At 35.4% G+C, this 128,830-nt stretch overlaps 10 protein-coding genes across 11 annotated transcripts; 6 read left to right on the top strand and 4 right to left on the bottom strand.

Moving 5' to 3' along the window:
• Positions 1–8,710: 8,710 nt before the first annotated feature.
• On the top strand, positions 8,711–14,224 carry LOC136807600 (GAS2-like protein 1). Its single transcript, XM_067064192.1, has 7 exons — positions 8,711–9,509; positions 9,887–9,994; positions 10,611–10,707; positions 11,088–11,305; positions 11,655–12,021; positions 12,345–12,890; positions 13,296–14,224. Exons 1-7 carry the CDS (start codon positions 8,889–8,891, stop codon positions 13,358–13,360), a joined length of 2,022 nt encoding a protein of 673 aa, XP_066920293.1. The 5' UTR covers positions 8,711–8,888; the 3' UTR covers positions 13,361–14,224.
• Positions 14,225–15,341: 1,117 nt separating this feature from the next.
• Positions 15,342–24,180, bottom strand: LOC136807599 (ras-related protein Rab-35-like). Its single transcript, XM_067064191.1, has 6 exons — positions 23,941–24,180; positions 20,750–20,800; positions 20,185–20,308; positions 18,562–18,686; positions 17,541–17,665; positions 15,342–16,842 (listed from the first exon to the last, which is right to left on the bottom strand). Exons 1-6 carry the CDS (start codon positions 23,990–23,992, stop codon positions 16,711–16,713), a joined length of 609 nt encoding a protein of 202 aa, XP_066920292.1. The 5' UTR covers positions 23,993–24,180; the 3' UTR covers positions 15,342–16,710.
• Positions 24,181–30,235: 6,055 nt separating this feature from the next.
• LOC136807597 (sn-1-specific diacylglycerol lipase ABHD11-like) lies at positions 30,236–47,689 on the top strand. Of its 2 annotated transcripts, none has more exons than XM_067064188.1 (7): positions 30,236–30,388; positions 42,036–42,177; positions 42,457–42,583; positions 45,332–45,439; positions 45,681–45,778; positions 46,024–46,208; positions 46,589–47,689. In XM_067064188.1, the coding sequence occupies exons 1-7, from the start codon at positions 30,279–30,281 to the stop codon at positions 46,722–46,724; spliced, it is 906 nt and encodes a 301-aa protein (XP_066920289.1). In that variant the 5' UTR covers positions 30,236–30,278; the 3' UTR covers positions 46,725–47,689. The 2 variants fall into 2 exon arrangements, with proteins under 2 accessions (XP_066920289.1, XP_066920290.1); XM_067064189.1 differs by lacking the exon at positions 30,236–30,388 and adding an exon at positions 37,936–38,022.
• Positions 37,690–39,509, bottom strand: LOC136807598 (uncharacterized). The gene is made up of 2 exons (XM_067064190.1): positions 39,379–39,509; positions 37,690–38,397 (listed from the first exon to the last, which is right to left on the bottom strand). The coding sequence occupies exons 1-2, from the start codon at positions 39,463–39,465 to the stop codon at positions 37,690–37,692; spliced, it is 795 nt and encodes a 264-aa protein (XP_066920291.1). The 5' UTR covers positions 39,466–39,509.
• A 183-nt stretch (positions 47,690–47,872) lies between the features above and the next one.
• On the top strand, positions 47,873–78,911 carry LOC136807633 (sn-1-specific diacylglycerol lipase ABHD11-like). Its single transcript, XM_067064226.1, has 4 exons — positions 47,873–48,098; positions 76,329–76,473; positions 78,214–78,340; positions 78,901–78,911. The coding sequence occupies exons 1-4, from the start codon at positions 47,989–47,991 to the stop codon at positions 78,909–78,911; spliced, it is 393 nt and encodes a 130-aa protein (XP_066920327.1). The 5' UTR covers positions 47,873–47,988.
• On the bottom strand, positions 50,003–53,991 carry LOC136807595 (uncharacterized). The gene is made up of 4 exons (XM_067064185.1): positions 53,597–53,991; positions 53,347–53,433; positions 52,852–52,932; positions 50,003–52,288 (listed from the first exon to the last, which is right to left on the bottom strand). The coding sequence occupies exons 1-4, from the start codon at positions 53,880–53,882 to the stop codon at positions 51,780–51,782; spliced, it is 963 nt and encodes a 320-aa protein (XP_066920286.1). The 5' UTR covers positions 53,883–53,991; the 3' UTR covers positions 50,003–51,779.
• Positions 57,547–58,827, bottom strand: LOC136807571 (kelch-like protein 30). Its single transcript, XM_067064155.1, has 2 exons — positions 58,477–58,827; positions 57,547–57,989 (listed from the first exon to the last, which is right to left on the bottom strand). The coding sequence occupies exons 1-2, from the start codon at positions 58,799–58,801 to the stop codon at positions 57,547–57,549; spliced, it is 768 nt and encodes a 255-aa protein (XP_066920256.1). The 5' UTR covers positions 58,802–58,827.
• A 185-nt stretch (positions 78,912–79,096) lies between the features above and the next one.
• Positions 79,097–82,536, top strand: LOC136807596 (sn-1-specific diacylglycerol lipase ABHD11-like). Its single transcript, XM_067064187.1, has 3 exons — positions 79,097–79,298; positions 81,327–81,514; positions 82,098–82,536. The coding sequence occupies exons 1-3, from the start codon at positions 79,101–79,103 to the stop codon at positions 82,276–82,278; spliced, it is 567 nt and encodes a 188-aa protein (XP_066920288.1). The 5' UTR covers positions 79,097–79,100; the 3' UTR covers positions 82,279–82,536.
• A 3,469-nt stretch (positions 82,537–86,005) lies between these two features.
• On the top strand, positions 86,006–95,704 carry LOC136807594 (4-hydroxyphenylpyruvate dioxygenase-like). The gene is made up of 12 exons (XM_067064184.1): positions 86,006–86,180; positions 86,667–86,693; positions 87,145–87,207; positions 87,792–87,896; positions 88,469–88,520; positions 88,794–88,876; positions 89,929–90,018; positions 90,602–90,705; positions 92,919–93,159; positions 93,644–93,715; positions 94,470–94,709; positions 95,354–95,704. The coding sequence occupies exons 1-12, from the start codon at positions 86,178–86,180 to the stop codon at positions 95,426–95,428; spliced, it is 1,155 nt and encodes a 384-aa protein (XP_066920285.1). The 5' UTR covers positions 86,006–86,177; the 3' UTR covers positions 95,429–95,704.
• Positions 95,705–115,741: 20,037 nt separating this feature from the next.
• LOC136807631 (ATP-dependent helicase wrn-1-like) lies at positions 115,742–117,487 on the top strand. Its single transcript, XM_067064225.1, has one exon. The coding sequence runs from the start codon at positions 115,742–115,744 to the stop codon at positions 117,485–117,487; it is 1,746 nt and encodes a 581-aa protein (XP_066920326.1).
• Positions 117,488–128,830: the final 11,343 nt, after the last annotated feature.

The following is a 128,830-nucleotide window of genomic DNA, read 5'->3' as shown; positions in this document are numbered from 1 at the left end:
AATTGTAGCACTCCACACTTCTCCCATTCGACTCTCCTCGCCTCTCATTCATTCTCCCACCGTTAGTTGGACCTTGTCCATTCCACTGACGGTCATGGCCGCCTCCTCTCCCATAACTTCTAAACTGCCGACCACTTAGGTCGAAACTTGCTATGGCCGCTATTTCGTCGATCTTCAGCCCTGATCTGAGCCTCCGAAAGTTTTGTAACAATGTCTTTCAGCGTGTCCATCGTTACATCCGATCTCGCAGTAGCAGCATCTGAGGGCTTGTAAGCCGTCAGATAGCACCTTCTCGCGAGATCCTCTGCTTCCCTGGCCGTCTTCGGCGATCCACACACAACCATGTTCCTCATCTTTTCAGTCAGTCCTGATATGAAAAGATCCATGAGAAACGTGCCATCGTGTGAATCCCCGTTGGAGAACTGAGTCCAAAATCTGTCGGCGTAGTCCCCTACCGACTCTTTCTCTAACATCTTTATCCTTTCTAGGCTCGAAAGGGTAAAAACGGTTTTGAACTTTTCGAGGAAAAGCTTCAAAACGTTCTCCAAGCTTGTTTTATCCGTAGCCGGAAGGTCCTCGAGCCAACGCGCGGCCCTTCCCGCCACGTATACCGAGAGATATTCAAGGGACTCATTATCGTCCCATATCTGAGCCTTAGCTAGAAGCCTAAACCGTTTCACAAAAGCCACTGGGTCCTCGTTATCGTTTCCCGAAAAAAATAGCAACGCTAAACTTAGGGGCCGCTGGCCGTTTACTTTTTGAAACATATTTTAACGCGTTAGTAAGGCTCCTAAGAACCTCATCGTTTGGGAGTTCAGGTGTAGCGTCTTCGCGGGGCGCAATCCCTTCAGTATTCGCCATTATATAGTGGTCCTCTTCTAAGCTGTTGGGGGAGCTGGACCGTTCAAAACCTAGCAAGGGAGAAAAGCTAAGATCGTCGTTCATGGGACGCTGTAACAAAACAGTTTCTTAATCTTTTTTATAAGATGCGTGGCAGGCACCCCTGTCTCACTTTTTTTTATTACGAGGAAGCGGTTGCTTTTGTGAATCACTTTTGGCCCTAATCTCAACAACGTAAACCTACTATAATCGCTATCAACAACACACACTATAAGTGGTACCTTGACGTCCTGGTTGTTCTTTTCCGTGTAGTCCCTGTGTCCGATTGACAGGCTGGTATCGATTCCACCAATCAGATTTCGTCAACACCAAAAAAAAAACAACAACTAATAACTCCAGGTAAAAAAATTTTCCAAAAAAAATTTCAACGAAATAACCAATAAAAAACAACGAAAATTTCAGTTGAATCCTATCCAGAAGAAATCTACTTCGCAAAGAAGGTCGATTCAGGTCATTCTACTCCACTAATTTCAAATACTCTTATTCAGCATTCACTTTAATTTTTGTTCACTCACAATCAATCATTCGCTTGTTGCACAAAAAACTTCATGGTTGGCCCAACAAACTCAGTAACTTTGCTTGTGTATAAACAAAAATTAAAGGGATCGCTGCGAAACAATCTCAACAATCTTCTGTTACTTTGTTTGGTCATGAGCTAATCTTGTTCATCTTTCATCAATTCTATTTTTAGCTTGTTTATCATACCAAACAGTGTTTCTATTTTCATGTACAGAACTGCGCATATTCTGTACAACTAATTTTCTCTGCAAATTTGCAATTCGATTTTCTCCGAAATTTCTCGAAAACCTAAATACGTATATCTACTAAACCTCCATCATGATTCCTATATATCTCATTAAATTTCTATTATCCACCAACGTGACTGTTCCACGCTCGGGCGCTAAGCTATGGTCACACGTGGTCCAAAAAATCGCAATACTCTATTCATAACTCAAATAATCTTCTATATAACTCTGTAATTCATAACTCAATTCAATATTTCCAAATAACTCAATAATCCCCCACACTCGTCATAACTCTCATTGCCTCGAGACATCATTCTGAGCTTTAAACTTATATAGCGCGCGCTTCTCACATTCACTCAACTTTCTAGACTGCCCCACTGTCTGTTGAAAGAAAAAATAATCGTTAATTTATAATTGTACATGTAACACCTAAATAACTCTCTCTACTCTCTCACACAACCATCTAACCTCCTATTCAATCAACATGTTATAGTTACACTGGAACGGGCAGTGTGTCCCTTGGGTAGTTCTCCTTATATACAAGACGCCCGTCATTGCCTCGACCTTGTTGGAGTAGTCTATAACCCGTGCGCACATTAAAAGTGTTTTTTTCTTACTAATTTTTTTCAAAATCTTTGAGGATAAAAAAAGTCGGATGACACCGATATAGTGCGCTCCAGATACTATATCGCTACGTTATGTAGATACAGACCCAGAAGATCGATGAAACCAAACAAAAACCCCTTCCATTAGTGCTTAAGGAAGTCGGTTTTATTATTATTTTTTTCTGTTTTATTAAGGAGCCGAAAAATTACGTCTTTCAAAAATAAAACCCTGTAAAAAAAATTTCTAAATAAGCTCCGGGATCTTTAATTACGTTGGGCGCCATTTGTAATAATGCGATGCCGGCCCAGGCCTAAGTCGACACCACATTATTAACGGGTGGAGGACTAGTCCAGACATCAAACAGAGAAGGGGAGACTGTACGTATTTCTGTGCATGCTATATACTATCTTACATCTAAAAGAGATCTTACCTGACGCATTCCAGAAACCACCGACTCCATTCATATCCGAAACTAGACTCCCAGATCAGGCGATCTGAGCAGAGTAAAACACTTTCAAGTTCATTCAACCGTAACGAGGGCGTTACGGGCGTGGAAGGTGGTTTCTGGGCGTAGTACAGAGGCTATAGAATCGCCTCTGTACAAACTTTTTTCTTTAGTTGTCATTTGTGAAGTATTATTGGAGACAAAACTGATGATGTCATCATTGGATTATTATTTTGTTTATGTTTTGATGATGAGTTGTTTTCAATTAATACGGGCTTAAGGACGGTCATCAATTTTTTCGTGAAATGCAATTTGATTTAACTAAGCTGATGCAATTCACTGCCTTTTTACCTCTTTCCAGATTTCTCCGAGCTTCTGAAAAGAAATTGATACATACCCCCTTCTCACAGACCCACTGGGACTCCGTTGAAGAAAATTGGCAAAAGTATCGTCCCGGTGGAAAATTTTCCTCCAACTTTTGTTCCAACTGAAAATAACCAAATAAACCAATCCTCACTTCAAGAATAATTTAATATTTTTCCCATCCCCACTGAATTTTGTGACTTGAAAACAAAAGAATTGAAATCCCCAGCCATAAAGAATGTAGAAATATCAATCCCCACTGGCTAAAAAAGTCCTACCGGGTCTGTGAGAAGGGTGTGTATTCATCTTTACAGCCCTAAAACACTGATTCGTAGATCAGGAGCCTTATCTTGTCAATGAAACAGGGGTTTATGTCGTCATTGAAAGTGACAGCTCTCATCTTGTGAACTTTACTCCTGGCATTCTTAGCATTTCTTCAAAACATTATATACAATCTCTCAATCTAAACATGTCAGCTGTTTCAGCTAATCATTCTTAAATTGCATGACCATTTATTTGTTATCCGAAAGGATTTAAGTATTCCAAATAAAAGTAATTTTTGAATGATCTTATCTATTGCCGATGAGTAAAATGCATTCGGATGCATTTCTAGAAGTGTTTTGAATGAATTTTCAGCTCCTTAGCAGAATACGTGACTCATGACTTTAGAGTTGGCAGCAGATTATATGTTTGAGATCATGTTTTTGGACGATGAGTGAGCCAAGGTTTTAGAAAGGAAATAAGATCGTCTTTGCCTCCACCATCACGCCCCCGTCACGCCTATTGCCCTACGGTAGACAAAAAATTTTCTTTTCTCTCGCCGCTTGTTTAATTAAAATTATTTAAAAGTGCCCAGTTCAAAAATTCTGAAATTATTAACATGACGAAATTTCCTTCTTGACTTGAAATTGTAACATTTCAATAAAAATGTGTCATTAGTTTAAGTCTCCTGTATTTCCCTCTCAATTTAATGTTCCTTATAAGGGTGACGTTACAAACACGTTCTTAAATCACAATTAATCCATGGTAATAAAGGTAAACAAAAATGACGTCATCATATGTGAGTAAATGAGTGAGCAAAAGAGGGAAGAGGTATTACGGCCAGCGATAACTTATCATCTTAAGCTACGGCTCGTAATTGTATGGAACGTGTCTTGATTTTCTGTTGACTGGATACACATTTTTTTTTTTATTAGAACACCTAAAATTTGGCTGAGCCTGGATGTGCTTATTTTTTTAGCAATTTTCAGCCTAAAATGTTCTTAAATGCGTTCTTAATTTTTCAGACTACTCTAAATCGACAATATGATACAAAATAAAGAGCACTTAAATTTGGCAAAATTTGGACAATATTTGACTCTCGACTTTTGAAGATCCACCCCTAAATTCGGTTAAAACTGCTTAAAAAGAGGAAAAAATTGTAGTTTCTTGTAATTTTTTTCCAAACTGAGGCTGGGCATGTTCTTAAGATGTTCTTAATTTTTCGACGAATTTCAGCCTATATGTTCTTATAAACTAGGTTCTAATAAAAAAAAAAACGTGTATTGGTGGCGATACTTTGAAACTAAAGATGAAATTGGAAGCAACTCAGGCTCGGATACAAAGGGAGGCTATAACCAATGGAGGAGAGTGCACTTTATTATCGTATTACCTTATATGGAAACTAATTACATTCCATGAATAAGATAGCCTACCTTCTGTATCCGACCCTGCTTGTTTATCCCCAGCTAGCACGAAACGTTGTTTTAACGTTTATCTAACATTCGTAACGTCCATATAACATTGAACGTTGAAACAACGTTGCGTGTCAGCTGGGTCGTGCCTTGGTTCAATTAGTATTCCTGTATAATTCTTTCTGCGAATTTTGAAAATTTTGTAGATTCAGGGTCCGCGGCAGAAATGTTAAGGAGGAGATAAGATGGATTGTATCATTGAAAATAATATTTTTCGAAAGAAGTACTACAGTTGACGGTCTATAATTTGATTTTCAAGGGGAATTGGATTTTCATCGAATAAGGGAACTTATCGAATATAGGAGCGTCGTTTATGAGAGTTTCTTGTTGACGGGGACTTTTAATTTCATCGAATAAGGGAACATATCGAATAGTAGAACGTCGAATTAGAGAGCGCCAACTGTAATTAGCATTTTGACTAGCTTTATAATACAGTAGGCGGAAAACCACATCAAAAAATATTGGCTAGCATACGACTAATCACGAGGCGAAATTATTTTTGGAATGTGCTTTAAGAAAGATTGAAAGGCGAAAGTGGATTAGCAGTGACAAATAACTCCTTTTTTTGTATGGTTTAAAGAGAAACATAAGATTTGATATATATAAGATATTTTTTGTCCTTTCGCAAGTAAGATGATGTTGAAATATGTGTTTTGGTATCGACGTCTGTAACTTGATTAACCTGCATTTCAGAAAGACTTTTATGACAAATGTTTGTGAGTTTTGTGCCGATGCGGCGATGTTTTGTATTTCAATTCGAGAGAAACTCATAGAGAATCAAAACAGAACGGGACCAAGGTATGGTAAGAGAAGAAGGTCTAACCATTGCTGAAACAGGAGTGTACTTTTTTGTGATACAGGGGTGTCACATTTATGTCAACCGCTGGTATAAGTATCCATGAAGCTGTGACGTTTCATTAAGACCTTAAAGTGGGCTTACGTTTTATCCACAAAGGCTTAGTATTCAACGTCGACAGTTTCAAAACAACTCTTTGATGATTTTTCTTAACTTCTTAGGCTTAATGTCAAATATTTTTAGAACATAAAAATAGGTCATGTTTTATTTAACTTGAAACAACCGGTTGATGACTTCTCAAAAAGGAATTCTCTAACTAATGAAAGTTTCTTGATGAGAACTTGCGGCTAGGTGCCTCATGACTATCGATTTCATAAAAAAATTCGTGTAAAGAGATTCAACTGACATTTGTAAGGAGGGGTCACGCTTTTTTCGACTTATAGAATTGTAGAGGTTTACATATTTTTCTGATGGTTATATGATTTTTGAAAGTAGATTGTTCCCTTTGAATATAGAGAGAAAATCTTATTTATAACTGACGTAGAAAAAGTTCTTTAGAGCAAGCCTAGAAAAGCATGAAACGATTCCACCCTAACCTAGACTACTTAAGGTGTATTTCACTGTCGTTCAAATAGTTCGTTGTCCGGCCTAAATAAACGAAAAATGGTTCAAGTTGCGAAGATGATTGATGGAATCTTTCTATATAGAAAATGAAGCATCTTTCGTCATAATTTTTGGGTAAGGGCGCCAATGGACAGTACATTTTCCTGTATATTTGCAGCAGATAGACTCACAGTACCAGATTCGCTTATGACATATACCGGATGACTCAACTACTCCCTGTCAAAACACTTCAACAAAAACAACAAACTTCTAACCACATTACAAGCTGAAAGATCATATACTTTGCCACCAAATTGATTTTTCTCAACGATGTATTCAAGTTCCTTGAGTGCAGAATGAGTTATCCATCGTGGTGTCGCCTGCGTGGAATACAATACATCATGTATGGTTTGTCTTATTAAAATGGTTTATAAATTTACAGTGTTTTGGGTGGGTTATAAAAACCATTCTCACTTGTATTAACACTATTGATGCTTATCGTTACGAATGGGTGAGATTTTGGGTCTTGATCATTTGTGCTGATTTTCGTTTAATTATTTTTGCCTATATGTAATATACTTTAAATTTTAAGGAGATTAGTTGAGTGCTAAAATTACAAACCCTTATTTTTGGCGCGGTTCACACGCTTTGATAACCTCTTACGCGTGATGATTGTAAAACAAAATCTTTTAATTCGTATTAAAAACCACCCACAAGAAATTCTATAAGCTTGAAATAGAGAAATCTTTATAGCATGATGGTAACTTGACCTTTAGATATCATACACCCTTTTGTGAAAAATGTAATTTCAAAATGTTTTTACTGTTAAATGGCTGTCTGGTTTGGGTAGGAGAAAAAATTTATTTCTTAACATCTGTGTGTCATTTCACTTGATTTGAAATGCAGAAGTTTTTTTGGACAGATTCTTTTGCTTCGTGATCTTATGCACGAGTTTAGAATTTTAAATTTATTTTAAAAATTATACAAGGAATGAATTTTGATGAAAGAACGAAATGGACGAAACATCATCTTTGATATTTCTTTTTTCGTCTAGATTCACTCGTTAAAAACATTGGGACACGAGTGGGTTATTGTTTAGCTTATCAAAGTTCGCTAATTGATATTTAGCGGTTATTCCATTTTTAGCGCAAAATAACGGATTTGACTATTTGTATTTAGAAACGGAAACTCGAGGCTTTCCGCAAAAGTGTTAAACTTTAAGGAAATGGTTTTGACAATAATTTATCAAGACAAGAGCGGTGGTTTTATGAAAAGATGAAAATCATATTTCAATAGTCCTGTGAACTTTAGGTAAACACCTCTATGTCATTTCTGAAACTATTTGTAAGAATCTAACATACTGTATGATTGTGTAGATCTTTTCAAATAAATACGACGAAGTCACTTGCTTAGTCAAGACAGTGTTATAGAAACAATAGATTGATCTTAGTATCTCTAAATTTTCAACTCTCCACTACTCCTGGAGAGTGATTTGAAATAGTTTATAGCTTTGAAACGGGCTCAAGTGAATATTTGAATGTTTTTATCGCTTCTTAGTTTTTTAGCTTAGATCTTAGATTGAAATCCTTAAAAGTGCTTAAGGTAGTGTTAAATAAAAACCTCCGATCCCGTTATTGACATTATGATAAGCAAACAAGAGAAATCTTTTTATTGATTGTCACACATTGATGACAAACAGCCCTTTCCGTACCGTTATATTAAACGAACTTTGAACCTTAGCTCCTCTTTAATTATTTCAAGTCTTTATTTTGTGTGTTGCTTTGAATGGTGAAGGAAAGAGCTGGACTTTTTTGCTCTGTGAACGTTTGGTCTTCATAGGTTTGTTATGAACGAGGAATATTTATACAGTTGAGTCTCCATAACTCGAACAAGCATGGGGAATAAAAATTTGTTCGGGTTGTGGAAATTTCAAGTTAGTTTATAAGTTATTGTCGAGTTATAGAGGTTCGAGTTAAAGTGTTTCTACTCGTAATTATTATTTTAGAAGTTTTGATCTTTCGTTTCGAATACAAATATGATTGTTACCGCTCAGATCCTTAAACCAATTGATCAAGTTTGGATTGGGAGATTTAAAGGCCTATCTTTTTTTTAAAACGATGATTTTAATTTTGATTTTATGTAAACCTTCGTCTCTTTAATAACCGTGAGAACACACGGATTTTCTTATCGAGTTGCTAACGGTGACAAAGTGCTACTAAAAAGAGGAACAACTTCCCTTTTAAGGAAATGCTGAATTAAAATGCTGTTTTTTGTAATTAATCTTGAGATAAGGTCTGGTAATCATACTAATGAATTGAGTGAATAAGGCATTGGTTTGTTTACATCTATTTAATCTACTATTTTATGATAGTAGGGCAAGGATGTAGTATTTTGATAAATAAATCTTTCAGGCTGATGTCATTATAGAAACACACTTGGGTTTTTATTTTTTCCGGAAGTTTCTGAAGACTATTTTGTGCTTCCTAATCATTATTATACCATATCATTTTATTTTTTTAGAAAATAAAAACTTGTTGAAAAAAAAGACAGAACATTATATTACTGAATGGTTCTTGATTGTTGAGAACTTCGGTTAAGTGCTTGTGGTTTGCTGGAACTTGAAATTACCAATTTAATATTATAGTTTTGAACTACGAATATATTACGAACGTATAAACATAAAACCTACCTTCAAAATGGTCATCCAACCAGATATCCCTAACCAAGATCTTACAGATTGTGAGTATCGCCGTAAAGAGACTCAAATCCGTCAACAATTATTGGCAAACTTTTTACAAGCTATGCGTGAGGATTTAGCAGAATGGATCTCCAGTTTATCTGTTCGGTCAATTACACAAGAGAACTTTTTATCTTCCCTCGAGAACGGTGTTATTTTGTGCCAACAAGCTCGTTTGATTCAACGCTACGCTGAGGAATATAGCATCATCAATAAACCACACAATATGAAGATTCCGAACAGGGAAGTAACTTATACAGAAAAAGGTGCATTTAGAGGATCATTTATCTCAAGAGACAATGTCGCTAATTTTATCCAATGGTGTCGAGGGCTTGGTATTCCAGACGTTTGTTTATTTGAAAGTGAAGATTTAGTTTTACATAAGAATGAGAAATCGGTCATTTTGACCTTATTGGACGTAGCTAGAAAAGCATTTGTGTTTGGTGTTCAACCACCGGAGATTGTACGTTTTGAACAGGAGATAGATCAAGAGATAGAAGAGGATAAACAAAATGAAAAGAAAGGGAAACCTCCACCAAAACCTATTGATTTGGAAGAAGACAATAACCTGGACACACTGGTGAGTTGGTTGTCACCTTTTTGAGTGATTTTAGCACCCCTGTCTCAGCGACCCATTGAAAATCTTTCACAATAAGGAAAATAATTCTGTGTAGTTTTTAGAATTCATGGTATTTTCGTACCAAGAACGAGCATTAGCAAATGCTACTGGGCCTGTGACACGGGGGTGTATTCTAAAATCAGAGCCTCTTTTTGTAAGCTAGCCCTAACCAGTTTGTAAGATAAAAGTCAGAATACAAGAAGATACTTCTCTTTGAATTACATCTCTAATAGACCTCATCAATCACATCTTCTGAATGTATAATTTTACGAATAAACTAATTCAAATCCATAATGCTTAGTAGTGCTACGACTTCAACCTCAATTTTTTATCTTAAGGTTCGCAATATCGTCAATCGTTGCACTTGTTATGATCGATTTCCAATCAAGAAGTTGTCAGAAGGAAAATATCAATTCGGTGAACAAAAGACACTCATCTTTGTCAGGGTAAGATTTCTTTTTAGATTAAAAAACATTGGGCAGATCTAAGCTACACTGGCATCCACTAACGGATTCGTGCTCCTTATAGATACTTCATGGGGTTTTAGTAGAGGTCTGCGATTCGGACTAGAACAGGTCGTCTTTGTTGTTATGGCTATGGCAAAGCGTGCTTCAAAGTAGACAATCTTGCCAATACATCCATGTACCAAATAAACAAAGATCAGTTGATTTAGAGGATGCGGCGTAGAGCCTACAAATTGCATATTTAACATTATTTTGTAGTCCAAACGAGACACTCAAACCTTTGCTGCAAACTACGAATAAACTCTTACCGTAAGTTGGTATAATGTCGACATCCCTCATGTAACTCCGATATCCTTCTTAGAGATAGGATTAAAAGGAAGGTCGGAATCACTGATTGAAAAAAAGATGTCTGACTGTTTATTAGCGATCATCGATTTCGACCTTTTATTATACCTAGGTTTAAAAAAGGGTGTATCAGAATTAGATATGGGGGGCCGATATGGGATGTCGACATTAGACCAACTTATGCTAGTCAAATTTCATCTATGATATACTATCGGTTAACATCCCTAATACCAATCTCTGTCTCCCCTAACAGGTCATGCGTAAGCACGTGATGGTTCGTATTGGAGGAGGCTGGGATACATTTGAACATTACATCACGAAACACGACCCTTGTAGGACCACTGTCGCAGGTTAGTACTCTTCGACTTTATGATAGTTTAGTACATGAAAAAAATTACTTTGTTAGAGTAAGTCTCGTATCAATTTTTAAAACTCTCATTCTCGTCATCATGCTGTAAGCTTAGTTTTCTTTTGTTTAACTGATAGGTTTCTTTTGCAATGTTTTCTGACATTACATCACGGACCCAACAGCTGATTGGTTGTAAATGACGTAAAATCAGTCAATACGTCACTTACAACCAATCAATTTTTGGATCCGTGGAAGACATTGTAATTGTGCATATCATGATTGGGTCCTAATGGACACCTTTTGCGAATAGTTATCAGACTTCACGTCAGCCGCATCCACCTTTTAGAATGATAGCTAATAGGTTCTTAACCTTTCTTACAGGTTCAATCGACAACAATGGTCAAAGCAGACAAACACAGCCACCCGCTCGATGCACTAACCTTCTTAACAACAGTAGTAGCGGTGTAAGTCCCCGACGTAAGAAGAGTGTACCGGACAAACGGGAGACACACCGAACACACGAATGTATGATCAGTACAACATCATCAGATACCTGGAGCATGTGTTCGGGAAGTAGTGAAGGATCAGGAAGCACGGATGTAAGTTGTTGATGGTTTTTACTAAGCAGTCCTCTCTTTTCTAGGCGTTTCCCCAATTTTTAGTGGTTCCTTTTTCGCTTTTGTTCACTCATTTCACAGAAAACAGTTTTAAAATTTCTTCATTCCATATTTTCTTTTATCCACTGTCACGGTGTTACAGTTCTTTATCACTCCTAAAAGCCAAGCTATTGTGTTGGTTGAAATGACATCAACCAGTAATGAGTGCAAGTGAATGATTTCATTTCTATTCAAACAGCACTGGTGTTAATCTTTAAATTTAAGTTATTAGTAAAATGTGACCTTGACTTTTCTATGTAATCTCTGGAATGTTTTTCTTGTTTTTATTCAGGGTCGTCCAAAACCATTTGGATCTCGCAAAGAATCAATGATGAGTACCAGTAGCACAGAAACACCAGATACCTCTCTACATTTCACCAAGTCCATCGAAGAAATTGACCGAAGGTTACAAAGTATGGAAGACCGCAAACCGACCCTGGATATGACCATTAAGGACCCTTCTGTGTACGAGCATAGAGCTGACAGTTGGTTACGGCATCATTTAAATTCACTTAAACAGAATCGAAGGGCGAGTGACGCGGAGAATCTACAGCCTATGGACGCTTATCAAATGAAAAGAGGCTACACTGCTGACGTCATCGAACGACGACCGAAAGCGCAGAAAGAGAACACGAGGACACCCAAAATGGAACGAAGAAGTGAGTTTTTGTTTTTTTTGTTTTTTTTCTTTTTCAGTTTTTTGTTGAGAATGTCCTTGTTGCATCAATAACCTCTTATATCGTTTCATCTCTTCCCTTTTTCTCGACGTTCTTTTCTTAAACTTTTTATTAACACATTCCTTACTTTAAAACCTCATCAATTGGATTTTGCCAAGCTTAAAGAAACCTATATCGGTTGACGCGTTTATGGAGTGACTTCAAACTGATCGTGGTAAATTTGAGTCTTCTTTATTGAAGTTTGATTAATTAGATTGGTTTTGATTATATCTTTGCTTAATTCAATTTACGCGTGTTCTTTTTAGACCGAGCTGGTCAAGTCCGTGCAAGGTCCGCTACCGGTACCAACACTCCTATTTCTAAATCCATCGATCAGGGGTTGAATCACGATCGGATTTCCGCATACTCTCCCGCTTCAAACCCAACGCCGGACGGCTTCTTTTCATCGGATACCCTCTCTGTTTCATCATCTATGAACTCTTTACAATCACTCGACAGTCATCGCAAATCGTGCTCCGAAATCGCGACTCAAACTGACGACCTTCTCTTATCACCCGACGGCTCTATTCCGTCAAATATTCCAGGTCCGCTACGTAAGAAATTAGCAACGGTTTTAGGATCGCCGTCGAAAATTCCACGTCCCGTTATGCAACGTTCAAAAACTATGGAACTCCCATCAGCGAAACTCAAGCGAAGAAACTCAACTAATTCACATGACCGCGAACGATCGAGTCAAAGAGCTCCTAGAATGCAACGAGAGAAATCACAACCCAACTTTCGAAGAGAGAAATCGGATGTAGGACAATCATCGAAATATAAAATGGTACAATCACCTGGACCCAGACGAAGAGGTGAGTGAAGAGCTTTTTCCCTTATATTTTTTCTATCTTTAACCAAACATCCTGTACCTGACGCAGTAGCGTAGACAGGAGGGGCGCAAAATTTGTGGAGGAGAGCAGATTTTTATGACACTGTAATTATCTATTTATAATATAAAAAGATAATTACCGTGTCATAAAAATCTGCTCTCCTACACAAATTTTGCGCCCCTCCTGTCTACGCTACTGTGACGCGCAATGAAGTTTAAAAAAACTAGCTTGGTGACACAATGGAACCATTTTAAAATTGTATTTTCTTATTCTATCTAAAAATTGCTCTAACTTTCTGAGTAGGTATTGGATAGTATGATCAAGTAAGGCGTGAAGCATTTAATCTCCTTCTTAACCTCTAATCAATAATATTTTTTCACCTTTTAGAAAGTATGAAGAAAGAGAAACCAGTTCGTGTTCGAAATGGCCCGGTTCTCACCACCCAAGTATGATGATAGAAGGAGCAAGTGGCTGTTTGAAAGGGATTGAGTCGAATTTCATGTTGGTGGAGTTAGAAGGCTCTTTTACCGTTACAACAATGCTAACGAGCTCTAGACGATGCACTCTAGACAATAACTCTTGGTGGAAGAATTCAATTTCCATCGGAGATCATGACAAAGTCTCAAAATCAAATCATTCTGGAAAACCTCAGAGAGTGAGGTCGTCTAAGAAGAAAGTAAAGGCAAGAGATATGAGTGAAATGTACGCATGTTTGGAGAAATACTTTTGCGTCCAGTATTTAAGCTGGTGTATACGGCTGTTATGAGCGAATCTACGACATATAACGTCATATTTTGGATTGGAATGCCTCTTATATGGAACTTGATTGAAAATATCATAGGCATGAGATAGTGAACATAATTTACCGACCCCTTACGCGTCAAGAAGACCGACTTGAATGGATCGAATGACGTCATATCTCGGTATCAGCTAGGAAGTAGATGCGCAAACTTTACACATTCTTAACTGGACCCTAATTATCTCAAACTAAAACCCCTTTCGGTGCGACAAGGACCAGAAAGTGTATTAAAATGTGATTAATGCATGGTGAAAAACGTCCAATTGTATGTATAAAATTATACTAAAATTTATTCAGTATTTTTTATTTTTCCATGCGCGACTCTCGTTATTATTATAAAATGATATATTTAAAAATTATTCTTTTAGTTTTAGCGTATTGTTATTTTTTTGACTGAAAATGTTCTCATGTAAATAGTTTTAGCCGTAGAAGATGAGATTGTATGTCAAACAAATTATTCAAGTAAAATAGTAAGTAATAATAAGGAAAAAAAGTGAAAAACAAATCGACTCTTTTTTATCCTTTTTTGTCGTCTCCTTGTCTCCACAACCTGTCCATTCCAGGCCCCCTTGCATACACTCTTCTCCAAATGCATATAAATTTACATAGAATTAAATGTATTCCCAAAAAGGTAGTTACGCTCAAGTACCTAATAGCCGGGGGGGGGGGGGGGGGGGGTGTAGGAAAAAATCTCAAAACTTAATACGCGGGAGGGGGGTTGGAATAAAAATGTCCTGGGTAGAAAATTTAAAAAAAGGAGGCTCATACAGCAGAATTAGGATAAAAGAGTGAACTTTCAAAAACATTTTCCAAAAATTAATAAGCGAGGGGGGGGGTTGGAATAAGAATGTTGTTAATGATAATCTACACCCAGGGAAAATGGTTTCAGCCACTTTTAGAGAACATCGTACTGTCTTTTTTTGGTTCAATTTTAGCCAAAAAAATTTGTTTCAAAATTAGGCACCATCAGATCATAGTTAAAACCCTAGCCCTTATTGTTTTAACTTTTTGAGTACTGTCATTTTACATCACTGTGGAAAAAAATCAGAAAAAACTAATTAACCAGCCCCGAGAAAAGCTGGTAGTCGAGCGAATGAATAAAGATTAATTTAAAGGACCTCCGAGGTAGGTCCAAAAAGTCTCTCCCCTTTTTGAGTCTTAAAGGTATGAAAATTATGAAAATTAGAATATTAAAGGGTACTTTTATAAAGGGTATTTTTTTTTGCAGCATGCTAAAGTTTAGACAGTAAGAATATTTCAGGATGATTTCAAATATATTAGGCGTACAAACTTTCGCGAGGTCGAAAAATCGTGAAATTTACGACATTTATTTTCGTAAAAAGGCGTGAGACTTGTGCGATGAGCTAAGAGTGCATTCATTCGAGTCTTAGAGGCTTTGCTCATATCATTTTGGCAATGGTCTTTAATTAGCTTGCCATAGAAGCACTGACCCTGAGAAATTGACCTATGGCTAGGCTGCTTGCATCCACTAACGGATTCGTGCTCCTTATTATACACTACCTGGAGTTTTGTAGAGGTCTGCGATTCAGACTAACCTATGGCCAGAGTTTTCTAAATTAGTTGTTTTTCCAGCGTCTATAATAATTCCGTGGAATAAGGAAGAAACTCTAAAATTAATTTCAATATTTTTTAGCTTCTTTTTCCTCCTACAAGTTTTGATATCAGAGAAAAATATAGATTTATATACAAATTGTTCTTTTGATCTGACAATACATTAACTAGAATTGTAAAAAAAGAAAGCCTTCCAGAAAATAATGAGCTAGATGAGGCGCTAAAAGTGAAATTTAACAGTGGGCTGCACACATCCCCTCTGATATGTTTTGATACAGTGGATACGTATCGTGTATAAAATTCTCGTCCAAAATTACCCCGAATGGGGCAACCTGTTTCAATTTTCTTAAATTTTGAAATTCAATGAAATTTAAAGATTTCTCATACAAAAATTACAAATCAAGTCTCTAAAACTTAAAAACACAAAGATTTTATACACGATTCGCATCCCCTATATAAAAAAATATCAGGGGGAGATGCGTGCAGCCTAATCAAAAAGGGAATCCATTAATGTTTGTTTTGAAAGATCCAATTTGAAAAAAAATAATCAGTAATCCATTTCCTGGCGGAGACAGATTCGCACCATAAGGCTGTGGTTGATTAAAATCGGTTGATAAATTAAAAAATGAATCGTTGTCTAGATAGAGAGCTAGAAAAAATTAAGCAATTAACAGGTTTCCCTATGAACTAAGAAGGAGAAAAATAACAAAAATTAAAAAATAGCTAAATTTATATAATTTTCCTAAACTTTTGAGGAATTATAGTATACTAAAATAAATCGATATTATATTCAAAATGTAACTTTTTATTTTTAAAAAACACATTGAAGCCTAAACATTTAACATAGGCGATGTTTTTTTAATATGCAGTATCATGGCGGTTAAAAAAATTGATTGCTTTTTTTTTCATACAAATCAAACCTACCTTAATTTCGGCAATGTAATTTAATCTTACCAGGCAAAGTCACCAGAAATACTGAGACTGACTCATACATTATAATGCATTCAATTACCACTTTATAAACCAATACTTTTCAATAAAAAGACCCATTAATATAGCGAAGTAAAAAAAAGCTATCTAAGACGCCGATTTGGTCTAGAACTGCATATGATAAATCTAGGAATTTTCGTGATCTTGATAAACCAGTGTAAATGTATGAGGATCGAGTGATCAAGACCAACCAGAAAAAGCCTCTCTCCAAAAAACATCATCGATATAAATGATTGCTAGTTACTCCGAGTAGTAATCCATTTTTCCACTTTACCGGAAATTCGTTTTATCCTCAAATGTGTTTCATATTGCCAAGCAACAGCAAATAATCTATTTGACATCAAAATTCCAATATCGATAAAACGAGCATCGCCATTTAAAAATACCATCTACAGGTGGAGCGGCAGTATAAAAAGACATGATTCAAAACAACCCGCGACGTTATTTACAACAACCGCCTTTCTTTTTCTTTTGTTTATGATCTAGTTTCATGCCGGATTGTTTGTTGTCATCAGCTTTGGCTTGCTGGTCTTGTTTCGTATCTAATACTAACTTCGTTATATGTTGGAAAACCTGTCGAGAAAATAAAAATTAGAATTTATAAACAAATCTCTCCTATTTCTTCCCTTAAAAGGAGAAGCAGTGAACAAAAAGAGGCATGACTTAAGGCTCGGGGACACGAGAAGTTTTTCCGTGTTGGTGCAATGCAACATGCTCCATCCCACCAACCTGAAACGCTGTCACGTGTCACTATTACCCCAGTTTTCTTTTAATAACATTTTGTGCTTTTCTCACTTTTGTCCCAAAATCAGCGTGTCTTTTTGGTATTTCCCTCACTTTTTATCCCATGAAACCAAAAAAGAAACCATAGGACACGCACTTTTTTTCTTGTGTTGGTGGGATAGAGCATGTTGCATTGCACCAACGCGAAAAAAGCTTCTCGTGTCCCCAAGCCTATAGCCTAATGTTTTTTTGTAAAGTCTTGCAATGACTGTGTTTTATGTATTTTTAAGGAAACATTATGTATAATCGTAGTTATGAAAAAAAAATATTGAGGAAATCCCGCCCAGACAAAATCCTACTGCTGTTAGACAGATGGAATCAGGTAAACGTTCTTATAAATGATTTCATAGAAACTGGAAAATTGATTTATATTCAAAATTCACAACACCACCAAAAGCGAAAACACAAACTAAATCCTAGCTTAGCAGAGTTTCATGAGATTCTGAAGACCAAAGGCAGTTAAAAATTAATAAAAATACAAATCATACCTCTTCTATATTAATGTTATCTTTGGCGGATGTTTCGAACGTTTCGACACCCATCTGCAAAGCAAACCGTTTCGCATCTCCCGTCTCAACAACTTTATTCTCTGGCTGGTCGTTCTTGTTACCCACTGTGAAAAATATGAAATAAAATTGTTATAAAAGTGCTAAAAACTGCACAATGGGCTTTTCCAGAAAAAATTTTTTTTGGAAATTTACTCCTCGGACATTCCGACTTTTGACACCCCCGGACAAGCATTAGTTGACCCCATGGACAATTAAAATTACCCCCCAAAAAGAGCAAGTTTACCCCCCGGACAAGGCAAATTTTGTAGATTTTTCACTACCCCCCGGACACTATATCCTCCATCCCCCCCCCATGAAAGGACATTTTCTGGAAGAACCCAATGTAAATTCAGATTCACTTCCGTTTAGAAAATGAAAAGACCGTCGAACTGGGCTCAACTGAAGTGTTTTAAAATCATTCGTAGGCATAATTCTAAAATTGGGCAAAAGTAACCAATCAATTTCATTCGGAGTCGCTTACGTTTAGAAAATGAAAAGACAAGATATGAAAGCAAAAATAATTCATTTAGACAAAGTATGACGAGTATGCTCACTACATATCAAGTAAGTTTGCGACCGCAGTCGAGGGCGGCCCGAAGGTTCCCTTTTCTCTAGCTGTCTACCCAAAGGTGAGGAGGGCGCCACTCCTTTCCCTGGCTTTCTCCACTTACCCTTGACCCGTATCTTTAATTGCTAGAGCATCAAGCAGAGAGGTATCAAGTACCAATTTGGGAAATCTTTGGTATAACACGACTGGGGATCGAACCCACCACCTTGCGCAGCGTAGCTGGATGCTCTACCTTCATGCTACTGTCGCTTTTACATTATATTTACATATCAAAATTAGGCATAAATCAACCAAAAACACTGAAAAATGGGTGAAAACTTCTACAAATTTCTAAAAATTATTCTCCTTACAGTACAATTTCGTTTGGGAGGAATTCATAAATCAGAAACTCACCTAAAACTTTATTTACAACGTCACAATTTTGATCGATTTCATGCAGCCACCTTTTCACATTGACAAACGATTCGGCATTGGTGACGTCATAAACCACAATCACCCCATGCGTACCTCTGTAATACCTGTACAGAAAAATAAACAATGAATACACGTTTTCTTATAAGAACAAACTTTATAAGAAAATAAGGCTTCGATGGCCGAAATGTTAAAATCAAGTTAAGAACATTTTAAGGCTTTGCGGACCTTAAAACATCCGATTTCAAAGGAAAATGGACAAGAATATTTAAAAAATGTAAGAAATAAGAAAATTTAAGAACATATTAAGAACATCCAAAGGCTTCAAAAATTTTGGATTTTCTAATAAAAAACAAGGTGTAGATATGTATGAAGCCTTCGCCTAGTTCGAAATATAGAACAAAAACCAAAACCCTTTCTGGCAACTGAAAGACGAGCGAGGATTAGACAAAATGAATTTCAAAATCATTTCGTAGAGGTCGATATACCTGTGAAATATAATTCTATGAAAAAGAAACCATGAAGCTAAAGATTGAATGATTAGCACACCACAGCGAGTCTAAAAATGGTAACAAATTTGTACTTGCAATCCCATCCTCCTTTGCGTTAATTGCCTTTGCACGTAAATTACTTACAATATCAAAAGAAAGGCGATAAATTTCACGGGTTTCCAATCATTTCGAAATGAACAGTGGGATTGGAATTCGTACAAATTTCTAGTTAACATAATTATGACGTGTGTGTGTGTACAATCTACGTGGTAAGTTACTGGTAGCTGAAAATAGATGTGGCTCTCCACCTCAGCATTCCACCTCCCAGATCTAACGCAAATAGAAAAGGGGACAGACTCCCTCACTCCTGGCTCGGCCCACAGCGACCAAATTAATCTACTTACTTTTGTATTGAAAACCCAAATCAGAGGTGAAGTAATGATGTAAGAGAAACCGTACTGTTTTAAGGGAATTGGCACGGTTTTGTTGATAATTTTTGAAAAAGTTATATATTATTATTTACGTACATTAAAAATACCATGAGCTCTTTTCATCAAAATTTTTATCAAGAATTATTTATTAAATAACATTTAAATGGAATACTGTTTGAGAACAACTGGTTTTTCAGTAAATCAAGAAAATACTTTCATTTCCAATAGGAGGTTCCTTCGTGAGCTAATAGTAACCTATACAATTTACCCTCAATAAGTTGGAGTTTCAATATTATCGATCATTTTACCAATTTATCGAAAGTAGGATATTGGTAATTCCTAAAATATTGTCTATTGTCTGGAATGGTTAACTGGTTCATTATTGTATATATAAATTGACTGTTGAACTGCAATGTTAAAAGTTCTAAGTGAAGTATATAAAGAGGCTTTTCCCGTTTCAAAATCCTGCATAATTTACCAAAATCTGAAGACTATGTGTTAATTTGATGTGTAAAATCCGTTTTCCTTCTCAGACGAAAAATCTTGCTTTGACCAGTAAAAGTGAAAACGAAAGCAAGCCAGTCTTGCAAGAATTTATCCCTCCCTTTTACTAGCCTCATCAAAGGAAAAAGAAATACGATTGAATAGTAAAAAAGTAAAGTTTATAAAAGCTTTATACTCACGTTGAAGTGATGGTTCTGAATCTTTCTTGCCCTGCGGTATCCCAAATTTGAAGTTTGATTCTTTCGCCACCAACATCTATTGTTCGAATTTTGAAATCCACTCCAATAGTTGTGATATAAGAACCTGAGAAAATATGGTTAACCATCATTACCTTAGAGATTCTTTGGTTTGAAATTCTCCATTTATCATTTAACTCATATCAAAACTTTGGCATGCCATTATTATAAAGCAGCCCAAATCAATCTCCCAGTTAATAGATCAGTAAATAGAATAGACTTGTGGTTGGAAGGTTGATCAACCCAATGTGAGTAGTCAGTCACCTATCCCTGGATGGGAAATTCAAAGCACTGGCCAAACAGTGTTGACTTTATGCATTTGAAACAACAGAACCACGACCTGTTGCAAAATTATTGAAGGGAGTGCTTACTCATGTGAGCAACATGCATCATACATCACCCCAAATACAACATCTGATATGCCTTGTGACTAAGACCAAATTTCTCCTCAAAAGTATGAGCTGATCAAAGTTTGTTTATTCGCTGAAGGAAAGAAAATAACACTTACCTGAAAACATGTTATCTGCAAACCTTAACAAAATGCTGCTCTTCCCAACACCTGTAATGGATGAAAGAAATATTATTGATATACGCTAACCAACAGTTACATCAATATGCCTTCTTACTTGTCTTTAAAAATATAAATAAAATTAATCACGGAAAAGGACGCGAAAAAAAAAGACATAAGTGTGAGAACAGAGTAATCAAACTCGTTAGAAAAAGTACCATTAGAAGTCATAAAAAATCAACCTGAATAAATGCAATCGCAATTCCAGAGAACTTCATAATTCCCCAAACAACATTACATTACTATGTCAAACTACTCCCATCACATAAATTTTACAATTACGTCAGAGTAGACCACGCTCGCCACTGAAGAGGTTTATTTGGAAAGGGTAATTTTATTTTATTGTTCGCTTCTTTTTTAAAGATTTGCCAGGTTGGAAAAGTATGAATTTCTTTATACATATTTTACCTACCCCAAATATTTAGGAGGCTGAGTTTTAAACGAATCGTCAAGTTGAAACGAACGATAAATGTATCAAGGTCTGTTTTATTTACCCCCTGGTGACTTAACAAAAGAGACTTAACTCGATGTTACAATCCAATTATTGAAAGTTTGTCTCGGCATTTTTATAATGAGCGAGACAAACGTTCTCTGATTACGCAATTTTCATATTGACATTTTCGAGGCATTTTGATGTAACTGACCAAATTGAACGCAATCGACCGATTGAAATTCGATTGTCGAACGCAATCGAATCTCAATCGAACGTCAAAATTCTGGGTAATATTCGATTGGTTCGATTGTTGTTCGACTGGTTTGATCGTTGATTCCGTTCGATTGAGATTGTCTGGCTTTATTCTTGCAGCTTTCCAACATCCAAGCTCTCAAACATCACAAGCCGAATTGAATTGAATTGAATTGAATTGAATATATTTTCGCTGCAACACAGCAGGATAACCCCTTACAAAAAAAAAAATAGATTTCTCTAATACAATGGGGAACCTAGAAGAAACTGAAAAATTATTACAGAACTAAAGAACAAATGAATAAACGATTATCATAATATTAATAGTGACACAAAATAATGAATATAAGAAATATTTTTACTTTTATTTTATGAAAATTTCTTTGAGTAGTTTTATCTATAAAGTTCTTCCTGTTACCCACCCCCTCCCACCCTGGGAAAACACACTAAGCTTATGCACACACAATTACGCACACACACACACACACACAAAGATTATTCGTTTTCAGCTTTGTATTTGTCTAAATAGAATTTTGTAGCTAAAGATTTTAGTTCATCAGTATAAAGGTTGTGAAAATCAGTGTCAGGATGATTTATTAGTAACTCATTCCATTGTTTTGACGAAAGACGAGAGAAAGAGTTAAGTCCAAAATTTGTGGTTTTGACCGTTGAAAGTTTTAGTAGTTTAATAGCTTTGCCCCTGGTGCCAGTTTTGTGATCAATTTCATCAAAATTAAGTGTTGATAGGACATCAGATGGAAGATTACCCTGGAGGTATTTTTGAATAAATAAGATATTCATTACTTTCACCTGATCAAAGATTTTGAGTAATTTAAGTTCAGCAAACAGGGGAGTGGCAGAAGTTCTTGGTTCACTAAAGGTCATGAGTCTTAGTGCAGTGTTTTGAAGAGTAAGAATTCTATGTGTGACAGTATTGTCACACAGTCCCCAGAGTTGGCTAGCATAGCGAACATGAGAAGCAAAAATTGCATGATAAATGTTTAGAAGGATGTGAATTGGAACATAGTGACGAAGTTTGGATATTGCCCCATTTGCCCTTCTCAATGTAGCAGCAACGAAAGAAGTATGAACCTTCCAGTTTAGATGATTGTCAAGGTGAACACCCAAATACTTCACACTCTTACTTGGTGATAGAATTTTCCCACAAAGCTTAATTCTTGGAATACAGTCCATCTGTCTCCAAGGGGAACGAAAAATAACAAACTCAGTTTTGCTAGCATTCAAAGAAATTTTGTTGGCATTAAGCCAGCTGACTAAAACTCTGAGATCAGCATTAACCCTCCCACAAAGACTCCATACATTTTTTGAAAAATTTAGTAAATGAGTATCATCAGCAAAATGATAATATGTTTCAGAGGTTCTTATACAGCGGTGAAGATCGTTTATATACAACAAGAACAGCAGAGGACCCAAGACTGAACCCTGAGGAACTCCATGATTAATAGATTTTAAAAGGGAATTTGAGCCTGAAAGAGAAACATACTGGGAGCGCTTAGTGAGGTAAGATCGGAACCAGTCATTAACAATGCCTCTGACTCCGTAGTGATCGAGTTTTTCAAGTAAGATTTCGTGATCAACTGTGTCGAAAGCCTTTTGTAGATCGACAAATACACCACAGGCAAACCCACCATTGTCAAGATAGTTTCGGATACGTTCGACAATATTAATGAGTGTATGCTCAGTAGAGTGAGCCTTACGAAAACCAAATTGTCGAGAGTAGATTTGATTAGGGTTTTCAAGAAAATCAGAAAGACGTGAGTACATCACTTTCTCAAAAATTTTTTCAATGTTAGATAAAAGTGAAATTGGCCTATAATTAGAGACTTCAAGGGGAGAACCTTTGTGTTTGAAGACAGGCACAACTTTGGATATTTTGAGAGTAGAGTAAATTACTTTCGATTTCCCGTAAAAATTGTGCAATGAACAATCTGGGGGTCAACGAATCGACGATCAAACGCAATGGAACGCAATCGAACATCAATCGAACGCAATCGAATATCAATCGAATCTGAAAATTGCGGTAATAATCGATTGAGATTCGATTGCGTTCGACAATCGAATTTCAATCGGTCGATTTCGTTGTTCGATTTGGTTCGACTGGTTCAATCGTCAATTCCGTTCGATTGAGATCGTCTGGATACACAGACTGAACAGAAGCTGATATCGGAAAAGGAAAAAGAAGAAGACCTGACTTATCTGTATAAGTCTTTTGGACCATTGAAAGATTTTCCTAACTTTTATCAACTTGTCTAACTTGTTTGCATGTGATCGATCACCTAGACGATTTCATCCCCCCACTTGTCTCCTCTCCCCAAACGAGCCTGAAAACAGGAAATCTGGTCAAGAAATGATTGATATCCATTATACTTTCTCTAAACTATTTCCTAAACAGAAACAATACAAACCAAAGAAAGTATTAGCTTACCACTATCACCAATAATCAGCAGCTTGAACAGATGATCATAATCTCGTGCCATATTGAATATTAATGAAAACAAAACCAACTAATTAAAACTAAAAAAAACTTTGTAGCTCAGAATATCATTGATATTTTCCTTAGGAACAAAGACATAAGGATTTGGGAATTTCCTAGGTTAACATTTTGTCTTCAGCCTGCCTGCTGTAAAATTTTGTCGAGATGTGAATTTCGAAGATTCCGTGATCCTCCGCCCTCAAATATTTTCCGGAGATTTCCATTCTTATCTCTTAAGCTCCAGCTATACTGGCACGGTTATAATTTCGAGGATTATTAGGGTTTTTCGGGTAGTCACGTGTAGACTTTGCCATATTCAAAGTACCGACGGTAGGAAACTTTCCGGAGTACTAAATTTTTGAATAAAACGAGACCGGGATTTTTGAAATCGGCGACGAAAAGCCGAATTAATTTTCTTCATTTTCTCCAATGATCTTGGGTCTGTAATTTTAACGTTACCCATCGCGATTTCAAAATATGGACCCTGGACCAGGCTGACCAGTCTGGCTGAAATGGCCTAGAACAACACCGTGTTTTAAACAGAGCAAACTGCACACGTGTGGTGTGGTGTGCCATTTTATTCTAAGAGGTATATTTTTATCTTTTATTAATTGAACATGTCCCTATTACTTACTTTCTAACTTACCCATAACAGTTCAAAAGTTTTCTCAACAATCATCCATACCGTATAAACTTGGTCTAATGTCCAGACGATCTCAATCGAACGGAATCGACGATCGAACCAGTCGAACCAAATCGAACGCAATCGACCGATTGAAATTCGATTGTCGAACGCAATCGAATCTCAATCGAATATTACCGCAATTTTCAGATTCAATTGATATTCGATTGCGTTCGATTGATGTTCGATCGCGTTCGCTTGCGTTCGATCGTCGATTCATTGACCCGCGGATTGTTCATCGCATAATTTCTACGGGAAATCGAAAGTAATTTCACTCTGCTTGTGATGTTTGAGAGCTTGGATGTTGGGAAGCTGCAAGAATAAAACCAGACGATCTCAATCGAACGGAATCGACGATCGAACCAGTCGAACAACAATCGAACCAATCGAATATTACCCAGAATTTTGACGTTCAATTGAGATTCGATTGCGTTCGACAATCGAATTTCAATCGGTCGATTGCGTTCGATTTGGTTCGATTGGTTCGATCGTCAATTCCGTTCGATTGAGATCGTCTGGACAATACCAGACGATCTGTATTGTCGACATCCCTCCTCTAAATTCGACGTACCCTCTAGCTCTACCCAAAGCTGAAAAATTAAAAAAAGGTTGAAATTATTTTATTTGCTTAGTGGTAAGAGAGGATAAATCTTTTTTCAATCACCAATTCTGACTTTCATATTATTCCTATCTCTAAAGAAGGGTGAAGGGTGTCGAAGGGATACCGTGAGATTGGTTAACTTGGTGGCAACTTGCAATGACCCTGCCCTGGACACCGCTGTACATTGTACGGTGTTGTCCGGTGGGCGTTTTTAATGTACGGTGGGAAGAGAACCAGGTATGCAGCTGATTTTCCGTCTTCCCTTCATGCCTCTTTACTTCGTAGGTCGGGCCGGGGACAAATCTTGAAAGAGGGTAGGCGGAAGCGGAAGTGTTATAGTTCTATGGCATTATATATGAGTTAAAGATGGCTACATCAGACGAGAACGATGGGAATAAATCTTTGAGGAATAGCTCCCACCATACATTGTACGGTGTAGCCGCCGTACCTTGTAGTACGGTGGTCAAAATAAGGTTGACTTGTTTCCACCGTACGCCCAACCGGACAACACCGTACAATATGTATGGCGGTGTGGCAGTGTTCAGGGTTGTAACTTGCATCAGTGGAGGCTAACATGCATAGCCCTCAAATGAATGACCTGGCTGGTCATTGAAATACAAAGTTAAATCAAAACAAAAATGGTAGAGCAGAGCTGCGAGCGGAGCTGTGTAGTTCATTAGTTTTGAAATTATGCTGCTTTGATTGGTCAGACATTTGATGGCCATGCAAGTCTCCCTCCACTGATGCAAGTTACCTGACTTCACGGTATGTTAGGTATGGTCATCCTGCAGCATGGCATCCTGTTTTATGCAGGACTTCTGAGATAACAGTGTAAATATGTATATATTACGACTGTAGAATTATCCTGTTTAAATATTCGTAAATAATAATAATAATAATAATGGCATTTCCAGAAATAAAATATGCCAACCTCCCTAGGGTTGTGGGCTGTCAGGGATGCCGCCCGACTTTTTGACCCTTGGACCTTTACCGGGACTAAAAAGGAGAAAGCAAAGGAAAATGTTATGAAATTTACGACTCTTCTATCTGGGGATAAAAAGTTGAAAATTTCTTATTTCTCCAACCCTTAGTGGGACGGAAATTTGATTTTCTGATTTTTTTAATAGACATTTTTTTTCTCCAAACGATCGCCAAGGAAAGAAAAATAGTTTCCATCAGCGATTCCGACCTTCCTATAATTCCTTTCCCTAAAGAAGGGTGTCGAAATTAGAAGAGGGATGTCAACATTAGACCAACTTACGGTATAGCAGTACTTTGGACATCCAAAGACACCTGGAAATCTTAATCCTGACCTGAGAAATTTCGGAAAATGCAGGATTTCCCTAATTATTTGGTCATATCTGCATAGCTGTCAACTTCGCCTCACTAAAATGTGAGGAGAGCTCTAAGTCGGAAAAATTTTTCCAAATTGGAAAATCGGAAAATCGGGGAATTTTCCCACGAAATCCGATTTTCTTATTTTTTAGAGAATTCGGGGAAATCGGGATATTATCCATGTATCCATCCCAATTTTCCAAAATCATTCCATTTTTTCAAAATCTTAATTTTTGAAAATGCGGGAGATTTCCGCGGGAGAAAATGGGCCATTTCCAGAATTTGTCTATAACAGGGACGGACCACACAGGATTTCCGAGGGCAAAAGTTTTCACCCAAATACAAAATTTCCAATACGAGAGAAGAAAGTGTATGAATTTCCAAGGCAATTGAATCAAAAACGACAAAAAGAGAGGAATTTTCGACACATTTTGCGAAAGTATATACCTGGATTTTGATCGGAATTGCCAAACACCGCTGGAAAAAATAATTATTTCGGAGGCAAGAGAAAATTTAAGAATGAATGTTGTCTGACTGGGGTAATGAAAATTTTCTGGAATGGCCCAATGTTTAGCATGTAGGAGTCCCCCGTCCAATGTGGGAGAGCTGTCAGCTATGAATCTTTATTGGAAAATCCTCAAAATTTGCTCTATTTTCTTGAAAAATGTGTGCAAAAACTGGCAAAAAAGTGATGTACCTCAATTACGATAAAAAATAACTACTGCAATTGAGGGAATTCCTTGACTGAAAAATATTAGACCAACTTTCATTTTCTCTTTTATATTCATGTCTCTTTTCTCTCCAAAGAATTTTAAATTTTTCTGAGCATGATTAATTTTCTGTCCTTTCTCCACCCAAATAACCTCAATTGAACCAAATCAACGATACACCTTTTCTGTGATTTGCAAAATAGATGCGCGCACATTTTTTGTTGTTCTGAACATAACTCGTCTACAGGATGTATTTGTGTAACAATAGGGAGGGAACTTAGAAAAAGAACATTGGAAAGAATTTAGTGGCATATGTATAAAACCTATATAAAAAGAAGAGAAAACACAGTGATTTTTCATAGGAACTTTTGTAAAATTGGGATTATTTTGGCTAATATCCCTTGTATCTCCTGAAGTAGTGCTCATAAGGAGATGAAATTTGGTATATATAAAGTCTCATTATAGCAACGTAAAAGTAGGCAAAAAAAGTATTTTGATACATCAAACTGCTCACCAATTATTGGGCACTTTCGTTTTCGAGAGATCCCTCTATCCCGTCCTCATCCCGGTTGAGATCCCTCTAAATCGGAATCAAGATAATTCCAGATAGGAAAGTGCTAGAGACTTAAAATATTCACAGAATGTACTTATATTGGTTCTCTAAAGGAGAAAACAAAAAGAAAGCATTTCTTCTCAGTTAATTTCCTAAAATTTGGCTAAAACAAGGAAATTTGAACCCAATTAATCCAATCAAAGATCGCCGTGAAAATCAATTTATAATACTTTTTTTTTTTAAATTTGTAAAAATATTCAAAAATCAGTACCCTTTTGACAGGAAAATTTTCAATTTTAGTTCCCTACATAGAGTAACCTATGAATTTGTACCCCTTAGAGGGACTTTGAGAAAGGATACCCTTATGGCTTGCACATATAACTGTCACCTGTTTTGCTTTAAAGTATCTCTCCCTGGAAAGTTTCTCAGTTAGCACTTCAATTTATCGAACCTTATGATTACGTGGTACTAATTTCAATACCCTTCTTTAGAGCTTTAAATAATAGGAAGCTTGGAATTGCTGATTGAAACTATCGCTCTTTCTTTTTAGCGATCAGAGGGGGAAAATATTTTTTCAATAAGTTTCAATCTCCAAAGAAGTAGAAAGGTGTAGATGCAGGTAATGAGGGATGTCCACATTTCGCTCTTTGTTTTTAGCAATCAGAAGGGGAAATATTTTTTTCAATCAGTTTCAATCTCCAAAGAAGTAGAAAGGTGTAGATGCAGGTAGATGAGGGATGTCCACATTTCCACTCATGTCTTTTACCCAAGGATGCTTATGCCTCAGGAAAAGAAATCCCCTTGAAATCCAGGGAAAATCCTCAAGAGCGAAATCTTAAAAAAAATGACTGACAGTGATAATGGTCATCAAAAGTGCAGTACACAATATAATCTTTAGCCAATACAAAACTTCTCACAATAGGGTAATGGTAAAGGTAATGGTAAAATTCACCCTGCTCACCTCTGGTATAACTACTGCTGGTATGAGAACCATTTTAATAAGCTTAAGTATTTCTTTAGTTTTAAAATGACCGAAAAATTGAACGGTGAAATACTTTCTTATGCTGTGAGTTCCATTTTAAACAGAGACACCAAGCAGTACGGCAAAAAATTTCTTTTTGATGGCGAAGGCGACACTTGCTGGAATTCTGATCAGGTAAGTTCTTCATCTTGTTTTAAACAGGCTGATTTTCATCCATTTTCTGAAGAAAATTTTTTATCAACGTTATCGAAGAGTTATTCTAAGAAAATTGACAATTCTAGCAGTTTGATTTATGGATGGTACCTGATGGTACTAGTATGGTTCAATTTGAGATTGTAGCGGTACAATATTCTTGCAAATGTATGCAGATTGCATAGTTCTATAAATTTGAGTCTCGTGGCTGGTCAGATCGTCATATTAAAATTGTATAATAATTGCAATATACCAACGTTATAATATATGATAATAATTTGCACCCATTCTATTTTTATTATTACCAAGGGTGACAGCCAGCATATCAGTTTGAAATTCAATTCCAAAATTACAATTTCAAGGATAGAAATTCAATTTCAAGGAGGATTCTCAAGCAAACAGATTGATTTATTGGACTTTGCAAATGACCAAAGCATACTCACTTCATTGTACCCTGAAGATGTCAATAACAATCAGATATTTGAGCTCGAAAAACCTGTTTCGGTGACAATGTTAAAATTGAATCTATTGAAGCCGACAGATATGTTTGGGAGGGTGATTGTTTATAACCTAAACATATATGGTCTCAAATAAAGTTATCCAAAATGCATTTTATTAAACGACATTGGATTCAAAGGATTGATCGGTGGAATAATAAGTAAGATCAGCAAAAAAGTAAGGCAAAAAGTGAAACTTAGTAAAAGGTACTGGTCTCGATTGTGCTTATGTGAAGCAATATGTTTCATCAACATAACGTGCAAGCTCAAAATCCTTGCTTATGGAGAATAATGATGAATATTTTGTATTTGCCATAGTATGGCATATCATCATCATATCTACATTATTTCAATGAATGAAAACAGTATCAAAGGATAGAATTTGTCACTTAAATCTGGTTGGTTTGGTTGTTTTAAAAATGGATTTTTATAGTATTTTAAAATTTCACTTATTCTTTTCATGTGTTTATTAAATTTTAAATAATTTCAGATTGCTATGAATTAGATTGCTAAAAAAAGGAATTCTTTTGTTGTACGTGATAATCAAAGTTTCATTAATGTCTTTATTCTTCTATATATTATGATTAAATAATGGCCAACGATTCATTTTTATTTGACATTATTATCGTTCAAACTTTTTTCAAGATGACTTCTAAATTCTAAATATAATCCAACCATCATTCACTTTCTTTAGGTGAAATAGAAAAATATAATAACAAAGTCAAAAACAACAACAGGATGGTTCTATTGAGGAGATTTATCAGATCATTGATCAAAAAGGAATCATCAACTAGAGGCTGTTGTCAAGGGAACAGAAACATACATTGTACTGGTGCTACGTTTTCAAGGTGAGGAATGTTTTGTTCCAGGGGGGGGGGACATAAATAGATTTCACACCCTCTGAAGTCCATTGGAACAAAAACCATTTAAAAGTAAATTGAGTCTGCAAGGGTTCCAAAATTTACGAAAATCAAAAATCGACTCCCTCAAAGGGTAAAAGATGCTTGAAATTTTTGTAAAAACTGAAAAGTTGTAAATTTTGGCTGAAATTTTGGGGAGACGTCAAAAAATATACACAATTTTCGAAATTCAGTCTCTCTAAGGGTCTATTTTCAAACTTTTGGTTTTCACTGAGCAAGACGAGTGAGTGGTAGATAAATTCATACATCTTTCGAACAAACTCTGATCAATCTGATGAAACTTTTAAAGCTTCTGTTGATGACGTCATCTAGCAGGATCAAGTTACAAAGTTAGTTGTTACTGCTTTGTTTAATATCCTTTAAGTGACATATGTGCCAAATTTTGCACCTTATGACCATCTGAAGTATTTTAGTAGTCTGGCTACTGTACTATTGAAATTGGCAACTCCTTACCTTGGTTAAGTAAAATTTAATGGGACTCGCGCTTGTCCCTATAATAATCATGTCTGACCTCTTTCTGACCTTGAGATATTTAGCATGTGAAATTCCTCTAATGTTTTGAGCAAAACCCTAAAATAATTTTGCCTAAACTATTTTCCAAAGTCAAGATCTTTTAGTAAAAAAAAAGCATTTAGATTTTCAACGTAGCAGGACCGATGTAAGAACCCATTTTCAGAAATTTCATTTTGTTTCAATTTTGAAATTTCAAATTGTGATAACTCAACTTTGGAAAACGGTCAGACAAAAATACTCAGCACCAAATAGAAGGCTTCCGCAGGCCAAATATGTTAAATCATCTGAAAATCCGTTTAATTTGGGTGCATCCATTACCATAGTCATTATAAAAAAAACCGGTCTGGAAGGCTTTTGTTTATTTCTATTGTTAACAGTTAGAGCTTGCGTTCGCTTGTTTTGCATACTTTTTGATCATGTGATTGAAAATTAGACCAATCCCAAGAGGAGAATTTGGTAACGTGATCAAAAAGTTTGCAAATCGCATCTTGCATGCCTTTTATTTATAACAAATTTAAAAGAAAATTTGACAATAAAGCTAAAACAATACATTGTCAGACCAGTGTTTTTTATAATGACTATGCCATTACATTACACTTTGTTCTTATTGTTTTCTTCTTTTCGACCGTAGTCGCGCGGTCAGGCGCGTGCCACTTTATTATTTAATTATCCCCCTAAAATCGATCCAATCCTTTTTTTTTACACCTTTTTCTATTTCTATAAGTGCGAAAAAAAAGACTGAAACGGTTTTAGGGGGTAAAACAGACAAAGAAATGCCCGCGCGGCAATTGGCGACTACGGTCGAAAAGGTGTATTTATCATTGATATTATTTTTTTACTTGTTTAAATTTTTTCTATTAGGTTAATACAACAACCTTTTCAGTTCATGATCATTGCCTTCTTCTGTTTTAAAAAGCCTTAATGGGAATGGTCACTTGTTTTTAATCATTGACGTTTCACATCGATATAATTTTCAACATACAACAACGCTTTTTCATTGCTGACATGCTGAAAATGACCACTCTTGAAATCAAAATTATGAAAAACTTGTTTCTCTTGTTGGACCTACCCCGGTGGGGTAGAGGTCCTATAAATTAACCGATGTCCGTCCGTCCGTCCGTCCGTTCGTTCGTCCGTCCGTCTGTTACCAGCTTTTCTCAGGATTGGCTCATTAGTTTTTTCTGATTTTTGGCACAATGATGCAAAATGGTAATGCCCAAAATGTGACGGAGCCCGATTTTCGAAAAAAAATCATTTCCGGCCGAAAATGCCGGAAATATGCCGGAAAAACCGGTTTTTTGGCATTTTCTCGAGATTTCATCATTAGTTTTTTCAGATTTTTTGCACAAAGATGCGTATTAGTAATGCCTTAAACATGGCAGAGTCCGATTTTTGAGAAAAATTCTTTTCCGGCCGAAAATGCCGGAAATATGCCGGAAATCGCCGTTTTTGCAGATTTTCATCGGACTTTTTCCTTATATTTCGTTGTTTTTTCTCACAAAAACATTATTAATAGCAATGTCCACGATCAAGCATGGTTCAATTGTCGATAAAACTGATTTTTGAGGCCGGAACTTTCTAAAAATCGCCGGAACAGCCGATTTTCGCCGGAAAAACGGTATTTCTTGAATTTCTCGAGCTGTACTTTATATTTTTTTATGAAATTTTGCACACTGATGTAAAATGACAATACCTAAAAAGTGACGGAGCCCGATTTTCTAAAAACATTTTTTTCCGGCCGAAAGTGCCGGAAATATGCCGGAAAAACTGGTTTTTTGGCATTTTCTCGAGATTTTATCATTAGTTTTTTCTGATTTTTTGCTCTAAGATGCGTATTAATATTGCCCAAAACATGGCTGAGTTCGATTTTTGAGAAATTTCTTTTTCCGGTTGAAAATGCCGGAAATCGCCGTTTTTGCAGATTTTCATTAGATTTTTTCCTTGTATTTCTATGTTTTTGACACAAAAACCAGGCACGACGCAACGGGTACGGCAGGTACGGCGGCCGCCGTACCAGATTTTCACAAAAATACCCGAAGTTTTCCTCTTCGTCGGTCAAATCGCTATAAAATCGCTTAAATTTCCTCATTCGCCGTACCAGATATAAAAAGCTTCCGTCGTGCCTGAAAACATTATTGATAACAATGCTCACCATCAAGCATGATGCAATTGTCAATAAAACTGATTTTTGCGACCAGAACTTTCTATTAATTTTTTCCCTACAACCCTTCCCTCTCCCCTTATCAACAATCAATGATGAATTTATTGCGTTATGCATTTTCGCTAAACGCTATGTTTTCTGACTGATTTTTTTTCATTTTTCTCCTTGCATTGCTATCTAACTTTCATCATCAGGTAGGTCCATTCAGCATCTAGCTTGTTTGCTTGGTTTAAATTCTCGCCTTGAACAATTTTAATCATCTGTTTTTAAAGTCTTACTTCATGAAAACATTACTTTTCTGAGGCTTATGTAACTTTTAAATGAGATTGGAAATTTAAGCCGTTTTTCGATGACGTCAATTCAAAACAAAGACTGTTTTCCAGAAGAGAGTGTGATATGTATAGCATTGATGCATATTTTGTTTTGATGTATGACCCCTCCCTCTTTGTTTATCATGGGTCTGTAGAGGGTGTGAAATGAAATAAAGTGTGCAGAGGAAAAATAGTTTGCTGTCCACACACGGCTAAAATTTCAATCTTAGAATTAGTAACTAATTAATTTTTTTTTTCAGATTGGTCTGAGGATCAACTTTTCCTAATTCTTTTCACAATACAATTTCAAGGTTGAAAAATAAAAAGCATTTAAATTTAGTTTAGATTGAGTCTGCCGCTAACTTTAACTTTTCATCTTCGTACCTGAATGATGAGGAGTGACTCTAGTGTTCAAGCGCGATTTGAAAATAGCTTCTTAAACCTAGGCTACGTCATATCTTCCTTCGTTTCGAGCGTAAAACTCCTACTCTTCGGGCTATGAGCACTGCTCTTGTTTTGAATATTGAAATTCTCCAGATAAATCGCATGCGCACTGAGGATTTAATGAAACAATAGAGAGTTTCGAAAACCTAAGCCAATTAAACATTCTTTTATTTAAAATCTCTATTGATAAACATTTTTTGTGAATGTTGTCTATTAAGTTAAAACCTATTAATAAGCAATTCCCGGTGGGGGTCACTAGTGGCCGCCTATAGCAGTGCCTATAGACCAAGAGTAAGGCCCAAAAGCCTGGATCTGTCTATTGTGTAGACTACTTAAACCTAACTTTCACCAACCAATGAATTCTTCAAACCTCGCCCTTATCATTACTATATCCAAGGGAGGAAATGAAAAAGGTGTATAATGGCTCCGTAGCTCAAGATTTTTCGTGATTACAGTACATTGGTTCAAGAGTTTTGATAATGCACATGGAATTTGCGTGTTACGCTGTTTGATGAGCTCAACTAACGTTTCCAGACCATGTAAAAGAACTACAATTAACTGTTAAAGAACGACATGGAATAAAAAGAACGACAAAGAACGACAGAATTTACCATCCCAACCCCCCGACCTTGAATATAACACCACCCCTACGTATTCATTACTCTTCGTAATTTACGCTGTTTAACGACTGGTGGGTTAAAGAATGATAAATTACGCATGCGTAGATGTCTTTATTTGAGTGAGCTGGAAACATTAGATGAACCATGTCTTTGGCGAGGATAATGATGATTAGTTTGATTCCTGTAAGGTTCTATGGAGATTGTGCTAATACAGGCTAGTGTTGACAATTTAGCATTAGCGAGTTTATGAGTGTTTGTGTTCCCGTTTCATATCAGACACATATTTCATATCAGAAAAGTGTCTGCCTATTGTTTTATTATGCTGATATAAGCTAAAAAATGTTTTTCTTTTCCTTTTTCTGACCAATCTTGCCCCACATCCGCGTCAAATCCAATGTGAAAAAGCTTGTGAATTAAAATTGATGAGTAGGCAAACGATATCTCCCTCACTTAAAAATAAAACATTTAAACCCCTATGGTTTACACGCTTTTTACTTGTAATTTTGAGGTTTCGCTTTCGAATCGAACAGGATCAGCTCTTGTTATTTATAGAGATGTTTTGAAAATGGATATAAAAGAAAGCTACTGTTATAAAAATTATTACAAAATGATGTATTTACCATAGTATTTCTTTTTATTTGTCATAATATCTTATTTCATTCTTGTCACAAACCTTTTATTAGATCAAAATACAATCAAAAACTTGCTGGGCGCACGAGTATCGACTGATACATTAAGGAGAACTAGTAGTAGTGCCATCCTCTGTAAATTTCTAAATTTCTGTCAATCTTTATTGCTAACAAGAGCTAAGAACAACTTGAACAAGTCCAGTCTTTTATGATACATACAGTAAGACACAAGCTCTAGTTTGGGGCTTAACAATAGTCTTAACACCCCTTTTTTTCTTGTGAGAAAAACGTGTTCTTTTCCACGTGACCATTCACAGAGTTATGTCTAGACAGTTCTCTTTTGTGTTTCAAAAAACTGATAACAATTTTAAACACTGTGTTTCCTTATATCGTCCCCTATATTTTGTTATAAGCAGTTTGGATGAAGTGAAGTACTGAACTTTTAACCATTTTATATTTCCATGTTTGTATCATAAACGTGAGATGTTGGAAGGTTTTTAGGCTATGTTGTTTTTTCAAGAGGTACAACTGGCTCTAAAAAGAAGAACGCGTTGTCGACTCGATTTTTATGTTATTTCAAGTGTTTCATTTCAAGTTTTTATTTTCTTAGAATAAGTAGAAAGTATTTTGAAGTTTTGTTATATAATTGTATGTAACTCTCTTGATAGTCTTATGTTTTCTTGCTATGCTTCTCCCCTACGGCTCTTCACAATTTCCTTGTTGTTTTCAAGTTTATAAATTTTTCTGCTAGCTTATGTTGTCAGGTCAGACTTATTTTTGCATTTTCTGTTTTTAAAATATATATTTCAGCGTGTGATCAAAGTGATTTATAGGTTTATACAGCCTGAATAATGTCTTGTTTTGAACTTTGTTTAGAATTTCTATGGGTCACCTTGCTTTAGTTGACATTGTTGGAATCTGAAATTTACTGTTCGAAGAGTTGACTACAATATATTTTGTTGTTCGATAAATTTGTTTTCATTTTTGATACTTATGATATTTTGCTGTATGATTATTTTAAAGGAATATTTTATTTGTAGATGGAAGGAATACGTTTTCTTGGATTTTTATTTTATCTATGCCTGTGTAGTGCGAAAAAAATGTTATTTTTCGTTCTTTCTTTTGGTTAATGGGGGTATCGGAAAGATTTTTGAATATGTGGATTGTTGAAGAGAGTATAAGTATAATCTTGACACACACGAACTTTTCATAACCTTTCTAATTAATTTGATTAGCACAATATATTATCAACAACATCAGTAATTTGCGGTGACAAAGTGCTACCAAGGTAGAGCTGAATTCAAAATTTATTTTTTCTTTAAAAGAAAAATAAATTTTGCATATTATATATATTAAAATAATTTGCAAATATGCAGATACTTTGAAAAATCAGAATCAAGTTTGAAGTTTCAGCTGTTTGTTTCAAAATATTATGAATGCTGTATCTTTCAATTATTAAGGTAATTACTCTTGTTTCATTTTCATCAATTTTTGTGGGAGTGTCTATATATTTGATGTGTGTATGTTTGCTTGAGGCAGGATGAAAGAATTTTGGCAATTTTGGTTTCTTTTTCTTGGTATGATTTTCTTTCGTTGGAAAGCTTCTTTTGAGGATTGAAACTTTCAGTCGAATTCACTTAGCTTTATATAGACCCTTGACGGACCCTTGACGCAGTTTTTCAATTTTTTGATCGGAGTTTTTTTGAAAGTTGTACTCTAAAACTGTACCATTATCTAATTTAGATTTACCGCTAGATCTGCCTTTACTCGGGCAAATTAAGGCACGTCCAAATTTACCGTAATTTTTTATCACCGTTCCCACTTATCAAATCATATCACTTCATACATCGAAAGAAGCATATCGGAGTGTAGATCACTAGACTGGCTGTGTCATAATTAATTTTTGACCCAATAAAAGATATTAGGCCAAAACCAAAAAAGCTGTCGTCAGCAAAACTTGTTTTTTAAATAACTCCAGTTTGGTTGATGGTATGAACATGAAATTTGGACCAAAGTTGCACATTATTAAAAGGATAATCTTTGCATAAAACTTTTTTTCAAATTTTGCTGACGTCAGTAGAAATCAGCAAAATACGAAGTTTTGCAATAAGTGCTGACATCAGCAAAATTTCAAAATATTTTTTTTGTGAAATGATTTGATAAGTGGGAACGGTGGTAAAAAATTAAGGTAAATTTGAAAAATTGGGACATGCCTTAAATTGCCCGAGTCTTTGAATACTTGTGATGAAGCTCCGTTGAACGTTAACTGACGATCACTTCTTTGCGGATACCACTTTCAGAAAAACTCCCTTCAAAGACGTCGGAATAGTTTTTGTTCAGGGTTTTATTAGAGGTCATTGGTCGAATTACGCACTTTTTTGAGAGCATCGATTAAATTGGTAATTTATTTCAAAAGAAATTATTTTTCAGTTCAGAATTTTCAAATTTTTACTTCACAAATTTTTTAACAGAAAAATGAAATTTTTTATACAGTAAGAAGTTAAAAAATACATTTGGGTCAAAACAAATAAAATCATGCACATACTAAAATTTATACTCTATGATCTTCATAGATGACCTGAACTTCTTGGTTATCCAACGCAATGTTGTACATCCTGTAGTCGTCCATCGTGCCTTTAGTTTTCCAGCCGTAGAGCGTACCAAAGTTCAACGGTTTTTTATTGTCGATGCTACCTTTGACTTTGGATATGTCAGCGTAGTCGTCTTGTTTCTTCCCATTGATGTAGAGATAGACACGTTGAGCATCTCTGTCGAAAACAACAGCGTAGTGGGTCCACTTGTTCAAAAGAGCGGCCCCAGTGGAACCAGCGTTGTGCCGAATACGTTGGTGCACAAACTGTTGATGTTCGTCTCGTATACAGATGTAAGTATAATCATTACTAGCCGAATGCCCATGACCTATATCCCACCCTGGAGTAAATCCTAGTCTTCCTGGTGCAAAATAACAACCAAATCCTTGGCGAGCTGAAAATCCTGTATGTGGATAAGCGTAATCTTCTGCTTTTAACCAACCAGCAAATGAAAAGCTTTTTCGTCCGAAATTCATTGGTGATCTCTTTGGGACAACGATGTTGCTACTGGTGGAAGATGGAAAATATCTTGCTCGAGTGAATTTACCACGTCTGATAGAGGTTCGGTAGGCCACGCCATGAAGTTCGTGACCAGAATCGTCATCAACATAGCTGCTTTGTTCCTCGTTCATTTTCCAATGTCCAACCAAATGGTTACGAAGGTTTGACTGAAAAACAGAGAATCAAAATCAAAATTGGTCAGGCAAAAGAAAAATACCTAAATTGTGCGCGTTAGAAAGTTTTTTGTTAGTACTTTTTGTCTTGGTATTGCTACTTTTCTAATTTCCAGAAGAATTATAGCCAGAGTTTTCAAATGCCCTCCAATAAAAGAAATTATCATATCGTGTTGAAGATACGTGGAGTGTGTATTTTTAGGGCTCTCTTTGGGATAGACGCGTTATTTTTTATGATAACATCGACATTTTTGAAGCCTTCGGATATTCTTAACTTAAGTTTTCAGCCTGAAAATGTTTTTAAAATGTTCTAAATGTCACCATTTTCTGGGTATTATTTAAAAATTGGGTGTTTTATATCGTCCCCAGTGGAAAATTATACTCAAACTTTAAAATATGCACAGTTAGGCCGCTACTACACTATAATACAATAATGACCGGTTAGTGAGGGCTGTACTAATACAATAATGACTGGTTAGTGAGGGCTGTACTGAGAAATATTGCCCGAGGTCAAGTAACGACCGAGCTTGCGAGGTTGTTGCGTTGACCGAGGGCAATATTTTCAGTACAGCCCGAAAAAAACCGGTCATTATTGTATTTGTTAACCGTTTCCTTCAGTTTCGATTGATTTTTAGCGCTTTCTCCAGGAAAAATAGCAAAATAAAGCGAAAAAAACAAGGGAACAGAGATCAAAAATTGTTTTATTTTCTGACGTCAGAAACAAAAAATGAGAGAAATGATCTCAACACATTGTTCATTTTCCTTTGAAAAAGTGACTTCACAATGAATTTTCCTAACGACGGGCAACTCTTGGCAGTGTAGGCCCGTCGTCATGCAAAAAGAACCAATTGCATTGCGCAAAAAGCCGTGTAGCCCGCTTTGAAAAAGTAACCGGTTAACAATAAACGATAATTGTTTTATCTGTATCAGAGTATAAAGAATAATTTAAGAATGATAGCATAGATATGAACATACCACAACCGAATAATCTCCTTCTGCATGACTCAGTCTACAATGTAAAGCCACCAAGACAAAAATAAGAAGAAGCGATTTCTTGATCATCGTGAAATCTGTGTGCTGCTCGCGTCGTACCGAGTGGCAAAATGAATCCTGCTATTCTTCATGGAAAGCTCCGTTTTAAACAAAAATGATTGGGATTTGATTGGTCGAATAAACATTTAATTGTAGTCAGTTGAGCGACATGCTTGGAAAGTCATTAAAGAACTTTGATGTAATTTTCGTGTAATTAGGAGAACCATTAATTTTTTGGAGCACGCTGAACTTATCAAATGAAGAAAACGTGCTCGCAACCGCAGACGGAATTTGAGCGACATGCTTGGAAAGTCATTAAAGAAACTTTAATTGTAATTTTCGTGTAATTAGGAGAACCATTAATTTCTTGGAGCACACTCGGTGCCACAAATAGATCTTATCGGAGTTTTTGATTTTTCTAAAAAAGCGATGCATTTTGGGATTGTTTCGGGGTATTACAATAGAAATATCTTAGGAATTTGGCTGAAATTTGGCACACTTGTTCCTTGGGTGAATATCTGGGGGTGTTTTTTTCATTTTTTGAAAATTTTGATTTTTGGGGCCTGGGGACGAGTTTTTCACCAAAACGAGGCTGGCAGCCTGGACACTTCAAAAAAGGTCGGATTTGACTGAAATTTGGCACACTTGTTCCTTGGGTGAATATCTGGGGGTGTTTTTTTCATTTTTTGAAAATTTTGATTTTTGGGGCCTGGGGACGAGTTTTTCACCAAAACGAGGTTGGCAGCTTGGAGACTTTAAAAACGGTCCAATTTGGCTGAAATTTGGCACACTTGTTCCTTGGGTGAATATCTGGGGGTATTTTTCATTTTTTGAAAATTTTGATTTTTGGGGCCTGGGGACGAGTTTTTCACCAAAACGAGGCTGGCAGCTTGGAGACTTTAAAAACGGTCCGATTTGGCTGAAATTTGGCACACTTGTTCCTTGGGTGAATATCTGGGGGTGTTTTTTTCATTTTTTGAAAATTTTGATTTTTGGGGCCTGGGGACGAGTTTTTCGCCAAAACGAGGCTAAGACTTTGGGGCAGCCTGGAGACTGCAAAAATGGTCAAATTTGGCTGAAATTTGGCAGTAAACAGTAAGTTTATATTGTTGTATGCAAATTTTTTAATAATTATGTTTCATCTTTTTCAGATATAAAATACACTCTTTTTGGATACACCAGCAAGCAGCTCTTCTTTTTCCGGCAACGTAGCGCTTACTAAAAAATTTTCAATTTGAGTTTTGTTTATGTGCCATTGAGCAGAGTTCGGAGATTGGCTGATCTCACAATTGTCAGACCCTTTGATCGGGATATTTTAAACTTGTCTGTGGATAGTGACTGTAAAGCTATGATGGTAGACTTTAAGAATAGGGATATATGTAAACATTTGTGAACCCAAGAAAACTTTAATATCTTGATAAATTTTAAAATCAATTTTCGTATATGATAAATTGTGGGAAATTAATTTTTCAGAGCAACGTGTGAACAAAAGCCACAAAAGGTTTGAGGAACTTTCTCCTAAGTTATTTATTTTGAAAGGCTCTTAGGACGAGGACACTATTCTAACGCACATAAAAAAATGAAAAAATTAAGATAAAAACACCCCCAGGTATTCACCCAAGGAACAAGTGTACCAAATTTCAGCCAAAACGGACAAAGTATATTTGCTACCTAATACTAAATATTTGAAATGGTACAATTGGGCCTTCTAATAACGGGAAAATCTGAAGTTGAGCCCAGTGCGGTGCGCACGTTCGACTATTATAATACCCCCGAAACAATCCCACAATGCATCGCTGTTTTAGAAAAATCTAAAACTCCGGTAAGGTATATTGCTTCATTTCTTTACATTTCTAAAACGATGTTTTTTAATGAACTCTACTTATCTTATATGCTTTCGTAACTTGGCAACTTACATCTACTAAAATCGTATGGTTTCTACTCCTTTGGGAATACCAACAGCGAAGTACATTACTTTGCTGGCTTTGGGTTCCTCGACCATGCTTCCCAGATTGAATTTTTTTTTTGACATCCCGACCGCTATGGGAGGTGAACATAAACATAACAATTTACCTACAGTAGACTTTCACTTAAGGGAAGACAGTTTTGCGCGAATAAATTTTTACGGAACAAATTTTCGCGGAATTTAATTTCGCGGTTTTGTGACAAATCCGCGAAATTAAATTCCGCAAAACACGAATATTCTTAGGATTAAAAAATCATCTCTATTAAACAAAAAATTCTCTCAACCGCGAAAAACTTCCGCGAAACTTCCGAACTTTGGACTGTGAACCGCGAAATTAAATTCCGCAAAAATTTCTTCCCAGGAAAATTTATTCCCGTTACGTTACGGTTCCGTTCCAAAACGGTTCCGAAACGAGTGCGAACGTCCAAATTCGAAACGTCAAAAAAGAAGATGTTACAAAGCAAAACAGATTGAAACGGTTTCGCTACACTATTTTCATCGGAACAGAACTGCTCCTTTTTCTTACTCCGAAACGTTCCGAAACCAATATGAACATATTCGATCCGTAACGAAAATCACACTGGAGCGAAACGGAACAGTAACGTGTGAATATGGTCTATATCTATCTTTACAGGGATGTCAAATTGCATTACGTTCGCCATGAGAAAGACACGACATCTGATCAACCTCCAATCTTCATCGCTCATGGTTTGTTTGGAAACCATAAGAACTGGAATTCGTTGAGTAGAAGACTCAACAATCTGACTGGACGAACTGTAAGTTGGAATACACCTTTTCGACCGTAGCCGTCAATTGCCGCGCGGGCATTATTTTGTCCCAGTCCTTTTTTCGCACCTATAGACAATAGAAAAAAACCAACGGGAAAACGTTATCGTGGCGCAATCAGTCCTGGTTACCCATGATCCATTTCGATTGTGAACTGGCCTATAGTAAGGCCTGAAGCTGTCTACTGTGCAGACAAGTTCTTAACAATAGCAACCTAAAGTATGTCCCTGAAAACTATTATTATAATTTCCCTCTCTGTTTCTTACTAGATTATAACGTACGATGCGGTGAATCACGGCCTCAGTGCACATCATCAAGATATGTCTTACATTGACATGGCTGAAGACTTACTTTCTTTGATGGATAGGTTGCATGTGGAACAAACTACAATCATAGGTTTGTATGAGGTTTTTTCTTTTTTCGTCGCTTGTTTCTTCATTGTATTACACAAACGTTAACCGTGAGAATTACCAGATTAAAAAGGATCCTAGGCTAGATACACACACCTTTCGACCTTCTTAAAAGGAACCAGACCCGACCCAAGTGAAACCACCAGAGAAGCACAAAGTCACTTGTTTTCTTTGATGGATAGGTTGCATGTTGAAGAAACCACCATCATAGGTATGTACGAGGTTTTCTTCTTTTTCGTCGCTTGTTTCTTCATATTATTACACAAACATTAACCGTAAGAATTGCCAAAAAAAAACAGAATTAAAAACAGACCAGACAATGCGAACAATGCCTTGCGCGTGCCAAAATAGCACTTTATATAAATATGTCATAGAATATAGCGTGCTATTAGCCCTTGCAAAAGGGATTTTGTACATTCTTGTATATTTTAGGAGTGCTATTTTAGCACTCACAAACCATTTTAGGTGTGTGCCAGCTTGTGCGAGTGCAATAGCACGCCATACACCGCCAGGCTTGAAAAAGGATTCTAGGCTAGGTAAACACACCATTCAACCTTGTTAATAGGAACCCGTCAAATATTCAGAGAGTGCTGATAGAGTCACTTTAAGTATTATGGAGCAGAGTAAACAAGAATCTAGTCTCCTTCCAATACTGGAGTTTAGAAACGTACTTTGTATTTCCAACGAGTGTTTGGTGCGACTCGACTTAATTTGTAGCACTTAAAATTACTGTCACTTATGATTTTTTTAGGAATAAGCTTTTCAAATTATTTGACATTTTCTAACTAACTTCTCAACGTCTTTTATTTGTGCTTAACCGCAATTTCCAAAAGCGTTTAAAAAACCTTTAATCATATAACAGTCGTAGGCGGGCCTTTGTGATAAAACTTCGACGATATCTCATAAGTCTTTAAAGTTTTTTTAAAGGTCATAAGGTTTTTGGCCTTACTTAGGCTGGTTTTTTATAACAAGGTCGTTTTGTATACAACAAGAACATCAGCTGTCTATATTCATGATATGCACCATTGCAATGTCTTCCGTTCCACCCAATAGCTGATTGGTTGAAAGTGACGTATTGACTGCTTTTACGTCACTTCCCACCAATGAGCTATTGGTTCCATGACGTAATGGTGCATATCATGTATCAGTGGTTTCTCATGTTTTGTTAAGTTTTACGTAATTTCCACCATCATGGATACAAACGTTCGAAAGAGGTAGGGGCGAACCTAGCCCGGGGTCCACTTAAAGCTTTTTGATAGATTGAATGGCGCTGATAAGTAGCCCGGCGTTAGTTAGGCTGCTGGCATCCACTAACGGATTCGTGCTCCTTATAGAGGATGCTTAATAAGCGATGTTTCCTTTGTCCAGAGATTTGCCGCCTTTAGCCGATATACGGCTAAAGACATTTTTAGCTGGCGAGTGTCTACAAATATAACATTACGTAATGTTAAAATTTTCTGTGAGGCACCAAATCATAGATTGGAAAATATATTTGGATTTCGAAAAAAAAGTAGGCGGAAGGAAGTTTGCTTGTTTTTCTTTCTCCTTTCTTGTATAATGTGGAGATTTTGTAAAAGATGAGAAGTTAGATTTATTGAATTTATGTGCCCTGATGTATCTTCTGTGTGCACCAACAAAATTTTGCTTCATAAAACTACATTTTGATGCTTGAATTTGGGCTTGTATGAGTGTATAATTTTTTACCACACTGGATTCGTTTATCACTTTGGCTCCAGATAATTGTTTTGTATCAGTTCTACAGATATGTTGCAGATTATTTCAAGGTATTCTAGTTATGTATATACAGTACATTTTGGGGGTCATACTGAATATTTCTGACATTAGTTCTTTATGATTCTACAAAAGGGAGTGTTGTTGTTCCTTCAACAAGGGCCTTTAAATGTTAAAACAAACAAAGAACTTTTCTTCAGCTTTGCCATTTCACTTTTTAATACTGTGTGACCTTTGTTTAGCTTCAATTCTTTGAAAAAATTTGAGTGTTTCTGGTTGTTTTCTTTCACTTTTGTGTTCATATTTGTATTTTTTGAGCTTCGACCGAAGAGCTGATGGAAAATTTTTGATAAATTTACCGACCAGATATCTTATAAAAGCAAAAGTCAAAAATAAATCTACAGACTGTACATAATGCGCGCATCAGATTGTTTTTTTATCTTTTTTCTGTTTTGTTTTTCTGGTCTGGGATTCGAATTTCGAATGTAAACATTCCATTGAAAATGTTCGAAACGATCGTTTTTGCGAACACATCAATGTCAATCAAATTATTAACTCACCAAGATTTCCTTTGCGAACCGGAAAGCGGTTGGTAGATCATTAAGCAGACCTATACTACCTGGGGTTTTGTAGAGGTCTGCGATTCAGACTAGGCGTTAGTTGACCCCATTTTTTGGCTTTGCAGGTGGTAGCAAACCCATGCCACTAGACCCTTTTTGGAGAAAAAACAAACTGAAAACAATGACCAATAGACCCCTTTTTCAAATTTTTGAGGTGTTTTAACTATAGTTTTACTTATGGGGTTTTATTGATTTGTTGATTTCTTATAGTTTTTGGCAACGAAAGTGAAAAAATTCGAAATAGCGATATCCTCTAGTCTACTTCACTGGACTCAATGCCATCAAAATCATCAGAAAGCAACGTTCAATTTGATTGTCCTTGTGCAACTAACTCACATAATTAGCAGAAGATATTCAGACGAATTTATATTGTTTCTTTTTAGGTCACAGTATGGGAGGGAAGACTGTCATGTCTGCATCTTTGCTACATCCTGAACGTTTCGACAAAATGGTTGTAGTCGATGTCGCTCCTGATCTTTCCAAATCTGCAGGTATAATACCATCCTTGGTAGTTATTTTTTGCAGACTTAAAAGACCTTGTAAACTTCTTACTTTCTATCCCGAGGCATCGAGATGGTAAAGATTCTGGGCGACATCTTTGCACTAAGATTGCCAAATTCTAGGAAAGTTTCTGCACTGAAATTACGATGTTTACTCGTTTTATATTGATCGAATGCAATTCCATTTAGAGGCAGATTTCAAACCAATGTTAACATTTTCAATATTTTCCAGGTGAAGTATTCACATACATGAACGGGATGAAGGCGATCGATATGTCTCAAATGACATCAAGACAGGATGTCGAAAATGAAGTCAAAAAATTTGCCAAGGTAACTGAATATTTCATGCACATGTTAGGGTATCCGACGCACCATTTTTCACCGTATCATTCGCAAGGATTATGCGAAAGTGCAGCTGAACTAGGCCGTGGATGCGGCAAAGGTCGACTATTCCTCTCAGATGGGAAATTAGCCCTCCCCTTTACTCCAGAGCTTAAGCGTAGCAATCCGGAATGTCAATAGAAGACAATCAGGTCCATCGACATATTAACTTTGCTTTCTTTTTAAACAATCAGTCTAGTTTCATAGTTGGCTTCTTAATGACGAATTTGGATGTGGAGCCACACCTCAAATGGAGAATCAACCTTGACGCCATGATCAACAATTACAAGTACATTCACGATTTCCCTGATTTCGATGAGTCAGCAGTTTTTGATGGCCCAACACAATTCATTGGCGGAGAGAAATCTAATTACTTGACGTAAGTTTTTCATTGTTGGATTTTCACATAGCAATGTATGAAAAAACTCCTGAGTTCCCTTTATCATTCCCTTTGCATTCAATATCACTGCAAGGTATCAAGCCTTTCTCGATCCCGGCCAATTGAAATGTTTTTTTATGAAAGTGGTAGTACTCTAATGGTAGCACTACTCAATAGCGTTCTAAATGCATCGAAATCACTAGATCTACTTTCCCTTTAATATTTGTGATGATGTAGCGATGTTTAACGTCGATTTTTAACAGTGCAATTGCTTCTTTTTCAAAAAAACTCTGATCAAAGACGGGTGATATAGCTTAGTCAGGGTTTGAATAAAGGTCAGTGCAAATTATTTATTATACTGTTTTTATTTGCACCCACAGTGAAGCTGACCATCCTATCATTAAGAAGAGGTTTCCTTCATCAAACATAATCAAAGTCCCCGATGCTGGTCATTGGGTTCACAGTGAGAAACCGAAAGAATTTCTCGAAATCGCATCCAAATTCATCAATGGCTAAATGGTGAGATCAGTCAGTATTGCTCTGATGAATACACAATACACATGTTGGTCTGGAGTGAAAAGTGAGTTTCTCGTTAGAGGTGAAGTCTCTAGGAAATTTTTGAAGGAACTAAATGCATTTTCAACGAAGCTTGCTTTTAGTATGTCTTGTGCGTTTTCCAATGACGTTAGACGAAAAGTCATCTTGATTCTGATATACTTTAAAGCTTTTAATAAACGGGCATAGATAGTTCATTTCGCAAAATTTTCTGAATGATTTGCAGAAAAAAATACTTTCCTTTTAAATCTGCCCTTGGCAGTGCAGCCCAACAAGGTCTTATCTATGGCTCAAGTTGTTGTGTTTTTTTGAGAAGATTTGCAGAGTAGTAATTGTTTGTTTAGAAATATTTCTATTGAAGTTTGGAATAATTTATCGAATTTTTACATTTGTTTAGATTATCAGAAGATTGAAATAATTTTGTAAATTAATCGAATTTGTAAAACCCATTTTATACGTTTTAGATTCTAGACATTTTGGTCGATTTTTCATGTCACCATTTTATGATTAATTATATGTCGAAAGACTTGTAGATATTAATCAGTTGAATTCCTATATACCTACGGAGACAGAGTTTTAACAATTTACCGTAAGAGTAGAGTAAAATATATTTATGATAAATATCGCACAAACACCATTCATACACAAACTTTTTTAGAAGTTTAGGCAGAAAATGACATTTAGTGTCTCTCGCCCCCTCGTTTATATATGCTTTAAGGAAGGCCTAGACTAGTTCTCGACTCAAAAGGATTTCTTCTACAAGTTTTATGTGACATTTATGTTCAAGCAATATATTATTATCGCCCTGGATTGGCTAAAACTTAAGGGGGGCCTATCTGAGGCTGTCTAAATTCTGATAGATTATTTTATGCATTGAAAGTAATTATGGCTGCTCATAGAGGAAAAGATTCACCTATTTATATTCATTAGGTAATATCCAAGTTTTTGGGCTTCCTTAAAGTTCGCAAAAATATGTAGATTAGAGCTAAAGCAGATTATGTCTAAAATAGGTCTTCGATCTTGACGATTTGTAGTCTGCAACAACATGGTAGAAGTTGATACCATAGGAATAACATTGTATATTTTTATTGTTTTTTCATATCTTTCAGAGAATTAATAAAGACAACACAATAACAAAAGAATACAAAATAAATAACCACAAAAGAAGATTAGGATTAGATCATATGGTTTCATTGTTGAGTATGTTGTGCTTGTTTAAAATCACATGATGGCGTTACGCCCCTTTCAAAGATTCAACGCCCTTTTTTATAAATACATTACGTCATCTTTATGTGGATGTGGTAATGTTTACGTCACAAGATCCTTCAGTCAAAGGTAAAGATGTTTTTTTTCTTACCCTTTGTTTACAAACACTCGAGCTCTACGCTAGGATAGGGAGTTTCTAAACATCGACAAGAAATGGCGACCACGACCGGCGACCACGACCGGCGACCACGTCCGGCGACCAGATAGATTTGGATTATCGAGTTTATCTGCTCTCTCCACCGTAGAGAATGTTTAAATCAGAATACTAAAAAGTGACCTTTGAAGTAACCAGTCATTTTCTTGACAGTGACAAAAATATTGACAGGGTCATTAAAGTATGGTGTTTGTAAGCTTTGTTACATCAAATATTTTAATTATGCTGAATGAGATGCCTTTAGTATGAATAATAAGCATATATTCAATGGGTAAAAGTTGGTTATTGAGATTTATTAATCCGAGGTGATGTAATATTCAACGACGCGAAGCCGAGTTGAATATACATCACCGAGGGTTGATAAATCCAATAACCAACGAAAACCTATTGAATACAGTATGTGGCCCCCAAAACGGCGATCAAATTTAAAATTTCTCTCAAAGCTAGAGGAAAAGAGGTTTTACAAAAATTTTTCTTGCATGCAAAACTTTAACATCTCTATTTTATTTCCCGAGAGTTCTTTTTCAAAATTTTCAATTTCAACAATATTTTTCAATCGCTTAAAGATAGGTAGCTTTTTTCTAATGGCCCCCAAAACGGAGGTTTGCAATTTTAGCGATTTCTCGAGATATCTTTAAGATATTAATACAAATTTTTGACCATAGTTTTGAAATGTGATTTAGAGGGTTTTGGGCATAAATTTGTTTGATAAATTTTTTACAGTATACCCCTGGTTGTCAAAATGCAGGTTTGGGGCCCCCAAAACGGAGGTGTAGTTAAAATCAAATTATTAAGCCCAGTGGTAATAGGAGGAAAAACTATGAACATATTTGTGTTTACCCTTAAATTTACGACCTGATAGATGTAAAATTTATGATTTTTATGAAATATTTCAAGATTTTCGATATTGCAAAGTCCAAACTGAAAATTTAGAAATTTTCAAAATGACAATTTAGATTTAACAACGTCTTAATCAAGTTTCTGAAAATCAATGTCTTTTGAAAATAGTTCCATTCATGTATGGAAAAAGCTGTGAAAATTTGAGAAGAAAAGCTTAACTGAAACTGAAAATATTAAGCTTTAAAGATATTTTTCTCCTATATTTTGCAGAAAAATGACATAATTTGCCATTTTTGCTGATTCAGCGAAAATTTTTATATATGATGTTAATTTTTTGTTATAAGCTATTAACTCAACCTGATAGGAATGGAATTCCAAGATATTTTGCTGTTTCTCATATTTAGAATTTTCGGTTTTATCAATGCTGATTCTAGGGTCCCAAAATACTGGTTGACCTTTAAGATGCTATATATTTTACCCATCCTCTAAAGTCACAGATGTATCTGCATTTTCTGAAAGGCATTAGGTGTAGAAAGTTTCCAATACCCCATTTTCATAACTTATTTTCAATATCCAAGGAGCTAGAGTGAGTTATATGCAATTTTTATCTAATTTTGGTGTTAAAATATCTCCTTCATACGCAAATATGTTATTTTGAATCTGTCTCAAACCATCAAAAACATGCTCATTTTTTAGTATAACCATCATTCTTTCTAAATAAACAAAAATCGTTTAATTTTGATAAATCTACAAGTCAGAATCCTCATTTTAATGACAACCTCCGTTTTGGGGGCCGTCTCCGTTTTGGGGGCCATATACTGTATATGTTTTATTATCATACCTAGAGGCAAAAACAAAACATTAATGATGTCAATAGTCGAACGTTTCACTTAAAACACTCCCATAATCGAACGTTCGTATGTTTTTCTTTTTTAATGATTTTCTTAATTACTTAAATCATAAAATTTGTACATGGAATTGACTATAGATTCATTTTAGTAAAAATTTCTTTGACATAAACAACAAAAAATCAAACTTTGAAAGCAAAATTTGAAAAATAAATTTCTACCGTGGTACCGGGTGTCCCAGAAAAAAGTCCCCCTCTTTGAAATGAATTTTCTCAAGTTTTATGAACTTTGAAAGCATCAATCCTTTTGCATTGGAAAAAGGAAGGATAAACTTAAATTTTGAGGGAGCATTTGTTAAATTTAGTCAACTAGATAAAAAGTTATGGTCTAAATGCTAAAAAATTACTTTTCAAAAAAGTCGAAAAACGCGAAAAATGAGGGTATTAAATTTATTGTAAGAAAATGTTTTTTTATTCATCAGGAAATGTATTTCCATTTTTTCCAAAGCACGTATTTACAAGATTAACAATTCCTGCAAAAACCAACTTAAAGGTAGGCTACCGTCTATTGTGTAGTCCACCTTAAAGGACAACATAGAAAAACTTGATCGTTAATAAATTGATAAAAGAAGTGCTTTCTTTGATGATTTGATACCCTCATTTTCCGCCTTTTTTCGACTTTTTTGAAAAGTAATGTTTTAGAATTTAGACGATAACTTTTGATCTAATTGACAAAATTTGACAAATGACCCCTTCAAAATTTAAGTTTATCCTTCCTCTTTCCAATGCAAAAGAATTGATTCTTTAAAGGTTGATAGAACTCGAGAAAATTCATTTCAAAGAGAGGGACTTCTTTCTGGGACACCCGGTATAATAGCCATGGTATATCAGGAATTATCCAATGGTTGTTTTTGCCTACAGGTATAGAATAAAACCTATATTCAATAGGTAAAAGTTGGTTATTGAGATTTATTAACCCGAGGTGATGAATATCATCACCGAGGGTTAATAAATCCAATAACCAACGTAAAACCTATTGAAAACAACCATTGGATAATTCCTGATATACCATGGCTATGGTAAATGCAGTTATTAATCAGTTGGTTGAGACCCCCGCAAGATTTCACGTACTTTACTACATCCTCTATTTAAAAATCCATGTCATCTAAGAAGTAACACAGCACAGTCACATGAATCTGTCTTTCTCAATGATTATAACAACGATGTATGGAAAATAACTTTCCTTCTTTCTCGAAAACGTAAAAGTGAGCACTTTTGAGGACGGTAAATGACTGAAGCGATTTAGAATAAACCGCAGTTTTGACCCGCCAAATTGAGGATGGTAAAAGTGCAGATTTACCGTCGTCCTCAGTCAGTCAGGATGTAGAAAAATTAGGGAAAAATATATATACGCAGAGTTGACATTTTAAAAGTGTTTCATTGCAATCAAAAACGAACGTCAAGCACATAGATTTAAATTATGACAGACGCAAAGAAAAATGAAATATTCGATCTCAGAATTTTGGTTGTCGTTGGGCTTAGGGTCTGAAGGAAAAATAAATTGCCCCTCCCCCTTGGGTACTGTTTTTTTGTATACAAATTGTAACAAGAAACAGGTAAGGCCATGCGAGTCTTTATTTTCACTCTAGCTCACGGCGGCATCCTTGTTTCGTTCCTCTCAGTAGTGGGTAAGGTTAGGTGAGTCTGGTAAAAGGAATCCATTCTATAGGAGGTAACTATAAAGGTGACTAGCAAAAAAAGTCCTATACTCCGGGAATTGTAAGATGATCCCTAGTGAATTGCCCTTTACAAATAAACCTTCAGACTTTTACCAAATTTTATAAACTGTACAATCTATAATCTTTGTAAAATATAACAAATTCCAAGAGGACGCATCTGCAAAACAGTTTCATGCGGTCATGTCTTTAGCAAGCATTGTTAAGTCACTAAGAACCTTAGTTACTGATTGGCAAGGCCATACTGGATAACTATGGTCGCATTTAGAATAACTCGTTCTGTGTCTTTTGTTTTCATTTTCCAGTTGTTGTCTCATCTTCTCTTCAACTTCGCCGATTTTTTTCTGTGCCATCATTCCAAGTAACTTGTTCCTTGTTTTAAACATGATCTTCTCATGCTTGATAAGGTCTCGCAAGAGAGTTTCCCGTTTTGCGTCACCAAACGCGTACGTATTGATTCGAGATATCAGAAACTTGATGCAAAGATCTGTTGATTCTTTAAAATTCAGCCCGTCTGCTAACTCCAACAACTCCATTACATACTCATTGGATGAACCCTCCAAGGACTTGCTCATCGACAGAACCTCATTTTCAACGATACTGCTCAATGTGGGTACCATGTACTCTTCAGATAATTTGAAGAGGCTCCTCAAACTTTCAAAGTGTTGTGAACGTCCTTCATCTGTTATATAGAGAAATGGTCATAATCAATGCACTGTTTTGGATTGTCTTTGTATTGTGTTAAAAGCGGATGAAACATAATCAACATTTTTAAATAGATTTTAAGATACACGTTTTTTTTTTTTATAAGGAACACGTTTATAAGGAACATGAGGCTGAAAATGGACCGAAAAATAAGGAATTGTTATTAAGGAACTGCTCAGGCTGTTAAATCAAGTTCAGGAACAGCAAGGGTTCAATTTGAACTTGCACACATTTACAACAACCTAAATAAAAAGATAAAAAAATATTGCTGAAACGCCTTTCAATCTGTCAAAAAGACAAAAAATGCTTTTACAGAAGTTACACACTTAGCAAATCCAAACTTAACAGCTAAGTAACTAAGGAACTCGATAAGGAACTTTGAAGCTGAAACTCTCTGACAAAATAAGGAACTCCAGGCTCGGAGCCAAGTTAAGGTTCCTTATAAAAAAACGTGTACTTTCTCTTTTTGGTAATTTAAAAAACGTCAGAAAGAGCCTTGAATTGGATTAACTTAGAGCTACTGTAGTTAAGTATTCCTACCTGCTTTCTTGTAATAATTCTTGCATTTCGGACATAGTTCAGCTTGAGATGTCACGCAACGTGTGCATAATGAATTTATACCTGATATATGGGTGGAAATAATTTGTTTCAGTTTACGAGAAATATTGTGTTTTGGCATTCAATTGAAAGATGTTTGATTAATTTGAATACACGTTTTTTTATAAGAACATCCAAAAATTTTGAAGCCTTCTTAACTTTTTGAAACATGTTCTTAATTTCAGCATTTTTTGAGCATTTTTGTCCATTTTCATCTTTTAGAGTCTGCAAAGCCTTAAAATTGCTATTAACATTTTGGCCATAAAAGCCATTTGTTTTTATATAGTTTGTTCTTATAAAAAACGTGTATAGTACAACAACGCACAATATTATATTAATAATTCTTTAGAATACTAAAACCAAAGTTATGAAACACTTGAGATCGTGAGGGTTTTGAGGAACCTTTGATTTGATTTGATCAGTCTTACTTAAAATTACCTTTAGCTTCGGAACAATCGCCACACGGTGAAATCCTTTTATTTCCAGCTTTTGGGTAGCACACGTTGCAAAGCTTTGTCTTGAATTCTAAATGTCAAGTAAAATTTTTGGGTATGAACATAATTTTAATGTCACTTAAAACGCTATCATTTAGATTTAACTTTGTGCAATCTGCGATTATCAGATAGTTTGAGAACCTGAAAACCGTGCAAAAAATATTTTGTACCTTTTCTTTCTCTGAAAACCTTACCAAATTTTGAATCCATATTTGGATAAATGATTGTTATCATCTGCTCCACACTTTCATAAGATTTCCCTTCCAAAGTGACTCGTTTGGTTTGCGATTCCTTGAAACTTCCATTGAACATTTTATCGAAGTAAGGTGAAGCCAATGATAATATCATTGAATGAACGTGAAGTTCTTTTTCTTCGACAACCAAAACGGCATCACTGCTTTGCCATGCTTTTGAAAATGGTCCTTTTTCTTGCTCAACATCCCCAATAACTTCCTTCGCTGCTAATTCTTCTTTTGACATTCTTGAAATATTCCTTGCTAACCAAAAAACAAATGCCAGGTCATAGATTTCAATTTGAACAAATGAACAGAGATTTTTTGTCAACTTTTCGTGAAATCCTAATGTCTAATTTTATCCTTCATGTAATTGTGTAAAGAATTAGATTTTATTTAATTCACCATTCAGTTCTCAGAAAAATCTTCATTGATAAATTATTTATCAAAGACTTTCAAAGATTCTTTGAGAAATTATTTAGCAAAACTTGAATAAACCATTAATCATCGTTGTTGTTATCCTACGCAAAAAGCCTGAAATAGTTTTTATGCGAATAAGACTAGAAAAGCGATCCCGCTTAGCAATTTTTTACTAAGGTGTGACCCTTACCTTTTTATTCAATTTTGGTCGACAAGATTCACCAAGATTTTATTCGATTGAATAAAAAAGAGAAACCTTCCCTCTCAATTGACAACACTACTGTTAACTTTCAGCACTCTTTCTTCTGTAGACAATCTTCCCCTTTTCCTTTTTCTGGCGCCATTAATTTGAATTTGAATCTGATCGAGAACAAAATTTAATTTTTCATTTTTTGTTTGTAAAACGAAATAATGAAACAAAACGCACTACACGCTTTTTTTTTTATAAGAATGGTGTAAATCCATTTCATCATGGATATTCTTAACTTTTATGGGAAAATCATCCTAAAATATTCTTACAACATTCTTAGGTTATGATCCTAATTGACAATTTATAATTGAAAATGCTCTAAAAATGGCATTCTTAGCTTGACTAGCAAAATTCTATGATGGTGATATTCTTAGCATATTCTTAATTTTTTGGCCATTTTCATCATGGACATTCTTATAAAGTGTATTCTTATAAAAAAAAAGCGTGTACAAAACACAAAATTCCCGCCAAGTTAGTGCTCTAAAAATATTTTAGGAATTTTTAAAAAAAATCAAAACAAAAATTTCAATTTTCTATGGTTTGTTTTTTTGTAAAAAAACGAAATGGAAAATTGAAATTTTTTCGATTTTCCACGTTCGTTTAAAAAGGAAAATTGAACTGACGGATAGGTACGGTGGCCGAGAAGGGTCACACAAAATAAAAAACCTCAATACATAATAAACAATTCCAATACAAAATAAAGAATCCCAATACAAAATAAAAAATTCCAATACAAAATAAAAAATTCCAATACAAAATAAAAAATTCCAATACAAAATAAAGAATCCCTATACAAAATAAAAAATTCCAATACAAAATAAAGAATCCCATAACAAAATAAGAAATTCGAATACAAAATAAAAAGTCCCAATATATACAAAATAAAAAATTTCAATACAAAATAAAAACTTCCGATACGAAATAAAAAACAACACAAAATGAAAAATGGCATTTTTGAATACCGGGACTCGTGAACCACCAAAAAAGGTCGCAAAATCTTAAAAATTGGAACCCCCTCTAAGGTTTGGACCCGGACTTTCAAAAATTTCAAAAATTGGTACCAGGGGCCCTAAATTCTTGAAAAGCTAAAGTGGGACCCAAAATCTTGCAATCGAGGACTCCAGGGAAGCCTGAAGTAATGGGAGCCAAAAAGATCAACCTAACTATCTAAAACCTTAAACATCACGGTCAACGATAAGTACCCAGGCTCACAACATAAGACTTTGGCCATTTTTGGGTCCCACTTTTTGTATGTATTTGTATTGAATTTTTTATTTTGTATTCATGAACTTTTTTTATTTTGTGTTGGACTTTTTTTATTTTGTGTTGAACTTTTTTTATTTTGTGTTGAACTTTTTTTATTTTGTATTGAACTTTTTTTATTTTGTATTTGAATTTGTTATTTTGTATTGGAATTTTTTATTTTGTATTGAAATTCTTTATTTTGTGTGGCCCTTCTCGGCTTCCGTAGATAGGTACACGCATTCGTGTATGAAAACGTCCATTCAAAATTTTGATTGATTCAATTTTTTTGAAAGTTGATTTTTTTCATAATTTTTCAAATACCGTGACTTATAGAACCCCGCCGGAGACCAGAAATGACGACCACGACCGGCGACCACGACTGGCGACCAGATAAATTTGGGTTATCGAGTTTTTTACCTTTCTCCAACGTAGAGTGTCTCTCCTAATCATTTGAATATATATCGGAGAGTAAGCTCATCTATTTAAAACCACGTGCCAAATACGTAAAACAACTATTTCGATGGTATTAATTTCTATCCTTTTGTATATTATCAACATCACAATAATTAATGGAACAAAATATTTTGAAAATGGTTTGAGAAGCTTTGTATTTCATCATCAGATTTGTTATTTATAATTGATTAGATTCATATCTCTGAAACTGGCCTTCCCAATTTTCCTTACTGACAAGTTCTATCTATTCGTACTGAAGACATCGTATTCAGCATGATTAAAATATTCGGTGTAACGAAACTTATAGACATCATACTTAATGGCCCTGTCAATATTTTTGTCAAATCGTGTCACTTCGTTAAGAAAATGACTGGTTATTTCAAAGGTCACTTTTTAGTATTCTGAGGACATTTTCGACGGTGGAGAGAGCAGATAAACTCGATAACCCAAATTTATCTGGTCGCCGGTCGTGGTCGCTGGTCGTGGTCGCCATTTCTGGTCGATGTTTAGAAACTCCCAATTAATTATTTTTCTGTTTTGAGTAGAAAGGTTTTTATTTAACACATCTTCCGGTTTTTATCATAAGTTAAAATCTGCCTCTTAAAATCTATGCTGAATATGTATAAAATTTAAGAAATTTCATTACGTCATATTTGCTGACGTCATCATTTTAATAAAAAAAATTGAATTTTTTAGAAACCTTTTACTGGTACCTAAAACCTATCATAAAAGTTATGTCAATTTAAAGAATTCGCGATTTTAAGAGATTTAGCTGGATTTTATGGTATGACGTCACAATAAAGTCATAAATCCTGATCTGGTTGAGCTATGATCGTAAAATTTGGCAAAAATGTTCCTAATAGATATTTATCAATTGACGCAAATTTTCAAAGTAGTTCAAAAATCTTTCGTTGTGCTATTAGCAAAAGTTCACCAAGGTGGTGGATTCCACCCCTGACATGAATAGGGTTAAGAGTATAGTTTATAAATTATATAGGCTTCAGAATATGCACTGCAAGGGTCGATGGGAGAAAAAGCGTGCACTGTAAGGGTGGAAATTTGGAAAAATACGAAATTTGGAGGGGGGAAATTGGGGAATTTCAAAAAAGTTTAGCCCTGCAAAGGGCAAAAAATTTGAGGTTTGAAAAAACACTGCCAGCTAATTTGAAATAGACTTTAGCTCGTTCAGAATTGACTTTGAGCGTATTCTTTTTTCGCAAATAAAAGGGGGCCATGTTAAGTCCACTAAGATCGAGTAACAACGGTGGAAAGTTCTGTACATGAACATTTATTGTTCAACTAAAAAGATATAAAGTATAAAAAATAGTAAGTAAAGGTCGTATATTCCAGGAAAGCAAATGAAATACTGGATGAAAATACTGATGAAGCCGATAAAAAGAGACTTTTCAAAGTCCCATCGCCATTTGACTATACTGTGTGGTAAATTCTCAGAAGAAAAATGAATGATAAATTTTCACATAATCAATCAATCATTTAAAAAAACAAATAAAACTGACCAGAGGATTAAAAATAAGGAATCCTGTCAGTATTCGTCGATCATGTCTTTGGCCATAAATTGGATTATGTCCATGCCTCTTTTGACCATACCATAATTTCTGATTTCATGCTTCCCTTTCCAATTCATTGCCTTCACATATTGCTGAAAACCACTTTCAATATTTCTCTGCGCCTCTTGAAGTCTCAAGCCCTTCAGTTTATTTTTAATTTCCAAGCGAACTGTAGATGACTTTATTAAGCTTCGCGTATAAGAATCGTATTGTTGAAATAGCTTATTTGTGCAATTCTCGATAGCTTCTTTACAATCCAAATAATCTGCCAATTCCCACAATTTGACCACGCGGTCCTTTTGATAAAACTGGTACGACCTGCTTAGTGAAAGAACTTCTTTGAGAACTGCACTCTTTACGGAAGGCACCATGAATTCTTCCGATATTTGATGGAGTCCCTTCAACATCTCACTGGCAACTGAAAAAAAATTGTTCAAATCTGTTTTTAAATAGACACATCCCGTGGGGGGGTAGCACTTGATCTTAAAAAACTTCCGTATGTGCAGCCAAAAATTAGACCTTTCAAATCGGACCTTTGCAGTGCAGAGAAAATTTACCCAAATTGGAGTAAGCTTGCCCATGGTAGGAGCTGCCCCTTCGAGAGAGACGTTTTTTTCATAAGAAGATAGTACGCTAAAATCTCGCCAAAACTTAAGATTTATAATACAGAGCTTGTAGATAAATAAGCTTTGCTTTTTCTTGAAAATCTTTGTCCATTTACGGCAAAATATGGCCAGATATTCGCTATTTTACACCCTTAGAATGCACTCTTTCTCAACCTTGCTTATTTCGACCCTTACATTGCACTTTGGGAAACTTGCAAAAAGGATCCTTAAGGCCCCCGGGATCTTTTAAGAAGAATAGCGTGTTAAATAATAAGTGTATATGTAAAAGAAAATTCATACCTAATTCACCGGTTTCAACATTTGGATAAATAATCTTCAAAAGTTGTTCTATCAATGGAAAAGATTTCCCTTCCAAAGTAACTCGTTTGGTTTGTGATTCTTTGAAATTTCCATTGAACATCCTTTCGAAGTACGGTGAAGCCAGGGATAATATCATGGAATGAACGTGAAGTTCTTTTTCTTCAACAACCAAAACGGCATCGCTGTTTTGCCATGCTTTCGAAAATGGTCCTTCCTCCTTCTCAACAGTTTCCTTTATTGGCTCGGTTTCGACTGACATTTTCAAATATATTCTGAAACTGGAAACAGCCGGTACTGATAACATTTTCACGCCTTTAGTTTAATTGAAAACCTTATTATGCACTAGTACTTTTTAAAGAACTAATTTAATGGGATTTAATGGGATTAATTTTTCACGGGGATTAAATTTCGTGGATTTCGCGGATTTGGTTGTCATCCGTGAAAATACTGAAAGTTCCAATGGAAATTTGAAAAGTTCTTATCCGCGAAATTTTTTGAATTGAATTTCGAAAAATGTCAAAAAGCCACTTTTAACATGTTGACCGCCATCAGAGAAGCGCTAATAATACGTATTTCACAACCAACAAGCATAGTTTGGTAGTTGAAATGGCAAAAATAGCACAAAATCGTGAAAATATTACCTCACAATAGAGTCATCCGCGAAATTAAGTCCCCGTGAAATCTAAAAATTTCGCGGATAAGCTCAACCGAAATTTAATTAATCGAGATAAAATTAATCCCATTAAAGTATTCAATTTTCCATATTTTGTTTTTGATTTTGCCACTTTGAGACTCAAATTCTTCTCCTCATGCTCTTACACGTTTTTTATAAGAACAAACTATTTAAGAACATAGAATTTTGATGGCCAAAATATTTTAAGAACAAGTTTAGTTCAAGTCAGATTCTAAGACACCAGAATCGCACAAAAATACATACTGACGTAATGGTGAAAATAAGAATATTTTTAGAATTTTTTACATCTCCAACAGTTTCAATTTTTTGGATATTATTATAACAAAACGTGTACTTTCAGGGCAAAATTGAGAGGCTTTATACATTATTTTACTATTTTGAGCCTTAAATCACTTGAAGTTTTGTTACTCAGCCATTTTTCTGAAATTGTTTTTTTGACGGTTTGAGACTCATTATTCTTATAAAAAAGAGTGAACATAACCAACAAGAAACCTAATAAAACTTTGTGCTTTATATCAAGGTCCTCACACTTCCAACCAATACAGACTTCAAAACATACTGACTCTCTAAAATAAAAACCAGAAAAAAAATCACATTCTTGTCATTGCATCTCACCGTCTCTTTCCCCGCTCTTTTCACATAATAAAACTTTACACATAACATATTTTATTTGTTTGCGGACCGTAACGTACCAAACGTGATCAACTGGTGTTCTATTGTGAAAAAGAAATTTTCTTTCTTTTTACACAAACATTTTTATTAGAACCATTTTATTACCACGAGACTGAAAAACTAAAAACAAAAGAAGAACAACCTGGTCCTCACATTTAAAGAATTAATCAGAGAAATCTGAACTACCCAGGCAAGAACTTGCTGAATAAGAGATCAGAAATTATTGCCAATTGGCATTACCACAGACGAAAATTTCCATTAGGACAGGAAACTAAGCTAGATTAATGATAAGTAATATTTCCATATCCCATATTGTACGAGCAAATGTCGAATAGCTGGTTTATCGGTGACCCAAAAAATGCACTTTTTGTGGAGGACACTTTTTTAGCAAAGTGACGTTAGATTGCTTCTACCGCTACAATGCAAAAACATCTTTTCGTCAATTTATATTTTTACATGTAAAATACAAGATATATTGTACTCTTTTTAACCAATCAGATTGCAGATATTTTTTGGATCGCCGATAAAACATAATAAAAGAGGTTCACAATTTTAAGCCTGAAAACTTTTCAAAAGTAAACAGTTGTATCCAGACACAATTGCTTATAAAAAACGTGTACTTCTCAAATCTTTCTCAATATTTTTGGGGGAACATCGTTTGAAAAGAGCCTCAAAAAGTAGACCAAGACTTTCTTTATTTCTGAGCCACAAGTGGTAATTCTGAATAAACATTTATAAACGAAGACTTACTTAGACAGGAGATCCGTTCTGTATTTTTATAAACTTGATTTATACAGGACGGGTTCAGACGTAGCCTAGAAAAAAGGGGCACACCCAGCGGTTTGCGTGAACGCGTGGATGGGCATTTTCGGTTGCGTGAATGCGTGAAAATTGTAAAAAAAATGCTTGAACGCGTGAATGCGCGAATCTGTGCAATTTTGTGCGTAAATATGTGAATCGTCGATGTGTGAATTTACCCTTTTTCCACTGATTGTGTGCAGTTTTCCAGATTTTCCAATGTTTCCCCGATTTTTCCAGAAAAATGTTCCGATCGGGCTGTTGCGTGAAACAGTGGGGGGGGGGGGCAAAAAAAAAGTACAGTAGGAAAATCGAATTTAGCACTTACCAAAATTAAAACAACATAAGAAAGTTTTCTTTTTTCTAAGAAAATATGACCAGTGAAATAATAACAGAATTTAACAATTTTATAAATGAGGCTCAAAATCGACCAAAATTAAGAACAATTTAAAGAACAATGCTGAGCCTGAAATTACTAAGTTTTACTAAGTCTTACTAAGTCTTAAGCAATTTAGTCATTTAGGGGTCAATGTAGTAAAGATTAACGCTAAAACGCCAAAAATATCTTATAATTACACCCTATGAAAAAGAACAGGATAAGAACAATTTGAGGCTCGAAGTACCAAAGAAATAAGAACAGCCGAGCCTCAGCAAAATTTTACTGCTTCTTATAAAAAAGTGTAAAAGAAGAAATCATAGCATGAATCTCCAGGCTAAGACCTTCTTAGGTCATTCTCGGCTTTTTAGAATAAATTCTCGGTTGGAAACTCAATGAGGCTCAATATTGGCAAAAACATGAGAACAAATTAAGAACAACCCCAGCCTCAGATTTCAGAAATGGCTGAAAAAGTGCTGAAGCCCCTTTAAGTGAATAAAGTAGATAGACATATTAATAAGAACATTTTTTATTAAGAATATTTTTTATTAAGAACATTTTAGATCAACGCGAACCTCAGCCAAAATTTACTGGTTCTTATAAAAAGCGTTTAAGCTACGTAGCCTTATAAGAACCCCGGCGGGTCATCAACTTCATATCTTTAGATGAGAATATGGAGGCCATTGTTTTTATCCAATAGAAAAATTATTAAATGCTGGCGTGAAACCAGACCAGACGCTTACGAAAGGTACGCTTATAAAACTGTTCTCTAATTCGATCTGCATGTTACTACGGACATATTTTGATTATCATATGATGGTCTGATTGTTTTGTTTTATTTTGCATTTTTAGAAATTTTGCTAACGTTTTTTTTTCGCTCCTATCGATGACTCTTTATGTTTTTATGTAAAAAGGGGACTAGGTCCAAGTTACATGCGACATAATGCTTCATATTTATTTCATGGTCAATAATAATGGTCGGTGATGTACTCTTAGGTGCCAAATAAACGGGCCCCCCTGCTTGTTAATTTTTGGAAAATTTTCCAACCCCCCCGGACCTTATTAGGACCCCCCCCCCCGTTTATTAATTCTTAAAAATATTTTCAGCTGTCAAAGAGAAGGCCCCTTTATTTTGCTCTAATTAGCCTGATTTTAGCCTATAGTTACCTTATTTTCGGTTTTCAGAAGTACAATTTCCAACCCCCCGGCAATTAGGTCCCCCCCCCCCCCGCTTATTAAAATCTCGAAAGTTTTCCAACCCCCCCCCCCCCCGTTTATTTGGCACCTAAGAGTATATTCAACTCGGCTCCGCCTCGTGGAAAATTACATAAATCTCAATAACCAACTTTTACCTATTGAACATCTGCTTATTATTCATTCAAATACATCCGCATAAAGAAAACCATCGCTTTTGATTGGTCTTTCATTCACCGGTCAAATCTTTTGAAATGTAGTCTAACTCGGTCATTGCATTTTTAAAGTCTGCCCATGTAACGCGATCATTGAATGAAAAAATTATTTCGTTTGATTGTTTTTATTTAATTATCACATAAAAAATCGTGCAATTATACTTTAGCTAATTACTTATAAATAGATTACGTCATTATTCAAAGTCTCTCGGGTATTTGAGAGACTCATAAATCCGATTCACTTTTTCTGATTTCCAATCCAAGTTTTTTTATCATTCTCTATGAGAGAGAAGTGCGAGGAGATGGGTTCGTATACAAAATTTCAACATCAATGAATTTTCAACTTCAACAAATTTCAACTTTCAATTTCATCAATTTTCAATTAAATTTCAACCAATTTTCAAGCTCATTCAGGGATATTCATTTGGGCTAACTTGGTAAGATTTTATTTATTTATCATATTTATCAAAAACACTTTGTAAAAATTTATTTATAGACTTCAATGACACATGGTTTTATCAATATTTCTTTTTCTGTTGAATTCTCAGTGTGCTATTTTCTTGCGAGTTCATGTGTCATTTTTTCTTTGTGCGTCTCATTTGCTCATTTTCTGTTTGTTCAATCACATTTTTCTCAGTTTTCATTTGCGTCATTTCAGTTTAAGTATTTTATAATTTCAATTTTCAAATTTTCAAATAGTCAATCCTTGTCATTATTTACTTTTCAATTCAATAGTTTGAACCTGTCAATCGTTACAAACGTCTCAAGTTTTATATCCCGCCACATTCAAACAAGTAGTCGATCATTCATCAAATTAATTCGTCGATTACATGTCAAGAAATCTTCGAAACATTCCAAGGATCGACTATCAAATTCTCCACTCAACTGGGAAACGTGTAATCAAACCAAATCAAACGTCAATACGAACCACCAACAGGACAGTTAATATGTCCGTCGAAATAATCAATTCAACGAAAATCGCCATTCAAGAGGTCACCGATGTCATTGAGGAGAATCCCACCTCCACGTTGACCGACATAGATGAATCTATTCAACAACTGATGGGGCTACGTTTGCTCCTCAGAGAAAACGAGAACGCAATCCATGCCGAAAACCCAGAACACGAGCTTCTCGTCTCGACAAAAGCATCTCTTCAATCAATCAGAGATTATGTACGTAAAATCAAAGACTCCAGAGCAAAACTCAGACAAATCGTGGACACAAAGATTCAACAACAAAACGATGGTAAGAAAGACGCTCTACTCTCTTCTCCATCAAGGACACTACACGAACAGTCAACGACCTTATCAAAGAATTCGAACAGAATACATCCAATCTCACCGATGAAGAGCTTATCCAGATCAAATCCAGTCTTGCCAGCAGAGATAACCAAATCGACAGAATTGCCAAGAAATATCAATCTATTCTGCTAGAAAAACCAGTTTCAACTCCTGAAACCTTATTGGAAATTAAAACATTAGGAGAGAGGTATGAACTATTAATTACAACAAAGTCAAATTTTGTCGAACACTTAACCTCTTCTCTTGGAGATCGTGATGTCTACAAACAAAAGCTCTTCTCAGCTGCCAAACTTAATATCGAAATTAGCAAATTTAGTGGCTACGGTGACGTCATAGACATTTATACTTTCAAAGACAATTTCAGTAAGGTCCACGAGAAATCAACACCAAAAACATTTGTTAGGAGATCTTCTAAAGAATAATTACCTACAAGAACCAGCTTTAGGTGTCGTCAAGATGCTCACCGACATTGACGAGATTTGGTCACGCCTTAAATCAACATATGGTGACGTTATGATACTACTCAACCAAAAAATCAACCGACTGGCCAATCTCGATCCTCTCTATCGGATGAAAGATCCTGAATCCACAGCCAACGCCCTCAACAAGATGGTCAATCTCCTCAAAGAGTTATCGACAACTGCAGAAACACACAAGATCGAGCAGTTCCTCTACTATGGAGGTGGTATCAACAAAATCTACTCGCTGATCGGAGATGCTAGATTATCTCGTTGGTTGACACAGATTTCAAACGAAACGTTATCCCCCAAAGCTGAATGGAAGAGACTCATCATTTTCCTTGAATCAGAGATGAAGATTCAGCAACAAAAGATGTTGATCAAAAAGCAAACCAACGAACCTCCAAAACAACCACCGAAACAACCACGTTCACATTATACTGATACAGAGGTGAGTGATCCTACTTCATCCCCTCCTGACCAATCGAAATGTTTTATTTGTGATTCGTCCGATCATATATTGACTTCTGGTCCACAGGGCACAAAATTGATTCAATACTTTGTGTGCAAAAAGTTCGTCGAAATGACACCTTCAAATCGTTTTGCAGAACTCAAACGTAAAAACCTTTGCTATCAGTGCTTATTTCCAGGAGCTCAAGCCACTACAGGAAAACATCGTGAAGGCAAATGTCAAAAGGTCTTCACATGTCAACATCCGAGCCACGAGAAGTACACAATGAAGAAGCACATTCTCGTTTGCAACGACCACAAGTCAGATCCCGGCAACCAAGAAGTACTGGAACAATTCAAATCGCGATGCATTGTCAAACGACCCAACATCCCAGAATTTTCAAAAACGATATCGAACTACTACACGTTTCAATCTTTTCCAATCCGTCCACAAAATGACGACTCAGCTTCAGGTATATATCAGCTTCAACAAATCATCATCAACTCAAAATCTTACCTGATCTTCTACGATTCTGGGTGCAGCGATTTTGTTGTACGTGACCACGCGATCGATCAATTGGAATCGAGAGCCCGACTTCAAGAAAAGGGACCTATCAAGCTTGGTGGTGTTGGCGACGTATCAACACTGTCATCCAAGGGCATCTACAGTATCGATCTACCAACCTTTGACGGCTCAAATGTGACACTCACCGGTGTCGCTCTCAAGAAGATCACTTCAACATTTCCAAATTACCCTCTCGATGGTCAAGTCAAAGATGATATCCATGATGCATTTCGTCGGAGTGGAGGGAATCCGTCAACTTTACCAAAGCTTCCATCATCTGTCGGAGGTGACGTCGACTTTATGATTGGCATACGATACCTACGATACCATCCCAAGGTGATCTTCCAAATGCCTTCAGGACTCACCATTTACAAATCATTGTTCAAAAATCCAGATGGCAGTCGTGGTATAATTGGAGGACCACACGAAATATTCTCAATGATCGAACAGCAATTCAAAGGAAGTGGTAAGAATACTTTCTTTTCAAATCAATTAACAATTTATAAGTCTGGTTTTAGTGTCAACCCAGACGTACCACTCCTTTGTGCAAAACCCAACAAAAACCAATTCGACGAAGCAGAGACAGCTGGGTAGCATCATCAATTACCGATGTATGAAGTGTCGAGACTGCGAAAACTGCAAGACCAACGATTCCATAACAGCCATCAGTATTCGTGAAGAGATCGAACAAGATATCATCAACAAGTCAATCGAAGTCATACCAAACGAGAAGATCACTGTGGCGACTCTACCCTTCACACAAGATCCCAATATCAGACTACATCCAAATCGAATGAAGGCCAAGAAGGTGTACGACCAACAAGTCAAGAAGTTATCCTCTTACCCGAATGACAAACGTGACGTCATCGAATCTGAGGCTAAGCTCCAAAAACTTGGCCACGTCGACTTCATCAGGAACCTTCATCCCAACGTTCAAAACCAATTGGCACACAGCCCAATTCAAAACTTTATACCATGGAGGGCAGTTTGGAAAGCAAGCTCCGTCACAACACCTTGCCGAGTCGTTTTCGACGCATCACAACCAACAAACAGCGGCTACAGTCTTAACTCAATTCTCGCAAAGGGCACCAACGGTATGAATAAACTTGTCGAAATCCTCATTCGCTGGTACTGTCACAAAGTCGCATTTCATACTGACGTAACCAAAATGTACAACGCAATCAAACTCGATCAAAGCCAATGGTGCTACCAACGATACTTGTGGAACAACGATCTTCATCCCAACCAACCTCCGGAAGAAAAAGTTATCAAAACCTTGATTTATGGGGTTAAGTCGAGCGGCAACCAGGCAGAGCGAGCAATACGACAAACGTCAGCACTATCCAAAAACGAATTCCCTGAGATCGATCACATTGTCAACTTCGATCTCTATGTCGACGACTGTATCACTGGAGAAGACAATCTCAAAACCGCCATGGAAAGAGCCGACCAAATGGAAATCTCACTCGGTAGAGGTGGATTCCGATTAAAAGGCTTCACCTTCAGTGGCAGCGATCCTCCAGAATCACTCTCCAAAGATGGCAAATCAATCGGTGTAGGAGGAATGATTTGGTATCCTAAAGATGACGAAGTATCGATCGACGTATCCGAACTAAACTTCGCCAAGAAACGACGAGGAAAGAAACCAGATGAGAAAGTTGGTATCGTTCCATCCACCCTCACAAGGCGTCATTGCGTATCCAAGGTGCACGAGCTATTCGACATCACTGGGAAGATCACACCAATCACTGCGTCACTCAAGATTGATCTCCACAACATCGTACAGCGTGGTTTGAAGTGGGACGATGCCATACCGGACAACCTTAGAGCCATATGGGAATCCAACTTCGAAATGATTCAAGAGATAAAATCAATTCGATACGCCAGAACCATCGTGCCTGATGATGCAGCCAACTTAATGATTGAGACCATCGACTTCGGTGATGCAACCAAAGAGATGGCAGCCGTTGCTATCTATGCCAGAATACTACGTTTAAACGGTGAATATTCGTGCCAACTCGTATTTGCTCGATCAAAGATTTTGTCATCATCAACTCAACCTCGAGCTGAACTCGAAGCAGCTGTCCTCAACACTCATACTTCCGAAGTCGTCAAACGTGCATTGAAGTCCAAACACAACGGATCAATCAAATTGACAGACAGCACCATCGTTCTACACTGGATCAGTAATGATGAAATCTCCCTCAAGCCATTCGTTCGAAATCGAATAATCGAAATCATTCGACACACAACTCGTGAAGATTGGCAACACATCGACACAAACAACATGCTCGCAGATATCGCAACTCGTAAAGGTGCAACAATAGACGATATCAGCAGCAAATCAACATGGATCAATGGGCACTCCTGGCTCAGGGGTGACAAATCAACCTTCCCAACCAAAACTGTAAGTCAAATTAATTTCAATTCTACTGACTTATGTGAAATCAAGAATGAGGCAATTCAAGGCAGTCGTGAAGTTTACTTGGCATCAATGAAGATTGTGTCCGAAGTTCGAGATCACTATTCATGCTCCAAATATCTGATTGACCCAAATAAGTTTCGTTTTCAAAAGGTCATCAGAATACTTGCTCAAGCCATTAAATTTCTACAACTACTTAGATCTTTAGTAGCTCTACGTAAACAATCATCTGCACCAACCTACGAATTCAAATCAAATGGACGACTGACTGATGACGATCAACTCAAGCAAGCCGAGACGTACTTCTGGCGCAAGGGTACTGAAAGAGGTGAAACAGTTCGTCAGCAAAGAGAAGTACAAACGCATATCAACAGAGATTGACGGCATCCTAACGTATACTGGTCGTATCATGCCAACAGACGAAATCAACGTGATCACTCCGATGACGAAAGTGATGAAAGATCTACATCAAACGACCTTCTGCGTTCCAATCATCAGCAAACATTCACCCATCGCCTACGCCGTCCTGAGTGACGTTCACTGGCACAACAAAGTCGTCAAACATTCCGGCATCGAAGCTACGTTACGCTATGCATCCCAGAAGGCATTCATCATTGAAGGACGCGAAGTTGCAAAGAAGGTCAAAGCATCTTGCAAATTGTGTCGTTTCCTCGAAAAATCGAAAGTCAAAGTCAGCATGGGCAAAACACCAAGTTGTTGCAGAACGATTGCTCCTGCTTTCTATAACACACAATGTGACCTCGCTGGACCCTTCCAAGCCTATTCAAGCCACAACAAACGTAAAACTATCAAGATCTGGTTATCACTCTATTGCTGCATCTCTACATCAACATTGTCAATCAAAGTGATGGACGACTACAGTACTCCGTCGTTCCTCATGTCGTTCACTCGTTTCGCTTGCGACAATGGGTATCCAAAGACAATGTACGTTGATCGAGGAAGTCAAATCATCAAAGGCTTCCAAGACACCAAAATCAGTTTCAACGATCTACAACATCGTCTTCACGTCGACGTTTTGGTCGACTTCGAACTTTGTCCAGTTGGAGGTCACAATTACAATGGAAAGGTCGAGAGAAAGATTCGTGAGGTGAAATCATCAATCGAAAAGTCGTTTTCTGGGCATCGGTTATCAGTCATCCAATGGGAAACTATCTGCTCAGAAGTCGCTAATTCAATCAACGATTTGCCTCTCGCACTCAATGGTATTGTGTCCAATTTCGATACCATGGACCTTATCACGCCAAATCGATTGAAGTTAGGACGAAACAATGATCGTAGTCCGGCTGGTCCGTTAGAAGTTACGAAAAGCTTCTCCAAAATACTCGACTCAAACACTGCAATCTACAACGCTTGGTTTGATCAATGGCTCATCAACCATGTACCAAAGTTGATGCACCAACCAAAATGGTTCGTCCAAGATCGTGATATCGCCGTCGACGATATTGTTCTTTTCGCAAAGAATGATTCTGCTATTTCTTCCACTTACCAATACGGAATCGTCAAAGAAACACATCACGGTAATGATAACAAAATTCGTAAAGTGACTGTTCTTTACAAAAATGCTAATGAGAAATCGTTTCGTGAAACAACACGTGCTGTCAGAGAACTGATAGTCATTCATCAAACAGATGAACATGATTTGGTGGATGATCTGAATAGTGTGTATTCAGCTACAAAATAACTTTTGCATCCTGGTTGGGCCAGTGTAACGCGATCATTGAATGAAAAAATTATTTCGTTTGATTGTTTTTATTTAATTATCACATAAAAAATCGTGCAATTATACTTTAGCTAATTACTTATAAATAGATTACGTCATTATTCAAAGTCTCTCGGGTATTTGAGAGACTCATAAATCCGATTCACTTTTTCTGATTTCCAATCCAAGTTTTTTTATCATTCTCTATGAGAGAGAAGTGCGAGGAGATGGGTTCGTATACAAAATTTCAACATCAATGAATTTTCAACTTCAAACAAAATTTCAACTTTCAATTTCATCAATTTTCAATTAAATTTCAACCAATTTTCAAGCTCATTCAGGGATATTCATTTGGGCTAACTTGGTAAGATTTTATTTATTTATCATATTTATCAAAAACACTTTGTAAAAATTTATTTATAGACTTCAATGACACATGGTTTTATCAATATTTCTTTTTCTGTTGAATTCTCAGTGTGCTATTTTCTTGCGAGTTCATGTGTCATTTTTTCTTTGTGCGTCTCATTTGCTCATTTTCTGTTTGTTCAATCACATTTTTCTCAGTTTTCATTTGCGTCATTTCAGTTTAAGTATTTTATAATTTCAATTTTCAAATTTTCAAATAGTCAATCCTTGTCATTATTTACTTTTCAATTCAATAGTTTGAACCTGTCAATCGTTACAAACGTCTCAAGTTTTATATCCCGCCACAGCCCAATTTGTAATAGTCCGTTGGTTACCGTTGTTACCAATCCACGTATACGTGTTGCGAATCCTCTTTGTCAAACTCTCCATTTTTAAACCTCTTATTAGGTTCTTCACTTTAAGACTGATGTCTGCTTTATTTATCCGGTTTCTTATATCGGCACTGTATGGTTGGGCAACAAAGTATTTTGAACAGCTATCGATAGCATCTTGACATTCTAGCTTATCAGCCAGTTCACACAAACTCACTACATCCATACTGCTCCATTTTGGTGATACACTGTCATCCAATGCAAGACACTTGCTTAACAGCAATAGTTCTTTAAAAACAGCACAAGTTAAAGCAGAAATTATGTATTCTTCAGAAATCGCGATAAGCTCTTTCAAGATTTGCAATGTTTTCTTTACGTTTGTTCCTGAAAAAAAAATCATTAAAATTTTACCGAAAATCGAACCGAAATCAATAGGTAATGTAAATTTTGAGGCTAGAAAATGTCTGCACTTCATGACATATGTCACAGAACATGGAATACTTACTTACTTAGTGCACGATTTAATGTCCGTGGTTCCCAGGAATCAGTGACTATGTTTATGTATAGTGATTCATTCTCATGAAAATTTTGCCAAAGGAGGATGGAGGTTTTGAAAATTTAGCATTCATCGTTGCAGTGTAGCCTGTACCAGACTTCTACTGTTTTTTTTTGCTGTGCAGTAATGTCTGTTCCTTTTTGGGACTTAAATGTTTTGACCGAGAAACTCAAACCAATTTGATGTTTTCACTTTCGTAAACATCTCAGGCCCGGCGGAAGCGGGGAGACTGGGGAGAACTTTTGAGCAAAGGATATTTTTTTCTCAAACTCCTAGCGAATTTTATCTCTTTTGAGCCTTCAGTCTCCCCACTCGTATGGTTGTTCCGCCGAGCCTGCATCTTACTTAGAAACGAAATGAATAACCCTGGTGAGATGCTCGCGTAGGCCAAGTGTAGGTTCAGCGCAATGCAATGACCTGTCAAGTACACCCTTTTTTATAAGAACCAGTGATTTTTTTTGAAATTTTCAGGCTTAAATGTTCTTACGATGTTCTTAATACGCCTTGTTCTTAGGTTTTGACCAATTTTCCGTCTATTATAAGATTGTTCTTGGAAAAAGAAGTGTTTAACAGGTCTTCTGTTAGTTTGTAAAGAAAAGAAAAATAAGAAATTTATACTTACCGAAATTGTAGTCAATTTGGATAAATAATCTTCAACATTTGCTCAATCAGCTCAAAAGATTTCCCTTCCAAAGTAACTCGTTTGGTTTGTGATTCTTTGAAACTTCCATTGAACATTTTTTCGAAGTAAGGTGAAGCCAGGGATAATATCATGGAATGAACGTGAAGTTCTTTTTCTTCAACAACCAAAACTGCATCACTGTTTTGCCATGCTTTTGAAAATGGCCCTTTATAAGCCGCCTCTTCTTCCTTTTTACTACTCCTGTTTCTTAAAAAACAAATACACGTTATTTTTTTATAAGAAGATCCAAAACTTTTAGAACATCCAAAACTTTTAGAACATCCAAAACTTGTAGAACCCTCAGATGTTTTTAACTTAAGTATTAAGCCTAAAAGTGTTCTTAACATGTTATTAATTTCACCATTTTGTAAGTATTTGTTACCATTGTGGAATCCGCCAAGCCTTAGAATGTACCTTCACAATTTCACATCATCAAATATGCTGAATTTTTCTAAGTGAATGTTTCTCATATTTTTTTTACTCCAAGATGATCCTAATTACCCATCATGTCCCGTGTCACTAAACTTCAGCCCCCCCCCCCCCCCCAATATGAAGATGCTTCCTACGGCACTGTACTTTTACACATTGATACGTAGAAAATAGATAAAAAAGAGTCCTAGCAATGTTTTTTTTATATAAATTACTTTTTTAAGGAGATATTTTATTTTAAGAAAATTATGTTGATCCACACAAATGATCGATGTAGTGACAATAAACTTTGTTACCGTTGAATCAATCCTTAGGTAAAGTACACGTTTCTTTTTTATAAGAACGTCAAAAAATTTCGAAGCCTTTGGATGTTCTTAGTTTTTTGGATTTTAAGCCTAAAAATGTTCTTAAAATGTTCTTATTTTCAGCATTTTTTGAGCATTTTGATGTAATTTCTTAAGAAATTGCATGTTTTTAAGTCTCCAAAGCCTTAGTATGTTCTTAGAATGTTAAATTTTTGGGCCTCGAAGCCTTATGTTCTTATATAGTTTGTTCTTATAAAAAAACGTGTATCTGTCTCGATATAATTTGCAACAGAGACAGTTATTAGGCGGTAACTTTTGATGGAATTCGAATTTGATAGCGGTTTTGTGCTCGTTGAAAAGATAAACAGGAGTGAAATATTATCAAAAAGAAAAAAATTCATAAAAGATCTGAAAATGAAGATCGCAAACTAAAATTGAAAAAGAAAATCAACTTCTTGTAGAATCGTGCTATCATCTTAGAACGTAATAATTGCGAAAAAAAATCAAAAATCTTATATTCAGTCAAAAATACAGCTTAAAACGTTTCCCTGGTTGACTTGAAAAAGGGCTCTTTCTTGTCGTTTTTTGATGGTTTTGATAAGTCAATCAGTCATACACTTTGAACTACAGGGTGTCCGGAAAAGAATATCGAGTCGTACCACTTCTATAGAAAATTTAACGTCATGAAAATTGTAAAGAAATTTAATTCTTTTTAATCATAATGACTGTTGTGAAGATAATTATTTTGTTGGTATATATTTTCTCACATCTTTCTAAACACACGCAACAACCTTCTACTCAGAATCATGTTCAAACTCGATGCTTTTTTTCCAGACACCCTGTATATCCTTCACTTGAATTAAATTTTTTGGAAAACTTTGCCACATTGATGATCTGTTAGGATCAAAGAATCACTCGTGTGAAAGAGATAGATATAGCACATACTACTAGACAAAAATTACACTGAAGTCGTAGAATTTTATTAATAATTAATAAAAAAAGCAGTAAATGAACGCATTCAATTGTGTGTCCTATCCTGCAATTAAATCGGTAGATATTTGTTTCATCTCATTCATTTCTGAACAATATGCACTGTAGTCAAGAATACTGTACGTACCACCACTATTATACTGTTCCAACGGACTTGCCCTTCTAACTTTTTAATTATTTCGTTCATTTTGAGCCCTATTATCTTTTTTTTCAATTTCATGTTGATTTTTGCTCCATGAAGCAAATCTTTCAAATTATTTTGGTAACCCCTTTCAACAAGATACTTGAGACATGCTTCAATAGCTTCACTACAAGCCAAAGAATCGGAAATTTCTAATAGTGCCAGACGTTTTCAGATGTCCATTCATCAAAGGATAATTTGCTCATTGTTAATGCTTCTTGGAATATTTTTCGAGTGATGGCTGATACGTTGTATTCGTCGGAGAGTTGAGCAAGCTCTTTCAAATTTTGCAATTTATTTTCCAGTTCACCGCCTAAAATAGAATTGCGAAAGACATACATTTTGTCCCAAAAAATATGACAAATTTTTATGTAAAGTAAAAATGCTCATGATTTATGCAAAATTCTATGACTTGTATGCTTAATATCTATTAATTGAGCAGAGAATTTCGATCTTATTTCAAAGTCCAGTTAATATGATGAGTTTTGTGCTTTTACTTTATATAAAATTTGTCCGCTTTTTTTGGGACACGTTGTAGTGATAAACCAGGTTGTCTACAGAACTTTTAATACAAGCAAAGTTTTTTATCTTCATTTAAAATCCTCTTATAACTACAGAGTACTCTTAGGTGCCAAATAAACGGGGGGGGGGGGGGGTTCGACCGGGGGGGGGGTTGGAAAAAAATTTTCAATTTAAATAAACGGGGGGACCTAATTACCGAGGGGGTTGGAAAATGGACCTTAAAAAACCTAAAAAACCCTTAAAAGGGTCAAAATAGACTAAATTTAGGCTTCTTAGAGTAAAACAAGGAACTTTCCTTTTGGTAGCTGGGATTTTTTTTCAAAAATTAATAAACGAGGGGGTCCTAATAAGGTCCGGGGGAGTTGGAAAAAGATCGAAAAATTAACAAGCGGGGGGTCCGTTTATTTGGCACCTAAGAGTACATGTTAAGACTGCAACTTGTTACTTGAGAAAGTGTTCTGAATCACCAAGACAAGACGTAATTATTTTCCAGAAAAATGATCAGTATCAAATCAAAATCAAGAAAAGATTTCGCATACCGATTTCACAGCCAAAATTAGGATATATGATCTTCAACATTTGCTCAATCAGCTCAAAGGACTTTCCTTCCAAAGTGACTCGTTTGGTTTGCGATTCTTTGAAACTTCCATTGAACATCTTATCGAAGTAAGGTGAAGCCAAGGATAATATCATGGAATGAACGTGAAGCTCTTTTTCTTCGACAACCAAAACGGCATCACTATTTTGCCATGCTTTTGAAAATGGTCCACCTTTTTTTGCAGATGCTTCTGTCATATCTTTCTCCTTCTGTATATTTAAATGAAATATTGAATTTTTGATTAAGACATTCCTTTTCTGTAAGTATTTGAGGCTGAAGGCCTACACGTTTTTTTTATAAGAACAAACTAAACTGAACATTCACAAACATTCCATAGCGTTCCTCGTTCTCAGTTAGTCAGGATGCAGAAAAATTAGTTGCTTACTTATCTCAGCCGCAGAAAAACACACATACATAAACTTGAAAGAAATTTAACGGCAAAGATCTTTCTCAGACACAAACACAACACACGAATAAATCACACACTCAAGTATTTTTGCAAATGCAGCGTTCCCCTTTCACAATAAAAATGCATTATACGCGATCATGATGATCAAAATTACAAAAAATAAAGATTTCTTAAGCTTTCTGAGAACTGAAACCGTGACCTATTGAACTTTTATCCTTGAGGTATTCCAATCTCGTTTGTGCGTTTTATCTATACTCTCTCTTAATCTAAATTACAGACAAACTTTTACAAAAAATCAAATCATGTACTGTCTTGCAAAAGAATAATATACTTTGTTGGATGCTTTTTTTCTTGTTTGTGTACACACGATACTCTTTCAAATCAATACCACTTTAAAAACAAAGAAGTTCCCAGAAAATTCTGTTATGTCATATAGCCGCCATTAATGTCTTTTTTTTAAGAGAACACATCAAAAATTTTTGAAGCCTTCGGATGTTCTTAGTTTTTTGGGTTTTAAAGCCTAAAAATGTTCTTAAAATGTTCTTATTTTCTCCATTTTGTGACCATATTTACCCATTTTCCTAAATATTCGAATGTTTCAGAGTCCACAAAGCCTTCAAATGTTCTTAACTTGTTCTTAATATTTCAAAACCACATGTTCTTATATTCTTATACTCTTTGTCGTGAAACTCTTTTAACAAAATAAAGAGTAACATGATGTTTGCGCCTTGATGCTCTTCTCCCTCTTTACTTTTTTTAGATCTTAAATAATGACAACCTTGTCCCCGTGTATCTGAGGCTTTATTTACGTTACTTTTGGACGCCTGGGAATACATGACGCTATGAGTAAGCGTCAAAAAGCCGATTTTAAACAAGGAACTACAGATTTTTAAAAGCCCGAAGGGCTAGATGACGTGCTTTGGCTAAAAGTGTAGCGTGGTTCACTAGAAAATCCTACATAAGTCGCGTGACATTAAATAGAATTGCAGCATTTGAGCAACCAGAAGCTTCGCGGGTTTTCGAAAACAATAGCAACATTCATAGCGATAATCATTCTTTTTTTTTGCTTGGAAGAGCTTAAAGCATGCCATCTAGCCCTTCGGCCTTTACAAAAATCTGTGCAGGGATTGTATTAGCAGATCGGATAATGGCAGATTTAACCGAAAGCAAAATGCTCCCCAGATCATCGATTTCTCAGCTATAACCAATATTTTGGACGATTACAACTATTGATTTCAAATCCCCGAAACTCCTGGATGCGAAGTGAATTCTAAACACGTAACCCGTGTGGTTTTCACACCAACTCTCAATGTGGATAAAATCTTAAGGCTTCACTTTTTCTTGCTTCAGAAAAATTGAAGATTAACCTCTTCAGGGCTTTAAACTCAAATGATTTTAACTCGTTTTCCGCGTGTACTTTTAACAAGCTAAAGACTCCAACCATCATAATTCGTTTTTATTGCCTCTCTAATCATGACCAATCCATCACCGTTTTGAATTTCCTCGCTTATTTTGAGAGCTCTAAGGTTGACATTGTTTTCTTCTTTCGTTCCGCAGGAAGATAGACCTTGATTATGAAGTGCATTGTCACCCAGAAACCAACACTCAACTAACACCGGTCGTCATTTCACATGCATTGTATGGCTGCAAAAGTGATTGGTCTTCTATTGGTAAAGAACTCAACTACATCACTAAAAGAAAGGTAAATTCCAGTCCCCTAAGAGTGTACCTTAAGGATTAATTTTCGCGTGGAATTTCGAGAATCTAAAAGTTTCGCGTGGATTAAAGCTCTCTTTCATCTAATTGTTTCACTTTATTAAGGTTTTTGGCCGAAATTCTGATTTTAAAATTTTCGCGAGGACTAAGTTTCGCAAAAATTACCAAAATTCGCGAAAATCGCGAAAATTAATCCAAACCAAATTTAATCCACTTAAGGTACCCGAAAGTCTCGACACCGTGTCATAGAGTGATAAAAAAATCGCGTGTTGAGATAAGGATAGGCTTGGAAATAATGGGCTTCTATTCACGGTATGCGTCATTACAATTACAATGTCTTCTGACATTACATCACGGATCCGATTACATCACAGATGATTGGTTGTAAGAGACGTAAAATCAGTCAATACGTCATTTTCAACCAACCAGTTGTTGGTTCCGTGGAAGACATTGCACAATGATACATATCATGAATAGTATTTTGTGTATTTCAGATATACTGTACGGTGGGTGACAGACTTTTTAATATTTAATATTTTTGCTTTAAAGTTTTTAAATCTCAAGTAACCGTCCTGGAAAATGAAGACTGGCCTAAAACAGTACTGTAAAATAAAAACTGTAATGAGGCTAAGTAGGAATTTTAGTAGGGGAATTGCTGGTTTCGGGTTGGGGAGTTGCCAGTTTTGAGTTTGGGGAGTGACTAGTTTCGAGCTACCGGAAAGAAAAGCATGTTTTTTTTAAAAGCACTGACCTTTATAAAAAAACTTGAACTCTGGACCCTGAACTTTGGTTGGCTAGAATCGAAGAACTACCTCCAAGGCTTTTATCTTGACGAAGTTAACGTCCGTTACAGGGAGGTAAACGTGAGAAGATATCGATGCACAGAGTTTACTGCCGGAGTTTCGAAGACCTCTAATTCTAATTCCTTTAGAAAGCAAAACCCGTTCACGAATTTTCTCACTTCTTTAAGATTATTCTTTTTAAGCAGTGACAATTCTTGGACTATACATCATTATACCTAGTGGTATACCCCAGGTATACAACCATGGACAAAGGGATTTCCCTGTGAAATCACAAATGATTTTTAAGCGCGTTAAACTTCAGTTGGGAAGTAGAGTTTTAACTCTGAGTTTAAACATGAGACTTAAGACTTACGACCTTAGGATCTTAAGATTTAAAAGCTCAAATTTGCTCCAATAAGGTTTGGAATATAGCCTAGAAGCCACTGGACCCCTCCAAAATCGAAATATTCAATGATAGAAAGCGGAAGGGCTAAAATTGCAATTTTCGCCCGAAGTTTAAATTTGAAAAATGTTAAAATACGCTAAAATCTCAATATCTTTCGACCATGATTGTATCTAGTGGTATACTCACTGACTTTTATATACCCTGGACCAAGCTTCTCAATCCCAGCCAAGGAAAATCTTTGATCGGAGTTTTTTGAAAATTGGTACCCTACTGGCGGTACTACTCGATAGCGGTGTAAATGCATCGAGAGCGCTAGGTCTACTTTTCCTCGAATTCTTTTGATGATGTAGCGGCGTTAGACGTTAATTTTTAACATTGCAATGGCTTCTCCTCGGGTACCAATTCCAAAAAAACTCCAATCAAAGATGGCAGATATTGCTTGGTCCAGGGTTATATAAAGGTCAGTGGGTATACTCCATTAGTATTACCCAAGATGTGAAAAAGAGATAATTTTCCGAATTCTTACCATCACCCTCAGGTGGTATGTTACGACGCTGTGAACCATGGTTGTAGCAGTAGTCATGAAGATATGGCTTATAAAGACATGGCGCTAGATCTGGTCATCTTGTTGGAGAAACTTAACCTTCCAACTGTTAGTTGTATTGGTAAGTTGTTGTATTGGTAGTGTTTTGTGGAAGATTGGACCATTCCATTTTGTATCCATAGAGGGGGTGGGCGCACATTTCCAAAGGGTAATCGGAGAAGAATTTTCCAGGGGGTTCTAAACGAGTATTTTAGGTAAAGGTTTAATCTAAAATTTCCAGGGGTAAAAGACTCATTTTAATTCGTCCACCCTGACTTTTAAGGTATGAAAATAATTTTTGCAAGGCTTCTTTTGCAAATTTTGCCATCGTCCAGGGGGTATCCACACATTTCTAAGAATCTGTTTTTGCCTTGAAAATGTTCGTCCACCCCCTGTATGGAAATTTGATTTTTGTCCATGACAAATCCTTCCCCTTTACTAATAGGTTTTGTCCTAATCAATCCTAATTGTAGACATCCTTGACTAAAAGTCTAATGACCGATGAAACCCTCTTTTGTTGTAAAACCCCTCTTTTGTTATATGCTTTGACACAATTCTAGGTTTTTGTATTCCTGAGAGTTCAGGTAACGCTGTTTTGTCACTTTGTGCCTCAAATTGTTCTTATCCTGTTCTTATTTACAGGAAGTAACTAAGGTATTTTAGGCATTATACCCAATTTGTTTAATACTTTGACCCCTTGAATTGCTTGAAATTGAGTAATTTCAGACTCAGCATTGTTCTTAAATTGGTCTTATTTTTTGGTGATTTTGAGCCTCATTGTTCTTATAAAATTGTTCTTATAACTATATCACCTATCTTGTTGATTCTTCGTAGGCCATCGTATGGGCGGTAAAACTTTAATGACACTAGCCTTGACGCAACCAGAACGTTTTGAACAAGTGGCCATTATCGACATCGCGCCTAGTGCTGAAATCCTGATTGAGAATACAACCAAGGATTTGGAGAAGCTGGCGAACCTTCAGTTGTACAAATTCCAATGTAAAGAAGATTTGGAGGCTTATTTGAAAGAGCAACAACTTGTAAGGCTTTCTTTGTATACACCCAAATCTAGTTAATAGCGAGTTTATGTATTTGCTCTTTTGAGGATGGTAGAGTGATTGAAACAATTTGGAATAACCTGCACTTCTGACCCGCAAAATCGAGGACGGTAAAACTGCTGATTTACCGTCGTTCTCAGTCGGTTAGGATGTAGACAATTAGAACCTTACCGTCTCCGTCACAGAAAAACACAGATACATAAACTCGGTAATATCTATCCAATGCCCTCCCAAGATGTTTCCTATAGGAAAGAAATAAGAAGATGCTCGAAGGTTTAAGCCTTATTTTAAGTTCATTCCTTATTAAACCTCGGAATAGGTTGCACTAAATTCTGTCTCCAATTGACGGAAATAAATGAACGCTAACTACCAAAATAGCAAAAAAAGGTTATGTTTACTTTAATTTTTTACACTGTTGTATTCAAATTTCGATTCTTTTGTTCATGGGGATGATGCATAGAGAATCACGTGTGCTTAAAACGTACAAGATCCCTGTTCTAGGCTGGACTAAGTCATTTAGACGCCTCTGCAGTGGAACCAACCGCTCGAGTTTTCGCTCTTAATTTTTGTCCAAATTTGTGTAGATTGTCGGTTCATCTGCATTTACGGTTTCCAATCGCTCTGGTATGTGTTACGGATAGGAAGTGTTCATACTCACTTTGGAATGTTTCGGAGCAAGAAAACGGAGCAGTTCCATTCCGATGAAAAAAAAGTGAAGCGAAACCGTTTCGATTGGTTTTGCCTTTTTAACGTCTTCTTTTTTGACGCTTTTAATTATGACTTTCACACTTGTTTACGGGACCGTTTCGTTACGGAACGATACGGAACCGTAATATCTGAACATAGTCTTAGCACAACTTTTTGGACCTACCCCGGTGGAGGTCCTATAAATTAACCTGTGTTTGTTCGTTCGTCCGTTCGTTCGTCTGTTACCAACTTTTCTCAGGATTGAATCATAGGAATCTTTTGATTTTTGGTACAAAGGTGGAAAATGGTGGTGGCCAAAATGTGACGGAGCCCGATTTTCGAGAAAAAAAAATTTTTGGGCAAATTTGGGCCAAAAAACGGCTAAAAAACAGGTTTTTTGGACTTTGTGGAAAAATGGATCATTAATTTTTTTTGATTTTTTGCATGAAAGTAGGGTACCATCATAGGTAAAAGATGGCTCAAGCAGAATTTTGCAAAAAATTTTTGTTGGCTCAAAAAACGCATGTTTATCTATAAGAATTACTATTAATAAGCATACATCAATGTTCTTAGTCAAATTACTCAATTTTTTTATGAGATAGATGTTTTTTTTGCTCATGAGGGCTTACTTTTGAAGAATATGTGTGTTTAAGACAGGAAATTTTAGTTGCTTGGCGTGTTCTCATAGAAAAACTGGCCAAATTCGATATTTTTTTATAAGCACATTATCAATTACTTAGGTATTAGCTTTTCTCGAGATTGGCTTTTTCATTCTTTATGATATTTTGCACAAATATGTATAACCATAAACCTTCGAATGTGACGGAGTCTGATTTTCAAATAAAAATGTTATTGGGCAAATTTGGGCCAAAAAACCGGCTAAAAAACGGGTTTTTGGACTTCGTGAAATAATGGATCATTGTTTTTTTCTGATTTTTTGCATGAAAGTAGGTAAAAGATGGCTCAAGCAGATTTTTGTAAAAAAAGAATTTTTCGGCTCAAAAAACGCATCTTTATCTATAAGAATCACTATTAATAAGCATACATCAATTTTGTAGCCGAATTACTCAATTTTTTATGAGATAGATGTTTTTTTGCTCACGAAGTCTTGAATATGAAAGAATTATTTCAAGAGCATGAAATCTGGTTTCTAAAAGTTTTTTTTATAAAAAAACAAACGACTAATTTAAATAGATCGTTACTTTTTGTGTTCTGAATGATTGTTTAATGGTCACGTCACGTAGATATCAATTATAAATGTGTTAAATGCATAACCAGGTAGGTCCGTAAAAGTATCACTTGTTCTTTCTCCTTTCGCTTCAGGATTTGCGTTTGATGCGTTCCATCTTATTCAGTATAATTCAACGTAACGATAAATTGAACTTAACCGTCAACCTCGCCAACGTCCGCAAAAATTATCAAGATGTGTTGGCGTTCCCGCCCTTCCAACCAGACGTCACTTTTAACGGCCCATCACTCTTCATAACTGGTTTCCAGTCCCTTGAAAAGTTGTAAGTTTTTTAAGGAACAGATAGGTAGTTAGACATGGTGTTTCAAGAGCTGCTGGCATACTAATAGATTCGTGCTCCTACACTATAGGTCTGTGATTCACACTAGGATATTTCAAGAGCTAAGCACCAGTTTGCAGAAATCTTATGTAAATGTATACATGTTTTTTTAAGCATACAGGCTCGGAGATGCTTAGTTCAGGGCTTGTCAAGGCAAATGCTTCCAAAGGATGTTTATATCCAAGGCAAAACTTTAGGGAAAATCCGAAAAATTGCAGCCAAAAACAGGCAAAATCAGGAAAATTCATTTTTCATAGGCTTAGGGTAATGCTTAGTACATGCTTAATTTTTGCTATATCTAAGCCTGTATATGCTTTTAAGTGCAATATGCTGATAAAAAACATATAGGATGGCTGAGTAATTAAGTGACGTAGTCTTCCATACGCTGAAAGAATTTCTGACAATGCTTGTAAGAAAAAAAATATTTTTACAGTAGTGTAAAATGAAATTACCGTAAACTTCACAAAAAAAATTTCCAGAATGGTTATAGGTATAAATCACATATTTCCTTACTTTTTAATTTTAGTTTGGGGGATTTTCCATGGGTATACAAGCGATTCCCAAGTGCAAAGATCCAATACCTACCAGAACTTGATCGCTGGTTACATTTGGAACGTCCTGACAAATTACTGGAAATTTTCGGTGAGTTTTTCATGGAGAGAGAAGATACGAGCAATGAAAAACGAACAATGTCAATCTCTGGGTGATTGGTGATGGGTTGTTTTTTTTGTCACGTGACCATTTATTTATGATAGGTACACCCTTTAATCAGACTCAGACTCTTTGTTCTTGTGGTATTTCAAACTAAAGCCGTCATTGTGGGGTTTACACAGCTGGCACGCAACGTTGTTTTAACGTTCAAATAACGTTATTTGGACGTTATGTATGTCACATGGACGTTGTTTTGACGTTGTGTGCCGGCTGGGTAGTAAAAGATATCGCATACGCAAGATTGAATTTCTCCAATATCTTAGGCTGCACACATCCCCTCTGATAAGTTTTGATATAGGGGATGCGAATCAGGCTCACAAAACCGTTCCGAACTTAGCAAAAAATCTGCTAACCAAAAAATGAGTTGAATGATAGAGAACTTTGATTGACAGTTTGTCGTCTTTTGTTATCTTGAGAGTTTTGTTTGCTAATTCAATTAATTTCGATAAACAAAAAGAAATAGAGGAGAAAGAGAGATTTCTAGCCATATGTTCTTTTTATTTGAAGCTTTATTTGATTTCTATTTACGTCATCAAAAAACTAACTCAAACAATACATATCGAGTTTTTTGAAAAATACAAGTCGCCAAAATTCTGCAAAATACATAGCTATTCGGTAATTTTCTCGGAAGCGATATCAGAGCCCGATTCGCATCCCCTATATCAAAACTAATTTGGGGATGCATACAGCCTACCAATATCTGGAATATCTATTAAATCTAAAACGAAAATTACTATGGATGGTTGGTTTTTAAGTTTAGCTATTTAGTTATCTCGCTTTCTTTTCGTTTGTTTTTTGTTTTTGTGGTGGAACTCCATTGATCCTTATGTAAATAAATTCATGGTTTTGAAAATGTAAAAATAATTGGTACTATAAGTTGATTTTTCATGGAACCGATCCTTGTTCCGTCGTAGGATGCAACGAGCCGAAAAGGTATCTTTCATTCTGAAGCTTGAAAAGCATTTTGTTTGTTTACATTGGTTGGTTGGTTTGTTGTTATGGTAACTTGATTAATGCAGAAAAATTTCATCAAAGTCTCCAGAAGACAAGTTTGATTGTGTTTTAAAGTTGGTTAACAGTGTTTTTTAGTAACATAATAATTTTTCAGTTCAAAAATAAGTTTCTGAAGGAAAATCAAATGGGCGTGTGTATGGCTAAACCTACTTATTATGGGTGGTAATAGGATAGGAGCGATTTTTATTTGAGTTTATTCTTTCATCACGTGAATCTTTTCAGAGAACCATCTTCATATTTGAAATTTTAGCCGAGTAATAATATCTCTCTTTATCACCTTATCCATAAAGACTTCTTTTTTAGTACATAACTTGTGAGCTTTTTGATACAGTATTTCTTTAGATAACGCCTCATTCTCACTGTAAAATTTAGAGCCGTTTTCGGGTTCCAACATCAAAATTGTTTATAGTGAGGAAAGGGCCTTTTTCAGAATTTATTATTTTTTCATAGTTTTAGTTATATATTATTAGCTAGATTTAGCTCTAAAAGAGTTTCATATATTATTAAGTTCCTAATTTATATTGTAGATTTTCATCCCAAAAATATTTCTTTTAACCCCTTTGTGTTAGATTTTTTTTAGAATATTATGAACATAGTTCTATATATTATATTAATAAATATTTTTGCTTTTCTTCGAAGATATGACTTTTAAGTACATAGGACAGTACATAGTTGTGTGGTGAGTCGAATAAATGTAATAAAATTGGGGCTAGCTGGGAATACAAGATAGACATTTTGTTGGCATCTTAGAAAGAATGTCTGTAGAATGTTCAAAAATTTCATGGTTTTTTCTTGTTTTGGCTGAAGCAAACTATTTTTAAAATCAAAATTGGGGTACATTTGGGGGCTTCATACAAAAAAAAAGTTCAGACATAACACCCCTGTGTCACAAACCCACTGGGACCCCAACCCCACTGGAAAATTTGGCAAGAATATCTTGATTCTCATTATTCTACTGGGTATAAAGTGGAAGTAGTGAGGACATACACGCATTTTCTAAGAACATTTAACATTTTTGAAGCCTTAGCTGTTAACTGCTGCTGCCTTTTTTGAAATTTAAATTTGAAAATGTTCTTAACATGTTTTTACTTTCCCCATTTTGAGAATATTTTTGTCCATTTTCCTAAGAAATCATGTGTTTTAGAGTCCGCAAAGCCTTAAATTGTTCTTAAATTGTTCTTAATCTTTTTGCCTTTGAAGCCTTATGTTCCTATAAAAACGTGTACTTCTCTTATTTGCCACTCAGACCAGCTCCACCGAATCTTTGAATAGGTTCGTCTTGCAATTCCTGCATTATAACACACATGCGTAATTTATCGTCGTTCTTTTAAACCACATGTAGTTAATTTCCGTGATAAACAAAGAGGAATGAATCCGTAGGGGTGTTACAGTCACTTTCGATCGGGGTTGTGGATGGTGAAATATGAAATTTGTCGTTCTTTTTGTCTATTTTTAGTAATGCAGGATTTGTTAAATAGACCCCCTCTAAGTCTGCGACCGCAGTCCTACGTAACCCAAAGGCCCCTTTTTCGAACCTTTGAAAAATTTGAACGGGTCAAGCTTTCTTTACAAACGATATTTCTAAATTAGTTACTGCGATTTATAAAACTGTTTTGGACATTATCAGCGGTCTGTTATAATGATGATATTAATCTCATTATCTCATTAAGTTCTGTTAAGTCATTTTTTACGAAATCACTCGAACGAAGTTTTCTTATTATATTGTGGTGTAGTTGATAGATTGTTGTTACACGTGAAACGAGAGAGGAGTGTGGGAGGAAGGTTGTTTCAAATTTTTGTTTTGATTTCTTTAATGATTCTGTTTAATTTTCATGTTAGGATCGTTATAATAACTAGCCTGGAGATCCATGCTATGATTTCTTATTTTATATACTGATGGCGAAATATATAATATGGTATGGGTTGGGAGTTTGAATTTCCCAGATCCTAATGACGGTTGAAAAAACAGCCAATCATAAATTCTGTTTTTCTTTCACCGGTCACACTTTCTTAGAGAAAACGCAATTTCTGAAGTTTTGTTTTTATTTTAGTAAGTGAGGACAGCGCTAAAGTTCGAATTTCCAACTGCAAATTTCTTGAGGCAGAAATCTGCTTCACAGCTCATACCCGTCCTGTATACATCAGTCTATAATAATAACATGTTATATTTTTACAAGTCCTAATTCCTGTAAAGCCTGAGAATGAGTAGCAAGTTTCATTGCTAACAAAATTATCTGTTGTTTCTTTTCCCTGTTTTCAGGCACGTAATGGTTCGACTTTCGTGCAGGATTGATTGTTTTTCATCATTCTTTTTCATCCTTTGAGGAAGTTTTGATTTACTATTAATCCATTAAACAAACACAAAATTTAGGATTGTTATCATTAACATTTTTACCAAAGCTTGGAGGAACATCACAAAAAAGCTTACTAAACTCAAACTTGACCATTTTCGATTTCAAGTTGTATAGTTTTTACATGTTTTTGCATCATCTCGTGTCTTCGTGAGATTGTGAAACGGGATATCCCATTGAAAGCGAACTTTAAGAAGCTTTTGTACTACAGCTTGAAATTCAAAGATTTCTCGACGTGAATTTTGGACTTCATACTTATTGTACTTTGAATGAAATTCTTGAAATATCTCGATTCATCACAAGGGATTAAAATACAAAAACGAATAATTTTTTAACTAATTTTACTCAATTAATTTTCTATTTTAGTGCAACTAAATAATAATAAGTATCGAATAATCTGTCAAAAGCTCATCACACACATCAAAATAATTTATACACTGAACACTCAATTACCAAAAATTAATTATATTAACCACCAACCAACTATCATACACCGAATTTTTATATCTTGTATCAACAAAGACACTAAAATGGTAAGACTCATAAAGATGTCCTTTACACGTTTTTTTTATAAGAACATCCAAAATTTTTAAGCCTTCGGATGTTCTTAACTTTTTCAGTTTTAAGCCTAAAAATGTTATTAACATGTTCTTATTTTTACCATTTTGTGACCATTTTTACCCATTTTCCTAAGAAATCGGGTGTTTTCGAGTCCGCAAAGCCTTAAAATGTTCTTAACTTGTTCTTAACATTATTGCCATAGAAGCCTTATGTTCTTATATAGTTTGTTCTTACAAAAAACGTATATTACTGTGATAGAAGGAAGGCGCGTCTCTTATGCCGACAAAGCAGAATAAACAAAAGCATTTCTCAAAATTTGCGATTTCACGGCACCGAAAAGGGGGAAAGACGTTTCTTATTATGTTTAAAAAGTGCTGTGTCAGCATAATAGGAGATACGTTAAATACAATAAGTCTTTTACATGAAATGTATTTTTGTTTTATTTTTTTTGTTTTTAGACCAGTTACACAGAAAAAGGAGAAAAGGTACTGTAACCATTTCTATAGATCAGAGAATACACCTCAAAATCTATCGTCCTTGTTTTGATGGTTTTATCTGAAGATTCTACAATACACCCCTGTTTCATTGATCCTGTGAAGATTACTCGATAGACGATGGAAATCAATCTTTCTCTCCTATGAACAATTCTGAATTCTAGAAAAACCCATGTGTCTTTACTAAGAGAATCACAATGTATTTACTGTATTTCATTCTCATCAATGTCAAATTTTTTTTGTGACGTATTGTTTTGAGAAGCCGCCCCTCTGTCCTCTGAGATGGGAATCTCATATCAGCCAACACCAGGGCATTCTCTGGCATCAATCAGTAATGTAAATTAAGCCTGGGATACACGAGTATGGCGTTGGAGCCTTTTCTACATATAAATGTACTTTGGCTTGGCTGGTTAAATATATACCTTTCTTTCATCTTTTCCAGCCAGAAGTTGGCAAATTCGTTGCATTCGATCATATTCGATTTTATGTTGGAAATGCAAAGCAGGTAGAGCGACATTCTTCATTTTCCTTTTAATCCTGATTTTACTTTTTATTTTTTAGAGATTCTACCCCATTGGGTTTGAAGCCCGAAGGGCTGGAGTAGAATCTCTAACCTTTCGCAGACAAGAACAAGTGAAGCTACCTATTTTTCATCCAGAACGTGTCTAGAACGCGCCGCAATCATGACAACGGATTGTATCTAGCGGCTCCTCTGTTTCTGAGAACTGCATTTTTTGAAATCTAGCGATAGATCGTACTTTTAATCCGGCGTTCTGTAAAAACCACGCGGGGGCGTTCTAGATGGGAAATAAGTGGTTTCATTTCCCATCCAGGAGTCTCGAGTCTAGCCTTTCGGGCTTGAAAGTCAATGTCCTACCCATAGCCTGTTAGACGAAAACTGTTTTAACAAATAAAAAGTTTGGTTTGTTGGAAGGTACTAGCTAACCCATACCAACTAGTCATATTTTGAATTTTAAAACAAGAGCTTCTTTCAGAATTTGAAAAGACTTTAAGAAAACGCTAAACATAAACACAACATTTTTGATATCATTATGACTTGTCTTGTCAAAACCCATGTTTTCTTTGTAGGCTGCATCTTTCTATTGCACGAGATTTGGGTTCGAGCCATATTGTTATCGTGGTTTGGAGACTGGATCGAGAGATGTTGCGTCACATGTCATTAAGCAAAACGACGTAAGTGTCCGTTATTTCTGACAAAATGAAATCCAAAATTAAACGAGACTTGATTTATATTAAAATGTTTGGATTCCGAGTCGAGTCCAATGGACTGAAGTCGTTATAAATGATTCGTGTAATACAACAATATTAGTGTTATTATGATATTACGATAATTGTTACGGGATAGTATTAGTTTGTATAAACCCATTCCATCATACTTTCGCGAGCAGAAACTTCTGCGAGATCGAAAAATCTCGAAATTTACAACATTTACTTTCGCGAATTCGAGGAAAAAAGGTTTTTCGCGAGCATATAAACTTTCGCGAAATTCCCTGCTGAGAATTTTCAAAGACATTAACTTTTGCGAAAAAGGCCAAAATTCGAGAAAATCGCCAAAGTTTCTGCTCGCGAAAGTTTGTACGTCTAGAGTAGTCGACGTATTTTATGGTTGAATAAGTCACCCAGCATACTAGACAACAAGTTTTCAAAACAGATTGTACCTGAGAGTCCGGTTCTCTCTGAGAACTCCTTTTTCACTGCTGTAAAATGCTCCCTTGTAACACAATATTTCAATTTCTGTTTTGTAGATTATCTTTGTTTTTGAATCACCTTACAACCCTGAAGGACCCGTCACAGAAGGTTTGTCCCTCTACATGTTTTTTATAAGAACAAACTACTATAAGAACGTAAGAATTTGATGGACAAAATACTAGGAAAAAGTAAAGAACACGTTCAGGATTTGCAAGCTCTAAAACACCTCATTTATTAGGAAATTGCACAAAAATTCCAGCTTGGCAGCTCGCATCTGTCAGTGCCGTGAATCCTACTCCTTTGTGGGTAGGACCCTTCCCAAATGCATTCGGAGGGCTCATATCTCATATATATAGCTTTTTTTCATTTATATTTTTGCAGAACTTGGCAAACACCAAATGAAACACGGAGATGGAGTCAAAGATATTGCTTTCCAAGTTGAAGACTGTGTCAAATTATATCACGTAAGGATGATTTCTGTTTTTTATTTCTTATTTCTCTGAACCTGACTTGCATACATCCCGTATGATGGCTAAACTTTCCTATTCCCGAGGAAACATTCCTGGTGCATTTCCAGGATATTTTCACTGTCTTTTCCGGGCATACCGGCAAATGAATCTTTCTGACGCGTACGGTTGCGCTGACAATACTTTACGGCCTAAATACTGACCGCCTAACAAATTAAAGTTACTTTTCCACCTACCTAGAGTCTCAACCTGCTTCCGTTGTAAAATAGCAATATGAAAGTTTATCCGGCAATGACAAGTTTAACTATTGTATGGTATCGCAATCATTGTATTGCGAGGGCTTATTCCTTACGATTCCTGCATTTTCTAAAATTGGACAAAAGGCTAGTTTCTCTTTGTTTTTTTGCGACGATTAACGACTTATGGTTAAAAGAAAGATGAATTACGCATGCGTGTTATTAATACAGTAACGGTCAGTTGCACTCTCTCTGGATTTACTTATATAGTTGTGCTAAACTTAACAAAGCTACTTTGAAGAATTCCTTCGTTAGTCTTTCGTTATTTGTCTTTTAGCGTCACTCATCGGATCCTTGGTACACCGATCAGTAAGAAATAAGTATCAGCTAAGACTGAATGCCAGTCATTTTACTACTTTAAGGGCGGAAACTTTCGCGTTTTTCGCGTTTTTCGCGATTTTGATTCTTTTTTGCAAAAGTTTTTGCCAGGTGAGAAATTAAAACTGAAAAACCCGAAAGTTTTTTTTCGCGAAAAATAAACCTTCCTACTCAGTTTTGCACTGTTTGCTAAATTTTTGCATGTTTTATGAATTTTTGTTACCGAAAAAGGTAAATTTTATATGAATTCGCGAAAGTTCTATCTATGAAATTTCGGCTAAAACCATAATTCGCGAAACTTAAATTCGCTAAATTTCGCGACTTTTTGACTTCGCGAAACTTTCTGATCGCGAAAGTTTTTACCCTTTAAAGTATTACGATGCGTAATACTTTCGTTTCTATATTATAAACTTCTCATCCTATTTCATTTCTCAGAAATCGATTGAACGAGGAGGTTCGAGCGTCCGTGAACCCTGGGAAGAAAAAGATGAAAATGGAACAGTGATCTTCGCTCAGGTCAAAACTGTAAGTCTCTTAACCTCTCTTAATACTGTTGTGAAATTTCCTCCTGTTAATATATTATATTTAAAGAAAATTAGAAAAGTCTCATTCTGACACATTCCTATTCTTGAAACATAGGAGAGTCTTGTCTTGTAGCCTCGTCTTGTCTTGTAGCCTCATAATAGCCTGATAATAGATGGCCATTAACTTCTTACGTGTACGGTAAAGCCTTGGAAGCCGTTTGAAAATAACCATCTGAGAACAATAGACAATTACAACAAAAATCTTGCGTGCCGCGATGGAAAAACTGAAAAAGAACCTTTTCTGATACAGCGCCCTATTTTTAAACACAGCCACGCAACTTTGTTATCATTGCTCGAACTTTGTAACGATACGCGGTCCTTGCAATTTCATCAGATCATCTGTTTACACACATCCCTTTAGAGTGTCAGCGTGGTGTGCAGAGAACAATGAAGGTCTGATCTCAGGTTACATCTTTGTTGATCCAGTAATTTATTTGATTGTGAAGGGTCTCCTGATCAGTATGAAAAGTACTTTGGGATCGTTCTTTCAGATACTATATCCCTATCCCTTTCTTTCATTTTAGTACGGTGACACCATCCACACGTTTGTCGAACGTAAAGACTACAAAGGACTCTTCCTCCCTGGATTCGAACTCGTCACTAAGAAAGACCCTCTACTTGAAAAATTGTAAGTCGCTTCTTAATTCAAATTTTAAGTTCCGTGTAGATATATTACAGTTGACCTTATTCGATGAAAATCCAGTTCCCTTGAAAATCGAATTAGAGAGCATCAACCGTTGTAACCGTGCAGCAGCCTTTTTTAAATGTCGCATTCTTAATAGACTAGAAAACGTCTGCCTTTCCTCTGAGCGTAAACTACAGCGAAATATAAAGACGTGATTACTAAAGTCTATTCACGATAAGTGTGCACTCTTTTTTCATTTACCTATAACTTTTGAAGGAATTCTTCAATCTTTATAAATTTGGTATCGTTGGAGAGATATTTGTGAGTGGAACAATTTGAAATAAAAAAATCTTCAAAAGAATTCTAAAAATGAAGATGAAAATGAAGAAGAAAAAAATGAAGATCTTGTAGAAAAGTGCTATAACTTTTATTTTCACTGTAGAGATTCTTTGATCTTTGGAGGTCATCACTGTGAAGAAATTTCACTAAAATATTTATTCAATACAAAGTTATGATACAAAGTTGATAAGTGATTGACCCCAAAAAACAGCAGAAAACAGCAGAAAACAGCGTTTTTAGACGTCAATTAGCTTATAACTTTGTTTGATATCTTTTGACTGAATGAATATTTTTGAGAAATTTTTTCACAGTGATAACGTTCGATAATCAAGGTTTCACTTCAGTGAAAATGATAGTAATAAAGCGCTTTTCTACAAGATCTTCATTTTTTCTTCTTCATTTTCATCTTCATTTTTAGAATTATTTTAAAGATTTTTTTATTTCAAATTGTTCCACTCACTAATATCTTTTCAATGATACCAAATTTATAAAGATTGAAGAATTCCTTCAAAAGTTATAGGTAAATGAAAAAAGAGTGCACACTTATCGTGAATAGACTTTAGTCTACATTTTAAGGGACCGTGTACAAATATTGTTTTAATCGTTTGAGAAAAAATCGTATAGTGAAAAGGTATGAAACGATTTAGTAGCCAAAAATTTGAAGAAAAATCGTTTTCTAAACGATGACTGACAAACTATGAAAAGGAATTCGTTTTCATTCGTTTTAAATTTTGAAAATCGTTTACAACCGTCTTAAATATCCAGATTTCGTTTTGGTGTTCTCCAAATCGTTTTGGTGTTCTCCAAATCGTTTTAGGTTTATATAGATCGTTCTTTTAAATAGAAAAACGTTCCATCCAAAGGCAAAACGTTTCAATAAAATGAAATCGTTTTTGCTCGATTAAAATTCATCAAAAATCAGTTCGTGTACCAGACATAATCGTTTAATAGTTTAGATATTCGTTTAATATTTCAGATATTCGTTTAACAGGTTAGATATTCGTTTACTAGTTTAGAAATTCGTTTTAGAGGTAAGAAATTCGTTTTGATAGTTGCAAATTCGTTTTGATAGTTTCAAATTCGTTTAATTGATTAGGAAATCGTTTGAACTTGAAGACTTTGTTTTCAAATCGTTTTACCACTTTTTGTTCAAAGAAAAACGTTTAAAATCGTTTCATAACGTTTCAGCCTGACATCGTTTTAAATTGGTACGATTCTTAAACGATTAAAATCATTTGGGAAACGAAAGAAATCGTGTAAATTCGTTGAAAAGTGAAACAATATTTGTACACGGTCCCTAAAGGATTGTCCAGCTTAGACAAGTAATTTGTTCACCTGATTTCAGAATTTCACAAGATTTTTTAAAGCGTATTTTGAGAATATGTAGCTCCTTACTGTCGTATATTGTAGTTGAACATCATTTAAGAGAGAGCTCGATAACTGTTTAGGGCAGATTCATAAATTTTAGATTAAAAAAAAAGTCTCTTAGCTTCTTATTCTCACTTTCTCACTCAAATCCTACTATGGGGGGGGATCCTACTATGGGGGGGGGGGTTTGTAGGGGTTCGAAATACCGTTTTCCCGTCAAAATTTTTCCTGATTCCTGGAATCCCGAAAATTGAAAAAAATAATAACACCGTCACACCGGTTTGTACAGGTTCAAATACCGGCAAAATGACAAAAAATAACGCCAAATACCGTCACCGTCTGATTTTAAAATACCGTTTTCCCGTCTTTCTTTTCGTCAAATCCCGTAATACCGTACTAAAAAAGGGCCAATCCCGTCACACCGTAAAAGTACAAACCCCTACTATGGGCTCACATGTCTTTCCTTTCTACAGTCAACCCTGGGTTTACAAGTTTATTTTTCTTTCCAGGCCTACCATTGGTTTACAATTTGTGGACCACGTGGTAGGTAACCAACCAGATCTCGAGATGACACCCGTGGCCGAATCATACGAGAAGAACTTGATGTTTCATCGCTTTTGGAGCGTGGATGACTCACAAATTCATACTGAATACAGCGCATTGAGGTCGATTGTTGTGACAAATTATGAGGAGACCATTAAAATGCCCATCAATGAACCAGCTCCTGGTAAAAAGAAATCACAAATCCAGGTCAGTTGAAAATCATAGAATGTCTGTGTCAGAATGACTCAACCGGGTGGAAGAGGATTAATTTTCAGAATTAGCGGAGACTTTGACGTATCAATAAAGTGATCTTATTAAGATTTGCGCCGCACTTGGGACAACGGATTGAATTTAGCGCTTTTTGTCTCGTGTGGCATATTGCTCGAAATCTTTACTTTCAATACGGCGTTTTTCTGAAACTACACAGGTCGCGCGTTCTTGATGGGAAATGGGTGACTTCACTTTCCATCAAGGAAACTTCTCTAGCATAGCTTTTGTAGCTTGTTTAAACTCGATGTTCCGTCCTCTTTACCTAACGATAATGTTCTGAAAAGATGTGAGCGTGAAGTCTAAAATGTTCTTAACTTGTTCTTAATATTTAGGTCATCGAATACCTTATGTTCCAATATAGTTTGTTCTTATAGAAAACGTGTATTATTATATATCGTTACCTTGATTTTTTTGTTCATAGGAATATGTCGATTATTACGGAGGTGCTGGTGTTCAACATATCGCACTCAACACTAATGATATCATCTCTGCCGTAAGTTCAAAAGATGTTATTATGTCAGGAGAAACTCTCACTAATCATTCCCCTATAGGAATTACTTAAAGAGGTAATCAGATGGTTAGAGTTCTTTTGCTTGTAAATTCTTTCCATGGTCATGAGCGAAACTTCCAAATCTTTTTTACTTAACTCAATTTTGCAAAGTGAAGATATTCAATTTCAATGTTTTTGACTTTTAGCACGAAAACAATAGAATTCTAATATAAGAATCGTTAAGAACCCATTTTTAGAAATTACAAATCGCCATTTTTCGATATTGCAAAAATAGAAGATCTGGAGATATTGCTCAGGAATCTACATGCGAAAGATCTCAAACCATATGAATATTTCTTGAAATTACAAATTTTTTATCAGGAAAGAATGACTCACATTTATCAGTGTCAGAGTTTCTTTACTACGGAAGTCCTGAGCGGCCACAACGACAACAATTTTACACAACAATATTTCAAACTATCGACAATAATATCAAATCTCACAACAATATCAATATTCTCACAACACATTCCCCCATTGTTGTTCACGTCTTGTTAATGATGAAAAATGTTCCGTGAGGACAGGGCCTTAAGTTACTACACATTAGTCGTACACTTTGTCGTTGTGGCCGCTCAGGGCTTCCGTACTTTACATCTTTCTAACAACTTTGAAAGACGTTTGGTATGGAATTTTAATTTTACAACTTCACCCCTTTTTCTGTTTCAAAAACATTCTTTTCCCCCTCACCCCTCCACAGATCACAAACATGAAAGAACGAGGTATGGAATTCCTCAACATTCCAGACACTTACTACGAAGCACTCCGTGAACGCCTCAAACACTCCAAAGTCAAAGTCACTGAACCATTAGACGTTCTACAGAAGTTGAAAATCCTTATCGATTATGATGAAAATGGTTACCTGTTGCAGATCTTCTCCAAGCCGTGTCAAGACCGCCCAACCTTGTTTTTAGAAACTATTCAACGCCATAATCATTCTGTAAGATATCACTTTTCTTATCAATGAGATTTCTTATCAAAAGCGAGCTTTCATATTGGCACTTTTGAGGACGGGGGTGACTGAAGCAATTTGGGATAACCCACAGTTTTGACCCGCCAAATCGAAGGACGGTAAAGGTGCTTGTTTACTGTCACGGATTGATAACAGATTATAAACTTCCTTGCACCCCATCTCACAACCCCTTTTAAACTTTTTTCCCACAGTGGAGATAGAAATTTCTATTGAAAACCCAATGGTGAAAGAAATTGTATTATTCCAAGCTCAAACAATCCTGTGGAGATGGTTTTGGAGTGTTATTTTTTCACTTGCCTTTCAAACGGGAATAAAATCAAAGTCAATTTCCCAGTGTTGCTTAACTTGTAGGTAGGGTATTTTTCCTACCGGGGATGAAATTTTGGCCAAATTTTCCAATGGGACGAGGGTCTCACCGTGTCTGTGACACGGGGGTGTTATGTTATATTAATGATCCATTAAAATCCGTGTACAACTAATTGACCTGAAGTCAAAATGGCTGTGCTCGATAGTTTGGGATAATTTAATGATCCGAGGTATATCGCTACTTTCCCTATCTGAAGAGGTATCTGGTTCATTTAACCAATTTACTGTTTCCGTTTACACCTTAGGGATTCGGTGCCGGCAATTTCAAGGCTCTATTCGAATCTATTGAAGCCGACCAAAGTGACCGAGGTAATCTCTAATAAAGAGTTTGACTAATGAAGACGAAAGTGATCAAGGCAATTTTTTAGAAATTGGACTAAGCAAGTCAAATTCTCAAAAATGAAAGGAAAGAAGAACTCTACCAAGTACCTTTTTATTTATATTTCTTATTTTCTATTTAAAGGCTAGATTACACTTAACGGAATATTCAACATTTTTGGAATTTTCCCAAAGTGTTTTGTAAAGCCTAGATTTTTTTTTTTTTTTAACTTTTTATTACAATACTTGTAGCGAAATAGGAAGACTAAATAAGAATCATTATAATAAATAAGAATACTTATGAAAATGAAATCGGTAATAATTTTTCATTTTTCAGAATAGAGAAGTGCTTTAAAAACCCCTGTTTATAGGGTCATTCCTGGACATTTTCTAACCATACATTGCAAGTAAACCTTCACTAAAACGCGCAATTATTTCGGTTTTCCATTGAATATCTTAATATATCACTCGTTTGTTTGTGAGTGTCGACAGAAGTTGACTAACTAGTTGACGCTAAATGGACTCGAACGGGGAATTTTATTTGTTCGAATTACATAGAGAATCTTATTATAAAAAGTATTTTGAGAGCGTTTCTCCTTGACGGGGGACTGGAATTAAGTTTGAATTATAGAAAAATTCGAATAAGTGATAGTTCACTGTATACACTTTCAATAAGTCTAGCCAAAGTTGGATCTCAAAGATACCAGTTTGTCCCATAGGGGGGGGGGACCCTAGTGACCTTGAATCTTAACGATGCAGATTTACGAACACATAACCTGCTGCAATGCAAAGTAAGAATTCCACTATCAGAGCTTCCCAATGGATTGACAAAAATAGCATAAAAAAGAAGCCGCTTTTATACAATTTAATTAATTTCCGGATAGCTTATATTCCGCAATTTCTTTCTATACCGGATGTAATGTTTGGCAATTATGGAAATTGGCCTTTTGCTGTCAGTATAAATTATTCCCTATTATAAGGCCATAGTAATCTATTACTATGGCCTTAAAATGATTAAAAAGCTATTAAAGTATATAAATTCAAAGGGATGGTTCACTGTGGAGGAAGTCCCACTTTTAATCATTTCTATAAGATATAACGTTGCTTCAGGATACAAGAGTTTAAAATATCTAGTCTCGTGCCAAACCCTTACTGAGCACAGGCTAAAAATAATCACTTATCGTGAGAATATATTCGAAATATTCCCCGGCGAGTCAAAGATAGTTTTCGATGGAGTGGGATGGGTGTTAAATGGACGACTTTTGGACCTTAATGGTGGAATTTTGTTGAGATTTTAGAAGTATTTCGATTTCCTAATAGGAGAAAAGTTTGCGTGGTCGTTTTATTTAGATTTCAAATAATACAATTCGAATTTTCGATATACAATAAACCTTTACTGCAAGAAAAATGTCTTTTTAAAGAAATTTCAATACTTTTTAGATAGTCTTTTCAGCTATATTACAGCAGTGCATTTGACCGGAGTAAGATGCACGCTTTTTTATAAGCTAGAACATTAGATGTAAGATATTTTTAGCGCGGCCTTCTGATTGGTTTAAAATAGCAGAGAAGGATTTCATTGGCTGATAGTACAGGGCCAATAGGATTTTGAATGAATGATCCGTCAAAATCAGTATGTCCTTATAAAGTGATCGCGCACAGAAGAAGGGTCACGATTGGACCTTGTATCCCAAATGAACGTCATACACTATTGTGTTTTGAACAGAAACAATGCTGTTTTTTTTTGCTAGCATTTTTTGTCGTGGGAAATTTTCAAGGTTTTGTTTTTGGGCATCAGGGGGAGTAGGAAGCCTCATTTGAATGAATCATGATGATGACGTCATTGAACCAGTAGGGTTTTCTTCGTCATTTTTACGTCAATTTTTATGTATTCCAAGTACAGTCAAAAAGGCGTTTAAAACCTCTTCTGGGGAATTTATGCTTTTCAGGATGTACTCGCACTGTTTCCTCAATGGTTAGAATGGCTAGTTCTGTTCTTTTTGGGCTTTTTGCGCGCGCAGCGCGTATCTCGTTTGGTAAAATGTGCGCGCGATATACTAAATTGCCCTATATCGCTAAACATTTTTTGAAAATTCAGTGTTCGTGTATGACTACATGACACCAAATTCTCGTGTTTCCTCAGATCGCATCGCTTTCGAAATTAATTCCTCATGTCGCAGCAAAAGAACTCCTATGATTGGTTTGTTTTCCCCGTTTTCCCGCGCGTTTATTTATTTGTACCGGTTGCTATTGCCTACCAACAAAAAACTTTCTCTTCTTGCGTCTTGCCTTGCCAGCACATCAGCTTGGATTGGAATGACATTGATTTGGATCCTCAGTTTTCTTCTGCTGGTTCAACAACAAAGAGAGTTATCTACACCTTCTACATGATGATTAAACTGCTGTTGTTGCCAAACTATAGCCTACCTTCGTACAACAACTGTTGCTCGCCTTCTCAATTTTTCTTTGGTTTTTGACAACAAAAATGGTTATAATTATGAAGTCTGTTTTGTTTCCCTGTTGGTTGGTTGAAAAAAACAGCAGGATGGACACAATATTTATCAACTTTCAGAACAAACTAACTGCAATTTGCCTGTATATTATACTTAAATTTGTGGTGACAAGGCAAGTGACTGAATATTTGTGGATAAACCTGAATGAAAAAGAAACACTGATTGTCAGCATCAAACAAAGAAGAATCGTTTTGGTGGTTTGTTTCCAAGTTATCCAAGTAAGTAATTAGTTGTAAAAAATTTGAACCTGAAGCAAAATTGAGTGATTGATGATCTATAATGAATGATTGAATTTTTCTTAGTGCATCTTCTTACAACAATATAATGGCACTCATCTGGGAAGTGAAACCTCTTTGTGAACCTTTGTGAGGGAAATTCTATAGCGGCCAATTTCCAAATTTTGAAGCGCCGACAAGCTGAACGTACATAACACTCACGGGACATGACCAACAAAGAACGTTAACTTCTCTGAAAAAGTTAGCTAATCCCCCCATTGAAAAATGTGGGATATTTTTCTTGTGAATTATGTTGAATTATGGACTTTCCTTTGTATGCGTTCAAAATGTGGAATACTTTTGCCATGAATTTGGAGATTTTCTTCAACGTGCAATTAAAACGTGGAAAACTTTCGTCGTGAATTATTAACTCTTTTATTTTGCATGCATTTAAAATAGGGAAAACTTTTTTCGTGAACTATGAAATTTTCCTTTGCATGCTTTTAAAACGAGGATTAACTTTTGTCGTGAATATGAAATTTTCCTTTGCATGCTTTTTAAATGGGAAAAACTTTAATCGTGAACTATTAACTTTTTATTTGCATGCGTTTTAAATGGGAAAAACTTTAATCGTGAACTATTAACTTTTTATTTGCATGCGTTAAAATGGAGAAAACTTTGGTCGTGAACTATTAACTTTTCCTTCGTATGCATTTAAAATTGGGGAAACTTTTATGGTGAACTATGAAATTTTCCTTTAAATGCGTTTAAAACGGGGAAAACTTTTGTTGTGAACTATTAACTTTTTCTTTGCATGCATTTAAAATGGGGAAAACTTTAGTCGTGAACTATTAACTTTTCCTTCGCATGCGTTTAAAATGGGGAAAACTTTTACCGTGAACTATTAACTTTTCCTTCAGATGCGTTTAAAATGTGGAAAACTTTTGTCGTGAACTATGAACTTTTCCTTTGCATGCGTTTAAAATGGGAAAAACTTTTGTCGTGAACTATGAAACTTTTCATTTCCATGCGTTTAAAATGGGGAAAACTTTTGTTGTGAACTATGAACTTCTCCTTCGCATGCGTTTAAAATAGGGAAAACTTTTGTTGTGAACTATTAACTTTTCTTTCACATGCGTTTAAAATGTGGAATACTTTTGTTATGAACTTAAAGATTTTCTTCAATTTGCGCTCAAAATGTGGAATATTTTTGTCATGAATTTGGAGATTTCTTTCAACGTGCGTTTAAAACTTGGAAAACTTTTGTCGTGAATCATGAACTTTCCTTTGCATGCGTTTAAAGTGTGGTAATACTTTTGTCATGAATATTCCTTTTTTGCATTCTTTTGAAAAAATGAAATTATTTCTCTGGCTCGAAAGTTTTTTTCTTTTTGGCATTAAGTGAGACCAAATTAATATGTTGTTCTACAGGCCTGACCGACCCTAATTTTTCAAAATAGAAAAAATAATAATATTGAATTTGCCACTGAACAAGTTGAAAATTAATGTATTTGTAAATTCATCCCAAACTTAGATCAATTCAAAATATCACAATGGAAATGACACAAATATCATTCATCAATAAAGAGGAAAAAGTCAGGTGCTTCAAAATGTCAATCTTGACCTTCTGACCCTAAATTTTCAGAGATTTGATTTTATTATATGCTGACTTGCTGACCAGGACTGATCCATATTCTTCAGAAGGCCTTCCTGTAGAACAATAAGTAAAATTTGCCGTGCCTTATTTAAAGAAAAATTATATTTTGAAAATAGACCTTTTGCTATTTACGATTCATCTTGAATAATTAAAAACTCTAACATTAAAGCAGTAACTCACTTCCTTTTTTTTAGTATTTTTACACATGATAGTTTGCAAAAAAAATTCATCTCAGAAATTTTAACATTTTCCTTGGTTTATTGTAAAAAATTTTCCATTTTGTAAAGTAAAGGTGTAAGGTGAAGCATGACGCTACAGATCAAATCTGTGTTTTGACTGGACTCACCAACCTTTATGATTATAAAGGTACAGTCTGTTTATTGTGACTGTAACTCTTTTTAAATTCAAGATCCCCCGAGAGTGTTTAGGGTTTTCATCTTACCCTGTCTTACTTTGATATACGGCGTTTGTTTGTCATTAAATTTTTGTTTGCAACTTACAAATCGAGGAGGCTCTGGATCGCTTCTCAACTTATAAACATGACATTTACGGCTTTTTTTGTCACTCTCGTCCGTCTCTCGCACGTCTTTGCTATGCAAACAGAGTAGAGGGACGGAAGAGTTCTGAAACGCGCGCAACCCCTTTTATATTGATTGTTTGACTTTTGCACCCTTTTTCATCAATTGTGCTTGACGCAAATTCACAACAGGCGAAATTTCAACGGCGCCTTATCTTTCCATACATTGACGCAAATTGGGTACAACTCTTTTGTCTCCGTGTCACATCCTCACGAAGTCTTGTTTACCACGATTTTCGAAGGACATCATCAGAATAGGCCTTGAAGCTTCCGCCCTTTTTGATCAAATTTCCTGTCAGTAGTCACATGCCTGGTTAGGACGTTGTTACAAATGCATTGTGGGAAACCTTGATAAGGTGATATAATATAATTTACCTTTCGCGCGGTGAGCACTGCAGCGACTTCTTTGGACTCAGCTTCCCATACTAAACAATATCAAAGCATTTGCATCGAAGCCGTCTCAGACGTGTTGGATGGGATCAGAACATAAAAGGTATGCAACCAAAGCTTGCTCCCAGAATCTTTTCAGTGAAAAAACATTGCTTCAAAACATGGATCCGAAGATAAATCACTTGCTTCTATGATAGATTTATGTTGATCATCAAGCACTTATCTTATGAAGATAATGCTTTACGGTATAACACCCCTGTCTCAACAAACCCCTGAGAGAATCTTTTCCACAGTGGTGATGAAACTTTCCATCGGGGTAGACATTCTTTTGCTCATGAGTCGAAAAATCCATTGTGGATGGTTTTGAAGTAGACTTTTCTCCTTGAATTTCAAATTTGGATGATATAACAGTCAATTTCCCAGTGGGGCGGGGGGTCCCAGTGGGTTTATGATACGGGGGAAAGCTTCGCAATTCTTGTACTAACAAGCATGCTAAAATATTTTTTGGTAAAGAAGGTTGATTGGTAAAACTATGAACCAGGAACGGTTCTTGGAAGTTTGATAAAAGTTCAATTAAGTTAAAACGCTCAAGGTAGTCCTTTTTTCAGCCAAAAGGAAGTTATGAAAGAAGTTTAATCTCCAGACAAAGAACGCCCCTGAAGCGGATAAGCAACTATTTTAAGTCACCTGTTACAAACTTACTAATTATCCCATTATCTTTGACGTCAATTTTGTCTTTTAAAATTACGCCTGTATCCAATTTAGGAGAATCCTATATTGGTAATAATTTGACAATTAGATATATGGGTCCTCATTTTAGGTGCCATATTTTGATCGTGAGAAAATCCTTTTTTGTGGCCAAGAAAATGACATTGTGACGTCTAAGCGCTACTCTTTGATGCCAAAATGGGCTGCTTGTATCCAATGTGAGCTAGTGGAGGTCTCTATGTGCGCTCAAAATATTGTTCCATGATTGTGAAAAGTTTCGTTTCAATCTCACAATATGGTTACGACAATCACTTTATGACGTAAATGAGACCCTTATGGCTGGAAAGTGTTCCAAAATGGGCTGTCATCTTCTTGCACATATAGCCTGAAAATATTTCCTCTTTCTAAAAAATCAAGGAATGATTTTCATGCAGTGTTGGTTTGCGGGGAAAAGTGACCATAAAAAGCGTGTCTTGGCAATTATCAACTCAATACCCCTCTTTACAATTAACCAATAGTTGCGTAATCAACCCTCACGATATCTGCTCTGACCAAACTCATGTCTGAAAGATAGACCTCCCTTTTTTCGTACGTACAGACAGTACCTTGCATTGCTTCACAAGAAACTTTTATACCTAGTAGTAGAAAGACAATCTTTAAAGTATTAATCAATAGACAATAGAAAAATGCGTCAAAAAAGGATTGGGACGGTTTTAGTGGGATAAAGCGGACAAAATAATGCCCGCGCGACTACGGTCGAAAAGGTGTATAAACCAAAATCATTTCGTGCAACTTTATACTCATTAGTATACCTTTCGCACTTATATCCATTGATTTCAAAAACCTGAAGGGCTAGATTTCAAACTCTTTGATGGGAAATATAGCTATCTATTTCCCAACCAAAACGCGTGACCTGTGTGTTTTTCAAACAAGCACCAGATTGAAAGTAAAACCCATCGCCAAAGTTCGAAAAATATGCCGTTAAAACAGAGATAACTAAAGGTTAGATTCAATCCGTCATTTTACGTGCGGTGCAAATCTTAAGGCTTCACTTTTTCTTGCTTGATAAAGATTGAAGATTCCTCTCTAGCCTCTCTGGGGCTTCAAATTCAATGCTTATATCTGCTAAGCGCCAACCGAATTACATAATTACCGAATGAAAGCTGAGATAAACCCCTCCCTTTTGAAATACATGCGGGTTAGATCGCTGATAGATTGCGAAATCGTTGTATGTCAATCAGAGACCAACCAGAGGCGTGACTGTTTAAGATTTGTTGGTCAGAATTGTCAAAGGTCAAAACCTTTGGGAGGATTTACAAACCATAATAATCAAAGATATAACCTCATATCAATTGATTGAAAGATCTCCTTCAATAGACCAAAATTTCTTTCGTTTATTTATTGAAATTAGGGCATTAAAACACTTATCGGTAGGGTCGCAATGAGCCGAGTAAACATGAATCGTCAACAAAATGTCACAAACATTTTTTTAAATATCTACACGTGCTTTATAAGTTGGAAAAATTGTCAACCTGTCTAAAAAAGAAAGACGATTTCCTAGTCACTGGGACAGGGGTGTGATCGAGTTCTTTTTCCCGGTGCTTGAATTTGTTGTCACATACTGACGTCACACTTACGTGTCCATATGACGTCACCATTATATAAAGGATATTCGATAAACAACCTTAATGCATAGAGGTATAAAGAAAACAGGAGTTGAATGTGTCGGTAATTGGTCGTTAAAGTCTTTTGATTTCTTTTATAAAATATATCAAAAGAAATTCTAAGCTCGCCCGATGAAATAAGACTTTTTAGTAGAACTCAAGTTTGCTCTGAACATTCTAATAATCAGTATTGAAGATTCTAGCCTTTTAATATACGAAAATTAGATAAAACTTCGTCCACGAAACAAATTTATGTTCCATTTCGCTATCCGTTCAATTTTGTTTTGAAAAGATATTTTCTCAAGCCAGAAAATGAAAAGTTCTTTATAAGCACACACGATTTCAGACTCAATTTGTAGACATAAAGTCGCTGGAGAATTTTGGAGGAAAGTATCAAGCAATAGAGTTCACCTGAAAGAAAACATTGATCGAAAAATCTTATCATTTGATTAAGGATTGCCAAGTTTACAGGCCTTTTTTTAGTCCAAATATTTTCTTACACTGATGTCAGAAACAATGAATCTCGTCTCATCTAATTTCTAAAGCTTAAATGAGCCAATAAGATTTAACCTATGGATAAAAGAGCTCATTAAAAATGCACGATATATGAGATTATGAGCATGCATACATCGTAACTTTTTTAATCGTAGGGCGAGCTTGGTTACAATAGCATACTTCTCCTGTCTTTCTTTATACCTCCATGCTTAATGCTCCTTAATGCTCGTGATAAAAATCTTTATGCTGACTAATCAGATTTATTCGGTTATACATCGAGATCATGAATAAGAATTTATCGTTTGAGGTTATAATTGGTCCTAACACCCTGAAACCTTGGAATTAAAAGTACCCAATAACGTTTTTTCAACGTTAACCTTATGTAAAACGTCCATATAACGTTAAATGAACGTTGAAACAACGTTGTGTGCCAGCTGGGATTAGCTTGCCCGAAGAGTGGTCAAATCATGTTAAATTTTGTTTTTTTTATGATTTCTACCTTAAAAATTAAATCTTGAAAGGGAAATATGGAGTAATTTCAAATGAGAATTTATGGCTTTGCTTGATTTTCTTCCTACTTTTCGGAAATAATTTGATAAAAAAATATTTTGCTATGCTCTACAATGATGTGTGTACAAAAATATTAAAAATTTGTTTAAATTATATACATAACGGATTTAATTAATACTGGATTAAATTCAGTAATTTATAAATAAATTCACTTTAAACTAAATAAATAATCTAAAATATTCTATAAATAAATTTTCTGTTTTAGTTTATATCTACTCTTTACAAGACAAGGATAAATTCATTCGAAAGAAAAATTTAGATATACTGAAAACATTGCGTTAAAAGTTCTAGCTCAGACTTATTTGGCATTTAATATTTAGCTCTAAACCCTGAAAGGACTAAAGCAGAAGCTTGAAAAACAAACTTTCGTAGTTCTTACATAAATGCCAAATTGAAAATAAAATTTATCGCTAAATTTCGTAAAAAAATGCACCGCTCGAAAGCAAAAGAAACCGCCAGATACAAAGCGTTATAGTTCCGATCCCCTTTAAACTCAATAGCGTATTTACCCATTCTTAAGCTTAAATCAACCATAATAGAATTGTATAAATTATAAAATCCATGATCTGTCGTTCTTTTAATCAGTAACCACAGTCTCCGACATTCCACTCCTCAGAGTCCATCTACATTCCTTTATACATCCTTGCCTTCCTTGATGACAAACCATCATTGCTTCTTCCGAATTCTCAACCTGTGAGATGCATTCTGAAAACGAGCTACCACATCTCATACGACAGGCTACTTTTAATAGCTTAGCTCCCGTTAGTGTTTCTTCACCATTCTCATCGCGTACGGTACTCCCAATACCCAGCTGACGTGCTGAATCTACTTTTTGATTTAAGATCTGTGCTTTAGTTGCTTTGGATGTGTCTTTAAAAACCATCGGCGTATGTATTTGAGTCTTACTTTTTTCCAAAAGTTGTTTCTCCGCGATCAAAGATTTTCTAGCAGCTTCCAATTTCTGATGTAAAACACGACTTGTATCGGACATAGGTCTACTATAGACCATACTGAGCGCTGATACTACAAACATCATTGTTACAAACATTTCTGACGAAAACATCTTCTTGTTCTTCAGTTTTCTGTTTTATGAATCAGAGATTTGTTAATATTTAATCTTCTGAAGACAACATACTGATAAGAAGAGATAATCTTAACTGAAGTCATCATACAGTCATCTACCAGCTTTATATACCTCCACTTATCCCAAACCCTATACATTTATAAAGAAGCCATTGACTATTATAATTTCCCCGTTTCTTTTTATTTAATCTGCCACTCAATTATCCTAAGGAAAAAAACTTATTCTGTATCTCGGCTTGATTTTAATTTAAGCTGTAACTCATACCCTTTGTTAAGTGATTTATCTTAATAACGCCTTTATATATCGAGGTATTATCCATGTAGTCTTTAAAGGGCTTAAACCGGGACCACCTCGAAGTAGAAGATGCTTTTGTGAACCCAATTTTCTTTCTCTCACGCCTGCACTTCTAGAAGCATAGGTCAGTAAAATTACTGATGAACTTTTTATCTCAACTGATGCTATTGGGCTTAGTGTCAACCCTAGCAACATATGTTAAGTGGTAAAAAAGACTGCGGCTATTATATTATGATTTTTCCCAACCCTAATAACATGTAATAGTTCTGGGGGCACTGACCTTGACGGCCGACGGGGACGTGCCGCTTGAGTTTAAAAAATGGACTCTGTTAGATATGAATACTTGGTAAATTTGGGACCCTGTCAGAACGAAAATTTTTAAAAGATTGACTAAAAGTAGACGAAAAATTGGAAAATTTTCTAACTTCCACCCTGAAAATTGTCAAAAATTACCAAAAGTCGACCCTTTCAGATATACATCTTGAAAATAATTAAATTTGAGACCCTGTCAGATATCTTTAGAGCCTAAAAAAGGGACCCTGACCAGCAGCACATCCCTGTCTCTGATTGGCTCAAAACCGTGTTTACTCTATAGCTCGAACCCACACTCGACTCGATTATATTAACCTTATCTGATCATTGAGTTTGTTTACTATTGATATTTTTCGTGCACACACCACAAAGACCCATTTCAAAACTTGCCGTGTGTTTTGGTCCTAAACAACTCATAAAGGCTCCTTCTTTTGAACTTTTCCTATAAGCTCGTCTAGAATCAATTTCTGATTTCCTTTCCCTTATACACTTAAAATCTGAAAATTTCTACGAGCGACATTTTTAAAGAATCATCTAAACCTTTACTTTACCAGTTACCCATAACTCAAACCTTTCCCAGCTGGCACGCAGCGTTGTTCAACCTTCATCCAACGTTATATGGACATTGTGAACATTAGGTAAACGTTGAAATAACGTTGTGTGCGTGCCAGCTGGCTCATAATCTCATAAATTTAACTTTTCGAAATTCTCTGTCTCATCCCCGTCTCATCTGACTCATAACCTCGTCAAAAATTTTTCATTCAACCCTGTTTCTGAATGCTCAACATATTTATACCTACTACGTCATCGAAAATAAGATACCATCTTCACAACATTGACTTGCGGTAGATTGCGTGTCACCGCATTCCTTAAGTATGTAAGCAACCCACATAATTCGTTTAAGTCTTCTTTCATCGCCAGATTAGCGCCACCTTGTAACAGAATGCGTCTAAACTTAATTTCAAATATCTCTACCCACACACACACTAATTTTCAATAAACACCTGTGTGTGTGGCTTGCTTCTCATTGGCTAATTCGACATAATCTTGAAAGCTGATTGGTTAATTTTTGTTTATCCGACAACCTGATTGGCTCGTTTTTCCTCATTAGTCCATATTTAGCATTACTGATTCCAGGATATCAGTAACACGTGCAAACTGATCCCATTGATCATAACTGTTACCTTGAATCTGATTGGTTAAACCATAAAATCGCTGTTCGCTCATTGGTCAATTTTTATAAAGTCCTCTCATCTGATTGGCTGATGATGACCATTCCCCAACCCACAGGTTTTTTGTTTTATTTTTGTTAAACCGCCCATATATCTCATCCTGCAATGAAAAACTGTGATCCTAGCCGCGATATCATTGGATGATTGAAGTTTTTTAATGCTTTGATTCGATTGGTTTAATTTCTGGAACAAGCATTATTTAATTGGTAGGTCCATTGTCTCAGGCCCTTAAAATCTAAATTTCCCTGATATTACAATCTTTCGGTGACATAAGGGCTCAATTCTCAGCAAAGGAGATTTAGTGAAGACTTGTTAATCAACTTACTGACAGCGTTGGTCCTTTGATTCTATTGATCATTTTCGTCATAATTCATTTTTCCCTGATTGGAAGTTTTTACATGTCCCACGCGCATAGAACGCGCATTGTTCGCGCAATATTACACCAATATTAAACCTAAAACCAGACAGGGGCTAGCTGTATACGTTTTTTTAATAAGAACATCCAAAATTTTTGAAGCCTTGGGATGTTCTTAACTTTTTGAGTTTTAAGCCTAAAAATGTTCTTGTTTTCGACAATTTTGAGTATTTTTGTCCATTTTCTTAAGAAATCGGGTGTTTTAGAGTCCACGAAGCCTTAGAATGTTCTAAACATGTTCTTATATAGTTTGTTCTTATAAAAAACGTGTAGGACTGGAAACGAGATTTTTCTGACTGGTTAATCTTTGGATAAAAGTCCGTTGAACACTCGTCATTGATTAGATTCTTGATAAGATTTTTTTATTTACTTCAATCGCCAGGATAAAGTGTTCAAAGATATTTGATTGGATGGAGGACTTTAAATTGTTGTTCTTAGCCGGATGTTTTTTTGATGGTCAGGCTACTAATCAACATATGTTTCAAAATGTCAAAAGTTTCATGGATGAAAGATCTTCGTAGATGTTTCAATTAGGACTAAATCCCCATTTTGAATTTTCAATTTTAATCATGGACTTATTGTCGATAAACATTATTGCTCAGTATAATCTGCTTTTGTTAAGGGTGTGGTCAGAGCGCAATGGAGGGATTTCATTCTTTCTTTCTTCAATGCAATTTATGTTTATTGCTGAGCGCCGCTTGCGGTTACCCGAAACGATTTGAAAACACGAGTAAATAAATAAACGTTTAGTAACCAAGGGCACCACAAGAATGTTGCATCCGTGACGTTTGAACCGATTAGAGTGTAATTGTGAATTGGATTTTCATTTGAAAAAAGTGGTAAATTATTTTGACCTTTTCCATGGCACAATTTTAAAAATGAATATAGAAAGAACAGAAAAAGATTGAAATGCTGAGTTGACCTACTAAGTAAACCGTTTCATAAACGGCAAGATCGTTTTTAGACCTTCCATGGATTATCTTGAATCCTACTTACCCAGCCCGGCACACGACGACGTTGTTTTAACGTTCAAATAACATTATTTGGACATTCTGAATGTCACATGGACGTTGTTTTGACGTTGTGTGCTGTCTGGGTATAGAGGTTTTTCATGTTTTGTTTAAGTTACGTAGTTTCCGCCATTATGAAAGCAAGCGTTCGATTTGTGTAAAGGTCGGTCTTTACCAGCGCGCTTCGTTCGCACTTTTTCGAGGGAAGCCAAAAGGTGCGATTGCAGTGCGCGCAAGTGGAGACTGGCCTTAAGGGATCGCCTCTACATATTCAAGCGTTTGCTCCATAATCCATCGAAGGTCTAAAAACGATCTTGCCGTTTATGAAACGGTTTACTTAGTAGGTCAACTCAATAGAATATTAATAGAATTTTACAGTACTTCAATCGTAGAAATTTTAGCGAGACTAATTGTAGCGTTTTAGCGAGTTTTCCCTATTTTCGCTAAAATAAATCTCGCTAAAACACGCCGAATTGACAGATCGCTAAAATTTATCCGCGCGAAATTTCTGGTTATATTACCTTGGTACATTCTTATGAATAGGAAGGGTTTCAATGCAAAGAAATGCTAGAAAACGAATTCAGTCAATAATGTAATACGAGTAAGCGCTAAAATTTATCCACACGAAATTTTTTGAAATCGTGATTCGCTAAAATAAGTCCAAAAAAATCAAGATTTTCCTGACTCGCTAATATCCGCTAAAATTAGTCTCGCTAAAGTTTCTACGATTAAAGTATTTTCCTATTTGGATAAATTGGTCTTGGCGTATTTCAAGTAGGAAGCAAATCCCAAGTTGAAGTGCCTCTAGACGAACCTTAAAAAACGCAATTTAGAAAAACATGAAAAACCTCCAGACAGTTAATTGATATGAAAAAGGTATAAGTCTGATTTTTAGAACAACCCGACCATTGAGATGAGGTGAAACTTTAACCCTTCTCAGGCAAGAAAAATTGAAGTCACTTATTTCCCATCTAAAACGCGCATAGAACGCGTCGTAATCATGACGACAGATTGTATCTAGCGGTTCCTTTGTTTTGGAGGACTACATATTTTTTGAGATCTAGCGATAGATTTTAGTTTCAATCTGGCGTTTGTGTAAAAAACTATGTACGGGCGTTCTGGATGGGAAATAAGTGGTTTCATTTTCCATACGCCTCTAGCTCTTCGGGCTTGAAACTCAATGAACCCGACAAACGTCATCTAGCTTGAACACTCGCGCGTGAAAACGGATCTCTAAAAATACAATTCAAGGATTAATTTTAATAAAGCCGAAATACGGAAGCTCCATTAAGCTCGATCAATCAACATACCGAAAATAGATATCTCCTTCGCTCTCCCGCTCATTTCGAAATGTCAAAATCATATGACCGAGCAGTGATGTGGCAGTGGGCGGGTTTGTTCATATCTCTGCATGCTTTTACAGGCTGTATTCAATTATGCACAATATCTTTTTGCTCAGGTCAGACTACTGAGAGATTTTTTCATCGGAAGGATTATTGATTTACACCTCAAATTTTCTCAGACATATCCGTAGTACACGTTTTTTTACATAAGAACAAACTATATAAGAACATAAGGCTTTGATGGCCAAAATTTTAAGAACAAGTTAAGAACATTTTAAGGCTTTGCAAACTCTAAAACTCTAAAAATGGACAAAAGTACTCAAGAAATGGTGAAAATAAAAACATTTTAAGAACATTGTTAAGCTTAAAACTCAAAAAGTTAAAAAAACCCGAAGACTTCAAAAATTTTGGATGTTCTTATAAAAAACGTAGTAGCTGACCGTATTTACCGAAAGCAATCGGCAGGCACATAAGATCGTTTCGTAATTCTCAGTATTACTTATTTAAAATCTAGTTTTTCAGATAATTTGAGGTCATTTCAATTAATTTCTGCTATTTCGTAATAGCTTTGATTTGAATCGGAAGTTTTAGCCAAGGATTATGTTAGTTCTCACTTGGAGGCTATCTTATGATTTCTTGAAACCGTGCCAAAGTTTGCAAAATGTACGTATATGAAAACTCAGCGAGGGCAGATAAAGGCAAAACAAGGTGATGTTGACTTCGATTTTTTTATGTAAGGTCATGAGTGCATAGTTGGCGATCAACCTCGTCCCCATGTATCCAGAGTTTTATCTGCGTTACTGATGGACACCAGGGCATATAATCTAGCGCTACCAGTAAGCATGAAAAGCCGATAATACGCAGGGAACGAGGTTGGTTGGCGGTTACTATAATTTTCAAGTTGCGGTTACTATCTTTTCTGTTTTCTTTTTCCATTCGTTTTTGCATACTTTGAACTTTTAAGCTGCTCGTTTGGCAATCTTGTATCCAGAGTCACTTTGGTTTTACTGATGGACGTAATACAAACCTTTTGTGAGTGAACTAAGGGAGCTGGGAGTTTGGCTCATTGGTTAATTGCTCATATTCCATTCTAACCTGACCTTGTTGGCCTTTTCTTGTCAATTTCTCTTCATCGGGTCGCATCATTAAATTTTTCTTTTCAAGTCTCTCTGGGACATTAGTTCTGTAAAGAATATTTCTTTGCAATATTTACTCCATTGAGGATCGTTGAAACCTTGGACATTCATTGGTTTAATTGAGACAAGATTTTGGAAATTGTATAGAGTATTTTTGCAGCTTTGTTTTGAGAGCATTTTTGGTATGCGAGCAAATCGGAACGTTTCCTTTTATGAAAATATACCCTGGTCCAAACTTGAATCTAGTCCCTTATTGAATCACATCTATCAGTAAAATAAAATGTGGTGCAAGTGGCTACTCGTAACATATTTCTCCTCCAATATGAATCCTCCTATTGAAGTGTTATTGCATTCAAAACCTGCCCATTAGGTCACTCACGCCAACTTAAACACGCACAGCTAGAACACGGGGGTAAAAATCTCACGAAACGAAATTCTCACAAGACAAACTCACTCACTTGCTAAACTTGCATTCATAGATTTATTCATTTATTCCTAGTAGTGAGACCATTGATGAGAGCTAAAAGATGAGAAGGAAAATAATTGAAATGAAAAAACTTCATTCTAAAGTAAAATAACCGGATATCTACATTTAGCCGTCCTTAAAATCAACTTTCAAATATAGTAACAGACTGCTCCGCTCTAAACAAACACTATTTTAAGCCTCACTTTCAATAGGTAGAGGACAGCCTCATAATCGTGAGGATTAATAAACTAATTGATTATCAAAACAAGACATTTCCGCTTTGTCATCTATACTTCCGGTTTTTGTAAGCAGTTTTCTCAGGATGCCTCGCAGAGTCTTGAGTGTTTACGTCTTAATATATAAGCTACTTCTTACCATCACAGCTATTTGAGGAGCTATGCGCGCCTCTGATCGAAAGCCTCAAAATCCATCAGATACTTCTAGCTCGAATTCTTTTGTCCTCAGAAGCGTGCGAACCTCCCTGAAATACTTAGAAAGCTGTGTAAGCTATACATTTTGTACACCTGCCAGCACTTTATTCACCAATAAGGGTTCAGTATTCTCAACTGAGCTTTATAACTGAAGCCCACATTTCCTTAAAAGTATATTTTAATTGCCGATGAAACTGAGGAGACATAGCGTTTCAGCTTCTCCTAATACCGTTTGCCTAAGTTATTTTAAATGACCTTTTTCGGTATAGCAAGGTTCTTCAGATAGCTTTTGAAACAGGCTAAAATAACAGATTAGAATAACCTTAGACTAATTTTTAGATAAAGAAAATGCAGAAATTTATATTCAAAAAGGTCAGCTTCTCGTCATCTTTTTCGTCGTCAAGTCAAGACGCAAAACATTGAAACAATGTCTATCTAACGTTGATATAAAGTTAATCGAACGTTAAGCAACAGCCAGCTGTGATAAATCACAGAATATTTACACTATTTACAAGCACAGAAAGATTAAAAAACAGATCGTAACCTTGGAAAGTTGTTCTTCATGTCTGAGGATCCAAGTTTAATTAGCAGTTTAGTTTCAATTCCGAATGTTTTCTTCTTCTATCTCAATAATAAAAGAACCATACTTTTACATGTCATCGTCATCAAATTACTGTTTTAACTTTAGTCTTTACAATCATTTCCCTTAGCCTGCACTCGTTTCTACATAAAGTGCTAGCCTGTAAACACACAAATCCCTCTTGTATATTTCCTCGATTGACCATCGAATGGCATTGCGATGTGAATCGATTGCAATTTAATAAACACTCGTATAACTTCAGTCTAGTTTTGCTTGGACGAGTTGTCTGTGGATGTGACGTAGGTCTTGGCGACAAGATAGGGAGCTTTTTACTGTCCAATGTTCTTTGAGTTCCCTTTCTTTCCAGCTCTCTTCTTGGTATTGACTCTGATATACTAACTTGAGCGGGGTATGAAAATGTGTCTTTTGAAACTGATTTCAATTTCTCATTATCTGATGGTTGATGTAAAATTGTGTTCCCAGCTCTTATGGATCTAAATGATTTTTCTGTGTTGAAAGAATGGTTATCTGCGATAGGTTCCAATTGCCCCTTTCGAAAATCATCAAATTTTAGAAGATTTGGCGCGTCATTATGATTGAAGGATTCCGTCGATAGACGAATGAGTGCAATGACATCACCTGCAGGATCACCATCCTCGTTGCTATAAGGCCAATCGTATCTGTCTGTGGTGGGAATTGAAATTCTCTTCATTTTGTCGGCTGAAATTGAGCTACTTGGAGTCAGCACCAGTAATGTGATACAATAATACAATGTCGTAATTTGGATACACATCTTGCAAAGTACAATTTTCACATACAGGCGATTAGTCTCTTTGCTGGATTTTTAAAACGTTATTTTCCCGGTTGTGGTAGACTGGAGTCGTTTATAATGCATGTAATACTAATAATAAACACAAATAATGATACGGGATTTAGTTTGTATAAACGACTGGAAGAATCCGGTGTTCCAGCCTTATAGATACCGGGCCTAGCTACGCAGAAACTTGCGTAGCGAAAAAACAATTTATCAAGCAACAACAAACTCTCAAATTAAAATCAACTCAAATGAAACATTTTTAACACACAAATCCACACACATTTTATTTTCAAGAACTTTTTTTGAGCGAGAAAAAATTTTAATTGCGATATTGACACTTTTTTTTTTGTTTGGAGTTAGTGCACAAAGGTTTCTAGACGACTAAAATTTACTTTTTTGCTTTATTTCTAATATGTCTGAATTAGTCGTCTAGCTTGCTAGACTATAGACAGGAGACCCGTCGTGTGTTTTTTTATAATTTGATGTACACAAGACGGGTTTGAGTTGTGAGTCCAATATTGGACTCACATTTTTCCGCGCTCTGATTGGCTCAAACCTTGAGAAAAAGTCTGGTGCCGAATCTGAATAATTTTTATTTTCGTTTTTAGCAGTGGTCGTTTTCACTTTGATAAAAAAATCAATTCCCCCAATAAGACTTTTCTTAGGATGAGTGACCATTGCCGAAACAAAATTAAAATCAGCTGATCATAATTATGAACAGCGAACAGAAAACAGAAAGAAACATGGCAAAACTGAAAATGTTGGCTGTTGGAATTATTTTCTACAATTTTTTTTGATCTTCTAACGTTAGTATATGTTTCCTTTAGTGTAGAACTGTCTTTTGAATGATTGATAAAGCAATATTTTGTGTGTTTCATTGATGACTTCCACGATGCATGAACAGAGGTTAAATATTTCTAAACTATTTACAAAATATCAAAATATGTATCACAAGCTCTACTTATGTATTGAGCACTCTTAATTGTGCAGAGAAACACAAGAAGTACAAAATATTTATGTATAAAAAGTTTTGATATGATACAGTCATCAACCAAAGAGTTTTATAGCTCAAATAGTATTTTTCTGTTCACTTTACAGTTAATATTGTACAATATAACAAGAAGAAAAATGAGAAGATCTCCTTTTCAATTTTACAACCTTCGTGCATCACAAATCCAACAAATCTTAAATCTATGAAATGAAATGACGGATGAAGAAGAATTTCAAATTAAATAAAAACCTCTCTATCCCTAGTCCGGCTTGTTGTGTGTCTTGTTCGAAATGTTTTCGTCAGAGCATTTAACTATGATGAGACAAATGTTTTAAAAGATTGGTCGTCATTGGTGCGATTACTCACTACGATCACTTTAAAACCAAAGCAGCAAAGAAACAAAACACATCAAAATAATGTAATATTATAACGTAACAAACAGAAATTTAACCAGCTAAAAAGCCATGATTTTTTCATGCTGTAAAGCGTGTAAAGTCGATTCTCTCGCTGCTTGTTTTTTTAATTGTGCTGTCAGATTCAAGTAAATAAGATGCAAATTTCATGTGTATTTACAGTGGTACAATATATTGGAATTTAATGTGAAAAAGTTAATACCTACCTACCATATGCTAATGTTGATGTCGTTTGGCAGTGCTTGTTGCATATAATATGGTAACAAGTTCGTACTGTGTGGTAAAGCGAAAAGCTCAAATCTATCTCAAGTTTTTCTCTTTTACAATAGAAATTTTGATAATTTTGATGAAACTTGTGGGCTAAAATTTTTGTTAATATCAGTTGGTGAAATGAAACAAAAATGGATTAGGATTTATTAGATATTTTGTATAATTTTTACCTACTTATGTGTTAAATTTATAGCTATATATTTGTTAGATACTTTCCTATTTTTATGCCTTTAACCGTCACTGTTGAAACTTGAGAAAATCCTTCCTAACTTGGAACGCCATAGGTATAAGAAAGAGGGTCATTTTTAATTTTGTACGCTGAATAATTCTTTTGTTGTATAAAAACTTGTAGTCTTAAGGAAGAAATGTGTTTTATGATCAAGTTTTCCAGCCTTGCTAAACAGCATTATGTATAGAGGATCATATGATTTGAGAAAAATAAATCAATTTAGAACTGTCAGTTTCAGCTTTCACGAATCATCAGCTAATAAATGTTAAAAAATTACTTCTTACTTATAAAATTGATTTTTGAAAATTTGAGTTCAAAATTATTTTTAAATACCTACTGTACAGTAACGGGAAAAAACAAAACAAATTAACAAAGAAAGAACAATTAAACTAAATGTATATATAGAGGATCTACACATTGATTACCACTAAAATATGAATGATTTTTCTGCTCTCATTAATAGTGAAGAAAAAAATATTTACTCAAATGTAAAACTTGAAAGAGAGATGGCCAATTTATATGCCGAAGTTGTTGACCAATGCATAAAAAAATTGGGAGATCATTACTCTTTTAAGCCAAAACAATTTGAAGCCATTGACCACATCTTACGAGGAAGAGACACTTTGGCTATTTTACCTACAGGATACGGAAAGTCCTTAATTTACCAGCTGCTTCCTTCAGTTTGCTCCATGCTACCAAATAGATCCAGCAATGGGATTGTAATTGTTATTTCTCCTCTCAGAGCCCTAATCAATGACCAGGTTTCTTCAGCTAATGATTTGAGTCCTTTGAATTTAAAGGCATCTTCTCTAGCGACTTCAACATATAACACTCTCTCCAGTGGGAGATTCAATATTATCATTGACACTCCAGAAATGTGGCTCGAAGATAAGAAGTGGAAGGATATGTTGTCATCTACAATTTTTCGAAAAAATCTTCTCGCTATTGTCGTTGATGAAGCACATAAAATTACTTGGGGCCTACCATCATCAGAAACTGGAGACATATTTCGTGAGGCATTTAGTCGAATTGGAGATCTCCGATCGTTTTGCAATGAAAAAGTACCAATTTTGGCTCTCAGTGCTACAGTGAACATCGACTTCACAGAACTAATCATTGCAACGTGTAAATTACGGAACCTGAAGATTGTTCATTCATGTAGCGACAGACCTAATATACGTCTATCGCATGTCTCCCTTCCAGAAAAATCCCCACTCTGTTTTCAATGGGTTGTTGATCAATTAAAGGAGTATAGAAGATCTTGTCCTAAAATATTGATTTACTGTCGGACTCAATCCTTGCTTTTTTGGCTGTATGCTCAAGTTAGATTTTTATTGAAAGGCTTTGCATACATTGATGATGTTGAGAAGACTCCTGAGAATTGTTTGGTTGGGATGTACCATTCAAATACCCTTGATCCAAACAAGGCATTAGTTTTAAACTCTCTAACTAAGAATGAAGGTAACATCCGTGTTGTTTTTGCTACAAGCTCTCTTGGTTGTGGTATCGATTGTAAAAACTTGTCTTACGTTTTTCACTTTGGTCCATCCAACTCAACTATAGAATACTGCCAACAGATAGGTCGTGCTGGTCGTGACACTCAAAACATCTGCCATGCTGTCCTCTACACTTACTCACAAAGTCTTAGAAATGTGGCTCGAGAAATAAAAGATTACGTTTCAAATGCTAGCACCTCTTGTTTAAGGAAAGAATTGTTTTCACCATTTAATGAGAATAACAAAGTCGTTCCATCAATTGTTCCAGGACATAACTGTTGTTCTTATTGTGCTAAAATTTGTGATTGTTCTGACTGTCCAGATAATTTTCCCTTTGAAACTGTCAGCACACAAACCACACTTTCACTTCCTTCTTTGCCCTCAATCAGAAATGTAACATCAGAGGACGAAGAAACCATTAAAGAAATCTTTACCAATTTTCATCAAAGCTCTTTCAAAAACCGTACCGTGCCTTCTGGAATTGCTACCGGCTTAACAATTGATGTAATCGAAGAGATTGTTTACAATCTTCCCTTCATTTCCTCTCCAGAATGTTTGACAGAAATTTTGTCAGTTTACATGGAGCTTCCTACAGCAAAAGATGTTTTTCACATTATTGTAAAACATTTTAAAGAGGTGGATTCAACTGTTGAACATGATGATAGTTCTTCATCTACTGGTTCAGAAAGTGATAGTGCTAAATATGTTTTCTCAGATTTTTCATGGGGCAGTGATGATTTTGATGATGATCTTTGAGTATAAAAACATACTCTTATTTCATATTATCTCATCATTTGAATTGCATTTTGAAAAATCCTTGAAAATTTATTTACTGGTGTGGCTTTTAAAATCATTTGATTAAGAAAACATAATGTACAATAGTTGATCTTCTTCGTTTTAAACATGTTTTACTTTAAAAATATATTGGAGTTTTTTTAATGTGGACTTCATTTTTTGTTTTGAAGTGAGTTCCTTCTAGAAAAATAGTTTTTAATTAAAATATACTTTAAGTAGACGTACCCTTTTATAAGAATAGCATACCTTAGCTGAGGGTAAGCACCATTCCTATTTTTCTATTCTTCAAAGCAATAGGTCTTCTTCTAAACCCAAAATCTCACTCTTATTATTCTTATAAAACAAAAAGTGTGTAAATTAGGAAGATGTGAGATGGAACACAAATAACAAAATGTCTGCAAAAAAATGTTAATTATATAATAACATTTAATTATTTTCTTGATAAAGAATGCACATTAATTCTAAGAGTTTTAAAACTAAACCAAAGTTTTGCCCTTTCTCTCCAGTATAACAAACAGCTAATTGCAAAATCATTACAAGCTTTTAGACACCAGTCATTTTTATCATTAAAAAAAAACACAAGAATAAACAAATAATAATAAAATAAATAAATAAATAAATTTCAAAGATTAAATCTGAGATAATTGTTCCATTCCAGTTTTGATCCTTTTGACCCATTTCAAGAAAGGGGTGATCTTTAAGTCCTCCAGAACCTCTCCACTAAATCTTTGAAATGAATCGTAACTGCTCTTACCAATAGTTGCAAAAGGATTGTCTTTCATCATCTCCTTTGCCAAGTGACGCACTGAGTCCAGGATTTTAGCCTTGTTTGCAGACGACTTTCTTCGTGTGATCTCAAAGTTTTGCTCTGTATTTTCAACGAGCTTTTTCATATTATTCAAAGCGCTTGAAATTCTTGCAGCATTTGTTTCGTTCATATTACTCCTTAGCACCTTCAAAAGCTCCTTCAGAAAATTGTTCAGGTGTTCAAGGTGCAGATCAAGTGAAATATTTCGACCCTTGATACCCGTGGTGTTGACAAAGCGCTCCCAAATTAAAAAAAAGGCTCTTTCCGGAAAGATCTTGATTGCCAATAACAGCTTCAGGACAGAGAGGGCATATTTGAAGTTTCCATAACACCGAAAAAACAAAAGTGCTAGTTTATAACATTCTAGTAGCCGTTCGCCATCTCCCTCTTTGATAGAATCGTTGATGTTTCGCAGTAATAGATTCATGGATAACAATGCTTTTTGGTACTTGGGTCTGTAGTTTTGGTCGACATTTCTATAAGAAAAAAAGAAAATTCTTGTGGCTGAATTACACGCTCCTTGTTTTATAAGAATAACCTTTATAATAATATCAGGGTGGATTTCGGATTTAGAACAATAGGCCTATTGTTTAGAACAATAGAAAAATAAAAGTATGCTCATCCTCAGCCAAAGTACACTTTTCTAATAAACAACTTGTTTTGTATTGTAGATCATTACGAAAATTTGGAAATTTTACAGTTTTTTAGATTTTTTTTTACTATCTTATATTTTCGTTCATTTTATTTAAAATTGACTTACCTATCATGATTATGCATTTTAAATTCGTGATCGTCTCTCTCCTTTTCGGTTAAGAATGCTGATGTCTTTTTACCGGTACATCCTTTGGTGCATCGGAAGAGTTTCATATGAAAGAAAGAGTGATGCTCTTCAGCTGTCCTACTCGTTTGTTTTTGCTGAACTGTGCCAATGAGGTTTTCGTAATTGATAGTAAACCTGTAAAAGTAACATTTTTGAATTTTCATTTCCATTCTCAGAAAATATTGTTTTACAGAAAGCAGCAAGAAAAATATGAGCAAGTTACTTGAGAATTTCCCATACCTTTCCAGAATTTTTTCAATGTGCCCATATATCCAATTGAATTTGGTTTTGGGATCTGTACTTGATTTGATGTCTGCAGGGATTGGGTCATCTGTAGATAAAAAACAAATAATATATGTAATTTATTATGTTATGTTATCAGACTTTTTATCAGTTTTGTAGATAATTTGGAATAGTCACCATTTTTAAGGTCACCATAATTTACTTTTTTAAGCTTTTGTTTTTGAGAATAAGAATCATAGATTTACCATCAATGTTTGACATTCCAAAATATGTCATGGTACAAACAGCAACTTGTGCGTCCAATTCGATGTCGCAGAATTCTTTATAGGCATTAAACGATTTATGAGGCCCTTTCTTTGCGTTGGAATTATCTGTGACATTCATAGACCATTGAGTGGTGCCAGTTTCGGATCCTGAATTTCTATTCCGAAATATCTTTTCTTTGACCTGAAGATGAAATTATGAAATTAAATGAAATTTTGCTTGAAATTTTCTTAGGGTTAAAGAGGAATTATTTCTTGTGTCAATGCAGAAATGTAGATTTCGCATATTAATCTATTTTATCTGTTTTAAAAGTTTTATTTTGATAATATTATTATTTCGTTACTATAGATTTTGTGCATAAATCTATGTTATGGTTTTAAAAGTTTTATATAAGTAAGTAGTATATAATAATATAAGTAAGTATTTTCAGCATTTTACCTCATATAGAGTCCTCTTGCAATGCCAATCTTCGAATTTGGGTATAAGGCCTTGTAGTTTGTCATATTGGTCTTTGCCATCTAGGAACCCTTTTTGAGCGTTCGAAGCACGCTCCTCGGTGAGCTGGTCACCACCAAACATGATTTGTGCGACAATCTAAGGTAAAGGTTGTATTAGGAAATTTATTTAAGTATACATAGATTTCTCAAACATTTTGTATTCAAATTTGACTTAGTGGAAATGTGATGAAACCCATAGGTACCTCGTTAGTTTGGTCATCTTTCTTGACGATAGGTACATATTTCTCTTGAAGTTCTTGGACAATTGAAATGATTTCGCTCGTCGTGTTTTCAGACTTGAACAGAAGGCCAAGAGGTTCCTAAAACGAAGGTGTTGCAAGGAAAGTGTTGTATATTTTCATGTTTTTATTTCATATTAAATCTTGTATTTTGTAGTTGGATAGGACGGTATTTACTTCGATATGGTAGTGTATTTTACCTTATATTTTCTGATAAGCATTTGATTATTTTAAGTAGACATAGCTTTCTAAACATTTATATTAAAAACACAATTCTTTTCCTTACTACTTCAGACTTCTGACTCATTTCCTTTGCGAATGGGTGTGGGATGTGTCCACACACTTGGGGTCTCAAAAACTTGAAAGCAGGAAGGGTCTGGACAATGATTCTTGCCACCAAAATTTTGAAACTTTCCAGCAGCTTATCCTCTGAGGGTAGAATTTCGAATTTTTGATATTCTTCAATTGATCTATTTGCTGAGGAAAAAAGTGACAATTGAACATTTTAAGATTGTGAAAAGAAATGTGATAGCATTTTTTAGTTCATATCAAAAAATTGTGAACAAAAAGCTAGTCTTTTTATTACCCTGACTTACCTTGTGAAAGTGTTAACCGAAACCGGACCGCCATTGAATGGAACCAGTGAATCGATTTGTTTCGATTTTGACGACTTTGGTGCCTCACTGTGATTTCAAAATCAAGATTATCTCCAATGATCTACAAATAAAACAACAGACATATCAATCAAACTTCTGATCTGTGATCTGATTAAAACATGGCTTTAGCATCATCACTTCAATTTTATTAGCTAAAAACAATTTCTCCCTTTTTCGACACGCATAAGGCTTGAAAATTAGTGAAATAGATTTCTTGGAAAAAGAAGAATTAGCCCCTCTTAACTTTTTAATTTCATTGACGTCTTTACCTAGTGCCGACAATTTCTAAAATATACCTGATACAATAGTAATTGCTTTAAGATGGTCTCATCCCCAAGAATTGCTGCCACAATAGCGTCTCTCCATTCTTTCGTTTTCTTATCATGGTCTTTGGCAAAATCATTGTTGCGTAGTAAACCTGTGCAATAAGCGTTCGTCAGCCCCATCCTATTAAACCATGCAAATGCTCTCTTTTTCATACCCGCAGCCATACACAACTGGTCATTTCTTGACGCAACAATACAGCCACGACCGCCTTTAGAATACCTAATACAAGAAAACTACACTGTTCTTTATAAGCATACGAATAAAATCTGCAAGATCTTAGCAATTCAACTTTGCTATATGCTTTAGTACATATTTCAGCCATAAAAAAAAAAGTGTATAATATCTACATAGAGCCTATAGGGAAGAAGAAGTAAATTGATACTTTGATCAAAAATGTTCCCCTGTAAATTTGGGGGTTTTGGAAAATGTTCGAAAAAATAACAAGCGGGGGGGGGGCGTTTATTTGGCACTTAAAAATAAAGCAAAAAATTTTTTGAGAAATTGATGAAGACATAATTTGATAACTCTTGCCTTGTATATACTAATTTTTTGTATGAGAGATTCTTACAAAACATTTTACCGTGTTTTGAATAATGCACCATAAACTGTTGTCCGACAAATTTTAGCCCTTGAAGAATCCTCATTGATCGACCCAAGTGCACCTTTTAATGATTCTGATAGCACCGGACAAAGTTCGTCAATCTCTTCACAAAATGTCACATCATTGAACTTCATAATGTCTTCAACTTTGGTGTGTTTCATTTTAGAGTTTCTTTCGACACTTTGCATCTCAAGATAGCAAGCCCTTTTTACGTCTTGGTCATGTTCAGAGGCTGGATGCTTTGAAGAGAGAACAACGAACCCTATTGTATTTTTTATGCTAGATGCGTAATACACCTATTAAACCACCAAAGCTTGAGGAGACTGGAAAAGAACTAGGAATGACATCAAGCAAATGTTATGTATCTGTAAGAGCAAAAATGCAACGACTTCAGACATTTGACGCCATCTCATCCCTACTTAACTCTTATCCAGTCTCCTCAAGTAGATGTAATGGTTGATAGGGGAAAGGTATGACCCCTAATTCCATTAGACCCTACAATAGGCTTTAGATGCCAGATAATGTCTAAAATACCACTTTTTAACATGTTTGGTTAATTTTTCAATTTCAGGTCTAGGGTTGTTAAGCCAAGTTGCCTTTTTCAGGGGTGAGCCACTTATTAAAAATGTGTACAAGCCAAAAATGAATTGCCTTGCTCTTTTGTGCTTAATCGTAGGAGTAAAAATAATCCAAGAGAATGTGTTTTTTGCGTAATTTTTCCAAAAAGATCGTAAATAATGATACCCCTATAAATTAAGCACAACAGAGTTGATTTAAAGCTCTGAAAAATACCTCATAAAACGGATAAGTAATGACCCCGTTTTCAACTTGTTCCATTGCACCATCAGCACTTTGATTTTCACGTTCAAATACACCATCACCTTGATCTCCACTTTCTTCCACTTCCATTGCATTGTCCTCAGTACTGTCCCTCACCGACTTAGATTTTTTCGCTACATTCTCAATATTTTCACTTGATTTTCTTTTCACTCCATGCCTTTCTTTTTGAAGAAGATTATTCCACTCTTTTTTAATCTGCTCAGCTTTTTTCAGAGCGTCTATTTTTTTCTTGCACGATTTACAAATAGTGTCTGAGATGATTTCATTGGAACTACTACTGGTCACGTTTATTTCAACACCAAGTTCATTTAGACTTTCAGCTAAGGTTTTTTCTGCTGCAGAATTTTTGATTTTGAATAGATTATACCTGGTGCTGCGTTTTAATTGTTCCCTTTTTTTCTTAGGGGCAAGAATAATACACTCATTTTCTTTATTTGCTGTATCTTTTGTACCTTCTTTATATTTCGTTTTGCAAAGTCTGCAATGAGACTCGTACGCCATTGTGTTACGCGCCAAAAAAATTTTTTTTGTCATTACATAACTTTCACTTTCGTTTTTTATTTCTTCGAAACGCTCCCGCCATCGTCATAGTAGTCAGAGTCAAAAAATTGGGATTGAATTAGGAAATTTAAAACTTGTTTTTCATCGTTGTTGTCTTAATTTGGGTATAATAGCTTAAATACTTTTAAATGAATGCAATTCTTTTCTGGGTTTGTCGATCAAATAGAGTCTAAATTTATCGAGAGGATATTTTAACCTCTATTTTGCTCTTTATTGACTAAAAGGGACTCCTTGAAACAATGTTTTCCTTGGCCACACTATACCACTATGACTATACATTCTACCATATATTTGTAATTGGGGAGTTAACTAAGAGTTAGGCCAAGTGTATGTAAACAAATCTGTTTTGGAGGGGTAGCAAAGGGATTCATAATGGGGGATTTGCTGTAGAAAAGACGAAGAAAATATACAGGCGCTGGTTTTTACTGTTCACGGTTATCATTTATGTTTGTTTTCTACTAAATTTTATCGACTTTCCTCGTATAATAAGGATATATTTATCGCTCTGTTCTACTGTTTGATTTGTGTTTACTTTTATTGTAAAATTCTGGGTAGTTTTCTGTGTTTTCCCACTCAGTTTCTCTCTTTACTTTGTTGTTGAGCTTTTTTTTCACCAAGCAACACTTTTTACATTTTTTTTGGCTGCCATTTTTAAAGTGATTTGTTTTGATGCATAAATTACGGATTTTTGCATAAATTACGATTTTTTGCATAATCTCAAAACAATAGGGAGAAAAGTGATTGGCTGTGTTATCAACTGTCTTTTGGAGTTGGGAAATTCAAATTGGCAACCCATACCATGCTATACATTTCGCCATCAGTTTATCAAAGAAGGAATCATAGCATGGATTCCCAGGCTAGCTAGACTACGGTTGTGGTTGTTGAGTCTTTTTCACGCTTACTTTTTCATGACTCACAAATTTTATCTTTTAGTTAGAGGAAAGGAGGATCTATCACTCTACCACAAAGATATAACCAGTTATCTTTTTTTAATTCCACGAGTTTTCTTCCTCCAAACACTTTTTTCGAATAGCGATCATAATTTCACTAAAGATCCGCTTTATTTAGTTTTCCCTTAAGTTCATTGAGATCTCAAATGTAAATACAACGCACCGCTTCATCCCGGTAGTGAAATATGATATTTCCCCTTAAAAATAAAGTCTTTATCCCTTATCAACAACCTAGTACCCAGGCAGGTTCTCTTATCACTTTTATATTTACGTCATTGTAAACCTGGGAAAAACGGGCACTTCAAAATTTATTACTTCTTTTATTCATACACGTTTTTTTATAAGAACAAACAATACAAGAACATAAGGCTTTGATGGCCAAACTGTAAGGAACATGTTAAGGATATTTTAAGGCTTCGCGGTCTTCAAAACCAATTTCTGAAAAAAATGGATAAAAATACTCAAACAATGGTAAAAATTAGAACATGTATTACGAACATATTCAGGCTTAAAACTCAAAAAGTTAGGAACATCCGAAGGCTTCGAAAGTTTTGGATGTTCTTATTAAAAAAACGTGTACTCCTTGTATAATCCTTATAAAGGAAATGAAGACACATCAGGTCCATAACTTTAACTGCATGATTTCAAGACTTGACAATCTTGCAAACAATGCAGCACTATTCAGATATAAGGAAACTGGGCGGTAGTTTTAACCAAATTCTTATTGGTTCAAAAACAAAGAGAATTTTCTGATTCACTTTTGAATAAGATCTTTTAATGAGCTGTTTTTTTTGTCCATAAAAACAAAGATGGTATCTGTTTCTTGGTATTGCGTAATATTCCTCTTAAATTAAACGAAACTGATCGATACCATCGAAGATCGAATAGAGCATTAAAATCTGAGCAAAAAAAAACTTCAAATATAGTAGTAAAGTAATATTTTTTAATATGACCTACAACTTTTAAAACTGCTGTTACCTAACGTTAATGGAAAGTTTAATTATATCTGGTATAATCCCTTAAGTGCACCCATACTCCTCCCACCCACTCCTTGCACCCATGTATAATTGGCTTGATTACGGATTAGAAACTTGGTGTAAATTGAATCTTCAAATCTCCACAGATTTATGAAATGTAAAGACAGCAGGATTTCTATATCTCTAGTACAATACCAATGCATGAATCTTTATGTCGAGGTCATTTGATTTATTTTACTAATGTACTCGGTCCCAGTCCCTATGTGAGTGCAACATTTTCGAAGCCTCCGCCGTATGCTCTTAACTTTTTAAGTTTTCAGCCTAAAAATGTTCTTAATTTCAGCATTTTATGAGAATTTTTGTGCAACTTCCTATGAAATTGGGTATTTTAGAGTTTATGAAGCCTTAAAATGTTCTTAACTTGTTCTCAACATTTTAGCTATCGAAAACGTATGTTCTTATATACAGAAACGTGTATGTTGACAGTAAAGCTTTTTTCATTTGAAGTGGAATTTTTTTGTCGGTTTTAAAATGCGCTGTCCGGGACCCCAAGTATTCTTTACCTTGAACACTGGGGTAAATCACTTAATTCCAAAGATTTCTTACACCTTTTCTGTTGAAATTTTGTAATCAGGATGAGATTTTCAATGTGGGTGTCTTTTGATTGTGCTTTCTTCCCGACTGATTCGATGCTGGTTTCAACAATACAATGACGTCATCGAAGCCCCCATTGACGTCACTTGAAATGGTAGATATCGAAGGGGGAACTAATTAATTTCACCATTTTATGAGAATTTTGTGCAATTTCCTAGGACTTGGGTATTTTAGAGTTTATAAAGCCTTAAAATGTTCTTAACTTGTTCTTAATATTTTAGCTATCGAAACCTCGTGTTCTTTCTATAGCGGAACGTGTAAAGCCATTGAAGTGGAATTTTTCTGTCGGTTTAACAATAGGCTGTGCGGAACCCCAAGTTTAGTTTTACCTTGAACACTGGGGTAAATCCCGGGTAAATCACTTAATTTGAAAGATTCTTTTCGCTTTTTTTCTGTTGAAATTTTCTAATCAGGATTTTCAATGTGGGTGTCTTTTAATTGTGCTTTCTTCCCGACTGATTCGATGCTGGTTTCAACAATACAATGACGTCATCGAAGCCCCCATTGACGTCACTCGAAATGGTAGATATCGACGGGGGAACTAATTTTCTCAGTTGAAAAAAAAAGAAAAATTTGATTGGTCAAAGTGATAAGCCTGTGTTTAGATATTGAAGAATAAGAGCATTCCTGGTCTTATTACCGAGATTTTAAGGAGAATTTTCCTCTCAGAAATTGTGTAATATAAAGCTTATTAAAGACTTTTTCATCAAAAAAGTAAATTCTTTCCTCAGGCTTCTCCCGTTGATATTGCAAACTCATACGTGCATTGAAACATTGCCAAATCAAATAAAGTAGTTCTTTACGTCATTGACAAATAGGGAGACAGGTTTTTTTGGAACGTTTTCTTTCAAAATATGGAACTTCATTTGAAGCTTCATTTTCTACTGAACATCCCACATGCTCTTCAAAGTTTTCAATTTTCATAGTTATTTATGATTGGTGTTCCCAGGAAAACGTCAACCAGATGAGCAGAGGTCTCATATTGAGCCGCCGCTGTGGGTGCTATCAAGGAAAATAATGCTCCGAACCTTGTTCCCTGCGAATTATTGGCTTGTTATTGCCTACTGATAGTGCCAGACAAACTATTCTCTGGCGTCCATCAGTAAATGAAGCCTGGGAAACGGTAATTCACGGGGTTGTGATGCTCTTATGCTCCTATAAATGGCACCCGTTCCGAAAAAGTTGAGTGTAGCATGAAAGGGTACTATGGACATGGGTTTTGCTTTGCTTGCTTTGCTTTGCTGGCGAATGAAAAATTAACTCTGTCGATTTCTAGATTCTAGACCGGCGAATTCTTAGCAAGCGCAGTGTATTGATTAGCTTAAATATGTACTTGAGGCGGCAAACCAAACTTTTCGAACGGCGAAATTCGCCGTTCGCCGGGCCTAAATGAGACCCTATTTTGGATGCGCGGAGGTATACCAGTTTCGTCAGGTTACTATAGGATTTCGAATGGATATGTTGACATCTTCTTCGAATTCTTTCTAACTCCATTCCACTTTTTTTTGAATGCCATAAAAAGAGTAAGCCTAATGAATTTATTTTTTTCAGTTTACATGGGCCCTTTTGCTAGGTCAATATAATATTAATTTCGAATTCATTCAACTCATCTATATATTTCCTCGGAAACCACAACTTAATAACGGTCTTGAGTGGGCAAATTATTTCGTAATCTTTTCCAGTTCTCACAACAGAATTAATATACTGATGGAGCTTGTTGGCAAAATTAGAAAAAAAAACTTGAAGTTTATTCTCAAACCGTCTTATTATTACATAAAGGTTTTATTTTTACAAAAAGTGTCCCCGATTCATATGAGACCCATATTTGATATCAGGAAAGTGTCTGCTTATTATTATATTATGCTGATATAAGCAAAAAATGTTTTTCTTTTTCTTTTCCTGACCAATCTTGCTCCACATATGTGTCTGTTCAATGCGAAAAAACTTGTAAATTTGATGAGTAAGCAAACGATATCACTCTTATTTAAAAACAAAACTTTAAATTAAAAAAATTCTTCAGTTGAAGGACAGTGTTACAATAATTTTTCTCTATAAAATCACAAATCTGCAAAATTAAATTTTAGAGCAAAAACTTCTAGATCCTTCAAGGTATATAATAAAATTCACAAAAGAATTTAAAATAGAAATCCATCTAAAAACTTTTTCTACATTTTTTTGGTCGTTTTCAAGGGGAATTGAGTCTCATCGTCTCAATTTTCGCTTTCATCACATCTTTCGCAGACACCGATGCGCTATCTAGAAAGAATACCTTGGTGTTTCATCCCGCTGAATAAAAAGGAGGCGATTTTCCAGTCCCATATGTGTATCATTTGATTCCCACTGAGAAACTGAGACAGAGGTATCAAAAAGCCTGCGTTTTCCAGTGTCATAAAAACTGAGTTTTTTGTCAGATTTCTTTTAATTAGATAGGTAAATGAACATTAATATTATTTCTTTGGATTTTCTTTTCAAAGATGGTTTCAAGGAAGGACCTAAGATAATTAAACAGTATATCATGTGTCGAAAAAAAAGCCGAATTCATTAAAATTCCATTTTAACCAAATTTATATTGGCTCTAATACTTCTGGAGCCGTCACCTTAATGGGCTTCTAATAGGATTTTATTGCTTCAGGTCTTAAATAAAACGCAATTAAGTTTCGTTTCAAATGTACAATTATATTGCAATTAAAAGTGATAGATGGTATAATATAATATAAAGGTAGTATTTTATACAAATTATAAATCCTTATAATACAAAATTTGATTACTGACCAGCAGTATCTAAAATCTAAATTTGAAAATAAGGAATCTCTCATAGTATAAAATATATCCCCTATGTAGCAGGGTCGTCACAATGATAAAGGGAT

The sequence above is a fragment of the Clytia hemisphaerica genome, unplaced genomic scaffold (assembly GCF_902728285.1).
Source record: "Clytia hemisphaerica strain Z4C2 unplaced genomic scaffold, Clytia hemisphaerica genome assembly, whole genome shotgun sequence".
NCBI classification, from domain to species: Eukaryota; Metazoa; Cnidaria; class Hydrozoa; order Leptothecata; family Clytiidae; genus Clytia; species Clytia hemisphaerica.
Note: the sequence above shows the minus strand (reverse complement) of the source record. Positions and strands in the feature narration are given on the sequence as shown.

Bases quoted from the DNA above. Each gene is read 5' to 3' on its own strand.
- LOC136807600 (XM_067064192.1), top strand. From the start codon at position 8,889: ATGGTCATCCAACCAGATATCCCTAACCAAGATCTTACAGATTGTGAG. The intron at 9,995-10,610 runs GTAAGATTTCTT...CTCCCCTAACAG, and splicing joins AGACACTCATCTTTGTCAGG to GTCATGCGTAAGCACGTGAT. The intron at 12,891-13,295 runs GTGAGTGAAGAG...TTCACCTTTTAG, and splicing joins ACCTGGACCCAGACGAAGAG to AAAGTATGAAGAAAGAGAAA.
- LOC136807599 (XM_067064191.1), bottom strand. From the start codon at position 23,992: ATGGCACGAGATTATGATCATCTGTTCAAGCTGCTGATTATTGGTGAT. The intron at 20,801-23,940 runs GTAAGCTAATAC...CATCCATTACAG, and splicing joins GCTGATTATTGGTGATAGTG to GTGTTGGGAAGAGCAGCATT. The intron at 18,687-20,184 runs GTGAGTATAAAG...TTTTCTGTACAG, and splicing joins TTCAGAACCATCACTTCAAC to GTATTACAGAGGTACGCATG.
- LOC136807597 (XM_067064188.1), top strand. From the start codon at position 30,279: ATGGTTCTATTGAGGAGATTTATCAGATCATTGATCAAAAAGGAATCA. The intron at 42,178-42,456 runs GTAAGTTGGAAT...GTTTCTTACTAG, and splicing joins ACAATCTGACTGGACGAACT to ATTATAACGTACGATGCGGT. The intron at 42,584-45,331 runs GTTTGTATGAGG...GTTTCTTTTTAG, and splicing joins GGAACAAACTACAATCATAG to GTCACAGTATGGGAGGGAAG.
- LOC136807598 (XM_067064190.1), bottom strand. From the start codon at position 39,465: ATGATCAAGAAATCGCTTCTTCTTATTTTTGTCTTGGTGGCTTTACAT. The intron at 38,398-39,378 runs GTATGTTCATAT...TCTGTTTTTCAG, and splicing joins AAGGAGATTATTCGGTTGTG to TCAAACCTTCGTAACCATTT.
- LOC136807633 (XM_067064226.1), top strand. From the start codon at position 47,989: ATGATGGCGTTACGCCCCTTTCAAAGATTCAACGCCCTTTTTTATAAA. The intron at 48,099-76,328 runs GTAAAGATGTTT...TTCGTTCCGCAG, and splicing joins ACAAGATCCTTCAGTCAAAG to GAAGATAGACCTTGATTATG. The intron at 76,474-78,213 runs GTAAATTCCAGT...CATCACCCTCAG, and splicing joins ACTACATCACTAAAAGAAAG to GTGGTATGTTACGACGCTGT.
- LOC136807595 (XM_067064185.1), bottom strand. From the start codon at position 53,882: ATGTCAAAAGAAGAATTAGCAGCGAAGGAAGTTATTGGGGATGTTGAG. The intron at 53,434-53,596 runs GTAAGGTTTTCA...CTTGACATTTAG, and splicing joins AAATATGGATTCAAAATTTG to AATTCAAGACAAAGCTTTGC. The intron at 52,289-52,851 runs GTAGGAATACTT...TCTATATAACAG, and splicing joins GAATTATTACAAGAAAGCAG to ATGAAGGACGTTCACAACAC.
- LOC136807571 (XM_067064155.1), bottom strand. From the start codon at position 58,801: ATGTTATCAGTACCGGCTGTTTCCAGTTTCAGAATATATTTGAAAATG. The intron at 57,990-58,476 runs GTATGAATTTTC...ATTTTTTTTCAG, and splicing joins TGTTGAAACCGGTGAATTAG to TTGCCAGTGAGATGTTGAAG.
- LOC136807596 (XM_067064187.1), top strand. From the start codon at position 79,101: ATGGGCGGTAAAACTTTAATGACACTAGCCTTGACGCAACCAGAACGT. The intron at 79,299-81,326 runs GTAAGGCTTTCT...CTTTCGCTTCAG, and splicing joins ATTTGAAAGAGCAACAACTT to GATTTGCGTTTGATGCGTTC. The intron at 81,515-82,097 runs GTAAGTTTTTTA...TTTTAATTTTAG, and splicing joins TTCCAGTCCCTTGAAAAGTT to TTTGGGGGATTTTCCATGGG.
- LOC136807594 (XM_067064184.1), top strand. The intron at 88,877-89,928 runs GTAAGGATGATT...TTCATTTCTCAG, and splicing joins ACTGTGTCAAATTATATCAC to AAATCGATTGAACGAGGAGG. The intron at 90,019-90,601 runs GTAAGTCTCTTA...CTTTCATTTTAG, and splicing joins TCTTCGCTCAGGTCAAAACT to TACGGTGACACCATCCACAC.
- LOC136807631 (XM_067064225.1), top strand. From the start codon at position 115,742: ATGGCCAATTTATATGCCGAAGTTGTTGACCAATGCATAAAAAAATTG.